This window comes from Pseudorca crassidens, chromosome 3 (genome assembly GCF_039906515.1).
Source record: "Pseudorca crassidens isolate mPseCra1 chromosome 3, mPseCra1.hap1, whole genome shotgun sequence".
Taxonomy (NCBI): domain Eukaryota; kingdom Metazoa; phylum Chordata; class Mammalia; order Artiodactyla; family Delphinidae; genus Pseudorca; species Pseudorca crassidens.
In genome coordinates, this window is record NC_090298.1 from 165,389,344 (window position 1) to 165,490,647 (window position 101,304).

A 101,304-nucleotide genomic window follows, 5' to 3' on the forward strand; every position below is an offset into this window, starting at 1 on the left:
GGCCTGGGTTTAACCCAAGTTGTATCTGGGGACATCTGTGCAGGAAGATGAGGTCAGATTTTCCCCTGGGCAGTTCACCAGGCCCGGAGTGAGCAGGGGAGAAAAGCATGGCTCTGCCCAATTTCTGCCCAGCACCTGGGGACAAGGTGATCCCCCCCCCCCACGAAGCCCCTCAGTCTCCCAACTCAAAGCCTCTTCTCGGAGCCTTTTAGAATTTTTCATAAGTACATTAATACAATAGTAGTATTCACTCATAAAAAGAAATGAAGTCCTGCTGCCTGCTATACAACCTGGAAGAACCTCAAAACATTATGCTAAGTGAAAGAAGTCTGGTGCAAAAGGCCACATATTGTATGATTCCATTTATATGATGTATCCAGAATAGAGAAATCCATAGAGACAGAGTGCAGATCAGTGGTTGCCTCGGGCTGGGGGATGGCGATGGGGAACAACTGTTTAATGGGTGTGGGGTTTCCTTTTGGGGTGTTGAAAATGTTTTGAAACTAGATAGAGGTGGTGGTTGAATACCATTGTGAATGTCCTCAATCCTACTGAATTGTTCCTTTAAGAGAATTAATTTTATGTTACGTGACTATCACGTAACATAAAATTAGTCACGTAATTTTACGTTACGTGACTATCACCTCCATTTTTTTTTTTTTTTTTTTTGGCTGCGCTGCGCAGCCTGCAGGATCTCAGTTCCCTAATCAGGGATTGAGCCCAGGCCACTGCGGTGAAAGCGCTGAGTCCGGACTTCCCTGGTGGCACGGTGGTTAACATCCGCCTACCAACGCAGGGGAAATGGGTTCAAGCCCTGATCCAGGAAGATGCCACATGCCTCGGAGCAACTAAGCCCATGCGCCACAACTACTGAGCCTGCGCTCTAGAGCCCACGAGCCACAACTACTGAGTCCACGTGCCACAACTACAGAAGCCCGCGTACCTAGAGCCCGTGCTCTGTGACAAGAGAAGCTACTGCAATGAAGAGTAGCCCCCGCTGGCCGCCACTACAGAAAGCCCACACACAGCAATGAAGACCCAACACAGCCAAAAATAAATTAACAAATAAATTTGTTAAAAAAAACGAAAAGAAAAGCTCTGAGTCCTAACCACTAGACCACCAGGGAACTCCCTCAATTAAAAAAAAAAAAAAAGGAAGTACAGTAAGCTAGGCCTTTGCTCATGCTGATTCCTCTTCCAGGAACACCCTTCCCTCTGCCTTCATGTTATTCTGACCTCAGCTCACTTCACCTCCACAAAGAGCCTTTGCCTGCTCTTGGATCTAAGATGGTCCCCAGGACTTCCCTGGTGGCGCAGTGGTTAAGAATCTGCCTGCCAATGCAGGGGACACAGGTTCGATCCCTGGTCCGGGAAGATCCCACATGCCATGGAGCAATTAAGCCCATGTGCCACAAAGACTGAGCCTGCGCTCTAGGGCCCGTGAGCCACAACTACTGAGCCTGCGTGCTGCAACTACTGAAGCCTGCGCACCTAGAGCCTGTGCTCCGTAACAAGAGAAGCCACCGCAAGGAGAATCCCGCACACCACAACGAAGAGTAGCCCCCGCTCGCCGCAATTAGAGAAAGCCCCCGCACAGCAACGAAGACCCAATGCAGCCAAAAATCAATATATAACTAAATAAAAATTTAAAAATAAATAAATAATAAAAAAATATAAATAAAGTGGTCCCCATTCCGGGAATTCCCTGGTGGTCCAGTGCACACTTTCACTGCCAAGGGCGCAGGTTCAATCCCTGGTTGGGGCCCACAAGCTGCGCGGCCAAAAAATATAAAATAAAATAAATTCCCCATTCACTCCCGTAACACAACATTATATTTTATTTGTTTATAGTACATGTCACTATGTGGAATTCTCTTAATAACTTGTGTATGGTTTTTTTTTTTGTCCCCCGCAAAAATGTGAGCGTCTTATGGGCAGAGGACCATGGTGTTCCCATTTTCAGATGAGGAAATGGAGGTTCAGGGAAGTTTAGAAACTGAAAGTCGCCCTGCCACCTGTCTCCTCTGAAATCCATGCTCCTGGCACTGCAGCCAGAGATTTGAAGCTCAGATACTGTGAAAGGCCAGGCTGGCAATAGAAATGTCCAAAGCCTCCTGGTGGCGTGGCCTGGGAGCATATGTCTTCTCGAGGACCTCTCAGGCTGTAAAATTACCTTTTTGTTCCTTCTCCCTCAGTTTAAAATAGATTCAATCATGTATTTAAATCGGCATGGATTTGTGGACATTTATTTTATTCTTTGGGTTATAATCCAATTCTATCGCTATTTATTTTGTTCAAATTGTTCCAGCTTTGGCCAGTGGGAGTTCTTTCAGACTGGCTCTGGTGTCTTTTTGGCATTTTTTTTTTTTAAAGCACTCTGTCTAGAAGATGCTTCAGGGTCCTTGTGCAGTTTCTCTGCCCCAGCCCTAGAAGTGGTCGTTTCTCCAAGAAGCCCTGGTTCCTCATACTGGAAAATGGTATTTAGAAACCAAGATCTGGGTGCTGAGTGTACTCATTGCTACTGGGGTGTCATTGCTCTGAGCCCTCGGCAGACAGAGCTGGGAAATGTGTGTGTACTAACCCGTGTGTACACTCATATCCATATTTACTTTCATATCTAACTGTTAAAATAAACACTTCATAATGGTAACCCCATCCAGCACCACACTGCTTATTTGTAACTTCATTCTCCAACAGTATGAAAACTGGTTGTCAGTATCTACAACATATGTACTTATTTGTTCAGTGCTAGTACACAGCAGTTCCAAAATTAACCCGTACCCCTGTGAGAAACAAATATACCGACCAGACTAGCGTTTCTGTACAGTTCAGACAGATGTTTGAATGGGAAACCTTTGAGCCAAGCAACCGAATCTTGAGGTTGTGAGCCGGAGTTGGCCCTTCAACCTCCAGTTTGAGACAACCCCCCACCATCCCCCCCACCCCACCCCGCCGAAACCATGAATGCTCTGGTCTCTGGCTGTGCACCTCCCTGCAGCCACATTCATGCCTCAGGACTGGTCAGAGGGAGATGGAGAGGGGGGGAATGGGAAGTCCTGCTGCAGCCCTCTGACTCTGGATGGGTGGAGGTGTGAGGGTACTGTGGGAGGCATTTTGCTCTTTCAGAGATGAGGATACAGCTCAGTGAGAGTGGGCACAGATTGGGTGGGGCGGCCCCTATGGGTGAGGGCCCTGGCAGCAGAACCTGCCAGGCAGGTGTGCCGGCCCAGACATGCATCAGGCAGCGGGCTGTGGCAGGAGCTCGGAGGCCAGGGGTGCCCTTCCCCTGGGAAAGAGACCAGGCATGGCTGGGGGGCAGGGGGTGGAGGCAGGTTGGGGTGCTAGTGGTGCCTGGGGTTGATGGGGCCTGAGTTGAACCCCTTCCTAATTCCTCCTCTGGGATACAGTGGTGACCAATAGCACCTGAGCTAACATTGACTGAACTCTCACCTGTGTCTCACAGCTCTGTTCCACTCCTTCCTCCTCAACAGCATCCCTCGGAGTGGGAACTGTCGTTATCCATTTTACAAAAGAGGCCGCCAACGCTCAGAGTGGGTGTCACTTGCCCAGAGTCCTAGATTACAAAGTAGCTGAGCCCAGCTCCACACTCCAAGCTCTTAACCTTTACTCAGTGACTGGGCAGAGGGACAGACAGGGTCCCTGGCTTCCTGGAGCTGGGAGTCTAGGGCAGAGACCCACAGTATGCCAGATGAATAAGTAAACATTCAAGGTAATTTCAGATGGTGCCAACTGCTGTGTGAGCTTGGGGAGGAGGGGGACGCAGCAGGGAAGGCCTTTCTGTGGAGGTGACCGGCTGGAAGGGCTGGAAGAAGGATGTTCCAGGCAGGCTGATCCCCAGGTGCCAAGGTCTTGAAGTGTGTGAGGAACTGGGGGGAAGTCAGTGGGGCTGGAAGGGAGTATGACGGAGGAATAGCAGAGATGTTTCCAGAGATGGAAAGACTGTGCAAGGCCTTGTGGGTTTTGAAGGCCTTGTAGTTGGGGTTTGGACTTGAACTCTGAGCCACAAATGGAGCCATGGGAGGGTCTAGAGCAGGAGAGGGCTGTGATCTTGTGGGATCTTGTGTACGAGGTGGCATGAGTTGGGGGTGCTGGGCCTGAGACCCGTGGCAGGAAGAGCCCCCCCTCCACCCTGCGGGGCCCGTGGGAGGTGAGATCGCCGCCTGGGAGGTGAGAAGCAGCCACTTTCCCACCCTGGGGTGTGGCTTCCCCTTTGCAGAATGGGGTCATTTATGGATCACATGATGTGTGCCAGGCATGGCCCCGCCGCGTCTGGGGAATCTTCAGGGCTCATCCCAGCGGGCTTGGTCGCGGGAGGCTGTGGAGCTCTGGCACCCAAACCTTAAGGCGCCCCCCCTTCGTGGGCCCCACTGGCTGCGCTGTCCCTGTGTGGGACCTGTCGGAGCAGGCAGGGGTGGTTGTATTTGGAGCCACAGAGATTCCCTAAGAGGCTACACGGGGATGCGACCCGCCCTGGGTGTCCCACGCGGTCCCTCCCCTGGGGGCACCCTTCCGATCCATCCCCAACCTCTGGCTCATGGTCCCTGGGACGCCCTCACCCCACCCGTGACCCGCAAAGCCTGAGGCAGCAGGTGCAAAGGGCACAGTCCTGGTGAAGGTCGTGGCAGCCAGGCCCAGCCCCCCTTCCCGGCTGTGGCCTCTGGTAGGAGGGAGCTTCCCAGCCTGGAGGCTCCTGGGAACTGGGGGTGTGGGCTGCGGGGCCAGCTGGGACTGGCCCGTCGGAGGAGCGGAGGCCTGGGAGAGACGTGGGAGAGGCACAGAGAAAGGCGGAGAAGCGACTGAGAGAGACACACAGAGACGGGGAGAAACAGAGACGGAGAGACCCTGAGAGAACAGAAGAGAGATACACAGAGAGAAAGTGAGGGAGACAGTCATTCATTCATTCACTCAGCGGCTGCTTACTGGGCACAGGCTGTGTCCAGGCAGTGCCCACGACAGAACGCAAATTCCTACCCCTGTGGGGCTGACTGGTGGGGACACAGTCCAGAAACATGACAACCGAGTAAATCACGTTGTCGGGAGTGATAAGGGTGAGAGAGACGGGGTGGGGGAAGCGGGAGAACCAGGGGGACTTACGAGCCAGATTCTCCTTATCTGGGGAGGAAAAGGTTCCCACCAGAATCTTGACCGCGCCTGCCCCTCCCCCACTCGCCCCAGACGGGGGGTGGGAGCGGGGAAATGGGGTGGGGCCTGAGCCCGGAGGCCGACGGGACCTAGCTGCTGGGGGGAGGGGATTGAGGCTACCGCTGCCGAAGACCCCTCCTAACCTGGGTTGCCAGGGTCCCTCCGCCGGTGGGACGTCCTTGGGGTGCAGCCCAGGAGGTTCAGTTGGAAGGTAGGTGGAATACAGGGAGGGACCAGTGCCCAGAGGACAGAGAGGACCCCTTTACTTCGGTGGGCGGGGGGAGAGGCTGAAGAACCCTCCCCTTCTCATGTCTCCGGGTCCTCCCACCGCGACGGAGCGTCCCTAGGAGAGAAGCCCAGGCCCGGAGGGGGAAGCTGAGGGCTCGCCTGTGCCAGTCGCCACCAGGGCGCGTTCCGGTGCCGCGGCGGGTGGCACAGGCTGGCAGACACGGGCTGGGAGCCCGGGCCCCAAGGGGAGGGGGCAACTGCTTGCGACCGCCGGCACTCGGCCTTGCGGGCCCGCCCCCTCGCCTGTCAGCTCCAGTCCCGCCCCCCGAACAGAGGCAGCTCACTCAGCTCCAGGCCGCTCGACTGCTGAGCGCACAACACCTGGGCACAGGGGTGAGTGTACAGCACCGGGTCCTTTCGCGCGCGGGGCTCGGCCTGGCCCAGAGGGTGTTGCCCTTGTCACTACCCTTGTCCCCTTGCTTGGGTTCCTCGGCCTTTCCCGAAGGCCTCGCGGGAGAGGAAAACCGGCGACTTCGGGACTGGATGCGGGACCCGGGATGGGGGTGTTTGTGGGGCGCCCGGAATCCCCTGGCCTCGCTCCCTCCCAGCCACGCCACTGCAAGTTTCACTACCTCACTCGTGCCTCCAGGCAAGACGAGGCGAGGCGGGCGGTGCACAGGGTGTGAGCCTCTGTGCAGTGTTCCCAGCAGGGCGAATGTAACCTGTATCTGCGTGTATCTGATGCCCCCTTCCCCCACAGCGTGGCTGAGTCCGTGACTCCCTGTGAGTCCGTATTTGCGCCTGGTTCCCTGTGCAGCTGAAGCTGTCTGGGGTGCATTTGTTTCTGCCATGTCCAACTAAGTCCGTTCCCCTCCCTAGGCCTTGGTTTTCTCATCTGTTAACTGGGACTCCCGTGATCGTGTAACTGTTTCTGCGTGGATGTGTTTGTGTGGGAGCGTGAAAACCTTTGTGCCTGCTTCTGTGCAGGGTACTTTGAGCGTCAGCGTCCTCGTCTGTAAATTGGGGACGAGGGGATGATAGCACGCAGTCACAGGTGGGAGGTATTATTATACTTTAATGACATATATGCCCTTCTGCAAGAGTCTGTGAGATGCGGATCCTGTCTGCTGCCCTCAGGCTCTGTCGCTGCAAAATGCGTGGATGGGCTCAACTTTCTCCCTGGGGTTTTGTGGCGGATGAAGGGGGGTTCGCAGAAAAAAGCCCTGTGTGCAGCGAGGTGTGAAGATTGTGGGGCTCTGGGTTCCAGGCTGGGTGTGGGTGGAGTTTGTGAAATTGTGGCCTGTGAGACTAGGCAGAAGATCCCGTCTGCGTGTGGCGGAATTTGTGCCTCTTTGCCTGTGTCTCCCTGTCCGTGTGTGAATGGGCATTCGTGTTTCCCTGATGGGGTGTAACTGGGCATTTTGCCCTAGTTTGTGACTATCTGTGCACATGTCCTTGTCGGCGTGTCACTGTATTTGTGTGTCCCTTTCTCTGTGTGGCTGTTGCTGTCTGTTTATGATTAATATGCCTCTGGACATCCCTGCTTGTGTGTGAATTATTAGTGTACCTTTCCTGTGGGACTTGTGTTACCCTGTCCCCTTGTGATGTCATTTGTGTGTCTTTGTGTCGGCCTGTCTCCATGGACACCCCCCTGCCATCCCAAACTCCCTCTGGGCCCCGTAGTGCGTGTGGGGTAGGGAGTAGGGGGTTAGGGCCCCCTTCGCAGGTGAGGCCCCGCCCGTGCCCGCCTCCGCAGGCCGCGGGGATGGTGCGCGCCAGGCCTGACATTGCACCCAACCTCTCTGCAGTCTTGGGGCGGGCAGCCCATGGAGCCGGGGCTGCTGCGGCCAGCGCCAGTGAGCGAGGTCATCGTCCTGCACTACAACTACACCGGGAAGCTCCGCGGTGCGCGCTACCAGCCCGGCGCGGGGCTGCGCGCCGACGCCGTCGTGTGCCTGGCCGTGTGCGCGCTCATCGTACTCGAGAACTTGGCCGTGCTGATCGTGCTCGGACGCCACCCGCGCTTCCATGCGCCCATGTTCCTGCTCCTGGGTAGCCTCACGCTGTCCGACCTGTTGGCGGGCGCCGCCTATGCAGCCAACATCCTGTTGTCGGGGCCTCTCACGCTGCGCCTGTCGCCCGCGCTCTGGTTCGCTCGTGAGGGTGGCGTCTTCGTGGCGCTCGCCGCGTCCGTGCTGAGCCTCTTGGCCATCGCGCTCGAGCGCCTCCTCACCATGGAGCGCCGGGGACCCGGACCCGCTCCCGCAGCTCGTCGGGGGCGCACGCTGGCGCTGGCGGCCGCGGCCTGGGGCGTGTCGCTGCTCCTCGGGCTACTGCCCGCGCTCGGCTGGAATTGTCTCGGCCATCTGGACGCCTGCTCCACGGTCCTGCCGCTCTATGCTAAGGCCTACGTGCTCTTCTGCGTGCTCGCCTTTGTTGGCATCCTGGCTGCCATCTGCGCACTCTACGCGCGGATCTACTGCCAAGTGCGCTCCAAAGCGCGGCGCCTGGGGGCCCACCCCGGGACTGGCGAGGGCGCCTCGACCCGCGCACGCCACACGCCGCGCTCGTTGGCTCTGTTGCGCACGCTCAGCGTGGTGCTCCTGGCCTTCGTGGCTTGTTGGGGACCACTCTTCCTGCTGCTCTTGCTGGACGTGGCGTGCCCGGCGCGCGCCTGCCCTGTGCTCCTGCAGGCGGACCCCTTCCTGGGCCTGGCCATGGCCAACTCGCTTCTGAACCCCATCATCTACACGTTCACCAACCGCGACATGCGCCAAGCGCTCCTGCGCCTTCTCTGCTGCGGCCGCCGCTGGTGCAGCCTAGGCCCGGGTGCCTCCCAGCCGTCGGGGAGCCCCCCTGGGGCTTCGGGCGGCCTGCAGCGCTGGCTGCCTCCTGGCCTGGATGGCAGCTCCAGCCACTCCGAGCGCTCGTCACCCCAGCGGGACAGGCTGGACACCAGCGGCTCGACAGGCAACCCTGGCGCGCTCACAGCCGCCTGGACCCTGGTACCCCCTCCAGCCGCAGACTGACGCCCTTTGGTCCGCCACTGGCCTCCCTAAGAGCTCTTTCGCAGACTTTCTTGCTAAATTAAGGAATTTATAGGAAAAGCAGCTGAAGATGGTGGAGGCAGAAAAGACGCAGGAGAATGTATTTTATTGCCGCTAAACCCCACAGCAATGAACAAAACAGACAAAAATCCCTTCCCTTGTGGGATGGATGTTCTGGTGGCGGACATAGACAACGGAATGAAGAGGTATGGAGATAATTCCAGTGACAATACAGTGATGCGATGGTGGTCAGGGGATGCCTCTCTGCAGAGGTGGTAACGTGTGACGTGAGATGGACGGTCCCGGGAACTTCTGAAGGAAGATCATTTCAGGGTGGGGCTGCAAAGGCCCTGAGCCTAGAATATGCCTGTGTGTTCTCTGAAAAGCACATATGTCAATGTGGCTGGAGCGGAGGATGGAGAGGGAGAGTGGGAGGAAACAAAGGCAGGGGAATAATGGGACAGATGGGGCAGGGACTTATGAGCCCAGGGGAGGACTTTCTTTTGCTCTGAGTGAAGTGGGTTCATGGAGCGTTCTAGGAAGAGGAGGGACTTAATCTGGCTCACGTGTTTACAGATGCCTCTGGTCTCTGTGGAGGGTGAAGCTAGGAGAACAAGGTGATGGTGACTGCACTGGCCTAGGGGAGTGATGAGAAGGAATCAGACCGTGTGGATTCTCCATGGATTTGGGAGGTATTGGACAGAATTCCGGAGGAAACTGGGTGTGGGGGAGAAAGGAGTCAAGGACAGCTCTTCACTCGAGAGGAGACACCAAAGACAGGGCACCCTAAAATTTTACTCTAGGAGACTCAGCCAATTCCTATCTGAAGCAAGATTTCTTTGAATGTGGTGTCAGATCCTTCATAAAGAATAAAAATACAATCGAATAATAAAAGTGATTACAGTTTATTGTGCCTGGATAGTCGCCCCATAGTGCTAGGCCCAGGACAGGCCTTTTTCTCACCCTTACCGCAACCTTTCAAGGTAGGTTTCCTCACCCCCATTTGACAGATGAGGAAACTCCAAGAACAAAGTACCTTGTCCCAGTGTCTGAGCCAGGATACAAGACCAGGTGGTCCAGGCTCCAAGGTCCGAGGAGGCGCAGGCTTGATGTCTGGTCCCTCTGGAGGGGTCTGTTAAGGCCAAGCAGACACTCCCTCCTTCAAGGGTCTACATTTTCGTCCAGGGGCGATCCTAGGGCCCCGTTTGTGCCCATAAAAGGCTCCAGGAGCGGAGGCCGCGTCTGCCAGCTGTCGCTGGCCCCCAGGTGTCCCCAGGCGTATTCCTAACCTCTGTGCGGAGGGGCTGGCGGGAGAGGGGTGGGGTGGGTGTGGGGAAAGGATTGGGGGCTTCGGGCTCAGATTGCGGCACGCCACCTGCCGGGAAACATCGGAACTGCAGGCAGCCGTAAGTAAAGATCGCGGTGTGTTTTGGGGCGTGGAGCGGGGGCTGACCCCTGCAGACCGTACGCACGGGGAAACAACCTACTTCCTGGAACACAAACACACTCAAACCTGGGGTCGCCTCCCAGGGCACTTCGAGAACTGGACCCAATCTCCCACCTGGCCTGGTTCCCCTATCCCCAGGCTCCTGTTATCTTCCGGGGCAACCTGAGACACCCCACCCCATTGTTCAGTTGTGTGATAGTGTGATGGCAGACGAGTTATTCACTTGTTCACATCTTACAAAATTCAAAAAGCACCAGTTCCCCCTCCTGGATGCATACACTATTGGGAAACTTCCAGAGCTATTCTGTGGATAAATGAGCTGAAAGGTAAATACACCTCTCTCGTTTTACACGTTAGCACTGCTCTCCACCTTGCTTTGATCACTTAATAGTATATCTTGGAAATTGTTGCACATCTAGATTTTGTACTGTGTTAATTGGCTCTGGCTGCCATAACAAATACCATAGTCTAGGTGGCTTCAACAGCCAAAATTTATTTCTCACAGTTCTGGAGGCTGGAAGTCCAAGATCAAGGTGTCAGCATGGTTGGGTTCTGGTGAGTGCTCTCTTCCTGGCTTGTAGACAGCTGCCTTCTGCTGTGTCCTCACATGGTGGAGAAAGAGAAGCAAGCTCTCTGGTGTCTCCTCTGATAAGGGCACTCATGCCATCACGAGGGCCCCACCCTCAAGTCCTCATCTAAACCTAATTACCTTCCTAAATCCCCATCTCCAAATACCATCACCTTGGGGGTTAGGGCTTCAAAATATGATGATGGGGGGGGGCACAATTCAGTCCATAGTACTTTTTTCTTTTTTTCCACATTAAAAAAAATCGAAGTAAACATGTCTTGCTTCTTTTCACTGGCTGCATGGTATTTCACAGCATAGACATACCACCACTTATACCAGGGCCCTAGGGAGGGACACGTGTTGAGTCCAACACCTTGCCTTTATACACAGTGTGGCAATAAACATCTGTGTACATACATCCTCCTGCACCCGTGCCAGTGTACCTTGGATAAATTTCTACATGTGGCACTGCTGGGTCACAGGTCTTGTAGATGTTATTTTGAGATACTGGAGGTTTCTTTCGGCCTGTGGAGGAGGGTGCGGGTTTCCTCACAGTCTCAGTCACTCCCTGTACAGTATTTGCCGGCTATGCTATTGCGCCCCCTCTGGAGCTACCCAGAACTGCAGCTTCACGCAACTGGAATGGGAGGAGCAGGGAGGAACCCCACTCCAGCCTCGGACACCGGATTAATCCCAGACCCTGAGCAGGGAGGCTGAATCTTCCAGGTTCACCCCGGAAGCGGGTGGAATCCTTTCTTAGACCAACATCTGTTCAGCCTAGTGTTTCATATAGATGGACTCTTTTAAAAAAAACTTAAATACATTTACTTAAAAACTAACTTTATATCACAAACAGCATAAATGGCAAATCAGTATCACTTGCCATGAAAAATAACAATCCATATTTATTGGGCCCTAGCGTTCTCCTTTAGTTCTCCCGATAACCTAGCAGGTATTAACATTTTACAGGGAGGAAACTGAAGCATGGAGAGGTTAAATTATGGGCCCACCAGCACAGAGCTAGAGAGTGGCAAAGCAGTTGTTCGAATGCCCGCCCGCGAGCTCCACGCGCCTCCAGACTGGAGATAAAAAATAAAGACAATGCAAATCCAAGTAGGTAGACAATTCTGGCTGGATCCTGCGGCCGCCTTAATGTGAGGCCTGCACTGTGTGGAGTTAAAGGGAGAACAGGTCGTGGAGAGCAGACCTGCGCTGACACGACGAAACCCGGCGGATGGAAGGGGCTGCGAAGGAAGGACGGGCCGGGTGGGCTTGGCCATGCGCCCTCGCCCGACGCCCCATTCCTCGCTCATGGGCGCTGGGCACCTGCGGGAAGGGCGGGGAATCGCGACTCCTTCCCCGCTGCGCCCTCTCCCTGCCTCCTTCCTGGGCGTCCCGAGGCTGCCCCCCATTCGACGGCCGCAATCCCGCAGGCCCCGCCGCCCCAAAGCCGAGGCCCCCCAGACGGCGGAAGCTCCCGCGGGACCCTGACAGTGAAGGTTAGGCTGGAGTCTCGCCCGACCGGGCCACGGCCCCTCGGGCTTCCCGGAAGCTCGGTGCGCGGGTGGCACCACCGTACCCGGAGCCACCGCCGCGCCCCTGGCATCCCCACCCCTCCTCGAGAGCAGCGGAGGCTACGCAGAGACGCAGGTGAGCGCGCCGGCGGCGGCAGCGGCGGGGTGGGGTGTCCACTGATCCCTGGTGCGGGGAAGCGCTGGGCCTCGAACCTGGGGCTCATTCTCCGCGGCTCCGACCACGCGGCTGGGTGCGCTGCGGTCCTTGGCCCCGCCGCAATGACCGGCGCTGTGGTCGCCGCGCTGGGGCTGCGCAACAGGGCGACAGCTAGCGTGGGCGGGTGAGGGGAGCGGCCCTGCCGCGGGAGGCCTGGGGCCGCGGGGACTTTTATTCTGACACGGCCGGCGCCCGGCTCTGCTTAGTCATGGTGACCTGCGCGCGTTCTGCGCCTCCCCCCTGCGCACTGCGATGGAGGCGTCCGGGCCTGGGCGACGGAGGCGGAGCCCGAGCGCGGCCATGGCGGGGTGAGTGGGGCGGCCAGCGCCCGGGCTGAGGGCGCCACGGGCCGTGAGCGCCCTGCGGCCGTGCCCGGGGGCCAGAGAACCGGGAGATGCGGGACCGGTCTCGGGGTTCCCGCGGCTCCGCGGAGGGCCAGGAGGGCGCGGCTCGAGTCCTATCCTTTTGTTGGACGGCGCGACTCGCGGGGTGGCCCGGGAGCGACGCAAGCCGAGCGAGAGGCCCTGGGAGCGCCGCTCGGACGGAGGCCCGGGGACCCCGGGGAGTTGGGGGGCTTGGTTTGCGCCCTGGGGATGGCAGTGGAGAGGCCGCGGCGGGGTCACTTCCTCCCTTCTCCAGGCCTTGGCGGCTCAGGCGGGACATGCGCAGTCCCCCACTTACCGCTTCTTGGGGGGAAGTGCCCGGTGCCCAGGGGGCACCGTTGATCTATTGGCCAAAGACCGAGAGGCAGGCCTGGGTCTCGGCTGGGGAGAGGCGGCCAAGCGGCATCCAGGGCCCGGTGGAGGAGGGTGCTCTGGCAGGGACAGTGGAGTGGGCAGTCAGCCAGCCACAGCTTACTGACCTCTGCGGGGTGCCAGGCCCCAGGCAGGATGCAGGGGAGGCACATGAGAGGATGGGCATAACCCTGACCTACACAGGTCTACCTGCTCTCTGAAGCCTGGGGCTCAGGGCCAGAGGAACAGGCCATCCTTCAACAAGCAAGCAAAGGAGCTCCTTTCCATTCTTGACAAGTGCTGTCATGGAAATAAAACAGGGAGGAGGTGACTCTGAGTCGAGCCCAGAGAAAGATAAGATGAAGAACCCAGGGAGCCTCTTGCAGACCCCCCCCCCCACGCCACTCCCCACAGGACTTTTCAAAACATAACTCATGCCCTGGCCCTCCAGACTCCACAGGGTTCACCGAAAGCCTCCCTTCATTAGTCAGTCTCTCTCATTACACTCCTCCCTGATTCTCTAGATTGTCTCTCATCATTCTGCCTCTGAGCCTTTGCACTTGCTGTTCCCTCTGCCTGGAAAACTAACTCCCACCTCCAGCTTCTTCATACGTTCACCCTTCTGGTCTCAGCTCCAACAGAGGCCTGGACTACCTGATTTAAAAAAAACTGCCCTCATATGACACTGTCCCAATGCTGTTGTCATTTTCTTTATAACCCCAGTTTCTGCTCCAGTCTTGCTTATTTTACTTATGGCCCTTCCCTCCCCAGTGTCAGCACCAGCGGGGCACAGTGCATTTCTGTCTTGGTCACTGCTGTGTCCCCGGTGCCTAGAACAGTGCCTGGCATACAGTAGGTGCTCAATAAATGTTGGTGAGGTGAATGAAGGAATGAGTTGGACATGTCCTAGGAAGGGAGGGGCCACCAGAGAGCTGGAACAGAATGAGCAAAGGGAAGAGGTGGACAGGAGCTGACTGTGAAGGGCTTTGCAAGCCATTGAAGAATTTGGTTTTATTCTTCATGCCACGGAGTTGTAGGGGGATTCTGAGCAGGGGAGGGACACCATCTGATCTATGATTTAGGCTGGACCCTCGGGCTGGTGAGGCCATGGGGCAGTTAGGGAGTGCAAATGCACACTGCTTCACCTGTGCTTAGGAAGGAAAACTGGGCTAGGGGTTACTTTATCTTAGAAAAGAAGGCCTGGCCCCAGGCCCTCCCCCCAGCCCTGTGCTCTCCCTCCTCCAGGCCCCTGAGTGCCAGTGGTGGTGTTGTCCCTTGTCACCTGGAACCCCATGCAGCTGGAACCCGGGCCTAGTGGGGCTGGGGCCCACACCCAATTCCTCCCCCTGAGGTCACAGCGCCCTGAGGGGGCAGGGGACACGGTGATGTACGCCTCCACCGAGTGCAAGGCCGAGGTGACGCCCTCCCAGCACGGCAACCGCACCTTTAGCTACACCCTGGAGGATCACACCAAGCAGGCCTTCGGCATCATGAACGAACTGCGGCTCAGCCAGCAGCTGTGTGATGTCACGCTGCAGGTCAAGTACCAGGACGCACCAGCCGCCCAGTTCATGGCCCACAAGGTGGTGCTGGCCTCATCCAGCCCCGTCTTCAAGGCCATGTTCACCAATGGGCTGCGGGAGCAGGGCATGGAGGTGGTGTCCATTGAGGGCATCCACCCCAAGGTCATGGAGCGCCTCATTGAGTTCGCCTACACGGCCTCCATCTCCATGGGTGAGAAGTGTGTGCTCCACGTCATGAACGGTGCCGTCATGTACCAGATTGACAGCGTGGTCCGCGCCTGCAGCGACTTCCTGGTGCAGCAGCTGGATCCCAGCAACGCCATTGGCATCGCCAACTTCGCCGAGCAGATCGGCTGTACTGAGCTGCACCAGCGTGCCCGAGAGTACATCTACATGCACTTTGGGGAGGTGAGCAAGGGGAGGGGACGTGGAGCCAGGGCTTGGGAGCAGCATCAGAAGGACCAGGGAACAGACAGGTGGTCATCACTGTCTCCCCTTAAGATGTGAAGGGTCAAGGCAAGGAGCTGGAGAAACATGGGGTTCTGGTTTCCTAGTCTACATATCTGGGGCAACTCTGGGAAACAGCGAGGAAAGTGAGGCCTTCACGGGTTTCTGGGCCCCCTGGTCTCTCTGGGGTCAAAGGTGGGGATAGGGTGCAGTGAATATGTTGGCAGTTCCATCCTGGTGTGCTGAGCAGGGCCTGACCTTTCAGTCAGTCCGCCATTATTTATTGAACACCCATGGCGTGCTGTTGACTGCAAGTATGACCCTTACACATGTTTTCTTTGGTCCACGGAGTGTTGTCCTTGCACTATTCTTTGTTTCGTTTTCGTTTTTAAGTGGAGGAAGTTGTGAATAGAGAAAATAAGTGCTTGTTTAGCACTTGCTGTGGGCCAGCCCCTGTTCTAAGTGATTTTCATCCTTTAAGTCACTGAATCTTCCCAGCTCTCCTGAGAGGAGGTATGCTTTGGAGTGCCTTCTTGGAAGTTTTCAAAGTCATCCTCCAGTGGCTGGGACCAGCTGCGGTGGACACTACCCTGATCCCCACTCCTCTTCTTCTCTACCACCTTGGGGGTTGTCCAGATGCTCCAAGAAGCTCTGGCATTAGTCCTAAGGCCTGTGGCTTCCAGGAGGGTGGTCCAAGCGCAAGGCTCTCCCACTGACCTGCACAGCATTGGTTTCAAGGGATTGCATGGGCTTGGGGGTACCAGAAAATTGGGAACCCGCTTATGTGGGGTGACTGAAATTATTTATATAGACCAGTGCCTGGCAAGAAATATTTACCCCAGGAGTAGCCCTGCTATGAGATAGCTACTAATTTAATCCCCTTTTTATAGAGGAAGAAAACCAAGACCTGGAATGTTTCAGATCTTTGCCCAGAGTCTCACAGTTAGAAAGTAGTAGGCTGAAATTGCAACTCAGGCTGTTTTCTTCGAGCCTGAACTTTTTTTTCTTTCTAGAATATTCTATTGCTATTGCCTTTGTAGTCTGTCTGTTATTTTGAAAAGTAATTTCCTTAAAAGGGTAACGTTCAAATACAAAATCATACAAAAACGTACACGGTACATCGTGTCCTTGCCCATTTACCTGAGTACTTGTGTACTACACGCTTGGCTCACGTAATGTAACTCATTTGATCCTCACACACTGTGAGGTTCATACTATTCACATCCCCATTTCACACCTGAGGAAGCTGAGGTCGTCAGAGGCAGGTTGAGTGACTTGTCCAAGGTCATAGCACTGTTGAAGGGCGGGCTGGGGGGGTGGGGAGGTGGAGAGAGACATGGAAGTCAGCCCGTCACACAAATGCCCTCTGCAGGTGGCCAAGCAAGAGGAGTTCTTCAACCTGTCCCACTGCCAGCTGGTGACCCTCATCAGCCGGGACGATCTGAACGTGCGCTGCGAGTCTGAGGTCTTCCACGCCTGTATCAACTGGGTCAAGTACGACTGCGAGCAGCGGCGCTTCTACGTGCAGGCGCTGCTGCGGGCTGTGCGCTGCCACTCGCTCACCCCCCACTTCCTGCAGATGCAGCTGCAGAAGTGTGAGATCCTGCAGTCGGACTCCCGCTGCAAGGACTACCTGGTGAAGATCTTCCAGGAGCTCACCCTGCACAAGCCCACACAGGTGATGCCCTGCCGGGCGCCCAAGGTGGGCCGGCTCATCTACACGGCCGGTGGTTACTTCCGCCAGTCACTCAGCTACTTGGAGGCCTACAACCCCAGCGATGGCACCTGGCTCCGGTTGGCGGACCTGCAGGTGCCAAGGAGCGGGCTGGCGGGCTGTGTGGTAGGTGGGCTGCTGTATGCCGTGGGTGGTCGGAACAACTCCCCCGATGGCAACACCGACTCCAGCGCCCTGGACTGCTACAACCCCATGACCAACCAGTGGTCGCCCTGCGCCTCCATGAGCGTACCTCGAAACCGAATCGGGGTTGGGGTCATCGATGGGCACATCTATGCTGTCGGCGGCTCCCATGGCTGTATCCACCACAACAGTGTGGAGAGGTGAGTGGCGGCGTCTGGAGGGGTGGGCTCCAAGGGTTCCACTGCTGACGGGTCCCAAGCCATTGGGATCTGGGGGTTCCCCCTGTTGTTGAGTGCTTTTCTCTGTGCCTTGGCTTCAGGGAGTGGAAGCCTCAAGGTGAAGCTAAACTCCTGGGAGATTTATGGTCGTGACCTTGGATGCTGGGTCTGGGCCTGGCAACTGTTTACAGGGCCACCACAAATGCACACAGCAACTTTATGCAGCTTTGGAAAAAGTTCCATCAGTTTGAAATTGTTGTAATATGCTAATTTTGTTAAAACGTGACACCTCACTGCCATCTGTCCACAAATTGTTGTAATAAAACATATGTATGAGGCCTGCTATGTGGTAGGTCCCCCCTCAGATGTGGTGCCCTTGTGCAGTACACAGTTTGCACAACTGTGCATGGTGACCCTGTGTTTAGAGGCCAAGTATTTTGGGCTTTTGACTCTCCTATAGCCTCGTCCTCTGCCTTCTTGTTTTCCAGAGGTGTGAGCCAGAATACAGTTCTCACCTGGAACTTGTTAAAACAAACTCCCCGGCCCACGACAGGGGATGCTGGAGATCTGGCATTGGTGGGTTTGGAGTGAGGCTGGGGAGTAGGAATTTTAAACAAACACCCCAGAGGCTTCTAATGTACACGGTCTGTGAATAGGATGATGAGATGATGCATCGCCCTCAACAGGCCACTTTCGAGAAGAAAAGGGGCCCTATGAATTATTCCAGGAGCACAGGCCTGAACTGGAAGTGCCTGGGCCAACTGGGACATATGGTTACTCCGTCGTTGAGCATCATACTTTGAGAAGAACCATGCCAGGGGGTAGCCTAGTTGTTCGGACTGGGGTTCTGGTGTCCAAGAGAGCTGGATCAAACCCCAGGTCTGCCACTTCCTGGGTGACCCTGAGTATGCCATCTCACCTCTCTGTGCCTCTGTCTTGTCATCTGTGAGGTGGGGGACAATAGCGAGGACTCCTTTCCCCACTAGGCTGTGTGGGGCTTTGGTGAGATAATACACATAACACTCAACACAGGCAGTGGTATGATGGAGCCATTGGGGTCCAACAGATGTGCATGTGACCTTGAGCAGATGGTGGCTGTGAACCTCAGTTTCCTCATCTGGAAAATGGATCTACTGATAACTTGTGTTTTGGGGAATCCTTGTGAGAATTAAAGAGTTCAAGTGCCTAAAGACATAGCAGAATATCAGTGGGGGTTAGTGTTCCAGGTCAACTGTGGTTGCTGCTGTCATTGTTATTATGTCGTTGCAGGTATGAGCCAGAGCGGGATGAGTGGCACTTGGTGGCCCCAATGCTGACACGAAGGATCGGGGTGGGAGTGGCTGTCCTCAACCGTCTACTCTACGCGGTCGGGGGCTTTGACGGGACGAACCGCCTTAACTCAGCCGAGTGTTACTACCCAGAGAGAAACGAGTGGCGAATGATCACACCCATGAACACCATCCGAAGTGGGGCAGGTGCGCAGGGGCTGCAGGGAGGGGAGAGAAGAGGAACACCTTCCCACCCCTGGGCGTGAAACTCGGCCAGGCCTCCTGTTTCAGCCTTAAACCCCGTGGCACACACAGGAGAGCTAGATTCTGATAGAGTCCATGCTCTTCTCTCCCGGCTTTGTTTCTAAAGGGTCACTCGGGAGAGGGGAGAAGGGGGAGGGGAGGGTCCCCCCGCCCAAGAAGGTGGTGGCTGAGGCCTGCAAGGCCAGGCCCCGGAGTCACCCTCTCTGTGTGGTACCACTTAGGAGTCTGCGTCCTGCACAACTGCATCTATGCTGCGGGGGGCTACGATGGTCAGGACCAGCTGAACAGCGTGGAACGCTACGACGTGGAGACAGAAACGTGGACTTTCGTAGCCCCCATGAAGCATCGGCGAAGCGCTCTGGGAATTACTGTGCACCAGGGAAGAATCTATGTTCTCGGTGAGGCCCTGGTGGTGGGGGCCTGGGTGGAGAAGCCTACCTAACCCCATCTTTTAGGGGCAGGCTCCAGTCCTGGCAGGAAGGCATCTTGTGGTTTCTTCTCCTCTTTTTCCCCCGCCCTCGGAGGGAGCAACCATCCCTTCTGCTCTCCCTGCAGGAGGCTACGACGGTCACACGTTCTTGGACAGCGTGGAGTGTTACGACCCAGACACGGACACCTGGAGCGAGGTGACCTGCATGACATCTGGCCGGAGTGGAGTTGGCGTCGCTGTCACCATGGAACCCTGCCGGAAGCAGATTGACCAGCAGAACTGTACCTGTTGAGCCACTTTTGTTTCTTGGGCAAAAAAATGTTCCAATCCAGAGTACTGTCGTCTTTGTACAAAAACAGGGACAAAAGAAAAGGCTACAGAGCAAATGCTTGTCCTCCAGGATGGGAGGCTGGGATGCCTCAGTGTTAAAATGACAACTCGAAAGAAAAGGCCAGAATGGGAACCCGTGAGCCCATCAGAGTAGTCCCAGGAATGTCCAAGAGAGCCTGCCCGGGAGGTGGGTGCGGGAAGGGCAGGCCCCCCGGGGAGAGGCCCCTACACCTGCTACCCCGAGACCAGGCCTGGGTCCCACACCAGCAGCCACCACCTCCCTTTGGGATGAAAGCAGGTGCCGAGGACAGGCTGGTTTTTGTTCCCTGCATCTTCGTGATTGGTTCTTGGAGGCCTGGGAACGAGCCAACTGAGGCCTCAGGGGCTGAGGCCCCTCCAGAGGTGTGGACCCCGGGGATGGGCCTGTACATAGAAACCATTGGGTATCACTGCCCTGGACAGTCATTTTGTTGATAAGTAACCCTGTAACTTTCCATTGAAAATAAAGAACAAACTAACTAGTGTCTTCCACCCGGGCTCTCAGCTGGAGGTCTTGAGCCAGTGGGACGGAAAGGACTCTTCTCCTGAAATGCACTCAAGTCTTCGAGTTAGGGCTTGGATTTGAAACCAGTTTGTTATCTCGGCCCATTGAATTTTGATATGTAGGTTATCTTTCTCCCCATGGGCAAGCCACACAGGGCTCACTTTGTCTGTCACTTTTAGCTGCTTTGCAGACAGTGACCCAACTCCTTGACTCATCTCCTAGGGCTCCCTGAGGTTAATTGCACATGCGAACGGTTTATATTTTAAGGAGGACTATCCCCGGCACGCCTTCCAAATTCCGTGAAAGTCCATCCGTCATCTTTATACACTTCAATAATGTAGACCGAGCCTTTTATTTTATTTAGGTGTCTGGGACAAAGGGGTTCTTGAGAATTTTCTTCAGGCAAAGGGTTCAACAGCCTGGTTCCTTCTGAACTATATGTGTGAACGGAGTACGTGGCCTGGATCTTTTCTGCGAGTCAGCTCTGTTCGTGCTGGGGGAGTGGAGAAAAGAAGAATGAAGTATGGTCTCAACTATTGGGGATTTCACAGGTTCTTCCAAACAGCTTAGAGGAAACATTTGATTCCTTCCCTGCCAGGAGCAACAAGAGAAGCCACCACAATGAGAAGCCCGCGCACTGCAATGAAGAGTAGCCCCCGCTCGTGGCAGCTAGAGAGAGCCCGCACGCAGCAATGAAGACCTAACACAGCCAGAAAAAATAAATAAATTTATTAAAAAATACTAATATCAATAAAAATAATATATTAAAAAAAGTATCCAGTTGGGGAGAAAACAATTTTTATATTAGGTCTCTCTGTTCATGAATTTGGTATATCCATCTATTTAGTAAAGACTTTGCTGTCCTTCAGGAAAGCTTTATAATTTCTCCACAAAGGGCTTGCAGTAGGTTTTATGGGAGTTTTATAGGCCTTGCTCTTGTCAATGAGATCTTTACTCACTGATCCTTTTAAATTGATATTTCTGTTATGGGGAAGTTGTTGATATAGATGTATTGGTCTTCTGCCAGCTTCTTTCTAGTATCTTTTTTTTTTTAGCAGATAGCCATCTACAAATAATGATAGTGTAATGTCATCTTCCCAATAGTTCTACAACTCATTTCTTTTCCTTGTCTTACAGCATTAGCTAAGACATCCTATACAATTTTGATTAGTAATGGTAATAGTGGGCATAGTTGTCTTACTTCTAACTATAAGGTGACTGCTTCTAATGTTCCACCATTAATTCTGATACTTGCCAAAACATTTTCTGTAATCTGTGCCTTAAGTTTTGCTGGAAACTTTATCAAGTTCAGGAAGCTCCCTCCTATACCTAGTTTGCTACATCTTTTTAAAAATCATAAATGGATGTTGAATTTTCTAGATGTCTCTCATTCACGAGGTGGGTGCCAAGAAACTGCATTTCTAACAAGTTCCCAGTTGATGCTGAAGCTGCTCGTCCAGGGACCACATTTTGAGACACTGGCGTAGAACAAGAATAATGGGTTAAAGGCAAATTCTGAGAAACAACATTTAAGGAGTAGAGGGATGTAAGGGAAGGCCCGATAGGAGCACAACAGCAGCAGAAAATTACGAGAAAAACTAAGAAATGTACAGTGTCACAGAAGCCAAGTGGTGAAAAATTTGAGCACAAAAAGTTTAAAAGAATCACACTATTAAATACAAAGCAGTTCAGAAAGAGACCTTCAAATGCTCACTGGATTTGGCGATTGGAAGGTAAGCTTACTAAGAACCATTTTGGTAGAATTGTGAGGGTAAAGCAATAGATTGTGCAGGTGTTTATCGAATGCCTCCTTAGAACAGGCACTGTTGCCGAGGAGATAACACTGAAGGATGCTGAAAGAAGGAATATCTCTTTTGAGACATTTGGGTGAGAAGAGGCAAAGTACACATGACAGCTAGAGAGGAACGAAGGGTTCAGGGAGGGTTTGGGGGTTTGCTTTTAAGATTCAGAAGACAGAGCGTGTTTATAAGCTAAGGGGAAGTTCCAGTATAGAAAGAGAAAACAAAGATGAAGGCGAAAGGATGAACTTATAGTGATGATGAGCAAGTAACTTCCCACTCTTAATCAACTGGACAATGTCTAAGATAACTTTCAGCTCTGTGAAGGCCACTGTAGTTCTGGGTGCTAGAGTATCTTGCTTTGTGCAATACAACATACCTTCAATTCAAGGACTATCTTCTCCCTTGGGAGTGTATTCTGGTGCGTTTGTTTGTTTTTTAATTGGGCGAAGGAAGTATTTATTACTTGCAACAAGTAAGGAGAACACTAGGGACCCTGGTTTTAAAATATAAATGTTAGTGGGAATATACAGTATTGCAGAAGATAGAATTTAAGAAAATTAAATTTAAAAGAAGAAGAGAGAAAACAGAGTAGGTTTGAGACCCGTATCTGTCACTTACTAGGTTCAAATCCTCTCTGGGCCTCATTTTCCTCCTCTGTAAAGTGGGGAATAGTAACAGTATCTAGCACCTGGCACACAGTAAGAATGCAATAAATGTAGTTATTATTGACTAGGAACGAGATAAGTACTAGAAACCTGAAATGCTAACATTAATCTGAATTATTAAGGTTTTCAAAGTCAGAATGATAATGATAACATTTTATTACCTCAGAGCACTATACCTGCATTACTTAAAATTCCTCACTGGCTCTCATTACCTGTGAAAAATCAGTGCTTCCACCAACCCACCTGTCTCATTTTATGATGGTTTTGTAGCTCCGCAAGACCTCAGGGTTGATACAGGAAGTGTGGCCTAAAAGGAGTGCAGCACCCTCTTGTGGGCCTTTGGGTAAAAAACGGAACTATTTCCAGGGAAGAAAAGGAGCAAGATTGGAGAAGCCCCAGAGTGTAGAATGCCCTGATTTTGGCTTGTTCCTTTTTTTTTTTTTTTTTTTTTTTTGCAGTACGCGGGCCTCTCACTGCTGTGGCCTCTCCCGTTGCGGAACACAGACTCCGGACGCGCAGACTCAGCGGCCATGGCTCACGGGCCCAGCCGCTCCGCGGCATGTGGGATCTTCCCGGACCGGGGCACGAACCCGTGTCCCCTGCATCGGCAGGCGGCCTCTCAACCACTGCGCCACCAGGGAAGCCCAGTTCCTATTTTTTAAAAAAATCAGCATTCTTCAAAACTTCTGGGAAAATTATATTTTTATAAATAAACAAGGACTCTCCCTCCTGTGAGCGCCAGCACCAAATCCACACCTCAGGGTTGTAACTTTGATTTTATTACACCCAATTGTAAGCCGGACACCCAGGAACACTTTTCAGACTACACATCCCAGGATCCCCTGGGATTTATTCAGTTGATTTAGACAACATTTGTGGGAAATTCGAAACTGCAGCCCGATGCTGACGTCAGCTACCTCTTTGCCTTCCCCTGCCCTCACAGGAAAGATTAATAGCATTGGCCAAGGAGTTGGTGTTTCTTTCTTAAGTCTCAGCTATCGCAGGTGGATTCTCTTTCGTTTCTAGCCCATGTCTTTCCCTTACTGATCATATATCACCGTCTCTGACCATCTCCCAGTTCCTCTGAGGATTCACCAAGTGAAGAGATGAGGCGGGAACAACAAATATTTCAGTGCCTACCATATTCCAGACCCTGTGTAGATACAACTGGGAGCAGAAGACATGGTTTCTGCCCTCCTGTAGCCCATGGTCAAGGGTGGTGAGGAGTGGACAGTTATTTGTATTTTATTTATGTACAACCAGAAACCCTGAGAAGTGCTCTAGGAAAAAGTAGCTTGCAGAAATCATAAACAGTGTATTTTTTGCCTTGTATTCATAATTATTCTTCGATTCTTCGTCTCGTTCACCATTTTATTTACTGGCACACAATAGGAACTTCACCCATATTTGAACGTTGAGTAGATGAATTCTTGGTCACAATGGATGTATGATAAACATTTGTGAGATTAAATGGAATTGGTGAGGTCATGCAGATGCTTCTCCAATGGTGTGGATTTCGGCAGCTCTGTGCAAGAGTAGAGCTACTTAGCCTGTTACGATTTTAGTTCAACCCAAGAAGCCCTTTTGACCTTTCTTTACCTGTTATCATCAGATACCTTGGAACGTCATGGAACAGAGTAATCCCTCTTTCAGGTAACAGCCTGAATATATCCAGTTGCTGAATAAGTACCTACTGATGATGTCAGGAGCTGTGAGAAGCACTTGATAAATATTTTAAGGCAGCTTTAGATCCTTCCTCCAGCTCCCGTTTTAGGAGAAACAGCCCCAGTTCCTTAAACAATTTCTCATGTGACATGGTGAGTTCCTTTATCAGCTAGTTTCACTCCCCCGCCCCCAAACATTTTGAGGGTGATTTGAGTCTTGCCTTCTCCCTCTCCCCAGCTGGGGATAGGAAAGCGCAGGAGGGGGCTTTGGGACTTCTCATGTACGGGGACCACCGAAGCCCTTGCCGGGGTCCTTCTCGAATTGCAAGGGAGGAAGAGATTACCCTCAGAGAGAAGGGCGGTGATGGGTCCTTTCAGGGTGTGGGGATGGCAATGACGACAAACCCTCAGGAAGGGAGGGGACAATGCCAGACCCCTTCTCAGGAAGGAGGAGCAATACGGGGACCCTTGAGGAAGGGGGGAGTATGACCCTGGGGGTCCCCTTCGGAAAGGATGACATAGGAGGGGACCCCTCAAGAAGAGGGGGTGACGCCAGGGTCGGTCTCCCTCAGGAAGGATAATGCTGGGGCCCCATCAGCAAGGGGCCTGACCCCAGGGTTCCCTAAAGAAGTGGGGACGACTCTGGCGTCGCTCTCAGAAAGAAGAGACGCTACTAGGGTTCACTTCAGGAGGGCGAGAGGATGCTGGAGTCCCCCTCAGTACGGCAGGAATGACGCTAGGGTACTCTCAGGAAAGGGGGATGACGCCAGGGTCTCCCTAAGAAAATGGGAACGGCGCTGGGGTCTCTCTCAGGAAGGGAGTGACGCCAGGTCCCCTCACCTGCCTCAGGGTTCGTCGCACCTGCCTCGGTCCAAGCTCCTCGGCTCCCTCGGTCATCTAGTTAGAAAAGCGAAGCGGCCGCGCCTCTCATTGGCTGCTTTATTGGCTAATGACAGCTACGACAGCCAATCGTAGCTCGGGGAAGAAAATCTCCCGCGCGACTTTGGCACGCCTTCTTCCCAGGCTACGCGCCGCGCACCTTCCGGCCTGCTGTAGTTCCTCAGATCCACTCTAGGCGGTGCACGGGGGTTCGAACGCCTAGTCCTACCTCCTTCCTCGCCTGTGACCCATTTTATAGAACAGTACCTACTTAGCAGGGCTGTTACGAGAGCTAAGTGCAATAATTTATGTAAAACAGTGCCTGTCACATGGTAATCGCCTGGCAAACCTGAGCTGTTATTATTTACATTTTACAGCGAGGGAAACTGAAGCACAGCATGAGTAAGTAATCTGCTCAAACTCAGTCATTAACTGGCAGAGTCGCGACCAGAATCCAGAGTCTGTGTGCTTATCTACTATGCTTCTGTGGCTCCCAGATAACAAATACTGGCTATGTCTTTCCTCTGATTACGAAACAACTTCCCCTTGATTATGAAAGTAATACATGTTCATTGCAAAAATTCAGAAAACATCCAAGACTACAGAACAGAAAACACCAGTGTCTTTTAATCCATTCACTGGAGACTGTAAATATTTTGATGAACAAGCTGCTTTTTCTATGCAGATACGTAGGATGGTATAAAGCAGAACATTTTTTAAAATTTTATTTTTATTTATTTATTTTTGGCTGCATTTGGGTCTTCATTGCTGCGCAGGGGCTTTCTCTAGTTGCTGTGAGCAGGGGCTTGTTGCGAAGCATGGGCTCTAGGCGCGTGGGCTTCAGTAGTTGTGGCTCGTGGGCTCTAGAGCGCAGGCTCAGTATTTGTGGCACACAGACTTAGTTGCTCTGCGGCATGTGGGATCTTCCCCGACCAGGGCTTGAACCCGTGTCCCTTGCATTGGCAGATGGATTCTTAACCACTGTGCCACCAGGGAAGCCCATGCAGAACGTTTTGAAGCCCGCTCTTCTCATTGTGAACATCTTGTCATTTCAATAAATACAGACCCACCTTATTGTTTTTATTTTTATTTATTTATATTTATTATATTTTATTTTTTAAATTATTATTTATTTTATCTATTTATTTTGGGCTGTGTTGGGTCTTTGTTGCTGCACAGGGGCTTTCTCTAGTTGCAGCGAGTGGGGGCTACTCTTCGTTGCGGTGCGCAGGCTTCTCATTGCGGTGGCTTCTCTTCTTGTGGAGCATGGGCTCTAGGCGTGCAGGCTTCAGTAGTTGTGGCACAAGGGCTCAGTAGTTGTGACTCACGGGCTCTAGAGCGCAGGCTCAGTAGTTGTGGCGCATGGGCTTAGTTGCTCTGCGGCATGTGGGATCTTCCCGGGCCAGGGATCGAACCTGTGTCCCCTGCATTGGTAGGAAGATTCTTAACCACTGCGCCACCAGGGAAGTCCCACCTCATTGTTTTTAATAAGTGCATATTACTCCACCATACAGGAAGCATAATTTCATGACTACCTAGTGTTGGACATCTGGGTTCTTCACAATTCTTCACTATTCTGACCAGCACTAGAATGGGCATTTGGTACCTGCAACTTTAGGTTTTCAGCCAACTGGTTCTTTTTTTTCAAACTTTTTTATTGGAGTAAAATTGCTTTACAATGTTGTGTTAGTTTCTGCTGTACAATGAAGCGAATCAGCTGTATATATATCTATATCCCCTCCCTCTTGGACCTCCCTCCCCACCCCCACCCCTATCCCATCCATCTAGGTCATCACAGAGCACTAAGCTGAGCTCCCTGTGCTATACAGCAGGTTCCTACTAGCTATTTTACTCCTGGTAGTGTATTTATGTCAAACCTAATCTCCCAATTCGTCCCACCCTTCCCTTCCCCCAATGTGTCCACATGTCAGTTCTCTACGTCTACGTCGCTATTCCTGCCCTACAAATAGGTTCATCTGTACCATTTTTTCTAGATGCCACATATATGCGTTAAAATACGATATTTTTCTCTTTCTGGCTTACTTCACTCAGTATGACAGACTCTAAGTCCATCCACATCTCTACAAATGACCCAATTTCGTTCCTTTTTATGGCTGAGTAATATTCCATTGTATATACATACCACATCTTCTTTATCTATTCATCTATCATTGGACGTTTAAAAAAATTATTTAATTTATTTATTGATTTTTGGCTGTGTTGGGTCTCCGTTGTGGTGCACGGGCTTCTCATTGCAGTGGCTTCTCTTGCTGTGGAGCACGAGGTCTAGGCATGTGGGCTTCAGTAGTTGTGGTGCCAAGCTCAGTAGTTGTGGCACACAGGCTTAGTTGCTCCACGGCATGTGGGATCTTACTGGACTAGGGCTCGAACCCGTGTCCCCTGCATAGGCAGGCGGATTCTTAACCCCTGGGCCACCAGGGAAGTCCCTGGACATTTTTAAAATAAATTTATTCATTTGTTTTTATTTTTGGCTGTGTTTGGTCTTCGTTGCTGTGCGCGGGCTTTCTCTAGTTGCTCTGGGCAGGGGCTACTATTCGTGGCGGTGCGCGGTCTTCTCATTGTCGTGGCTTCTCTTGTTGCAGAGCACGGGTTCTAGGCCCGCGGGCTTCAGTAGGTGTGGTGCACGGGCTCTAGAGCGCAGGCTCAGTAGTTGTGGTGCATGGCCTTCATTGCTCTGCGTCATGTGGGATCTTCCTGGGCCAGGGCTCGAACCCGTGTCCCCTGCATTGGCAGGAGGATTCTTAACGACTGCGCCACCAGGGAAGCCCCGCTGGACATTTAGGTTGTTTCCATGTCCTGGCTATTGTAAATCGTGCCGCAATGAACACTGTGGTACATGTGTCCTTCTGAATTATGGTTTTCTCAGGGTACATGCCCAGTAGTGGGATTGCTTTGTCATATGGTAGTTCTATTTTTAGTTTTTTAAGGAACCTCCATACTGTTGTCCATAGTGGCTGTATCAATTTACATTCTCACCAACAGTGCAAAAGGGTTCCCTTTTCTCCACACCCTTTCCAGCATATGTTGTTCGTAGATTTTTTGATAATGGCCATTCTGACTGGTGTGAGGTGATACCTCACTGTAGTTTTGATTTGCAAAAATATGGAACGCTTCACGAATTTGCGTGTCATCCTTGTGCAGGGGCCATGCTAATCTTCTCTGTATGGTTCCAATTTTAGTATATGTGCTGCCGAAGTGAGCACCAACTGGTTCTTTAGGATAAATATTTTTAAAAGTGCAACGTCTGCGTCAAAATGCATGCACAGTTATGCTTTTGATAAATATTGTCAGACGACTCCTGGAGAGCTGTATGTGCTAATTTCTACCAGCACTAACGAACTATGAAAGTGCTTTGCCCACCCCTGGATGGTCCATCTTTTCATTATTTGCCAATAGGTGAAAAAAGAAAACTGTCTTCTTTTCATTTTACTTCCATATATTTTGATGCTGAGAAAGAGGGAGAAATATTACCCACATCTCATAATTTTGTGCATGTGAACTAAAATAGCGATAATAATATAAAAGTACCAGGCAGCTATCATTGTCAAACAGGCATGGGGTGAAGTGAGATCCCTGCCTTATTTCCCTGAATTTTCTCAACACTGTGAGATCACTTCTCAGCCTCAGTTTCCTCATCTGCAAAATGATAGTACCTATCTCAAGAACAGCTGGAAAGTTGATAAAATAATCTGAGTAATGAGTTTAGCATAGGGCAGAGCCCTCTGAAGCCTGGGCGAGGTGGAACCGTTTGCCCCAGACCCCTGTAGCTTGCAAGTGGCTGACGTCAACTTCAAAGAATGAACTGACTCCACCCCTTCCCAGGGCCCCCTGTCCTGTTCAGATTACAGGGCTTCTCTGCCCTTGGCCACCTTTCCCCGAGGAAAGATGAACTCCCCAACAGGAGAATTTTAAAGAGCCAGCTGACGGTCACATGCCACCTCTATCCTTTGACCCACATTCTCAGACTGTCACCAAGTCCCAACTCAGGAGGCATGTGGGACATCACTCCTACCCTTTTACACTTGGGAAAACTGAGGCCCAGAGCGAGAAGGCTCACCCAGAGCCGCCCACCTAACCCCCTGCAGGCTGGGATTGATACTGTCGCCTCCTGACCCCCAGCCCAACACCCTTTCCCCGACTCTGCTTCCCTTTGAAACACCCTCGGGAAAACAACTGTGTCTCCTCGTTGCTTCTTGCGCAAAATTCAGATTCCCTGGAAACTTCTACCTAGTTTTTCAGCTTTGCTCCGCCCCCCTGGGTCCAGGCTGGCCCCTGCTCCTCTGGCCCAGGATATCTACTATGAATCTTTAAGCCAAAGTCAAGCAGGAGAACCTTTGTATATATTAAACCCTCTACATTAACTCTCTCGCTTAAGTGCCAGTACTGCGCAGTCAGATAGAGCAGCCATTGGCTAAACGTGGCTACTTAATGTAAAGGAAAATTAAAACTCTAGTTCAGTTGCACTAGCCACATTTCAGGTGCTTGATAGCCACGTATGGCTAGTGGCTACCTTATTGGATAGCACAGACATAGAACATTCTAAGCATCATAGAAAGTTTCACTGGACACCCCTCTCTAGTCTGGAACTTTTGTTAACCCCATTTTATAAATGAAACAATTGCAGGTCAGAGAGCTCACGCCCAAGGTCACACAGCTAGAACTGGGATCCAAACCAGTCCTTGGCCACTAGAGACAAACAGCAGAGTAGGTGGGTCGGCCTATCCTCAGATCCAGGGAAGCTGCCATCCTTTTTTTTTTTTTTCAGTATTTTTTATTTGGCTCCGTCGGGTCTTAGTTGTGGTGTGCAGGTTCTTTGTTGCGGCACGCGGGCTCTCTAGTTGTGGCTCTCGGGCCCTAAAGCACGTGGGCTTAGTTGCCTCGCGGCATGTGGGATCTTAATTCCCTGACCAGGTTTCGAACCCGCATCCCCTGCATTGGAAGGCAGATTCTTCACCACTGGACCACCAGGGAAGTCCCAAGCTGCCATCATTTTGTTTCAGAAGACACATGCTGTGAATATATACTGGTCCCACTGTGCTTAACCACTTAAGGACTGTGTGTGTACGTGTGTATCTGTTTATTACACACCAGAGGCAGCCCGTATTCTAGTCTGAAAACCTGCATCACAAACACTTCCTCCATCTTTATCTTTATTCACAAGGGAAGTTTTGCTCATTAGCATAATGAATGGCAGAAACGTTTTATTGGTGAAATCGGGGCTTGTTAATTAGGCTGATAGGGCTTCCCTGGTGGCGCAGTGGTTGAGAGTCCGCCTGAGGACGCAGGGAACACGGGTTCGTGCCCCGGTCCGGGAGGATCCCACATGCCGCGGAGCGGCTGGGCCCGTGAGCCATGGTCGCTGAGCCTGCGCGTCCGGAGCCTGTGCTCCGCAACGGGAGAGGCCACAACAGTGAGAGGCCCGCATACCACAATAAAATAAAATAAAATAAAGATAATCAGAGGCTTTTAAAAAAAAAAAAATTTAATTAGGCTGATAAAGGTTGGAAAAATGGGCTCCCAGGGGTGGAGTTAACAGTATTCAAATATGTGGATTGGTTAAAATACCTGAGACTCCCTAGCTCCCCGATCCTGTATGAACTCGTCGGAAAAACAGAGCTAAAATCCGAAGCTGGTCCTGTGTGAACTTGGAGGATTCATCTTGCCTGAGATACATCCTAAGGTTCATGGGCTTTAGGATAGTCAAGTTTGTTTGTTTGTTTTGGTTTTGTTTTAATGCAGCGTGAGGGCTGCAACACTATCATGGCCAGAATTCATGGAACTTACAGATGTAAATTATCTTGTGCTAATAAATCAAGTTTAATGTCTGCAGGGCAGAATTTGATCCAAGTGCTTTTATCATGACCTGGCAACCAGATGTTGGAGGCGGGGGTCAGTCAGGTTTCCAGGAATGACTTCGTGGTACCAGGAGAACCCGAGTTGCGTCAGATATGCTCCACGTGAGAGAAACAAGGCTTACCTGGGTCTGCTGGCCTCCAAAAACTGCGTGGTCTGAACCTCCACATTACAACCTGCAGCCCCTGTGCCTGGACCTGGCCCAGGCCAGGGGGCTGCCTCCCACCAAACTATCTGCACCCCCTTCAAGTTCTATCTGCTTGGGAAGGGGCAGGGACAGAGCCCGCTCACTTTCCCCACCCCTCCCCAGACAGATAGCGAGAGAGACACACACCTTGAGAAACAGGATGGGAAAGGAAGCCACATCAGCCAGGAAGATCGGTGAAAGCCTCGGTTTAATTGGAGACAAGATCGAAGGATTGAGTATCGATCAGCAGACCGACTGACTGATCATCAAAGTGGACAACACTCGAGCAGCTCAAGGGGGTACTGACTCCCCTCCCCCGCCCCCCGGGGTCCCTGTCCCCAGTTGCCAATCACTCCTGGCCCTGGGGCCGGGGGAGGGGCAGGGTCTGCGCAGTCCTCCCTCACCCCCTCTGATGACATGACTCGCCGTTCAACAACAGCGCTGAGTCCACACTTCCGGGGTCTGTGGTACAGTTTGTATAATACAGCAGGAATGGAGACTCCCATCGGGAGACCCCCAAACCCTCCTTCCCCTGAGTCAGCGGGGGAAGGGCAAGTTTATTTTCCCTTTTTGCCTCTGTAGAATAATTTACAAACCAACCTTACAGTATGTACAAAAAAAAGAAAGAAAGAAAGAAAGAAAAGAAAGGAAACAAAGAAAGAAAACCAAAAAAAAAAAAAAAAAAAGGCCCACTCCGGTGGCCGGCTGGGACTGAAACTACTTTCGCTACAAAAATGAACCCTGTACAGCATCATGGGGGTGGGAGCGGGTGGTACTCCCCACAGGGAAGGACAGACAGATGGAAGGCTGGGGGGAGCTGGGGGCTACAGTACCGTGTGCTCCGAACTGGAGGGGAGAGAGATGAGAGAGAGAGGACGGTCCTGCCCAGCTGCAGAGCCAGGCTGAGGGGCAGAGCGGAAGGGGAAGAGGGGGTCTTTCTTTCCAAACAGCCCCCCATGGCTTGGAGAAAAATGGCCTTGCATCTGTCTGTCGTATTGCTTGGGGGAAGAGCTAGGGGTAGGCTTGGCAAGGTGCGGGCAAAGGAGAGACGACCTTGGTTGCCAGGGTGGGAAGGGCTGCCCAGAAAGGGGACGTGGGTGTACACCGTTATTGCTTCCTCCTAGGGCAAAGAGTCGGGGAGGGGGGGCAGGAGGATGCTGGGGAGGGGGCTGTGCCCACGAGGGGGGGCTCCAGGCCTGGCCCTACTCCACCCAAGGTGCAGGTGGGAGCCACTGCAACCCCCCCTCTATGGCCGTGGGAATCATTAAGGCAGAAACAAGAGGAGAAGCAGCTGGAAGGAGGGGTGCAGCTCCAAGCCATCCCCCGCCCCCGCAAACGGAGAAAATTCAAACGGAAACCAGACTGGAAGGGGAAAGGGGTGGCCGGTGGAGGGGGGAGGTGGATCACACCCTCCTCAAACCTCAGACCCCAGGGGGGTGGTGTGAATGTCCCTCCAACATCCTACCCCTGCCTCCTAAGATCCACCCATCTCCCCCCTGCCCGTCCCCCAAGTCAGTATTGCCAGGTTTGTGCAAAATGAGGCTGAGGACTTCTTGGGGGGAGGGCAGGGAGCTCATGGGGCGCCCCCTCCCCGCCCCCAGAGGCCCCACCCAGAATGGCTATTCCTGGCTGGGTTCTAGAGACCCTCCCAAATTCAGAAGAAAAGTCTGGAGGGAGACCCCACACCAGGTGAAGAGCCCGAAGAGGCCGGAAGACTGAGCCTGGAACCTGGGGCGGGGGTGGGGGGGGGCGGTGGGGGGATGGGGGGGTGGGGGTGGGAGGGGGAAGCGGGGGTGGGTCAGAGGAGGGGGGTGGAGCTGGCCGAGGGGAGCTGGGTACAGGAGCATCTACAGTTGCTGTGTTTCATCCTGGGCTTTTTTGTTTTTTTTTTTGTTTTTTTTTTCTAAAAATGTAACAATTAAAATTCCAAAAATAAAATCCCTTCGGGGACCTCAGCCCCTTGTTCCCCAGCCCCCACCTCCAAAAGGAGGCCCCATGGGAGGGGGTGGGGGGAAAGGGGAAAAAAAGAAAAGAGAAAAAACCCCACTTTTCTGTTTTCTTTTTTCTCAGGAGGCCCAAGAGTCTTTGAGGCAGTGGAGGAGGTGGGGGGGTGATGGTGGTGGCGGGAGGCAGGGAGGCCAACGGGGTGTAGAGGCTGAGGCTCAGGTAGGGCCTCCGGCTGCCCCCCACCCTCCAGGAGCTGGGAGTGTGGATGGATCCTCGCCCGATGTTCCTGTGCAGGCGCAGCACGCCCTTTTGGCAGCCTGATCCTCTTTTTGGGCCCCCACCTCGGCCGCCGTGGAGGGGAGGCCCAGAAGGCCCGGGTCCTCCTCTGGAGGGGGCGGGGTCCTCAAGACAGGCAGAGGGAGGCTCTCGGGAGACAGGGCAGGGGGGCTGCTGCAGCCTACAGATGCACCTGGGGGCGTGGACGCGTCCTGACCCTCAGCCACACTATCTGCTGAGTCTGCTTGCTGTGTCAAGTACATTTCCTCTACCTCCACCTCCGTAGACTGGTCCTGGCCATCGACCTCCAACGGTTCCTCAGCTGGGAACACATCCTGGGCGGTGGACAATTCCTGCACTTCAGTTGCACCTGGGGCAGTGGACACCTCCTCCTCTTCTTCCTCCTCCAGCGTCAGCTCAAACTGGAACTTATCCGGTGGAGGGGGGTGGCCTGGTCCCCCGGGCTCCTCCTCGGGTGGTGGCGATGGGCTCTGCCGAATGGCACTGTAGTACCAGTCCCGGTTGTCCTCCAAAGTGTCCAGGATCTCTTGGGCATCTGGGTGAACCAAGTCGGCCCACGTCTCCCACAGAGGGTGCACAATGTAGTCGATGAAACCCACCTGAGGGAGGGAGAAGGACGAATAAACCAGGGATCTGCTGGTGCAGATTGCACCGCCATGCTGCGGGATCTAATACAAAATTTTTTTTAATTCTTTATTGAATTTGTTACAATATTGCCTCTGTTCTATGTCTTCGTTCCTTGGCCACGAGGCATGTGGGATCCTAGCTCCCCGACCAGGGATCGAACCCACACCAACCCCCGCATTGGAAGGTGAAGACCCAATCACTGGGCCGCCAGGGAAGTCCCAAAGATCCCGCATGCTGCGTGGCGTGGCAAAAAATAAAAGATGTTGATACCCTTGGACCCAGCAATCTTGCTTCTCCAGAGCCAGCCTGGAAAAACTCTTGCACAAGTAAGAAAAAAAGAAAAAAACCACGTATGAGATGCAAACAAAAACTGGAAACATCTCCATATATACATCAGTTGGGCATTAGTTTATTTGTTTTAAGTTATTATTATTTTTTTTGGCCACACCATGCAGCATGTGGGATCTTAGTTCCCCGACATTCCAGGGAGGAATGGTTGGAGCTTCAAGAGCATCTGTGACCACAAGAGACATCTCTGAGGAGAGAAGCCCCAAGCTTCGCATGACAGAAGAGAAACACTGAAAGTTCTGGGGTGCCTGCCAACTATGTGGAGCCAGAGAGAGCCAAATTCCCTTTCTCCAGACTTTCCTTACATAAGAGAAAAACAAACCAATAAAGCTTTATCCTGTTTGAGTCACTGTGAATCCCTAACTACTAAACACTTGTATGTCCACCCACAGAGCACTCACTACACAAACCATTATTCATCTGTCTCTGTGGGAATACTATACAGTAGTGAAAAAGGATAAGCTTAATCTATGTGTAATAATGTGCACAGATCTCCAAGTCATTTTTGGAAAGAAAACGCAAGCTGTATAAAAATAGGTATACATTGAGATTCCCTGGCGGTCCAGTGGTTAGGACTCTGCACTTTCACTGCCAAGGGCGCAGGTTCAATCCCTGGTCGGGGAACTAAGATCCTGCAAGCCATGCAGTGCCTCCCCCCCCGCAAAAAGGTATATATTGATACAGTTTATATTTTTTAAAAGAGCTAAACCCACAAACTATTGCTATTAAGTTGCTTGTGAACATAAATACATAATAAAACAAGCAAAACTGGGTTTCATCAGGGGTTTGGGGCTGTGTGCATGCCCTGGGAACATTTGGAAGTGTTTGGAGACATTTTTGGTTGTTACCGCAGGAAAGGGAGGGCGTTCCCGGCATCTAGTGGGTGGAGGCCAGGGACGCTGCTCAACACCCTACAGTGCACAGGACGGTCCCACCACAAAGAATGATCCAGCGCCAAATGCCAACAGTGTTGAGGCTGCATAACCCTGGATGGGAAGGGCATACACACCGAACCGGGAAGAGGCCTCACCAGGGAGGAGGCTGGAAGCAGGGAGAGTGAGAAAGTCTCATATTCACACTTCAGTGTTGTCTTTTACGAGACTGTGTTTCTGTCCCTCTCGTTAAATTAAAAAGGCACGTGATGGAGACGAGTCATTTAACTTCACTTCAAAATCCACCAAGGGACTTCCCTGGTGGTCCAGTGGTTAAGACTCCACACTTCCACTGCAGTGGGGCACGGGTTCAATCCCTGGTCAGGGAACTAAGATCCCGCATGCCACGTGGCGTGGCCACACAGCAACAACAAACTCCACCAAAACTCAGGCACAAAATGAGTGGCCAGGTTATAGGGAAACCGAGAGGCTGAAAGGACATGAAGTCTGTAATTAAGGGCCGGATAAGTGTTATTACTGATGTTACAGCAGTTGCTACAAATGAGTTACAACTGTCTGGGTGCAAAACTACAACTTATGAGTCCAGAGGCTCAGTTCAATTGTTTTGTGGAGGAGAAAGTGTTGCCTATTTCCCATCAGGATAGAGAAGGAAAAAACAGACAAAGACAAACTTGACACTGTGTACGGGCAGGTTAGGACCTCTTAGGCCTTTGGAGCTCCAGGCCGGTGTGGGGTGAGGAGGCCCGCCCTGCTCTCTTCCAGTGGTGCCGAGACTGTACCTGAGACTTCTCCACCGAGGCCGTGTGCTTGTCGCACATGGGGCTGATCTCCATGCCACGCTCGCGTTCACGGTCGCCCTGCTGGAAGAACTCGGCCATGATGCGGTCGGTCCACTGGCGGTACAGCTCCAGCGGCTTGGTGGGGTTGCTGAGATCTGCACAGTGCACCATGTTCCGTAGGACCTGCATGGGGTGGGGGACCTTCAGAGGCCGTGTCCCCGTCCTAGTCTGAGGCCTCAGGCTTCCTTACTTCCCCTTTGGAAGGACAGTAGGGGAGAATGGGTAGCGGGGAGATGGAGAAAGGTAGAAGAGGTGAGGGAAGAGGGTCGATGAGTGGGGAAGAGAAGGGGAGAGATGAGACGAGGTTGATGAGCAAAGGGCAGAGGGAGGGAAGGGAAAAGAGGCGGTGGGGAGACAGGGGTGTGGGGGACATGGAAACGGGTTGATGAGGAAAGGGAAGAGCGAACTGGAGGAGATGGGGGGAGATGGGATGGAGAGGTGGGAGTTGGAAAGGGTTAGATGGAATAGAGAAAAAGAGACAGGAAGATGGGCAACCTGGGAGCTGGAGCAGAGGGAGGGGCAGCAACCCAGAGCTAACGGGGGAGGGGAGGGTCCAATCTCCCTATACGGTGTGGGGAGGGGGGCACCTGGATGCGGTCGGCATAGTTATCCAGCAAGAGGACCCCCGAGCTGGTCACTTTCTTGGTCTCCACCATGGTCTTCAGGTCAGCCAGGAGGGTCATGTGCTTGGACATGTCCGTGGCCAGCACCTGTGGGCAAGAAGTTGTCACAGGGGCCATCGAAGCCTGGCTGCCCGCTGTACTGACCTGGGCAGGGCCTCTGAAGTTTTCACTCCGCACAATCAGCCGCCACGACCCACTCCCAAAGGACGCCTCCCCCACTAGGGGCCTTTCTGTCCCAGACTCAGACCTGGCCCTCCCCAATGCCCCCTTGCTCCAAAGGTGACCTTTCCCGCTTTGTCCCCGCCCCTCGCCCCGCCCACCATGTCGATGACCATCTTGCGCAGGCTTTGCCGCTGGCGCTTGCTGAGGTTCTGGAAAATGTCGCAGTTGTCTTCCTGCAGCAGCTTGAAGCCCACGGCCAGGTGGTGATTCTCCAGCACCGACTCGTCATTGTACATGAGCGCCAGTTCAGAATCTGTAGCCCAGGCAGGGTCGGGCAGTCAGGAGAGGGGAGGACCCACCCAGGGCGCCCCCCGCAGGCCCCGCCTCCAGCCCAGCAGGCCCCGCCCCCGTGGCGGGCCACTTACTGGTGTTGATGAGGAACTGGTTGGAGACCCCAGGGTGGTCCACATCATGGATGGAAGCTGCGAAGAGGGCGGCGAGAATCTCCAGGTCCGTGAATACGGCCTGGGGGCAGAGGGAGATGGGTTTGAAAGATGGGGAGTCAGAGAGACAGGGTAAGAGAGAGATAGGGAGTCAAAAAAGATGGGGAGGGCTTCCCTGGTGGCACAGTGGTTAAGAATCCGCCTGCCAATGCAGGGGACACGGGTTTGATCCCTGGTCCGGGAAGATCCCACATGCCACTAAGCCCTTGCGCCACAACTACTGAGCCTGCTCTCTAGAGCCCGCAAGCCACAACTACTGAAGCCCGCACGCCTAGAGCTCGTGCTCCACAACAAGAGAAGCCACCGCAATGAGAAGCCTGCACACCGCAACGAAGGGTAGCCCCCGCTTGCTGCAACTAGAGAAAGCCCGCACGCAGCAACGAAGACCCAACGCAGCCAAATATAAATATATAAATTTATAAAAAAAAAAAGAAAGATGGGGAGTCAGGAGAGAGAGGAACGGGGTCAGAGAGAGATGGACGTCAGAGACTCAGGGTCAGAGAGATAAACAGAAGATTGGAGATGGATAGTGTGAGGGGCAGCTGGGGAGACATGGGGGCCAGGCGATGCTCACATCCAGTGCAGGTGTGGCCAGCAGCACGTGGGTGGACTGCAGCACGTCAGCCGCGTGCAGGCTGTTGTGGTAGGCCACATCGGGGTGGTAGTGGTCCTCCAGGGTCAGCATGTATGTAACCATCGTGTCCACCGGGATGCGGAACTTCTTCAGCAGGTCCCGCTCCTGAGGGCAAGAGTAGGGGGCGGTGACCCCCACACCGGCCCTCTGCTCCCCGCCCCGCCCCCTCCCTTGCATCCAGCCCCACTCAGCCCGCCCTACCTGGAATATCGTGTACATGATGCAGCTGAGGGAACGGCCCCCCGCATAATCCGACACGCAAAAGATGTTCAGGCCCCACTTGTTCAGATTTTCCAATTCCTGGTGGAGATGGAGGCCAGAGGTCAGGAGCCCCCAAGGCCCAGGGCCCTCTAGACTCTTTTCTAGGAGTTCAGAACCCTGGTCTGAATAGTGGCACCATTATCGCTCACCCAGTAGGTGGCATGCTCAGCAGTATAGAATTTACTGCCCAGGTCCTACTGGGCCAGAAAATAACAAGGCAACCCCAGAGTCTACTGAGTGTGTATTATCCACCAAGCACTGCACTAAGCGCTTGATTTCACATGGCAGGTGACGGAACCAAAACTCAGAGCAGCGACGTGACTTACCCGAGACCTTGCATCTCACAAGTGGCAAAGCTAGGATGTGAACCCAGCGTGGCTGACCCCAAAGCACAGCTCAGCCTCAGTTAAACTGCTCTTGAGCGCTGAGAGGAAAGGAACATGGGCTAATGTTCCATGTCTCCCCAGAATTCAGAACAGCACCAGCACATAGTAGGTGCTCAATAAACACTGAATGACTGAATAGAGCCCTGGCCAGTACTGGCACGCAGAGGGTTACAATAAATGTCAGCTGAGGGAGCCACTGAGCTTGCATCAAGTCCACTGTGCAAATCATTGTGGGAGCCCCTTGGCTTAAGATTTCATGGAAAAGCCAGGAGGCGAATCCAGGTCTGGTCTGTAGTGGCTGCTGTTTGGGTTCTGCCCAGATTCCCTTCACTGGTCTCAATGCACCCATCACCCAGCTGCTGGGGCTGTTGCTTACAAAGACTCACAGCTGCCCCTTGTCAAAAATCGGCTCTTCCCTCACAGGAGCTATGTGGAGGGGGTGATGCCATCCACCCTGGGGACAGCCCCCAGCCAATGACTGACACAAGGGTATAAAATGTCAGCACACTTGCCTCAAGGTGGGCTCCACTCAGTGCTGTTGTTCATATTCCAGAGCCCCCTGTGGACACCAGCTGAGACCACTCCCTCTCTCCTGAGAGTCTCATAAAGCAGGTACACCCGAATCCTCATCTCAGGCTGATCCAAAGCCCAGTCCTTCTTTGGGCCCCAGGAGAACCCTGCCCCTCTCCAGCCCAGCCCCCCCCCCACCGAGGCCCCACCCACTTGGGCCAGGAGTTCCTCTTGATCGGTGTTCACCCCAAAGCGGGGGATGCTGGAATCGTTCAGGCTGCTACTATGCACCACCTTCTTCACCCCGGTGATCTGAGACATGGGCTGGAACTGTGGCCCTGGGGGCGGAGGCTGCTGGGAAGGTCTCTGCCGTGGGACTTGCTGTTTTTCTCGATCCTTCATTGCGGGTGATGGGATCTCCACTTCATTCTGCTTGTCTGCAGAAGATAGAGGAGAAGCCAGCATGAGAACCTCACAGAGGCTCCCTCATCTGGCTCTCAGACCGCCCCCCCGCCACCAACCCCTCAAGCCCTGGGAAGTCTCACTCAGGAGGGCAGACCTATTCTGGGTGTCATGCTGTTGGTTACTTATGGACTGGAAACCAGAGAGGAGGTAGGAACTCTTTGGGAGGTGGTGGGCTGGAGTGGGGACCCTGGGGCCAGCCTGGAGCTATAGGGTAGCCCCCGTCCAATCACCAAGTTTGGCATGGGGGTGGTGTGGGAAGTCAGGAAGCAGGGTGGGGATGCTAGAGAGAGCCACCGCCTGCCTGGGATAGGCAGGGAACCTTCTCCAGCAGGCAGGGAAGACACCCCCATGGTGACCCAGAGGGCGGGTGGAGGCGGACAGCGCTGGGAGGCGGGAGGGAAGGGTGGTCTCTGGCTCCATGGACCCCCACCCCCACCCCCTGGACACCAGGCTTTCTGGGGACCAGCCCCAGAAGCCCCTTTCCTGAGCTCTTTAGGGTTTCCAGAGCCCAGCCAGGGCCACCCATTGTGACCTGGGGACCGCCAGTCAATGACAGGGCCTAAGAAGGCTCATTTGCATGCCGTGCTCTTATTGGCTGGATCTCAGGCACACCACACCCCCACTGGCGGGAGTGTTTGAAACTCTGAAACCTTCTTTCCAGCTTGGTGGGGGATGCCCTGAATTCGGGGACCTTTGGTAATAAATTCTGAGGGTGAAATTATCCTGAGTTTGTGGGGGATATCCTCAGCTAGGTCTCTTGGGTTCAGGATGAGATTAGGATGAGTTGGAGATCCCCATGAGCTTGAGGGTTCCAATGAATTTGGGGTATTCTACTGTCTTCAGGGTTCCACTGAGTTAGGAAATTCTCCTAAGTTTGGGGAATCACTTACAGGTTCTTCAGTGGGAGAATCCTATTAAATTTGGGTATCTAAAGTTTGCGGGGGTCTACTGAATTTAGGGGGTCATACCAACTTTGGGGGTTCTACTGAATTTGGGAGACTCTTCAGCTTGGTGGAAAGGTTTAGGGGTCTTTTACGGGCTCTTAAGGGCAGGGTTTCCCTTAAGTTTGAGAACCCTAGTGAGTTCAGGCACCTCTCTTGAGTTTGAGGGGTCTTCTGAATTTGGGGGGGCTGAAATCCAAGTTTGGAGATTCTAGTGAATTTTGGGAGACTTTTCAGCCTGGAGGCATTTTAAAGTTTAGGAATTCTATTTGAGTTTGGGAGTTTCTTGGGGTCTTGAGTTTAAGAGTTCCAATGGGGTTCCCCTAAGTTTGGAGGAGCTTTGCAGCTTGGAGAGATTTTTAAATGTGGGTGTTCTAAAGAAGTTGGGGTCCCACTAAATTTGGGGGCATCGCGATATAGTAGCTCTTGAGCGTGGTGACTTTGACCTTTGGGGAGTTGAGTCGGGGTTCCCTGGGCAAATGTGGGCAACAGGACCCAGGGTCTGCGGTGGCCCCCTGCAGTCCAGTTATGCAATGCCTCCCCCCCCACACCCACCCACACACAAGTGCCACCCTTCACTCACCTAGGAATGTGGTGGAGATGTACTCAGAGACCTGGTTTCCTGACCTGCTCATCTCTGACAGGTGTGTGAGTTCACGGTTTAGCATCCTCTTGAACTAAGGTGAAGGAGGCAAGAAGGAAGGAATGATGGGGTCATGGCAGGTGTGGGTGTGGGGGGGTGAGGCCAGGCCCTCTCAAGAAACTTCTGCAGAACCCGTGAGTCCCTCTCACTTCTCTGCTCAGCCAACAGAGTCCTCAGCAGGCTGCTAGAGGGGAGGGGTCAGTCCTTCCTCTCCTCCCAGCTCTGGATGGGGGTACCCAGGCTTGGGGAGTCAGGACTCAGCATACCCCTCCCTGTCTGAGGAGGCGGGGCTCCTCTCACCATATTCCCTCCTTCTCCCCCCCAAGGAGGAGCCAGAGGGGCACCTGTGGAAGGGAGGGGCTCCTACCTAACAGGAAGCCAATGGGGTGTCAGGAGAATCCCGTCACCATGGTGATGGGAGTCTCCTTAGCAACTCCCCCTCCAACCAGCTGCTGAGCTGGGGGAAGGGGGGGCAGCCGGCGGGCCCTTTAACCCCTGCCTTCCCAGAGCTACCCCTGGCCCAGGTCTTCCCAGACAGGGACCCCACTCCCTAGGGTCCCGGCCCCCAGCCCCCAGCCTGGTTTGGGAGGAGGGAATGTAGTCCTGAAGTTCTGGGTGGAGAGGTTTGACCGGGGCAGGGAGAATAGTGAGCTGAGGAAACCCTAGTTCAGTCACCCAGGGGAGGGGGTTCCCATCATAGCCCCCTCTCCCCCAACCTCAGAGTGGTGGACAGATGCACAGGTGGACGGAGTATACCCAGAACCAGGCTGGTCCCCCCATAGCACTTCACACAAGCATCTGCTGTGACATTGTGCGTGAGGAGAAAGGGCATCGGCTCCCCGCCCCCAAGCTCCACCAAAGCACCCCCAAAGCAGGAGCAGACTCTGTCCAGAGAGGCAAGAGGGACATTCAGCAGGAAGGGTGAGCCCGCATGGCCCACATCAGGACGAGCGCTCCCTCCTCCCACTGCTGCCAGAGGCCTGGGCACACATAGAGTCACACACACACACACACACACACACGATGGACCCACAAAGTCACGCAACCGCACACAGACTCCCATATTACACAGTTCTACACAGCCCCAGACACACAAACCAAGGAGCATACACAATAAGGCAGTCACTGACACTCGGGGTCACATGCCCCAGAAAATCACGCCGCTCTGGGCTCATAAACATGGCCCCAAACACAACACCACAATCAGAGCCACGTGACTTCAGCCAGGGCCACCCCCTGGTCCCTGACCCAGGCAAACAAGCATATAGTCAGGCAGCCCCCCACCACTGCAGACACACACGTGTGTGCACTGGCAGTCACACCCAGAGAAAGACTCACACCCCCAGCCACCCGCCATCCACGCCCGGCCCTGGGCCACACACAGAGAGACCCAGTCACAAGGCTTCACGTCCAGGCCGCACACGTGCACAGCTGCACACACAAGCCTAGACCGGGGGCTGGAGGGTCTGAGGTGGGAGGACCAGAGCCGGGGCTCCTGCCCATCCTCCACCCCGAGTTCCCCTACCTGGTCCCACCAGCCCACCAGCCATGGCTTGGAGCAGGTCTCGCAGAAGAAATCCACCAAGGGCATCTTGGAGTCTTAGCCCTGCTCAGGGCTGCCGCACACAGAGGCTGGGCTTGGGGAGTCCCGGGATTAGCAGCTACTGTGCGGGGGGCGGGGGGGCAGGGCGCTGGGCAGGTGGGCAGTGGAAGGGGGAGCCGCGGAGGGGCCCGGGCCGGCCCAGCAGGGCTGGGGGCTCCCTTCCCCTCCGCGCTCCCGGCAGCAGACCCGGTTACATGGTCCGCCAGCCCCTGGCCCCGATGGGCACTCGCGCGGCAGCGGCTGGAGGCGGCCAGGGACCCCTGCCCATGGAGGGGTGGCAGGGTAAGGGTCCCAGGAGGAGGCTTCGGAGGCTCTGGGCTCCGTGTGTTCGCCTGTGTGTGTGCGTGTGCGTGCTCACTGCAGCACTGGCAGGCTGCACTCGATGTCAGGTGGTGCTGGAGGTGGGGGGGGCGTTAAAGGGGCATTGGAGCCCACGGGCCTCAGGCAGGACCCAGCTGGGGCTGCTGGGGAGAGGCAGGGAGGCACGCACACCCTGGAGAGGACGTGCCCCCTCCGTGGACACACCCAGAGACAGACACACACCCACATGCTCCACACACAGACACACCCACACTCTTCCACACCTTCCACACCAATACAGCCAGACACCTGACACACTCATGCACTTGAATACACTCCAACACCCAAATGCTCTCCGTCCTTTGCTGACCACACACACACACACACACAGAGTCACAACTCTGTTGTTCAACACATTTATAGATATATAGTTAACCTCACAGAAATACAAATGCCTTCAGACACACCCCTTCCAAGAACGCAGACTCACACTCAGATGTGGAGACACACACTAAGGGATAAACACCCAGATACTGGACACACAGACACACTCAACACACCCACAGACACACTTGTAAACAAACACAAATACCCATGTGTCCTTAGACACATCCATAAGGGGATACTCACACTCACACCCACAGATACACACGCACACACCCCATCGTAGAAATACACCCACAGACCTACATTCAGAGACACAGTCACATTCTCGGATGCTCAACACACCCTCAGGGACACAAGCGCCCTCAGACTCACATGTTCCCAGACAAACCTCCACGCATGGGTGTATGCACCCCCCAACACAGACACCTCTACCTGCACATTCATTTCCTGATAGGCATCCTCCCACAAGGGCTGCTCCCATGCTGCACAACTCCAGGAAGTGTCATTCACATTGCCTGCTTTCTGAATGGTGTCCCCGGGAGTTGTGCAGTGCACAGTCTGCACAGCTATGCATGGAAGCCTTGCACCCTCTCCCACAGCCCTGCAAGCGTGCACACACACACACACGCACACACACACACACACACAGTTACAAACACATGGAGATATACACTCAGATTCACATCTGGACCGACACACACCTCTAGACATACACACCCCTCTGCCACAGCCCCCCACACTTACAGCCCCACGTAATCAGCTGTGCACACCCATACACGCTCCATAGATACACACGTGCATGCCACTCCTGCCGGATCCTATTGGAACACACCTTCCCACGCTGCAAATACGTAGCCAACAAATCAACAGCCACATAGACCCATAGCCACAGATACACATTCACAAACCATAGAAACATACAACCCACCCCCCGGGAGAGATCGTCACCTACGGACACACACACACACAAACACGCACACACATACACCCCAGGGCCCCCCAGCCCTGGGAGAAGTCAGAATCTATAGGCGCTACAAAGTCCGCCCAGGGATTGACTCCACTCCATAGGCTCTAGCCACAGGCTGACCCCGCCCACCAGCCACGCCCCACAGTTAACCCCACCCCAGCAGTCGGCCCCACCCCACAGGCCTTGCACACCTTGTGGGATGCCATCTCGCTAACAGAGCGGTAGGTCTGCATGGTCTCCAGCTGCTCCAGACACCAGTCGAGCTCCTCCAGCGTCTCCCGGGCCAACTGCTGACACGTCTCTTCTGGAGAAGGAGCAGCCAGGGCAGTGGCTGAGAGGGTCTACATGCAGACCCCAGAGGTGATGGGGGCCCACCACGTGAGGAGGGTGCAGGGAGAGGGGGATGAGACAGCCTCCCCGGGTGAGGGACCCCCCACTGGGGCAGCAAGAGGGGTCTTTCCCATCCCCCGGGGCTTAGTTACCTGATAGCGTGGCCTTGCAGATGGGGGTTGGGCCACCCAGCGGGGACCGCCTGCAAAGAAATGGGGCTCCAACAACAGCCTGGTTCTCCCCCATCTCTGCTTCCCCTTGTCCATGAAGAATGCTGATTTTCCTTTTTCTGAGCCTTCTCTGTGTCCCAGGCATGCTGCCATGTACTCTGCCCGCAGCCTCTCACAGAGCCCCACAAGAACCCATTTTACAGATGAGGAAACTGACGCTCCAGGAGGTGAACTGACTTCCTCAAGACTACACGGCTGGTAGGGTCAGGTCCTGTGTCTCCAAAGTCCCTGCTTCCCTGACCATCCCTCCCCCCAGCTCCTTGAACATGAGGATGGCTCTGCCGCCCACTCCCAGAGGGACCAGCAGCTCTCAGCCACACCTCTGCCCCCAAATAATAACAACTACTTCTATTTAGTGAGCACTTGCTATGTGCTGAGCAATATTCAAGCGCTTTCTATATATCACCTTCTGAACTCCTCACAGCAGCTCTCTAATGGAGACACTATGAAATTCCCATATTATGGAGGGGAAACAGAGGCACCAGAGGATGCTATTTGCCCAGCAAGTTGGCATCAGGGCTAGGAGTGGCCCAGAGGCTGGGGTGGCTGGCCACCTAAGAACTCTGTCCAGACCCCTCCGTCTTTATTTATAAAAGTTTCTGCGTCTTAGGCATTCAAATCACAATGATTTACTGGCTCAGAGGGAGCTGTCACTTGAACAGAGGCTCAGAGAGGTCAAGTGCCTGCCTGAGGTCACACAGCAGCACGGAGAGTTGAACCCAGGTGTGCTGAGCCTCATGTTCATGGGGCATTGGGGCCCAACCTCCACTTACTTGTTGCTGGGAATGGGCACATTGGTCAGGAGGGAGAAGTTGCTGCGAACGCTCCGGAGACTGGCCAGCACCTGAGTTGGGGAGCCACAGTGAGGAAAGTGGTCCACCCAGAGGGGCAGCGGGGGCTGGGCCCCTGTCCCCAAGTGTGGTGTAAGGTTAGAGCCCCTCCCTCCTTAGGGGAGGGGTCTTACCTGGGCGAACGGTGTCACGATGAGGTCCTCTGCATGCCTACAAGGACAGGGGCAGGTCAGGGGTCCTCACAGTGGGACCCCCAAGGGCCCAGGGTGGAGAGGGGCTGGGATGCAGGGAAGCAAGTCTCTTGGGGGGGCGGTCACTCTGGGGGGGGGCTGGGCCCAGGGAGGCTGGTGGGCAGGAAGGGGGCTCTGTGGGTCGGTGGGGGGAGGACAGTTACACCTCACAAGGGTGGCCATGCTGCGGGGGGCCGGGCAGGGAGAAGGGCTCAGGGGTGTGGGTGGGGCGGGGGGGAGGTGGGCGCAGAGACAAAAGGAGGGCGATGAACACACCATAGGGGCTGGGCTTGGGGAGACCAGTGGCGGGGAGGGGGGCGGAGGGCCGGAAGGAGCCGCGGGGAGGTGAGATGGATGCCTCGATGGGTAGGGGCAGGGCTGGAGGACTGGATGAGAGGGAAGGGGGCTGAAGAGATCAGGAGTGCTCACACCTCCACAGGTGGTCATGATAAGGGGGGCTGGCTTTGGGAAGCCCAGAGTGGGGGAGGAAGAGGGGGTCAGCCCAGGTGGACACACTGGAAGCAAGTGGTGGCCAGGAGGGGCTGGCTCCCTTCTTGCTGGAGAGACGGGATGAGGTGGGCCAGGTCCCCAAAAACCAAGGGGTAGGAGTGGGCTTGGGCAGGTTGGGTAGGCGGGGACTATATGGACTTGAGTCTGGGCTGGGCCTGAGGGAGGGGTTCAGTGTGGCTGGGCAGGGGGCAGAGATAGGGTGGGCGCTCATACGCCGCTGGGTGGACATGCTACAGAGGGACTGAGCCCTCGACAGGGGATAAGGGTGCTGTTTACTTTTCACTAGGGAGGACGGGTGTGCAGGTGGACGGGGACTTGGGCAGTGTCCCCCTCCTTGCTGGGAAGGGCAGCTTGTGCTGGGGCCAGGCCTGGAAGAGCTGGCGGGTAGGGATCGGGGGTGCTCACGCCTCGCTGGTGACCGACGAGTTCCGGGACATGGTCTTGGGTGACATGTCATAGTCGCTGTCTGAGCGGTAAAGAAAGGATTCTCGGCGCTGGCTGGTGGCCGCCCCAGAGTGTAGCACGAGTCCCGGGCTCGCCTGCGAGTCCAGGGGGCTGCGGCCTGGCGATGGCGTCGGCCCATTCTCCGCCTCCAAGCTGCAAGGGGCGGGCAGGAAGAGGGGTCGGGGGGCTGAGATGGCATTGGGGGGGGTGGGTCAAGAGGAATACGGGGACCAGGGAAATTCCTGGCAGAGAGACAGGTACCCCAAAAGAGATGGGAGACAGGAAATGACAGAGATCAGTGACTGAGCGCCTTTGTGGGCCAGGTCCTGTTGCAGGAGCTGGAGACACAGCAGGGACCAAGACAGACCATGATCTGCCCTCACAGAGATGACACGGGGAGGGCTAGACTATCAAAAGGTTAACCTAGCAGCAACGCACACCCCAAAAGTCGTGGGGTCTTCCTTGGCTCTGTTTTTTCCTTTGCACCTCAAATCAACCACATTTGTTCAGAATCTGTCCACTTTGCACCCCTTCCTCGGCCGGCCCCACCTTAACACTTGCCTGGACCAGTACATTCGCCTCTGCCCTGGTCCCCAGCTCCCGTCTTTGCCCCCCAGTCTGCTCTCCTACAGCGGCCAGAGGGAGCCTGTGAACACCTGAGTCAGGTCACATCACTCCTCTTCTCAGAACCTTCTACGGCTCCCAGCTCACTCAAAGCAAAAGCCAAAGTCCTTGCTGTGCCCACAGACGCTCCCCACGACCTCCCAGTCTACCCCTCACGTACTCTGCTCCAGCCATAATGGCCGCCTAACTGTTCCTTAACATTCCAGATACATTCCTGCCTCAGGGCCTTTGAACATCCCTTTGCCCAGATCTCCATTGGCGCCTCCTTCACTTCCTTCAGGCTCCTTCTCAAATGTTGCCTCCTCAGGAAGGCCTCTCCTGACCAACCCATCTAAAATGTCAACCCCTGCCCTTATAGTTCACATTTCCCTTCCTTAAAATAAATACTACTTACCTGACACATTCTATATTTTACTCTTCACTGTTTGCCTTCCCTTCTAGAACTAAGCTCTGCAGGGCAAGGACTTTTGTCTGCTTTGTTCACTACTGTATACTTTAGGCCAAGAACATGGCCTGACACGCAGTGGATGCCCAAGAGATGTCAATCACATGAATCAATGTATGAGTGAATGAATGAATATACGGACTGCCATGCAGAGAATTAAAATGATGTGGGTAGGGCTTCCCTGGTGGCGCAGTGGTTGAGAGTCCGCCTGCCGATGCAGGGGACACAGGTTCGTGCCCCGGTCCGGGAGGATCCCACATTGCCGCGGAGCGGCTGGGCCCATGAGCCACGGCCGCTGAGCCTGCGCGTCCGGAGCCTGTGCTCCGCAGCGGGAGAGGCCACAGCAGTGAGAGGCCCGCGTACCGCAGAAAAAAGAAAAGTGAGGTGGGTGACTGGAGAGGTGATTTTAGCTGATATGGTTGAGACGGGCCTCTCTGAGGAAGTGATATGTGCAGGATATCTTTCAGGAGCAGGTCCTGAAAGATGAGAAGGTGTAGGCCACAGGTCAGGAGGTAGGAGAAAGTACTCCAGGGTGAGGAAACAGCAAGTGCAAACGCCCACTGGCAGGATTTGGTTCTTGTTGGAGGACCAGCAAGGAAATTGGTGTGGCTTGAGCAGAAATACAGACAGATGACAGAGACAGGACACAGCCTGGTGGCACTGGCAAGACAGACCCTCAGGATGAGTCAGGGAAAAGCTGGCTGTGCCACTTCCCGGCTACGTAACTTGAGGGAAAGATGGAATTTCAGTTTCCTCATCTACAAAATTGGGACAACCACCATCTGCCTCAGGCCATCCAGGTGACCAGTGTCAACACAGGCAAAACGCTCAGAATGGTGCTTAACAAAGAGCTCAGAAAACACTGGCAACTACAAGTCTATCAGCCTCATATATGCCACCTGGGTAGTGAACTCAGCAAGGCAATCAGTATGAAGATTTGAGGATGAGAGTGGGGAGCTGTGTGCCTGTGACATGCTGTGTGACTTCAAGAAGGTCACTGCCTCCTCTGGTCTGTTACTCTTAAAGTCAGGGGGTTAGCAGACTGGTCAGCCGACTTCAGGCAATGCTCTGGTGGGTACAAGGGGGTAGGGGGAAGAAAGAGAACCCTCCCTCCCTTTCTGGTCCTACTACTGAATGTCAGCCTAAGATTTTATTTGAATGTTCCCTCTGCCAAGAAATAAATTTGAAATCTCCTAGGCCAGGACAGTGATATCAATTTCCATATATTGGGCCTTTCTTCCGGGCCAGTCCTGGGGTGAGGGAATGGGGAAGGACTTCATTGCCTCCATTTTACAGATGAAGAAACTAAGGTTCAGAGAGGAGAATGATTGGCTCTGTGTCACACAGCAAGGTCATGGTGGGGTCAGAATTCAAACCAAAGTCTTGTGATTCCTCAGACCAAAATGTTAACTGCTGCCCTCTGCCGACTTGACCCCCATCAGAGCACATTCCTCCCCTTAGAGCAAATGTTTCCAGGGGTCAGGCGGCCAACATAAAAAGCAGAGTGGAGCTGGGGACCCTGACCAACCAGATGTTCCAATTTTAGTAAAGAAACCAGAAATTTTAAATAGCCAAAAATTCCAACTTCTTTTAAAAACAAACTTCAAAAAACGTTTTAAAAACATTGAAAACTGCTCTGCAAAAGACACTGTCAAGAGAATAAAAAGACAAGCTATAGACTGGGAGAAAATATCTGACAAAGGACTTGTGGCCAGTGTACATGATGAACTCTGAAAACTCAATAAGAAGAAGACAAATAACTCAGTGAAAAAATGAGCAAAAGTATGGTCAGTTCACCAAAGAAGATATACAGATGGCAAATCAGCACAGGAAACATCATTCCTCCTTAGGGAAATGCAAATTAAAACCACGGACTATCACTTCACACCTACTAGCATGCTAAACAAATGAAAACTGACAACGATATCAAGTGATGATAAGGATTCAGAGCAACTGGAACTCCCATTCATTGCTGAGGGGAATGCAAAGTGGTACAGCCCCTCTGGAAGACAGTTGGTCAGTTTCTTATGAAATTAAACACATGCTTATTGTACAAGCCAACAAATCCACTCCTATATATTTACCCAAGAGAAATAAAAACATACTTCTACTCAAAAACCTGCTGACTGATGTTTAGAGCAGTTCTGTTCATAGTCACCAAAAACTAGAAACAAGCAAATCAAGTGTGTGTCAACGGGTGAATGGATAAACGGTAGCAGAGCCATGCCACGGAATACTATTCAGCAATTTCAAAACCACAAGCATGAACTACAGCTCTTCCTTGACTTATGACAGGGTTATGTCCTGATAAACCCACCATAAATTGAAAATATCGATAGCTGAAAACACATTTAAGACACCTAAACTACCTACATCACAGTGTAGCCTAGCCTACCTGAAACGTGCTCAGAGCACTTACATTAGCCTACGGTTGGGCAAAATAATCTAACACAAAGCGTATTTTATAATAAAGTGCCGAATAGCTCATGTAATTTATGGAGTACTGTACTGAAGCTGAAAAACAGAGTGGTTGTACGGGTCTAGAACGGTTGTAAGTGTATCAATTGTTTACCCTCATGATCGCGTGGCTGGCTGGGAGCTGCGGCTTTTGCTGCCACTGCCCAGGATCACAAGAGAGAATCAGACCACATGTTACTAACCCAGGAAAATATCAAAAATTGAGGTACGGTTTCTACTGCATGCGTATTGCTTTCACATCATTATGAAGTTGAAAAATCATAAGTCGAACTGTCATAAGTCGGGGACCATAAGTACTGTGAAAGAATAAATATATATATTTGGCCTCAGCCTTGGTTTCCTGGTACACAGTTCCTGAAACCCTGGAAATCTCCACAGTAATAGGTATCTTTTTGTATGCTAACGAGATGACTGACCGCTAGGGACTCCTGGACAGCCTCCGGATGGGGGCTGGTTGCCAGGAGAGCCAACCATGTGATTAGAGAGGCTGGACCAGTTCAGGGACCAGGACTGGAGGTTGAGTTAATCACCAGTGGAATGGCCAATGGTTTAGTCAATCGTGGCTACATAATGAAGCCACCATCAAAATCCCTGAATGACACGGTTTGGAGAGCTGCTGGGTTGCTGAACATATCAAGGTGCTGGGAAGGTGGCACACCTGGGGAAGCTCCAAGTCCCTCCCCCAATTCCTTTTTATATGTATCGCTTCCATCTGGCTGTTCCTGAGTTGTATCTTTTAAAATAAACCAGGAGGGGCTTCCCTGGTGGCGCGGTGGTTGAGAGTGCACCTGCTGATGCAGGGGACACGGGTTCGTGCCCCGGTCCAGGAAGATCCCACATGTTGCGGAGTGGCTGGGCCCGTGAGCCATGGCCGCTGAGCCTGTGCATCCGGAGCCTGTGCTCCGCAACGGGAGAGGCCACAACAGTGAGAGGCCCACGTGCCGCAAAATAAATAAATAAAATAAAATAAAATAAACCAGGAGGGGAATACAAAAAATAAATTTTTAAAAATTAAAAAAAACCACCACCACCCCCAGCCATCTAGTAAGTAAACTGGTTTCCTGAGTTCTGTGAACCGTTCTAGCAAATTATCGAACCAGAGGAGGGGGTTGTAGGTACCTCTGATTTACAGTTGGTCGCCCAAAAGCACAGGTGACAACCTGGATTTGAGACTGACATCTGAAGTGGGGGAGGTCTTGTGGGACTAAGCCCTTAACCTGTGGGATCTGCACGAACTCCAGTTAGTGTCAGAATTGAATTAAACTGTAGTTCACCCAGTTAATGTCCATGGAGTATTGGAGAATGGGTTGGTGTGGGGAAAAAACCAAACACATTTTGTGTCAGAAGTTTTCTGCAAAAGTAGAAAGAAACAGTTTCCTTTTTAACTACTCAAACACAAAATAACTTGGATGACTCTCAAATGAATTTTGCTAAGAGAAAGAAGCCAGTGGTGGGGATTACATGTGTCAAAACTCATACAACTGGGGCTTCCCTGGTGGCGCAGTGGTTGAGAGTCCGCCTGCCGATGCAGGGGACACGGGTTCGTGCCCCGGTCCGGGAAGATCCCACATGCCGCAGAGCGGCTGGGCCCGTGAGCCATGGCTGTTGAGCCTGCGCGTCTGGAGTCTGTGCTCCGCAACGGGAGAGGCCACAACAGTGAGAGGCCCACATACCACACACACACACAAAAAAACCCCTCAGGGCTTCCCTGGTGGCGCAGTGGTTGAGAGTCCGCTTGCCGATGCAGGGGACACGGGTTCGTGCCCCGGTCCGGGAAGATCCCACATGCCGCAGACCGGCTGGGCCCGTGAGCCATGGCCGCTGAGCCTGTGCGTCCGGAGCCTGTGCTCCGCAACGGGAGAGGCCACAACAGTGAGAGGCCCACGTACCGCAAAAAAAAAAAAAAAAAAAAAAAACCCTCATACAACTAATAAATGAATTTAGCCAAGTTGCAGGATATCAAATCAACACACAAAAGTCAGTTGCTTTTCTATGCCCTTAACAATGAACAAACTAAAAGGGATATTATGAAAACAATTCCACTTACCATAGCATCAGAATGATTAAGATACTTAGGAATAAAGTTAACCAAGGAGGCAAAACCTCTGTATACTGAAAACTACAAAATGTTGCTGAAAGAAATTAAAAACACAAATAAATGGAAAGACATACCATATTCATGGACTGGAAGACTTAATAATGTCAAGATGTCCATACTACTCAAAGCAATCTACAGATTCAATGCCATCCCTATCAAAATTGCAACAATGTTCAGGACTTCCCGGGTGATGCAGTGGTTAAGAATCCCCCTGCCAATACAGGGGACACGGGTTTGAGCCCTGGTCCGGGAAGATCCCACATGCCTTGGAGCAATTAAGCCCGTGCGCCACAACTACTGAGCCCGCGTGCCACAACTACTGAAGCCCGCACACCTAGAGCCCGAGCTCCCCAACAAGAGAAGCCACCGCAATGAGAAGCCCTTGCGCCGCAACGAAGAGTAGCCCCTGCTCACCGCAACTAGAGAAAGCTGGCGCGCAGCAATGAAGACCCAACGCAGCAAAAAAAAAAAAAAAGAAGAAAGAATAAATAAAAATAAATTTAAAAAAATAAAAAGACACTATTCAGGGAGTGAAAAGGTAATCCACAGAATGGGAGAACATTTCTTTTTTTTTGCGGTATGCGGGCCTCTCACTGTTGTGGCCTCTCCCGTTGCGGAGCACAGGCTCCGGACGCGCAGGCTCAGCGGCCATGGCTCACGGGCCCAGCCGCTCCGCGGCATGTGGGCTCTTCCCGGACCGGGGCACGAACCCGTGTCCCCTGCATCGGCAGGCGGACTCTCAACCACTGCGCCACCAGGGAAGCCCCAGGAGAACTTTTTTTTTTAATAGCTTTTTTTGTTTGTTTGCTTGTTTTTGCCCGCACCACGGGGCAGGCAGGATCTTAGTTCCCCGACCAGGGATTGAACCTGTGCACCCTGCAGTGGAAGCGTGCAGTCTTAACCACTGGATCACCAGGGAAGTCCCGGGAGAATGTTTTTGCAAATCTCATATTTGACAAGGGATTAATGTTCTAGACTATATAAAGAACTCCTAAAACTCAACAACAACAACAACAACAAAACAAACAACCCAATTAAAAGTGGGAGGGAATTGCCTGGTGGTCCAGTGGTTAGAACTCCGTGCTCTCACTGCTGAGGGCCTGGGTTTGATCCCTCGTTGCGGAACTAAGATCCCACAAGACACGTGCGTGGCAAAAAAAAAAAAAAAAAGTGGGAAAAGCACTTAAATAAACATTTCTTCACAGAAGATATACAGATGGACAATAAACATGAGAAGATGCTCAACACCACTGGTCATTAGGGAAATGCAAATCAAAACCCCAATGAGAGGGACTTCCCTGATGGCGCAGTGGTTAAGAATCCACCTGCCAGTGCAGGGGACACGGGTTCGATCCCTGGTCCGGGAAGATCCCACATGCCACAGAGCAACTAAGCCCGTGTGCCACAACTACTGAGCCTGCGCTCTAGAGCCTGCGAGCCACAACTAGTGAGCCCGCATGCCATAACTACTGAAGCCTATGCACCTAGAACCCATGCTGCACAATAAGAGAAGCCACCACAATGAGAAGCCCACGCACTGCAATGAAGAGTAGCCCCCGATCACCACAACTAGAGAAAGCCCGCGTGCAGCAACGAAGACCCAACGCAGCCAAATATAAATAAACTTATATAAAAAGAAATCCCGGGGCTTCCCTCGTGGCGCAGTGATTGAGAGTCCGCCTGCCGATGCAGGGGACACGGGTTCGTGCCCCGGTCCGGGAAGATCCCACATGCCGCGGAGCGGCTGGGCCTGTGAGCCATGGCCGCTGAGCCTGCGCGTCCGGAGCCTGTGCTCCACAACGGGAGAGGCCACAACAGTGAGAGGCCTGCGTACCGCAAAAAAAAAAAAAAAAAAAAAGAAATCCCAATGAGATACCACTGCATACCCATCAGGATAGCTATTATTTAAAAAAAAAAAAAAAAAGGAAAATAACAAGTGTTGGGGAGCACGTGGAGGAATCAGAATACTTGTGCGCTGCTGGTGGGAATACAAAATGGTGAAGCCAGTGCGGAAAAGAGTTTGGCAGCTCCTCAAAAACTTAAGTACAGAATTACCACGTGATCCAGCAAAGCTAACTCCTCAGTATGTACACCCCAAGGAATTGAATGGCAGGACTCCAACAGATACTTGTACACCAGTGTTCCTAGCGGCATTATTTACAACAGCCAAAGGGCAGAAACAACTCAAATGCCCATTAATGGGTGAATAACGAAAATGTGGTATATATACAATGAAATATTACTCAGCCTTAAAAAGAAAGGAAATTCTGACGCATGTTTCAACATGAATGAACCTTGAAAACATTACGCTAAATGAAATACGCCAGACACAAAAGGACAAATATTGTACAATTCCACTTACATGAGGTCCCTAGAGGAGTCAAATTCATAGAAACAGAAAGTAGAATGGTGGGTGCCAGGGGCTGAGGGAGTGGGAATGGGGAGTTAGTGTTTAATGAGGACAGAGTTTCAGCTTAGGAAGATGAAAAAATCCTGGAAATGGATGGTGGTGATGGTTGCACAACAATGTGGTTGTACTTAATGACTGAATTGTACACTCAAGTTAAAATGGTAAATTTTATTATGCATATTTTACACAATTAAAAAAAAACCCTTATGCAATATATACTAAAAAGGCTGAATTTTGGGAATTCCCTGGCAGTCCAGTGGTTAGGACTCTGCGCTTACACTGCCAGGGCCCTGGTTCGATCCCTGGTCGCAGAACTAAGATTCCACAAGCTGCACAGCACAGCCAAAAACAAGGTGAATTTTACTTTATGTTAATTTTTTTAAGTAAATTAAAAAAAACACAAAACCCTCAGGGACTTCCCTGGTGGCACAGTGGTTAAGAATCCGCCTGCCAATGCAGGGAACACGGGTTCGAGCCCCGGTCCGCGAAGATACCACATGCCATGGAGCAACTAAGCCCGTGCACCACAACCACTGACCCTGCGCGCCTAGAGCTTGTGCTCCATAACAAGAGAAGCCACCACAGTGAGAAGCCCCTGCACTGCAACGAAGAGTAGCCCCCGCTCGCCGCAACTAGAGAGAAAGCCCGCACGCAGCAACGAGGACCAAATGCAGCCAAAAAAAAAAAACAAAAAAACCACGCTCAGGAATGAAAATACTCTTAGATCATAAGCTTGGGCCTTTGATGATAATGCCCATTTATTAAGCACCTGCTGTGTACTGGGTGCCAGGTTAGATCCTTTAAGCTTATAGTAATAATAATAAGATATTTATTCAGTATCTGCCGTGTGCCTAGCACTATCAAAGTGCTTTGTACACGTGAACCCAATGAGGTCTCCCACTAACTCTGTGAGTTGGGTTCTGTTAACGTCCTGGGTCAACGAGGAGGCGGTGGTGCAGAGAGGCAGTGAGGGGTTGGTGGCCTTGCTGCCTGCGAACCATGTCCTGTCTCCCAAGGCCCAGCCTGGGCGTTTTGGCTCTGCTGAGTGCCCCTGTGGAGGGGAGAGGAACATAGTTCCATACTGAGGACCTCAACCCCCCCCAGGACCTGAAGCCACAGTTCGTTGGGGGAAGGTGAGACCCAAGTCCAGAGGGCGCCCGACTAGCCTTGCGGACAGATCCTGCAGCCCCAGGGGACTCAGCTCACGTAAGCAGGAGCCCAGAGGCCGGGATGGGAAGAGGAGGCTCCCTGGGGCCCTGCTGTTTGTGCTTCCAGGAGCGAATGTCCCCTGGGCTGTGGAAGGGCAGAGGAGAATCGGGCCTGTTGAACTGCAGCCTGAGTGTGTGTGTTTGTGTATGTGTGTGTGTGTGTGGGGGGGGGTGGGGTCTCAGCTACCCCTCAGAACCAAACCCCAGAGCTGTGGGAACTCACCCCTCCCTGACCTGCCACTGCTCAGCGTGGCCAAAGTCTGGCTGGAGGCTGTTCCAGCACTGTCCCAGTGGGACCTGAAGCCACAAATCGGAGTCAAGGGCAGCCGACAGGCCCTGACATCACAGCCACACACCCAGACACTTCATCACAAAGGAAACGACTTGCCCAAGGCTCCCCTTTGGACAGGCTGACCACTTGATGGCATTCTCAGTTGAAGCTGCTACCTGCCTCCACCCCTCTGGGGCCCCGAGGCCTGCCCACCTGGGCTCCCAGAGCATCAGATTGGGCCTCTGCAGGACTGTGCAGCCTAGGGGCAGATGCAGGCTTCAGAGAGTTCTGCTGCAGGGGCCGATGGGAAAGAAACAAGCAGGGGAGTGGGGGTGGCCAGGAAAGGGGACACATCCCAGTTGGTAAAGATCATGACAATGAAAGTAGCCAGCTGCTACTGAATGTCACATGCTAGGCACTCTGCTATGCCTGGATGTGTACTAATGCCCCATTTTCCAGAGAAAGAAACTGAGGCACAAAGAGGATGAGTAAGTAACTTGGCTAGTGGTAAAGCCAGGATTTGAACCAGGGCAGCCGGGCTACAAGGCTGCCCAGTAAATCACTGGGTGTCCGTCTCCCCCAGGCAGGCCTGGCATCTCCCTGGGCTCCCTGCCCCACTCCACCTGACTGCCTTGTAGGAGGTGCCAAGCAGGCTTCATGGAAAGGCCTGGCATTTGCTTTGTGAAGGTCACACGGAGGTTGGGGGCGGGCGCTGGTGTGTGTCTGCCAGGAGGGCGCATGGTGCCAGGTGACACGGCAGTTTGTGGGGCTGGGTGTGCAAGGAGGGTCTGTGTGTGTGTGAGTCGGGGTGTGTGTGCACGCTCAGGAGCCCCTGTGTGCATATAGTGTGGATTTGTACGTGTGTGTGTGTGAGCGGGGTCTGGGTGTTGGTGGTGCCTGTGTGTATCTGTGTATCTATGTCTGTGTCTGTGGTCTGTCTGACCTTGGGAGAGGGTACCTGTGTGCTGCACATGGGCCCTGACTCCTCAGTGGGTATGAGGTTGAAAGCTCCTGTGTGTGGCCATGTGCAGGTGGGAATCGGGCCTGGGTGTGCGTTGCAGTGACAGTGTGTACCTGGGGTCAGCGCAGTGTATGCGAGGCTGTGTGAGACCAGGGTTTCTGTGGTGTTTGTCACCATGGCCATGGGTCACCTGTGGGGTTCTCTTTTTGGCCCCGTCAGCCAGAAGACCCATGCCTAGCACAGTACACACCAGGTGATCTCGATTACCCTGTGTGTGGGTGTGTCTGTGTTTGTGTCCTGTGTAGCTGCATATGTGGAGTGCGTGTATCCATGTGGGAGAGCATGTGCATGTCTGGGTGTCTGAAGCGGTTGGTGCAGGGGAGCAGGTACAAGGCTGGAGCACCCTGAGAACCTAAAGACCACTTCTCTGCCTCAGCGCTGTCCAGCTGATTCTAAATACCCCCCAGGAGTTCCAGCAGGAACCTCCTCCCCACCCCCACCCCAGCTTGGTTTTCATCCTGGCAGCCCCAGCAAGGAAGAAGGGAGGGTAAGGCTGGAGGCACTGAGCAGAGCAGGGCCGGAGGGACGTGGCTTGAGGCCAGTAGCCCGGGAGTGGAGCCTGGGTGATGCAGGACACCCATATTTGCTGCTACGGTGAATGCCAGAAGCCCAGATTTGGGGCACAAAGAGGGTAAGCAGGAAGGGGGCAGGACCCAGCACCCATTCTGGGGGGCACCACCTGCAGGAAGCCCTCAGCAGCATCCAGACAGTTTAGGGCCCGGGAAGGGGGTGAGGCTCCATACCAGACAGACCCTGTAAACCACTTTGGGGACTCCCCCCAAGGCAGACTGCTCCCCCACCCTACACACACACACACACACACACACACACACACACACACACACACACACACCAGCCAGAGCCCTCCGGTGGCAAAGGAGGGGACTGGCCGGGGGCCACCCACCTGACAAATCTGCCTGGAGGGTACCAACAGGTGTCCTCGTCGCTGAAGGAGAAGTGGACCAGGGACTCAGGGCCCGCGGGGGGCAGTACCAGGGCAGGGGGCCGGGGTCGGGCCCGGGGTGCTGCACTGGAGCGCATGAGTGCCAAGCACCGTCGGGGCGCGCATGGGGACGGCTGCACGGTGGTGCGGCGCGCACTGCTCTCCAGGCCCTAGGTGTCTGCAGCCGCCGCCGGCGCCGCCTCCACACCCGCCCTCCCGGTGACCCCCCCGCCCCCAGGGACGGCCCCGGGCGTTCGGGCACCCCCCCCACCCCCTTCCGCAGCGCCTGGGCGGGCTCCGCGCCTGCCTCCTCCTGCGGGGGCCCTGCGGAACTCTACGCATACTTCCCGCCTGCCTCCCTTCCCCCGGGCCTCGGAGGGTGCCCCGGGCTCCGGTTTCCCGGGTTCCGAGCCCTCCCCTGGCCCCGCCTTTTCCACCCCTTCCCTGACGTCGAGCTGGGCCCCCTGGAGGTCTCCGAACGCCGTGCGTCCTGCGTGGGGGAACGACTTGCCAGCGGGCGCAGTGCGGGGTCCGGTGACAAAAACCCGGGGGAGGGATGATGGATGCGGGGGAGGTGGAGTTGGGGGCGTGGGGGCGGCATAACAGAGACAGGAGAGGCAGAGGTGAAGACAGCGACACCGAGAGAAACCGGAGACAGGCACTGATTTCCCCACACACACACTCTTCCCGACCCCACGCGGGCCTCCCAGGGGGCTCGACCCCTCCTCCTTATCTCTTCCCGCCCGGATCTCGTCCCCAAATCCGGCCGCGGGCCCGCGTACTGTCCCTGCAGCGCCCTCTCTCAGCCTGTGTCTCCGGACTCAGGTTCTAAACAAGTGCACGCGGAGAGTATCGAGGAGAAGGGCAACCAGAGGACCTCTCCGGGCTCCGCAGAAGCCCCCGAAGCCAGCCCGTGCCTACCTCCGGGCCGCCAACCTCCGTTTCCAAGATAAACGGACACTGGAAAGCCAGACCGGATGTGGCCTCCAGGCTCCTCACCCCCAAGCTGCCCGCCGCCGCGGCCCACCCCGGGTCTGGCCAGGAAGGGAACTTCCATTTGCCCTCCTTGCTCGGTGCACGCGGTAATATTCCAGTGCCTCCTGGCAAGGCAACCCCCAGAGGGCAGCGCTGGCCCCATTTCACAGGCCTGTGGACTAAGGATAACACAACTGAACACACGTCCCCACATCACCCTGGATGGCAGGTTGGCTTCACTCCCCCAAAGCCTGACCGCAGCTTCAGGTCTGCACAGGAAGTGGGAGGAACATAGCGTTTATTGAGCGCCTACTGCATGCCTTATCAGATGTCTCCACAGCAACCCTGGCGAGCAGACTTGATTTTTATCGCTGCCCTGTGACGGAAGAAAAAAAGTGAGGCTGACAGAGCCAGCTACGAACCCCAGACCCTGGCGCGCGCCTGATGGCCAGAGGGGACTCAAACCCACAGCCACCAGCGCGTACTTACCCGGCCCACGCCTGGCGACCGAAATCCTGAAAGCCGCGGAGAAGCCGAAGGCGCCTGCGGAAAGTTGGGGACGGGCTGGCAAAGAAGACAGGCGAGGAAGGTGGCGAACGTGGGCGGCGGGGCGCGCGCGGGGCCGGGGGCTCGGGCAGGAACGCCTCGTCCTCGGTGGCCGCCGCTGCCGCCGCCGGGAAGGCCTCCAGCTGCAGTTCGGGTATGCGGCCCAGGCCGCGCGGCCGCGCCATGACTTCGGCGCGGGGCGCGGGTGGGGGGGGGGCCGCAGGGCGGCCCAGCCTCGGCGGGCGCTGGGGAACAGCGCCGCCCGCCCCGCGCGGCCCACACAGGCCGGCCGCCCTACCCGCGGGCCCACGGGCCCCACCCCTCCCGGCCGCCTCGGCCCTTCCGGCTACGCGCTGGGGCCGCCCCTGGGGCGGGGCGGGCCAGGAGCCCCCCACGCGCCGCGGTGGGGACACCCCACAGACGCCAGGGGCCCCCCGCAGTCCCTCTGCCGTCCTCACAATCGCCGGAAGCATCTCTACAAACACCTGGAATGCCCCCAGATCTCTGGGGTGCTCTCACACACACACAGCCTCCACGATGTTGAGAGGTACTACAGACCTCAGGGTCATCCCCAGAGTCCCTCAGACTTAGATCTCCACAATCCTAAGGAGTGCCCCTACTATCCCTGAGCTGTCCTCACACAACCCAGAGGTACCCCCCAAATCCATGGGTTCCCCCACAAAACCCAAAGGTGTTCTGAGAGGCTCCCATAGTCACCGGACACTCTCACAGCTCCCCAGATGTCCCCTCATTGTTACTGAAACATGCCCATAGACTCCAGGGGCACCCCAACAATCCCAGGATGCACCCACAAATGCCAGAGGTGCTCTGAGAGTCCACGAGAAACCCCTTCAGATCCCAGGACAACCACTATGTTTCCTCAGATGTCCCCCAAATCCCCTGGGGCAGTCCCACCATCTCTGAGTCATGCGGAGACCCTCCAAACACCCCAAGAACCCCCCACAGCCACAGAGCATTCCCAAAGATCTCCGTGAGGCCCCCCCAAATCCTAGGGTCCCTTAGAGGCCTCAGGAAGGCTTCCACAATCCCTCAGATCCCCTCCCCTAGTAGTTCCACAGCATTCCTGAGATGCCCCCAGAAGTGCAGAGAACCCAACATTACCTCAGGGGTGCCTTAGGACTCAGGGGACATTCCCATAACCATGGGGATGCCACCAAAATCCTGGGGTACCCCCCACAGATCCCAGGGGCACAACTAGATTCCTCCACAGCTCCTAAGACAGGCCTACCACCCTAGGCTACCCCCAGAATCCAAGATGTACTCACAATCCTTGGGGCACCCCCAGAATGCCCCCCCACAGGCTCTGAGACATGCCTTATAAGTCTTAGACACCTCTAGAAGCCTGGAGTGTGCTCACAGCCCCCTAGACACTCCTAAGAATCCCCCCAGTCCTCCCACTCCTTAGCACCTCTGAGGCACCTCTTAGAATTGGGGGCCCCACAGCTCATGAGGTGGCTCCAGGAACCCAACCTCCTCTCAGCACTGACTTCTGTGGGGTCCAGTGGTGGTGACTCTGCATGCCCAGCCACTGTGACTTTGTGGGGGGCATGTTATCCCCTCTCACAGATGGGGAAACTGAGACTCAGAGAGATGAAGATCCTTGAATAAAGTCATCTAGCTAGTTATAATTCCAGAGCCTGTCCCTCCTGTCTACAGCTCTCTGGGGTTCGGGAAGGGGGAGAAACTTGTTTAAAATAAGAAAATGGGGCACATCTCTACTTTAAATCTAAATTGCCTCTGTGAATATCTTTCCCTCTCTACCTGTTGGCTCCCATGTCAAGGGGCCCAAAGTTGGATGACCTAGGCTTGAGTCTGGCCTCCGGCGCTTCTTATTCATTTGACCTTGACCCAGTCACTTCATTTCACTGAGCCTCAGTTTTCCTACCTGTAAAATGGGTAAAGTAACACTACAGACCTCATGGATGGACACATAAAAGGCTCAGAAAAGTGTCTGTACACTTTTCACTGAATGTTAGGACTAATTCTCAGGACAAGTGGTCCTAGCAGCTGTTAGGGCCTTACCTGAAAATTTCCCAACCACAGCAGCAAGGCTCCTGGCTGGCTGCACCAAAATGTGTTACCAAGTCCAAGCTTGTACTGCTTGCCACACGACAGGCCAATAAATTGGGTGCTAAGTTATTGGGGCAAGGAATAGTGACTTTATTCGGAAAGCCAGCAGACCGAGAAGATGGTGGACTCATGCCCCAAAGAACTATCTAGTTACGATTATTATTATTGGACAAAACATTTATGGAGAGCTTATAATGTGCAAGCCATGCACTAGACAGAGGATACAGATGGTGGTTGATGATGATAAAGATGACATAGCAGCTAACCTTCAGAATGCTTCCTGTGCATTTACCGCCTCTAGCTATGATCTCATTTAATTCTCACAAAATGCCCATCAAGTGACATTATTGTCCCATTTTACAGATGGGAAAACTGAGTCTTGGAGAGAAACAATCTGCTCAAGGTCACAGAGCCAATGAGTGGCTGAGCCAGGCTCCAGACCAGTGGTTGTCTCCTTTTATTTCACGATAATCCCCCCCGAGTGCCTTTTTAGACGCTCCCTTCCCCACCCACCCCCAAGTTGCCTCCTTCACGAAATGTTAATGCCATAGATATGCTGTATATCCATTTATGTACTGGGTGTTTATCTGGGCTTTATACATAAAAGTAAGCTTTTTTTCACACCTCCATCCCAAGAACCAAATTTCACCCCGTTGGAGGTGATGTCGCCTTGTTGGGAATGCAGGGCTTCCCAACCTTGGCACCATTGACATTTAGCACCAGATGATCCTTTGTCCTGGGGGGCAGTCCTGTGAGATAGTAGCAGTGGCAGAATCCCTGGCTCCTCCCCACTAGATGCCAGTAGCACCCCCTCAGTCACGATGACTAAAATGTCTCCAGCCATTGCCACATGTTCCCTGGGGGGCAGAATTGCCCCTGATTGAGAACTGTTGCTCTAAACCCACTAAGACCCATGCCCTGGCCACCAGTACCCCTCAGTCTAGGTACAAACAGAAAGGAAGGGCATTTGTATTTACCTGCCCTCAGGGTTCCCTGCATTGTTTTGTTGATTCCTCACATCAGACTTTGGGAATAGGGTTCATACTAGACCCATTTCAGAGATGGGGAAGCTGAGGTCCAGAGAGGGAAGTGACTTGGTCAGGGTCACTCAGCCTGGAAGGAGCACAGCTCGATTATGAGTTGATTATCATTATTTTTTTTCCGTGCCACGTGGCTTGCAGGATCTTAGTTCCCCAACCAGGGATTGAACCCCGGCAGTGAGAGTGCCGAGTCCTAACCACTGGACCGCCAGGGAATTCTCTCGATTATGAGTTGAGTTGTCTGACTTCAGAGACTGGAATTCTGGCCCAAAGGACCTTCATGGTTCAGTTTCCTTCCGGCCCCCTGAAGTCAGATATAAACTGAGGTCTAAAGCCAGCCCTGACCATGATCTACAAGGCCCTACATGAGCTGCCCCATCACCTCCATGCCCCATTTCCTTCCAACACCCCTTGCTCACTCTGTCCCAGTCACACTTGCCTCCCTGCTTTTCCTCCAACATATGAGACAGGTTCCCACCTCAGAAGCTCTGCACCTGCTATTCCCTCTGCTTGTCAACCTCATCCTTCAGACACCCACATAGCATCTTCTCTCACTTCATTTAGGTCTCTCCTCAAATGTCACCTCCTCAGAGAGGCATTCCCTGACCTCAAGGTCCCTCTTTTCTTCACATCCCATGCGTCACCACCTAGAATTATTGAATGCCTTTCCTTATTTCTTCCTCACTCACTAGTCTGAGAACTCCAGGATGGCGGGAACTGGGTCCACTTCAGTCTTCACCACAGCTCGAAGATGTTCAATCAATGTTTTTTGTTTTGTTTTTTATTTCTGGATTTTTTTTGGCCGCGATGTAGGGCATGCAGGATCTTAGTTCCCCGACCAGGGATCGAACCCACGCCCCCTGCAGTGGAAACGCCGAGTCTTAACCACTGTCTTAACCACTGGACTGCCAGGGAAGTCCCACTCAATCAACGTTTTTGGAATGAATGACCCTGTTGCAGATGAGGAAACTGAGGCTCAGACAGGTGAATTCCTTTCCCAAGGTCACACAGCAAGTCAAGGGCAATGGCTGGATTTGGGCTCTTACTCAGGAGTGAAAACAGTGGGCTCAGATGCCCCCCAAAACTCTGCCCTCACCCTGCCGATCTGCAGTTCTCCCAGGCCCAAAGCCCTAGTTTCCTGCAACTCGGAGGAGCTTGCAGTCCATCTGTTACTGCTGAAAGACGGGGCACCCTGGCAGCCAGAACCCGGGTTTGTGGTTTGGGGGACGCCCCCTTTCGCTCTGCTGAGGAAGTGCATTTTGAGGAAGTGCAGTTCTCAAAACAACAGCTTCTCGCTGCCCAGCCCCAATGTCGGCTATCTCAGCCTTACCGCAGCCCGGGGGGTGGGCAGATCTTATTCAGCCCGGCTTTACTGATCAGGAAACTGAGGCCCAGAGAGGCATGATGCTGGCCCCAGGTCACACAGCGAGTCAGCGGACAGGGCTACAATCTGAATCTCACCCACTGGTGTGGAGTCGAGGAGACCTGGTTTTTAACAATAATTCTGCCCTTCCTTCCTCGCTGTGTGCCCTTAGGGAAATCACTTGTGTCTCGGTTTCCTCGGCAGGAATGGAAAGCCAAAGATGCCGGGAGTTAAAACGCAGGTTGGTGTTGGGAGGCCCTGGCATGGGCATTGGCTTGGGCAAGTGCGCGCGGAGGCGAGACGGGAACTCCGCGTCCTCAACTTTTCCGCCAAGTTCCTCTCCATCCGCCAGGCGGCCGTCTCCACCACGCTCGGCTGAAGGTGGAGGATGGAGGTAGCGGCCTGGTACCAACCCCGGGTGGGCGAGGACCTCACCCGCAGCCTGCGGTCGGCCGGCCTGGCGCCCGCTGTCCGCGACGCTCAATAAACATGAAGTAATAATACGGGGCGCCGCGGCAGTGACGGCGGCGGCGACTTTGCTCGGGGACGAGAGTTCCGGAGGCAGGTCCGGACTCTGAGAGCACACTCAGCCTGTGCCTTTCTTGTCACCCAGCAGAGGGCGTGCGGAGGGAGGGGCGCGAGGAGAGACCTACTCCCGATACACACGCAGGGATGTGGGAGCGCCAGGGACTGGAGGAGGCGAAGACCCCAGTGGAGACCACGGGTCAGAGAGAGACCCCAGTCCGGCTGTATCCACCTCCTCCTGGGGCCAGGCAGAGCCTCCCTCGGTGGGGAGAGTCTGGGGGTTCAAAAGGGGTCGGTACGTTGGCCTCGCCCCCCAGTTCAGGCAAGTCTCCCCACCTCACCACCAGAGTCCTTCTCTTCCTCCAGCTCCATCTGCCTTTTGACAGATCGTGGCGGTGCCGTGACTCAGCCCCACAGGGAGCCGGGAGCGCAGGCTCTTACATCCCCAGGTCTGGAGGGGGGTTCAGATGCCATCTCAGATGTGGGGGGGGGGCAGTGCCCTCTCTTTGGAGGTTCCTGTGATTCAAGTCTGGAGGGCTCTCTGGATCCCCTTTCTGGTGGCTGCATGAACTCTAACGTGGATAGCACTGGAGCCCCCGTGTGTGCACCCTTTCTGGAGAACTGGGCTGGCAGAATGCTCATTCCTAAGGAGTGAGTTCCCATGAGAGGCCTTTCAGTTTCTCCTTCCTCCTTCTGCCTGGGAGTGGGGGGAGGATGCTGGCACCAGTGCCCTCCCTCCGGCCACAGCCACTGGAGGCTATGCAGGCCCACAGTGAAACAGAAACCTGAGCCCCTGCGGGGATGTGGTTGAGGTTCCTGTTTTTCCTTCCCACCCTACAGGAGCAGGGTCTACGGAGGGCCCACCTCCTCTCCCAAATTCGAGTCCCTGAGTCACTACCAAGCACTCGCTGTGTGAAGTCCTTTACACACATCCTCAATCTCACAGAACTCTCGAAATGATCCCCACAGGGCAGTGACAACAACAGCCTCACTTTACCGATGGGAAAACTGGGGCTCAGAGAGGGCAAGACACTTGTGCCAGGACACACAGGCATCAGATGGGACCTATGCTGGAATCTCAGCTCTGCCATTTCTTGGTTGTGTGAACTTGGGCAAGAAGGAGAAGGCGGGACTTCACTGGCAGTCCGGTGGTTAAGACTCCGCACTTACACTGCAGGGAGCGCGGTTCAACCCCTGGTTACGGGGAACTAAGATCCCGCCTGCCATGTGGCGCAGCCAAAACAAGGAGAAGGGGCTTTGCCCCTCTGGGCCTCAGTTTACCTCACAGGTCACTAGGGATGAAGATGTGTGGAAAAGTCCCCGGCATGGAGCCCAAGAGTGAGACATGATGAGACGGCTCTCACTAAGATAATGATGATGTCACTCAGCCACTGTCCCCAGAGAGTCAACATCACAGAGACCAGGGTAGGGGGAGTCCCTGGGGCCTAAAAAGGGACTAATGTCCAGTTCCTATTGGACCCCGCCGCCCCTCGGGTCTCTCAGGACAGTGACCTGCGCCAGTTTGGCGCGCTGCCCCTGGTCTTGGCATTTCCTGTTGTTTTCCCTCAGCCTCTCTCCAGTTCCCTGTGGGAAACAGCAGGCTGTGAGTGCTGGATCCGTGACATTTGCTTCCTGGGGGTGGGCAGGGGTGCTGGAGTGCCCCGAATGGAGGTGGGTGGGTGACCTGGAGGCTGTGGTGTCTGCTGGAGATCCCCAGAGAGAGCTAAAATAGGAGGGTCCCAGCCTAGAAGGGCCTCCCTCAGGAACTCCAGGAGAGGCCTGAATCTGACGGTCCCAGGGGTGTTCCAAGTAGAGGGGCACCCATGGGAGTCAGGCGAAGCACTCAAAGCCATCAGTCACACATGTCACCAGGACACAAAGTCAGACCCCATCGGAACACTAGGTGGTTAGAGGACAGCATGTCAGGGAGTTGGGTGCACGCCCTGAAAGTGAGAGCACCAGCTCTCAGACACGGGGCACACAAGCAGCAGAGAACATTTCACAGTGTCTCAATCACAGTGTCCCCAGGAATATAACATCACATGCCACCATCACTGCATCCCAGAAACACACGCTGTCACAATCACTGTCCTAGGAGCACACAGAGTCACTGTCACAATCACTGTCCTAGGAGCACACAGAGTCACTCTGTGACAAGCACCACATCCTACAGTCAGGGACACAATCACAATGTCCTGGGAGCACATACAGCCACGCTGTCACAATCATAGTATTCCAGTAGCACACACAGTCATCCCATCACAGTCACAGCACCCCGGGGGCGCACTCAATCACCCAGCAAAATCACTGTGTCCCAGGACCACTCGATGTCACTGTCACAATCTCTGTCCCAGAAGCACACAGTCGCTTAGTCACAGTCCTGGGAGCACAGTCGTACAGTCACAATCACCATGTCCCTGAAGCACACAAGTCACACTGGCACAATCACTGTCCTGGGAGCACACAGTCAACATGTCACTAACTATACTATCCTGGACACACACACAGTTATGCTGTCACAGTCATAGGACCCCAGAACGCCAGGCAGGGCATGCAGCCAAGGTAGCCACAGCTGGCCATCCCCCACAGCTGGAGCAAACTCAGGTCAATGAGAGGGTACCCAACTCCCACTTCATCACTAACACTGTTACCTAGGGAGCCAGGGTCTCCCTCACCCTGTGGTGGGACTGTGCACCCCCTGAACACTGTTCCCTCCCTCTGGGCAGCTACTGAACCCTAACACTCCTGCCCTGAGCGGGGGCTCTGACATAGCACACAGGCCCCCAACACAGGGCTCCCCAAGAGTCCCCCTTTAGATTACTGACCCCAGCTGCAGGGCAAGTCCATGAATCCCGCTCCCAATACAGTCCCCCCACTCTAGAAGGACCCTGGGAGCACCCCAGCCTGCAGGAAGCATTGTGGTTCTAGCAGGCACCCCCTACAGACTGACCCCTAGGCCATCCCCAAACACAGCGAATCTAGCCCCGTCAAGTGGCACCCAGCCTAGTCACTGTCCTGCACTGTCACCGACGAAGGCTACAGACCCCTAAAGCTGCAACCCTCAACCAAGACCCCGTTAATAGCACACGCAGCATGGCGCCCCCATAAATCGATCTCAGGATCATCTTCCATCTTCAGTACGAAGTCTCGGGAACAGTGCACCACCGGGGGTCAGGTCCCAGACGCCCCCGCAGTAGAACTCCTCCCCCCAGCCCCGTCAGTCACACTGATCCCACCCGCATCACAGCGCCCCTCCGCGGTCAGCGGGGCGAGTTGCGTCCTCTCTGCGCGCCTATCCGCTCTGCGCGCGTCCGCCGCGGAGTCTTACCGCCTGCAACTGCCTCCGCCCGCGCTGCCGCTGCCGGTGCCGGTGCCGTGAAAGGACGAGGGCCAGGACATGCGGGACGTGCGCAAGCCGGGCCGGTCGCCGGTGTCCACGGCGTCGGCGCGCTCTATGGGCCGGTGTGCCGGCCGCTCGGGCTCGGCGCGCTCCGCGCTGTCCGAGTAGCCGCGCTGCTGGATACGGATGGGGGTCCGCGGCTGCCGCCACAGGTGCTGGGGGGGCGGCTTCAGGGTGGCCTGGCCATCCCGGGGCCCTGGCAGAGACAGAGATAGGCTCCTCTCTGAGGGGACGGCCGGGGGCTCCATGGCCCCGGCCCCCACCTGCACACCAGGGGGCCCCGGCCTCTCCAAGCTGCACCCCGTTCAGCTGCGCGCGAGCTGACGCGCCCGGGGCCCCGCAAGTGCTCCTGGCCTCGGTGGGGCCATGGCGCCCCGGGGAGAGACCCGGGGGCGCTACGGGCCGATCGCCCCCGGGCCGGGCGCGGAGCCTTCCTGTCAGCGCCTGTCGCTCTGCTTGATGCGGGGCAGCGCTCTCCGCGCTCGGCGTCCCGCTCTGAGGCAGCCCCGGCTCCCCCGCCCCGTCCCGCCTCTCCCCGCCCCACGCCCGCCGCGGCTGTCAGCGCCGCCCCCCTCCTCCTCCGTCCGGGCCAGTGGGGGGCAGCCACCCGAGGAGGGGGCCCTTCCCGCCCACGCAGAGCCCCGCTCCCGGCGGGGAGGGGGCGCCGGAACTCAGCTCTCTCCAGAGCGCCCTGCCTCAGCCGCGGCGCACACGGCCACGAAGGAGTTAAACGGTTAATCCGCTCGTGAAGGAGACACCCGACTGGTTGCCGGTGTGTCAGTCAGTCCGTCCATCATGGTGGGGGCGGAGCCCAGTGCTGGCTTGTCCTCTTCGCTACCCCTGGCCAGGGGGAGCTTGTGGGAAGTGGTCCCGGTAACACGGATGCGGTCCCTGCAGCGGGCGGCGACGGTGTTCGGGGAATCTCCTTTTGGTGGGTCGGAGGACGGTGATGGTGTGTGTACGGGGGCGGGATGTGCGCGCACGTGGCCTCTTCCGAGGGATGTGTGTTTTCGGTGTCTGCTAGAAGTGTGTGTGCGCACGTGGTTGGCTGCTGCGGTCTGCCTGTTTACCTGGATTTCGCTGTGCGTGTATCTGCGTGTCTGTGGCTGAAGGAAGTGTGTGCACGTGTGCTGCCTGTTTGGAGGGTGTGTGCCTCTCACAGGGTCTGTTCTGGTGGCCTGGGTTCTGTGCTTGTGTTCCCCCGCGATTGGGTGTGTACTGTGGTGGGTCCGCGCTCGCGGAGCTGTGCACTCGATTCAGCCTCTGTTGTTTGTGGTGTCTGAGGGAGTCCATGTGTGTTGGTGTGTGTGTGTGGCCGGCCTGGGGCCACTCTGAGGTGTTACTGGGGTGTGTCCCTTCTGTGTGGCTCCAGGAGGACACCCCGGCTCTGATACCCCGACTGCCCGCCCACCGCTCTGTGTATCGCTGCTCCTTCTAAAGCGCTTCTGCAGCAGGTAAACTGAGGCAGGTCCCGGGCAGCCGCGGGACGCATCCCCGTGCCCTTTTCAGGCGAGTAAACAGCCGCGCCTCCTCCCCGCTGCCCCCGCCGGCAGAGCCCCCCTTCCGGCACCTAAATCGGGAGTCGCCGTGACTCACGCTCCCGCCTCCCCCAGCGCCGCGCTGAGCGCGAGCGAGCAGAGAGCTAGCGGAATCCGAGCGCCCTCCCTTTCCCCCGCCCCGACCCAGGCCGAGCGCTGGTGTCGGTGGCTGCCGGGCGGGGGGCAGAGCACACACACCAGTGGCCCGCCCCCGGCCGTTGCGCGCTCGGATTAACCAGCTTGGGTGCAAGTACGCGCAACCAGGCCCCGCCCCCGCGCGCCCCCCCTCAAGGGCTCCCCCCGGGCAAGCCTTGCCGTCTGCCACCGCCCTCCCTCCACACTGTTCTTATTGGAAAAAAAAAGAAAAAACAAAGCCCGTCTCCAACCCTCACAGCCTCTTTTCTCCCCGCCAGAGGGGGCTCCAGGCGTGGGCGAACGCAGAGCCAGAAACGCCCTCCCATTAGCAGCGGCTGGATGTCCCAGAGGCCAGAACTGTCCCCCAGCTTCTCTCAGGGACCCTCCCCACAAGTGCATACTCAAAAAGGCTTCTAGGGGATCGGTAAGGGCTGGAAGTCCTCCCCAGATCACTTGAGGGTCTTGGGCTGGACCAAATTCTTGGCGGGGTGGGGGTTGCTGTAGTCTTGTCAAAGCTCTGGGTGGGGTAACACAGGGTGGGGTTGAGGGTGGGGTCAGGTCACAGTTGGGGCTGCACAAAAAGGAAAGCCCAAGGCAGTGGGCCAGAGCTGGTAGTTGGATCTGTGGCCTGAACTAGGTAGAGGCTAGAGGAATTTTCTTTCTTTTTTTTGGGGGGGGGGGGTACATTAGACCACTGGAGAGGGGAATGACAGTCACTTCCTCCCCCATTTGGAATTGAACCATTGTACCATGACCCAAGCAGAGACCCTGGAGCCCTCCGACTGAGTAGACAAAGGGGTGGGTGGGGAGATTGAGAGAAGCTGCAGAGAACAGTGGCAGCTGTCTGGCTTTCAAATTCATCCTTGGGCCAAGATGGGGGTTGAAGTGCTCTCCGAGGGCCCCAGATGAGAAAGAGCAAAGGAAGTGCAGTGTGAAGCTGAGCTCAGGAGAAAGAAAGATGCCAGTCCAGACCTCCTCCAGGGTCCCACCATCTCCTTTTAAGGCCTTGAAGAAACTGCATCCTCTCAGAAAGGGAAATAGAGGTGCACGGCGGATTGGTGGGAGGCTCACTCCCTAGCCTGTCCCAGCTCTCTGATTATGGGAGCATCGTTGGGGACTGGAGGGTTGAAACCCTTTCCGAAATCCTGCCCCTTGCTGACTCAGGCAGCTGCAAAATGGAAGAAGGGGTTCCTAGAGGCAGCAAGAGGCGCCTCTTGCGGGGGCGGGGTTATGTCATAACCTGACCCACCAGGCTCCAGGAGAAGTTTCAGCTGCTTTTGCAAAACACAGGGAGCCAGGAGCCTAGAGCACAGGAAAGGGTTGGTGGCTGGACTTAGCCCAGGTGGCCCTGTTCCTCCACGCCACCTCCCAGCCTGGTCCACCTCCTGCCTACCTGTCAGCTTTGGTGATGGAAATCCGCGGGGGGATCAGCAGTGGCAGCGTGGTGGGCCGTGGTGGCAGAGGGACCCCAGTGTCCAAGGGCTCAGGCTCAGCCCAGCCCAGGCCTGGGCCCATGGAGAGGCGTCGGCGAGGGCGTCGGAGGGCAGCCCCGAGCATGTTGGCTCGGCCGGGCTCGGGGGTATCTCGCGGCCTCTGAGGTGTGACAAGGGCGGGGTAGGGGTGCAGCCTGGTCAGGCAGCTCTGAACCCTTCCCTGCAGTAACATCCCTCCCTAACCATCTGAGATGGTGGCCGATGGGGATATAGGCTACTGTGCCCCTCTCACGTCTTAGCCACTCACTAATCCCTCCCACAGAGGGTCCCTTCTCAGCTCTTACATCTGAAGGGTGCCCGTTCTCAGCCATAATTTTTGTGGGACTCCCTTTTTTCCTCTCACTTTTGTGTGTGTGTGTGTGTGTGTGTGTGTGTGTGTGGGCACACCACGCGGCATGCCGGATCTTAGTTCCCTGACCAGGGATCGAACCCGTGCTCCCTGCAGTGGAAGCATGGATTCTTAACCACTGGATGGCCAGGGCTCTGGGCCCTCATGCCTGTACTCTGCCTTTCACTGTGAAACCCCTCTAACACATCACCACCCTCCACGTCCAGGAAGCCCCCTCTTGGCCTAAACGTCTGTGGCCCCCTCTCCTCATATCTGAGACCCTCAAGGCCTCACCCCCAGCACCCTCCCCTCCACCCTACAATCCTCTCCCTATTTGGAAAGCCCCTTGGAAGACCCTGCCTTCTATCCCTGGGCTGAGAGCCCTTAATTTGGGCAGCAGGAGAATATTGAAGTCAAGGGAGTAAACTGAGGCACAAGGGGACAAGACTCCTTGCTGCCTGGGGGGAAGTGAAGCCAGGCTTAGTGAGCAGTCAGTCTTGGTCTCTAGAGGGCTCCCTACCCCCCGTCGCAGCCCAAGCCCCGCCCCCAGCCCGGGCCCCGCCCCTCGCACCTCGTCACCGGTCCGGGCCACCGACAGGACACTGCGACTCCTCTTCATCCCGCCAGACTAGCGCGCCTTGGGGGCTTCAGGGGCCATGTCGGCCCCGGCCAGCGCCTCCTGCAGGACCAGGCCGAAGGCATCCGCCATTAGCTCCCGGGGGCTCCCCCTGCCGGCTGAGCATGGAAACCGCCCCCGCCCCTCGCCAACTGCCTCTCCTGGGGCGTGACGTCAGCAGGTGGCTGACGCACTGCCTGTCGGTGACGTCGCCCGTCTGTTGCCAGAGCGACAGCTGATGCTCGACTGGGCTCTGAGCAGAGTCAATGCCTGAACTGGCCACTGGGGGGCCGAGAGCCTCCGGCCCGGGTCGCCCCAGCCCCCACCTGTCCTCTTGCGGGGGCTTCTCCAGCCTGGGGATCCCTCAGAGAAGACAGGGAGCTCCCAGAGCCGGCCGCGTGTGGCGCGTGGTCCGAGTCGGGGGCAGGAGGAAGCGTCTTCTCCGAGCTGTTGGGCTTTTATGCCTAAACCCGAAATAGCTCCGATGTGCGGGGGCCGGGTGCAGCGAGACGGCGGCTTGGGCACAGATGGGGGACGCGCAGGCAGAGGCGCGCAGAGACAGACAGGGACGCGTGGAAATAGAAACAGACAGGGACACAGACGCAACTCCCGATTATAAGTGCGCTCTGCTGCCGGCAATCCCTATCTAAAAGCTTGCGGGAGGGGAAGGCTGGCTCGCTCGCTGCACCGTCAACCCAGGCGCTGCAAATTATTGCTGTGTGGCCCGTAGGTCAGTGACTTAAACTGTCTAAGCCTCAGTTTCACCTCTGTGAAATGGAATGATAATCCTTGCAGCGTCTATACGAGAATGAAATGAGATCAGACCATATTGAATTCTCGAAGAACTGCGTCTGGCACGCAGTAAGTGCTTAATAAAGGCTATTACCATCTGAGCCTGTGGGAGCCTGTTAGAACCCAAGTCAGATCATGTCCCTCTTCTGCTCAGAGCCCTCCATGGCTTTCACCTCCCTCAGAGGAGACGTCAAAGTCCTCAACAAGAGGCTCACACAGTCCTGCTGTCCTCATCTCCTCCCACCCTCCCCCAGGCTCACTCTGCTCCATCTACACTGGCCTCTTGGCTGTTTCTGGACACACCAGGCAAACTCTAGCCTCAGGGCTTTTGCACTTTCTGTTCCCCCTGCCTGGAACTTTCCCCCTTAAACATCAGCAGGTCCCTCACATCCTTCAGGTCTTTAATCACATCTCACCTTTTCAGCATTTCTCCTGGTGTTTCTCTCCACCCCACCCCTGTTTAAAGTTGCTATCCCCTCAGGATTCTTAAACTCCCTTATCCTGCTCTATTTTTTCACAGCATTTATCACCTCATAACATACTATGTAATTTACTTATTACCTGTATTGTCTGTCTTGTCCCATACTAGAATATCAGCTGCAGGAGGACAAAAATATTTTATCTATTTTATTAATATATCCCCAGTGCCTAGAACTGAATCTGGAACATCGTAGGCTCTTAATAATTATTTGTTAAATGTCTAGTTATTGTTTTGAGGACTCAAGAGCATATTAATAATGTTCCTAGGTCTCCTATGGACTAGCTCTTATTTCTTTTTCTTGTCATATAGCTCTAACTAGCACTTCAGTTCAATATGAACTAGTAGAAGTGAATGTAAACGTCATCTCACCCACGTAGTGCTTAGCACCAGGCAAGTCTATGACAGACAATTGTTGAACAAATGGATGAATGTGTAAAGATAGCTTAAAGGTCACCTCCACTTCTCAGCCGGACAGAGCCAGTCCATGTTCTGGGCTCCCACTGCTGTTTGTTCTGCCCCTATTAAAGCACTCATCATGTGGGGTTGTAATTATTTGTATTCCCCACTAGAGCTCTGTGGGGGCAAGAAATGGTACCCATTCATCATGGTCCCCCACACATAGTCTCAATGAATGCTGAGTGAATAAATGAAGGAATGAGTTAGACATACAGAGGAAGAGGCACCCTCTCCTCTGTACGCAGACAGACACATATGCTCAGACAGGCAGAGAAAGGGCCATGTAGTAAGGACCATGCTTAGGCTCCAGTATTACATTGACAGACATGCATTCAAATCCTAACTGTGCCACTTATTAGCTGTATATTTGGGGGCAAGTTGCCCAGCCTCTTTGAGCTTCAGTTTCCTGTAAAATGGGGATAATATTCATACCTATCTGAGGAGGTTGTTGTGAGGATGAAATGAAATAATGCATGTAAGGTTCTGAGCACAGTGCCTGGTTCATAGTAGGTGCTCATGAAACAGTAGCCACTATCTTAATAATACTAACAATTATCACTGTTGTTGACTCAGTGGCGCTGTGGACATACATGGGAGACAGCTACACATTCACAGAGACCTCAATTCCTCCCGTCCTCCCCACTCATCCCGCTGGCCTCCTCGCTGTTCCTCAAACACTTCAAGCATATTTAGACCTCAGGGACTTTGCACTTGCTTTTCCCTCCCCTGGAAAACCAGCCTCAGATATCTTGCGCTCCTCCCACCCCCGATCTCCCTGGCTCTGCTTTCCTTTTGTTTGTTTTAGACTTACAACATTCTAACAAGATATATAATTTACCTATTTTATTATTGCCTGTCCTTTGATTAGGACATGAGGTCAGGATGTTGGTCTGTTTTGTCCCCTGCTGGATCTCCAGGACCTAGGACAACACTGGTATACAGTAGGTACTCAACAAATGTCTCTTGAGTGAATGAATAAATCCACTTGACTCCTTCACCTCCTTCACCTCTCTGCTCAAAGTCACCTCCTTTTAGAGGCCTTCCCTGGCATGGATGCCTCCCCCAACCCCATCACCCTCTGTTTCTCACTCATCTTTACTTCTGTTCTCAGCACTTATCACCCCTGAGGTATCATGTTTATGTTTCTGCTTGCCCCCACCCCTTAGTTCCATGAGGGCAGGGGATTTTTCTGTCTTGATCTAGGGCCAACTTCATGTACACGTGACCTAAGCAGTCCCACTGAGCCCCATGCTTAGAAGGTTTAATGCACTGCTGTTGTGGTCTTGAAATTCTTAATAATTTTAAACAGGGGCCTTGCATTTTCATCTGGTCCTGGGCTCTGCAGAATTCTTTAGCCGGTCCTGGCTGTACCCTCAGCGCCCATAACAACTCATTGTAGATGCTCAGGGATTTGTGGAAGGAAGGAAGGAGGCCAGGGAGAGAGGTAGAGACACACATGCCACCACTGTCTGGACACCTGTGCACATTTGCAGAAATCATCTCTGGCAGAAACCTGGGCATGGGACACAGGGCCTCAGAAACTGGCCTGAGTGCCCAGGTGGACGGGAGCCGCTAAGCCTGCCTTCCCCTCCCCTGCGCAGCAGCCAGCTGGCGAGGGGTTCCAGATGGCAGAGCAGGCACCAGGCTCAGGCTGAGAAGAGGCCTCTTCCCCCATCCAGCTTGTCAGCGTCCCTGGCCTGGCCTGACAGAGGAGCACTGGCTTCACCCAACCTCCACTGCCTTCAGAAGGACAGGGTGATGGGCAGCCAAAGAGGCATGGAAATGAGGATGAATACCCTTGTCCACAGCTTGCCCCAGACCATTCAGGCCTGAGGAGGTACAATGACTACCCAAGCTCCATGACCTGGAGCTGGGAAGGACTCTCAGCCCCTCTCCCCACGGGGCATGCGTGTGTGTGTGTGTGTGTGTGTGTGCGCGCGCGCGTGCACCTGTGTGAAAGTGAGACTTTGTACACAGCTGTCCACATGCAACTGGACAGGTGGAACTCTCTGGGAGTCTGAGTGTTGTGTAGTTGAGACTAGACCATACCTACAGGAGTGTGTGTATGTGACAAAGTGACACCATATCAGTCTATGTGGGCATGAGGCTGGCTGCGTCTCTGTGTGACTCTGAGTATGTATGTGTGTGGAGGCGGGGAGGGTACATGCATGTGGGTGCAGCGGGAAGTACACTGGTTAGAAATGTGGATTCTGGGTTCAAATCTCTGCATGGCCACCCAGTAGCTATGGGGCCTCAGGCACACTATTAAGGTTCTCAGGCTCCAGCCTGTATGTGGTATGTGATTACGTTTGTCTGGATCAAAGTCTGTGTGTGTGTGTGTGTGTGTGTGTGTGTTTGAAGAGTAATGAAACTCCTCTGGGAGGTCTTCCTGGATACCCAACCCAAAGTAGACCCCTCCATTTTTCTCTCTTGTCACAAGCTATTTCTATCACCGTCCTAATCACAGTTTGTTGTTATATATTTATTCGTTAGTTTATGTTGTTTCTTCTCTGTTTTCTCTACTTAATATCAGCTCCATGGGCGTAGGGGGTTTTCTTCTGTTTGCTGTTGTGTCCTGAGCACCTAGCACATAGTAGGCATTGAGTAAATACTTGTTGAATGGATGAATGCAGGGCTGTGTCTGTGTGGTATGGGGAGAGAGATGGGCACTGGCTGGGTGTCATGGGTTCCTGGAGGGACCTGTGCTCAAGTCTGGTCTCTACTCTCTTCCATTCCCCGCTGTTCAAAACCATTCCTTCAGCCACCCTCACCTGTGTGGGAATGATGACACCCCGTCAACTCCCTTATTGCCTTTGACGACATCTTTCCCTTTTCTGGGCCTTAGAGACTCACTCGCCTCATCCGTAAAATAGGAGAGAGGATGGATTGGTTCGTGATAAGCCTCCTACCTGATCTAAAGTGCTATGAAAATAGTCTTAATCTAATCCCCTCTTTAACTCATTCAACATTTATTGAGCACCTATTGTGTACCAACCACTCTTCTAGACCTGGCCCTCCCCTCATGGAGCTGAAAGTGAACCAGGAAGGCAGATACAAACCGTAAATCTCATTTAATCTTGAACATCCTTCCCTGCAGTCACTCTCTATGCCTCGTGAAATTTTAGTCTTCACAGTCTGAAATAACCGTGGATATTTCTCTGTTTACACACTGATCTTGCTCCCTCACCAGTGTCCAGGGTCAGCAGAGCAGGGACCCAGCTGGTCTTGTTGGTTGCTGTAGCCTGACAGCCTGGTCACAGGCTGTCTGCACACAGTAGGCTCTTGGGAAATATGTGTGAAATGAGCTGTAAAATAAATGATGGCGTAATGGCAGACTCGCATGCATGACCTCCCCGAATCCTGGGTGTGTCATTACCCACTTTGCAGATGAGGAAATTGAGGCTCAGGAAGGCAAAGCCGTTTGCCCAGCCCCACAGCCGCAGCTAAGCAGTGTGTGGCTATGGGATGCAGCAGAGGAAGCTTGGGAGCCTGGAGGAGCATTCCCAGTCCCCCACCCCCACCCCACAGGTACAAGACGCCCAGCAGGGGGTGCGCTGATGTGGGGAGGGCGGTTGGGAGTCCGAGGGGCAGTGCAAAGCAACTCAGGGGTCTCTGTCTCAGTCTCCCAGGCTGGAGATGCTGTGTTGTCAGGAGATTAGTAAATGCTTGGCGCTGATCGGGGAGCTTCCGGCGCCCTGTCCCCAATTCTGGGAGCTGGGGCTCCTGGGACCCTGTTTCCCTGGGGCCAGGCAGCTCCGGTCTCCGAAGCCAGGTAGAGACCCTCGCGCCTACCCGGGAATCCGGCATCCGGGGTCCTCCCTACATACCCTCAGCCTGGAGGCCGGCCTGAAGCCCTCAAAGGGCGTACAGGGAGCCCCTGACTTTCTTGGGGGGCGAGGGAAGCCCCCCCGTCCAGACCCCCTCCCTCCCGGCGCCTGGTCCCCCTCGCCACCGCAGCTTGTGGTCCAAAGCTTACCTTGCAGGGGGGCTGGGCAGGGGATGCCCCGCCCTCTCCGGCCTGAGGGGCGGTAGGGGACGGGGGTGTCCAGACCGTTTGTTGCTGGTGCGTGTGTGTGTGTGTGTGTGTGTGTGTGCGCGCGAGAGAGAGGAGAGAGAGAGAGAGAGAGAGAGAGAGAGAGAGAGAGAGAGATTGTGAGACCCGCCGAGGTGTGGGTCCTTGCGCGCGCGTGCCCGGGACTTGACTGCCGCTGTGATGCTGGACTGCCGGGGCTGGAGGGGGAGGAGGAGGAGAGGGGGACTCCCCCGCCCCCGCCCGCCTACTCGCGGGTTTGAATGGAGCGCGAGGGGGAGGGGCGGCAGCAGGCGGGAGCTTTTGTCCGAATGGCCCCTCCCCTTCCGTGGGCAGGGGAATCCCCCACACCCGCACCCTTTTAGAGACCTTTACTCCAGTCGCTCCACCCCCTCCCTCCAACGCCCGCTCTGGGGGAGTTTGGAAGAGGCTCCCTTCACCAGGAGCCTCCGGGTTGAAGCTCCTGCAGTCCACCCTGTCCCCCCAGCGCCCTTTAATCTGAGATAATCCTTGCCCTAGGCTGCAACGAAGCCTTTTATCCCGGTGTCACGGCGTGGATAGGGATGTATGAAAATGTGTGGCTGGGGTCGCCCAAGCTCAGTGTAATGGAGTCCTTAGCGCCCGGGACGAGGAAGGGGGCGGGCGCTGCGAGCAGTCCTAGAGTACTTCAACGGGTCAAGACCCCCCGCCGTGCTCACTGCCAAGATCCACCCCCACCCCCACCCCCACCCGGCGCGAGGCCAAGAGCACGGGCCGCTAGTTAGATACTAGCGACACCCAGCGGCTGCACGGGGGGACGCAGTGGACAGGCTCCCGAGGCCAGTTAGTGTGGTCCGGGTGATTCCAGAGGGGGCGTGTATGCGCGAATCACCGCTAAAGAGGCAGAAGATACGGACGCGAGGGGTAGGCTGTGATCCGAGCCGGGGAAACACCAGCCATTAAGGCAGGGCTACATCGCGCCCATCTCCGACTCCTCAAGGGCAGGGCCATATCCTTCCTTTACTTAGACCCTCCCAGGGCAGGGCCCTGTACCCCTCGGACTGGGAATGTCCGTTCCTATCAGGCACAAAGTTAAGTTCCTCTTCACAAGGGGCGGGAGCGAGGTCTTCTCGCCGAGGCCCGGCCCCAGCAGTGGGCTCGGTCTGACGTCACTGCGGTGTGGCTAAGGGGACAATCCTCTCCCTCAGTCTCGCCAACTGCCCCCCTCACGGACGCCGTAAACGCCCACCGTGGGGCACCGGGAGAGAAGGGGAGCTCAAGGTTGGAGAAGCCACCCGTATACCCCTAGGAGGTGCCTAGCGGAGGCCCCAAGCCCGATGGGGTGAGGTCTCGGCGAAGACTTCGGGGAGCCGGAACACGTGCGCAGGGGTCTTTAAGACCTCGGTCGCCAGTGCCGCTGCCGCGGTTACTAGGGATGTGACGTCACGCGCGGGCGGGGGCGCCCGCGTCCGGGCGGAAACGGAAGGGGCGGGGCTCTGCGGGCAGAGTCTGTGTGGTGCTACCGCCGTAGCCGCCGCTGCTGCCGTCGCCGCTGCTGCTGCTGCCAGAGCCGGAGCGGGCTGGGCCGCGGAGGCAAGATGGTGGACTACAGCGTGTGGGACCACATCGAGGTGTCTGACGATGAAGACGAGACGCACCCCAACATCGACACAGCCAGCCTCTTCCGCTGGCGGCACCAGGTAGAGCGCGCGCGCCCAGCGCCTTCCCCCACTCTCGGGACTCCGCTTCAGAGTTCTGACTCCTGATACTGCTGGGGGCCCAGCCATTGACACCTGGGTTTCCCACCCTACAGTCTGGACTTTCAGAATCGCCCGGGGTTCCTTGATTCAACTCCGGGGCAACAGAATTGCCGAGACCCTTGAGTTCCTTGCCCGCGATCCTGGGCCCTCCCCCCTCCCCCCTCCCCTTCCAATTTCTTCTTGGAACTCCCAGTTGACCCCTAGGGCACCTTCTTCACAGTTTAGACTACCAAGACAAGCTTTGGACGTGCCCCCCCAATCCATTTGGGACCTTCCACTTACAACCAGAATTCTACCTCAGAATCTGCACCCTGAACCTTTCGGGTACCCACTTATGATCTTGGATGTCCCATTGGCCCCTCCAACCCCCAGAGTTCCCAATACTTTAAGTCTAGTCTGTGACCTGCCTTTCGGAATCTTGACGGTGATTCACATTTAGATCTAGAGGTTCTGCTCCTCTCAATAGAGCAAGGAGTTCTGTCCTCCCCCGAGATTTCTGTTCCTGGCCTGGGACTCCAGCCCACACCCAGGACCCCTTCCCTAGAACGTAGACCGGTGCCCCACCAGGACCCTCAGTCCCATCTAGGACTGGAATTTTGAAACCTGGTTCCCCTTCAGACTGAACCACCAGCTCCGCCCTGATGGAGCATCCAATTCCGGCTGCTCTCCTTCAGCCTCATGCACTGTAGACCCAATTTCCTATTGCATCAGGAAACCCTACCCACGTGGCGTCCTGCCCAGCCAGAGCCCCTGCCCCTACTTGGTACTGCAGGCCCAGTCACCGCCCACCCCCGAGACAGGCTTCCTGTAGGAACCTCCGCCAGCATTGGAATGCCTCATTCAAACCCAAGTCCAGGACCTAAACCCACCCCAGCTTCCTTCTGACCCCAGTTTGGTCTGCTGTTCTCAGACACCCACACTGACCCTGCTTTTACCAGGAACCCTCCCAGTCTAATTCCAAATTCCCTGCCCCTTTTACTTATTTTCCCCCAAATCCAGACCCCAGAATCCCAAGTCTGTGTGTTCTCTTACCCCTCTCCCTGACCAGCAGCGCTCTCAGGCCAACAGAATGGCTCTCATGAGACCTAATGTTCTAATCTGCTCCACCAAATCAGAGCTCCTGCACCCACATTCCTATGCTTGTTACACTCTCAGACTGAGGGCATATGTCTCTCAGAATCTTCCAGTTAGGAACTCCTCACCCCACCTTCCCATATATCAGCTCCCAGTCGTTTATCTAGAAGCTTCTAGAAGGGCCCTTCCCCATCCTGCCAAGACCCAGCATTAGTCCCTACATCTGGTTTCCAGTCCCAGTTCCAACCCATTCCTTAAAGCAGCATCCTCCTGGGTAGTGTCTGCCGGGTGGGCCCCTGGAGTGTAAGGAGAAAGTTCTAGCACTTCTCTTTCTTGACACGTGTAACATTTTATTATGAAATATTGAAGATCTCTGCAAGCTCTCAAGGCAATTCTTGGGAACACCTATTTCTGTAACATAGTTAATCTATATCACCGTGGGGAGGACGGTTTGGTCCTGCCGAGTTGGGAGGCTGATGTCCCCTCTCTTGCAGCATCCTCCTCCCACCACACCCTTCTCCCTCTTGGCACAAAACCTTTTCCTGGCCTGCCACTGGGAGCCCCAGTGCTGGAGTGGAGTCAGGGAGCCTGGTGTCTCCAGCACCCGGTTCAGCGGCCACCAAGCCTGGGTTCTCATCCCAGCCCTGCCACAGGGCCATTGCTGCTTTAGGGGGAGCGAGACCCCACCTCCATGAGACCATCGTAAGGATGACATGAAATGAGATCTGAAAAGAACTTGGCTCAGGGCCCGGGAGGGAGTAAGCAGGACCAGAGGGGAAAGGGGGATTAGAGAAAAGGTAGCCTGGTGTGCTTCTGAGCACAGGCCTGCCCACCCAGGTTCAGATGCTGGCTCCTGCTGAATCACTGACCTGCTGCATTGCCCCCAGTGAGTGTTGATCTCTCTGTGCCTCAATTTCTCCAGCTGGGGATCTTATCAGTATCTACCTCATAGGGTTGTTGTGAGGGTTGCCTTATGTATTTAATGTGTGTAATGCTCTCAGGACAGCACCTGGCATGTAATAAACTGTGTAGAAACTTTAGCCACTATCATTATTATTACTCATGTAATTCACGCTCATGGTAAAAAAATAATCCAAAGGTTCCAGAAGGGGACCAGCGAGTCTTCCCGGCTCCAGCTCCAGCTCCCTGGCTCCCTTGCCCAGAAACAGCCACCAGTACTAGTTTCTTGTGGCTCCTCCCAGTGAGCTGTGTGGTATCCAGGTTCTGTGCGCCTTGGGTCCCCTGTCTGTAAGGAGGGCAGTGATACCTGTGGCCCCTTCTCGCTGCCAAGGCTTCTGCCCTTCCCAGCCTGCTACAGCCCCTCCCGGAGGCGTAAAGCTCAGGCCAGGCAGGCTGCCGCCCCCAGCAGCTCCAGGAGGCCTTTATTTAGCTTTGGCCTCCCTGGCGGCTGCTCAGAGGATGCCGGGAAGATTTTGATGGCCGTCCAGCAGAAACCAGCAGTGTGGTAGATTCCTGCTGCCACCCAAGGCCAGCTATAATGCCATAAGGCAGCAGGAAGGCTCCAGGTGACACAGTCCCATCGTGGAAAAAGAGAGGTGGCAGAGGCCACAATGTGTCCTCCGCAAAGCGAGGGCCTCATCCGAGTGGGAAAAGTGAGGCTCAGGGTTGGCCATGTCAGTCCTGTGGGGCGTTAGAGAAGGATTCAGGTCTCCCGCTTCTCACCCACCGTCTTCCTGGCCCTGTGCTAGGGCCTCTAATAAAGCACAGAAGCAAGTTAGCGGACCATTCTGGTGGCCGTGGCCGTGGCCGTGGCCATGACGGCGGTGATGACAGTTGAGGACACGTATACTGAATGCTGTGTTGCAGGCAGTTTCCTGGGAGTAACTCATTTAGTCCTCAAAACAACCCTGTGAGACCCCATTTCATAGAGGGGGACACCAAGGCAGGGAGAGATATGAGACTTGGCCAAGGTCACATCACCAGTAAGTGGTGGAGCTGGGCTGCTCTGATGATACAGTAACAACTGCTCCCAGTTACCAGTTATAAGCATTTACTGGATATCGAGCTAAGCACTTGAAGTACATTTTCTTGTTTGAGCCCCAGTACAGTCCCCAGAGAGAGACAGATTGTCCCCTTGGACAGACAGTAATGACAGTAGCCAACGTGGGAATGGTGCTGACTGAGCACCCAGCACGGCTCTGGACTGTCTACTTTTATAACCTTTTTTGCTTTTCCCAGTGCAACCTTGGCACTATTGTCTACATCTGACAGATGAGGAAACTGAAGTTAGGGGATTGGCCCAGGGACACCCGGCCATTACATGGTGGCTGTGAGATATGACCCCAGGTCTGGTGCCCCAAGGCCTTCCACTAGCATCTCATCACGTCATCTGATGATCACAGAGGGGCCTTTGGGGCTCAGTGACTCTGGGGGTCGGGCACTTGGGGAAGGCTTTGTCGAAGCTGAGACTTGGGGACAAAGCAGATGGAGTAAGGGGAAGAGAGTTCCAGGTGGGAGGAACAGCATGTGCAGAAGCTAAGAGTCAGGAGAGAGCTGGTCCATTCAGGGCTAGCATCAACCACAGGGGCCGGCATCGGCCTGCGACCCAGCCCCCCAAGGAGCCTTGGCCATCTGGCCAGCGTGGGGCAGGGGTCTGGGGTCCCCTCTGAACCCAGACACTCCAGTCTGAGGTAGCAGGGAGGGCTGTGGTCAGACAGGTACATTTCAAAGACTCCTGTGGCAGGTTCCGAGCCTGGATTGGGGCGACAGCAATGGAAGATGGTGACACCTCTCAGGGTTCAGTCATTGGTCTGGGTTGAGCAGGCACTGCTGGGAGCCAAGCAGGGTTGGAGAGTGACAGGGCCCAGTGATCTGATAAGGGTCGGGATGGGGGACTGAGGAGATGGGGTGCAGTGGAAGAGGAGGTCTGAGGAGTGGCGTCTAGGGTAGGGGGGGACAGGAGGCTGGTGGGCACTAGGCTGGGCTCAGGAGGGCCTGCTGGCCTGGAGACAGAGCTGAGCGGGCCTCTGCAGATCTAGGTGCAGCACCCGGGGTGGAGCAAATTGGAGAAACAACTGGAAATGAAAAGTGTCAGGGGAGTTTCCTGGTAGCCTAGTGGTTAGGATTCTAGGCCTTCACTGCCGTGCCCCGGGTTCAATCCCTGGTCGGGGAACTGTGATCCCACAAGCCACGCAGCGTGGCCAAAAAAAAAAAAAAATAATGTCAGGATTTGGTGGCAGAGAGGGAGGGACAGGGCTCACAACAGGCCTCAGCTTGGGACAGGAGGCAGGGGGAGGCTCTTTGCAGAAAAACAGGTCTCGGGGGCTCCGGTGGGGAGTTCAGTTTGGGGCACAGAATTGGAGGTGCCTGTGGGACACCCAAGCAGCGGTGGCTTGAGGGGCGTGGTGGGCGCAGGAGGGTGCCTGAGTGTTACTGAGGGTGGCTCCAGGGAGGAGGGGGAACCTGAGACCCTGGGGAGGGGTGAGGCCTCTATCCAGCATCTTATTACTTTATTACATCCAACAAGGCTTTCCTGAGTCCGTACTGTGTGTCAGGCCCAGCTCTGGAGGCACAACACCTTTGTGGAGCCAGTATCCTTGGAGGAGGACAGTGCCCGAAACATGATAAATAATTGTCACAGGCTGTTGTCAGGTGACAAGTGCTGAGGAGGAAGGTCAAGCAGAGCAGGGTAGGGGGAGGTTGAGACCTTCATCTGGGTGGTCAAGGAAGGCCTCATCTGTAAGGGACTTTTTTTTTTTTTTTTTTTTGCCGCACTGCGCAGCTTGTGGGATCTTAGTTCCCCAACCAGGGATTGAACCCGGGCCCTCGGCAGTGAAAGCACGAAGTCTTAACTACTGGACCACCAGGGAATTCCCTGTAAGGGACATTTGAAGATGATAAGGGGGACTTCCCTGGTGGCCCAGTGGTTAAGACTCTACACTCCCAATGCAGCGGGCACAGGTTCAACCCCTGATCAGGGAACCGCAATCTCGCATGCTGCAGGGCGCGGCCAACGAATACATAAATAATATATATTTTTAAAAAGAAGATGTTAAGGATGCCGGGGTGGGGGGTATCTGGGGAGAGAACATTCCAGGCCAAGGGAACAGCCAGTGCAAAGGCCCTGAGGTTTGAAGTGGGTTCGAGAAAAGGTGAGGCAGCCAGTGTGGCTGGAGGGAGGGGGTGAGCAGGAAGAGGTGAGGCCATGGAGGGCACGGGACAGATTGCGCACGGCCCTGCGGGTCACAGGGAGGACTTAGGTTTTTGCTCCAAGTGAGGTGGCAGCCGTAGAGGGTTCTGAGCAGAGGAGGGACCCGCCCTGGCTCAGGTGCACCTGTAGGAGCGAGAGCGGGAGCTGGGAGTCCAGCACACGGAGGTTGGTGCTGACATTCTCCGGGGTCATTCCAGGTGCAGCTGTTGGGGTCCTGGGCCTGGGGCTGGGGTCAAGGGACAAGCCGTTCCGCAGAGTGATGGGCCGTGCCTGTCCCACAGGCCCGGGTGGAGCGCATGGAGCAGTTCCAGAAAGAAAAGGAGGAGCTGGACAGGGGCTGTCGCGAGTGCAAGCGCAAGGTGGCCGAGTGCCAGCGGAAGCTGAAGGATCTGGAGGTGGCCGAGGGCGAGGGCAGCAGGGCCGAGCTGGAGCGGCTGCAGGCCGAGGCACAGCAGCTGCGCAAGGAGGAGCGGAGCTGGGAGCAGAAGCTGGAGGAGATGCGCAAGAAGGAGAAGAGCATGCCCTGGAACGTGGACACGCTCAGCAAGGACGGCTTCAGCAAGGTGTGCGAGGGCCGGGCGCGCTCGGCAGACGGTGGCAGGTGTGGCCGAGGGGACTGCTCAGGTCCAGGGACGGGTGGATGGAGGTGGCGGGTGAGGGGATCATGTGTGGGGGCCCAGGCAGGTGCGGCACCCCACCGGTACCCCCCCTCTGATCTGCCCGAAGGCCCTAGTCCGAGGCCACACCTGCCACGCCCACGCTCCCGCCACGCTGATGTTCATGGCGCCGTCACCACCTCCACCCTGGATGGGATGGGCGCTGCGGCCGCGGCCCACCCGGCCACGCTTGAGGCGCCGCACAGCCTCGCCCCAGCCCACTCCCCTTCTCACCCCACCACAGAGCATGGTCAATACCAAGCCTGAGCGGGCGGAGGAGGAGTCGGAGGAGGTGAGGGAACAGAAACACAAAACCTTCGTGGAGAAGTATGAGAAACAGATCAAGCACTTCGGTAAGTTGGGCCCAGGTGGGGGCCCGGTGGGCGGTGCACGTGACAAGGGGCTAGCCTCTGCCTCCAGGGCCCTTCCAACACCTTGCCAACACCTTCCCGCAGGCATGCTCCGCCGCTGGGATGACAGCCAGAAGTACCTGTCGGACAACGTCCACCTGGTGTGTGAGGAGACCGCCAACTACCTGGTCATCTGGTGCATTGACCTAGAGGTGGAGGAGGTATGTGGAGCCCGCCCTCGGGGCTGGGGAAATTTCGGCTGTGCCCTGGGTCCGCCACTTGGTGACGCCGTGCTTGTTTTCCCCTGGCAGAAATGTGCGCTGATGGAGCAGGTGGCCCACCAGACCATCGTCATGCAGTTCATCCTGGAGCTGGCCAAGAGCCTGAAGGTGGACCCCCGTGCCTGCTTCCGGCAGTTCTTCACCAAGATCAAGGTAGGGAGGGGCCGGAGTGGCCAGGGCAGAGTGGAGGGTGGTCCTCCTCAGGGAACCAGCCTGCGGTCCACTGGGGGAGACAGACATGGGTTTACTTGGACTCAAGCCCCTGTGATCAGTCCTCTCCTCAGTCAGGAGAGGGCTGGGCCACGGAGGAGCTGACGAGTGGTCGGCTCCTGGGCAGATTTGGAAAGCCGAGCTGGCACGATGTGCTGAAAGTCCTAAGGTGGGGTGAGGGCCAGAGTCAAGGATGCCTGTGGGTTTCTTACCTGAGCACCTGAAGAGCAAAGCTATCCCTGCTGAGCTGAGGGAGCTGCAGGACAGACTAAGGGGTGTGACCGGGAGCTCCGGGGTGGCTGTGTTGCATTTGAGATGCCCGCTAAACTCCACAGGAGGACCCGGAGGAGGTGGGTGTCACGAGTCTGAGGTTCAGGGGCTTGTGCGGGCAGGGGGTCGTGAGCACAGAGGTGTAAAGTCGAGCTCAGAGGAGGCAGAGGAGAGCCCTGAGGCCCAGGGTGCCTGTCAGTCAGTTCAGGAGCAGATGCAGGGAGCCCTGGGGCGTCTCTGAGGACCTGCAGTGGGGCGGTCTTGGCTCCCCCAGTTCAATCCTGTGCACGCCCCTGCCCCCCGCAGACTGCTGACCGTCAGTACATGGAGGGCTTCAACGACGAGCTGGAGGCCTTCAAAGACCGCGTGCGGGGCCGGGCCAAGCTGCGCATCGAGAAGGCCATGAAGGAGTACGAGGAGGAGGAGCGCAGGAAGCGGCTTGGCCCCGGCGGTCTGGACCCCGTCGAGGTCTACGAGTCCCTCCCTGAGGTGCGGCCCCCTGGGCCCTGGCGGGCAGCAGGCAGGCAGCCAGTGGGGTCCCCAGGGTCCCTGGGACCCAGGCCCTGACCCCACCCCTCTGCACCCACAGGAACTCCAGAAATGCTTTGACGTGAAGGATGTGCAGATGCTCCAAGATGCCATCAGCAAGATGGACCCCACCGTGAGTAACTGCGCCCAAGCCCACCTGGGCGAGCGATGTGTCTCCCCCGCCCCCTCCAGCTCTGCTGCCCACATCATTGGTAGAAGTGTCCCTCCTGGGCTTCTCAAAGGAACAAGGGACGTTTTGTCACCGTGTGGCCAGCACACGAGGCAGCCAGGCTTTGTGCCACCTGCCCACTTACATTTATTGAGCACCTACTGTGTGCCCGGCGTCCAGATTGAGTGTCCCTGTCCCTGCGGGCTGTTGATGAGCACACCAGCTGACCCCACCTTTGCCAGCAGCTCAGAGTGGCCCAAGGAGGGGGTCCCTTTCCAGCCTCAGTTACCTCATCAAACCACTTTCTCTCGATATTAACTCACGAAATCCATGGGGAGGGCTGAGCACGTAGTAGGTGCTGGTAAAAACAGCAGCTGTTTCGAGCAGTCACCGCGCTGGTAGATAAATACTTTGAGTCTTGATAGACCTCGGTTTGACCCCATTCCTGCTGCCTGTCTCACCCCGTTGGCCACACTGCTTTCCTCATCTGTAAAAAGTCTAGTCGCAAGACCTGGCCCAGGGTTTCTAGATGCTTCTGTGGGAATGAACATCTAGACCAAGGGTCTTCCGCCTATGGCTTGCAGGCTCATTGCCTGTCTCTACATAAAACTTGATTGGAATGCAGCAGCCAGGCTGGTTTATTTTCATCTTGTCTGTGGCTGGTTTTGTGCTACAACCATAAAGTTGAGGCATGATGGGTTGAGAGGTTTTGACAGAGACCATAGGGCCCGCAAGCCAACGATATTTACTGTCTGGCCCTTTACAAAAAAGTTTGCTCACCCTTGTTCTAGACTACACTGTTTAAACTTGAATTAAAGTTAAGTGAGCTTTAAAGTTCCCCTGCACCAGTCACATTTGAAGTACTCGGCAGCCACACGTGGCTGGTGGCTACCATATTGTACGGCACAGATTACAGGCCATTTCCATCATTGCGCGCAGTTCTTTGGTAAAGCTGTAATCTAGAAAGAGCAGGAAGCAGGCTCGAGGATGTGCGGGGGACAGGTGGGCCACCAGAAGATGGCAGCCCAGCCTCACCAACCCACCCTTCTCCCTGCAGGACGCGAAGTACCACATGCAGCGCTGCATCGACTCCGGCCTCTGGGTCCCCAACTCCAAGTCCAGTGAGGCCAAAGAAGAGGAGGAGGCGGGTCCCGGGGACCCCTTGCTGGAAGCCTCCAGTCGGGGCGACGAGAAAGACGTCAGCGCATAACCCACCTCAGCTGCTGCCCGACTGCCTGCAGGCCCCTGTGCGCCCCTTTTCAGAAAACAAAAATAGACACCATCTCCCCAGCTCCTGGCTTCCTCCACTTTGGCTGCTCCCACACCTAGCCCGGAGGGGCCTGCCCACCCCCCTCCACTGACCCCACTCCCTGAGCGCTCATCCAAGTCTGCTTTGAGTCAAGGGGCTTCACTGCCTGCAGCTCCCCCACTTCAGCATTATGCCAAAGGCTTGGGGGTCCAGGGAGGGGTAGAGGTTGCCAGGCTGGTCCACAGGGTATGGGTGGGGTCCCCAGCTGAGGGCCCTGCCCCAGTCACTGTGGGCTCCGTTTTCACTGTTCATCTGCTGTTGAGTCTCCTACATAGTAAACAGCAATTATCTTCCAATAAAGGATTTCAGATGCTCCGCGAGACCTCAGGAGGGCTGGCACAGCTCTTCTCTTGCAGGGTGGGAGGGAACCCTGGTCAGTGTTGGCGGCTGGGCTTGTGATGCCCCCAGCTTTGACCTGCAGCAAATGGGCAATGTCCTCCGTCCTCACTCCAGGCTCTCCAGGAATGTGTCGTTCCGCCGCCTGGAACACTTCCTCAGGACACCTTTGTGTCAAGGGTTCTCACTCCCCCCCCCCCCACCCCCGTAAGTCTTGGGATTATCTCATCCCTCTGAGCCACCCCCCAGCGTCCGTTCAGGAGCATCAACTTGCACCGTGTCTCACCTTCCACGTGGCCAGCTCTGCCTCCAAAACAAATCTTGAGTCTGTCCACGGCCCTTCGTCCTCCACCCTGGTTCAGATCCCTGTCACCTCTGGCCTGCATGCCCACTCCAGCCTCTTTCCTGTCTTCCTTGCCCTCACTGGACCCCAGCAGGCAGCCGCCAGTGGGCACCTGTGAACACCTGAGTCAGGGCACATCCCTCAGAGCAGAAGCCTAAGACCTCCCTGCAGTTCGTCAGGCCCTACACCATCTGCCTGGTCACCTCCCTGCCCTCGTCTCATGTCCTCCCCTTCTCATCAACTCCCTCCTTGCTGATCCTTAAGCACTTTCAAGTTTTTCTTATCAGTGTGACCTTGGGCACTTTCCTCAGCCTCAGTGTCCCCCTCTGTACAATGAGAGTAATGTTCATGCTCTCCTCCCAGGGTTGCGATGAGGTGTAGGTGAGATAATGTACAGGCAAGCATGGCGCCTGGTACCCAGGTGCTCAAAATCTGGGCCTTGGCACATGCCCGTCCCTCTGCTTGAACACCCTTCCCTTGAAAAAGTAATCTTTTGAAAGCAGTCTTCCTTTAAAAGGTAATGGAATATTCGGGCCACAGGAAAGGCTTAAAGAATACTATAATAAACAAGGACACATCAACTTTTAAGACATGAAATACCAAGGGTCGTGAAGCCCACTGCCCACCTCTTCTGGGGGACACCACCCCTTGGCAGCTGCTTCTCACTCCAATCAGAGCTCTGCCACCTCCTCCCAGAGGTCCTCCTTGACCCGCCTTTTGAGTCACCCATCACGTCTGGCCTCGCAGCTTCTTCACCTGCCTGGTTTTGCTGATGTGTGTATTGCTGTCTCCTTTATGCTGTGAGCACCACCACGGCACAAACTGAGTCTTGGTCCTAAAATATTCCCAGCGCCCCGAAGGGGTCCTGGCCCTCAGTAAATGCCTTTGTGTCCAAGCTGATCACCACCAGGGGTCAACAGTGAGCTGCAAACCTGAGTGGCATTGCCTAATGCTTTTCATATAGATGAGAATGGCTGGTGGCGGGGGGTATGGGGGGCCCTCCTAAGGCCCTGGATAAACCCTACCCATCCAGGATCCACTCAGGATCGTCAACTTGTTAATACTTTACTGTAAAACTTTCAAAGATAGAATCCATATTCCTGATATTTTGTTTGACCTCAGGCTTCAGTAGAATTCAGCGCTGTTACTGATTTTTTTAAAAAAATTATTTATTTTTGGCTGCATTGGGTCTTCGTTGCTGTGCCCGGGCTTTCTCTAGTTGCAGCGAGCGGGGGCTACTCTTCGTTGCGGTGCGTGGGCTTCTCATTGCGTTGGCTTTTCTTGTGGAGCACGGGCTCTAGGTGCATGGACTTCTGTAGTTGTGGCGTGCAGGCTTAGTAGTTGTGGCGCACGGGCTTAGTTGTTCCGCGGCATGTGGGATCTTCCCGGACGAGGGCTCGAACCCGTGTTCTCTGCATTGGGAGGCGGATTCTTAACCACTGAGGCACCAGGGAAGCCCTGTTACTGATTTTTGACTTAAAATTTCAATGTTTTGTTCATCATGTTTTTTTTCACATTAATGGTGTTTTTGGAAAATATTACATTAAAATATTTATCTCGATTACTGAGTTGGCGCCCTCTTTGCTTTCATGCCTCGCCTGCCTCACCCTAACACCGGCTAGGATTTAAAACACCAGCTATTAAGAGAGACACATAGAGTAGGTTCTCTCTCTACTCACCCACCACCCACGCTGTTCCCTGCCCCCAGCCATGGGAGCCCACCGTATACGGTGTCTCGTGACTCCTTCCAGGGTTTCTTTTTGTAAGTTCAAATGTAATCTTACCCCTTCCGTTCCTTTTTCACACAGAGCTAACACACTGCAGTCAGCGACGCGCGTCTTTGCTGTTTCTCACTGAACCTTGTGGCCCTGCAGATTTTTCCTTATCAGTTCATCAGCACCTCCTCATTCTTTCTACTCTGGTAGAAAGCTCCAGTATGTGCACATCTCAGCATTTATTTCACCAGCGTTTTTAACACTTGCAAGTTTTTCCGTCTCTAATTTTACAAGCAATGCAGCGAAACATACCTTTGCGCACCATTTTCCACGAAGACAGGCATCCCACCTATAGAGTAAGCTCCCAGAAGCATGATTGGCTGGGTCTTAGCGGCAAACAGAATTCCACTCCAAAGGGTTTCACTGAACAAAATGTAATGATGTGAGTGGGACAGGAGAACCAACAGATGTGTGTTGAGTGGATTCATTTTCTGTGGCTGCTGTAACAAATCACCGCAAACTTAGTGGCTTCAACACAAATGCATTACCTTGCACTTCCGCCTGTCAGAAGTCTAACATGGGTCTCGCTGCGCTAAAATCAAGGCATTGGCAGGGCTGTGATCCTTCTGGAGGCTCTGGGTAAGATCCATTTCCTTGCTGTTTCCAGCTTCTAGGGGCTGCCTGTGCGCCTTGGCGCATGGCCCCCTTCCTCCATCTTCAAAGATGGCAAAGATGAATCAAGTTCTGCCACATCACTCTGACCTCTTTTTCTGCCTCCCCATTCCACTTTTTAAAAAAAGAAATAAATTTATTTATTTATTTATTTTTGGCTGCATTGGGTCTTTGTTGCTGCACGCGGGCTTTCTCTAGTTGCGGCGAGCGGGGGCTACTTTTCGTTACAGTGCACGGGCCTCTCATTGCGGTGACTTCTCTTGTTGCGGAGCACGGGCTCTAGGTGCGTGGGCTTCAGTAGTTGTGGCTCGCAGGCTCTAGAGCACGGGCTCAGTAGTTGTGGCGCACGGGCTTAGTTGCTCCGTGGCATGTGGGATCTTCCTGGACCAGGGCTCGAACCTGTGTCCCCTACATTCTTAACCACTGCGCCACAAGGGAAGTCCCCTCCCCGTTCCACTTTTAAGGACCTTTGTGGTTACACTGAGTCCACCAAGATAATCTCCCTATCATTTTTTTTTAATATGGAATGATGCACGTATTTGCGCGTCATCCTTGTGCAGGGGCCATGCTAATCTCTGTATCCTTCCAATTTTAGTATACGTGCCGCTGAAGCAAGTGCTAATCTCCCTACCTTAAAGTCAGCTGAGTAGCATTCTTAATTCCTGATTCTCACTGGCGATTAGGGCATGGACATCTTTGGGGCGTTGTAATTCCATAAGGCACCCGGAACTAGCAACAGTGGGAAGATTTCGACAGGACTAAAGAGAATGGGAAGGGAGCAGAACTTGCTGACATCTGGAGCCGTGAAGAAGGGGCTCCTTGCAGGTTATGTGGCCACAGAGAAACCACCACTGCCCAACTGTGGTTGGGCAGGGAGGGAATAGGGACCCTCGTCTGTCTCCCACCTCTGATCTCCTGTCAGCCTTCCCCATCGGCAGAACCCACCAGAAGCCAAGGACATGGAAGCTGAGTGAAGCAATGTCCTCTTTTTTTGTGGCTATAGGAGGAAGCCCTGAATACACAGCTGCTCATAGGCAACACATATCCGGCCGGGGGCCTGGAATTACACTGGGTGCTGAGGACAGAGCCTAAAACAAGTTACTCCTGCACCCTATACCCTTTATCTGCTCCACTCTTCTCTGCCCACCACTTCCACCTTCCAACAAAACCCACAAGTGGGCTTATTAGTATTTATCTGGTTTATGTAAGCTTCCTGAAGGCAGGGATTCCTGTGTTTTGTTCATGGCTAAAACCCCACGGCTGAGAACACAGCACAGGGTAAGCATTCCGTAAGTGCGCGCACGTGTGTGTGTGTGTGTGTGTGTGTGTGTGTGTGTGTGTGTGTGTGTTTAATTGTGGTAAAATGTGCATAACAAAACTTATCACTTAACCATTTTGGGTTGTTTTGTTTTGTTTTGTTTTTTGCCATGCCACTTGGTATGCAGGATCTTAGTTCCCTGACCAGGGATCAAACCCACGGCCCCTGCAGTGGGATCTGGAAGTCACAACAACTGGACCGCCAGGAAAGTCCCCATTTTAACAATTTTGAGGGGTACGATTCAGTGGTATTAAGTACAAGACTTTATTGTTTTTAATTGAATTGTATACTTTATTTTTTAAATTAATTAATTTATTTTTAATTTTATTTTAGCGGGGGCTACTCTTTGATGCGGTGCATGGGCTTCTCATTGTGGTGGCTTCTTTTGCTGCGGAGCATGGGCTCTAGGCACTCAGGCTTCAGTAGTTGTGGCACGTGGGCTCAGTAGTTGTAGCTGTGGCGCACAGGCTTAGTTGCTCCGTGGCATGTGGGATCTTCCCGGACCAGGGCTCAAACCTGTGTCCCCTGCATTGGTAGGCGGCTTCTTAACCACTACACCACCAGGGAAGTCCAAGTATGAGAATTTCTGTATGCATTAAACACTTAAGTCCCCACTCATAAAATATCTGTAATTTTGTTCCTGGCTTATTTCACTTAATATAGTGTTTTCAAGTTTCATCCATGGTGTAGCATGTGCCAGAATTTCCTTCTTTTTTTTTTCTTTATGGCTGAATAATATTCCATTGTAGAATACACCACATTTTGTTTACCCACTCATCCATCGTTGGACACTTGGGTTGCTTCCCATCTCTTGCCTATTGTGAATAATGATGCTATGAACACAGACTCTCTGAGTCTGTGCTTTCTTTGTGTATACACTCAGAAACGCAATTGCTGGATCGTATGGTGATTCTTTTTTTTTTTTGGTGGTATGTGGGCCTCTCACTGTTGTGACCTCTCCCGTTGCGGAGCACAGGCTCCGGACACGCAGGCTCAGTGGCCACGGCTCACTGGGCCCAGCCGCTCCGCGGCATGTGGGATCTTCCCGGACCGGGGCATGAACCCGCATCCCCTGCATTGGCAGGCGGACTCTCAACCACTGCGCCACCAGGGAAGCCCCTGGTAATTCTTTTTGAGGAACCATTAAACCATAGCATGTTTTGAATTCAGTAATGAGATGGGTGTCAGGGGGCTGGAAGCAGAGTGGGGACTTGTCCTCAAAACCATTTTGTGCCTTTTCGATTTGGAACTATGTGAATGAATTACTTATTTTTTTAAAAAATCCAAAAAACAATTAAAAAGAAAAAAAAGGGTTGGAAAATTTTGTTTCCTGGAGACATTGAGACCACAAAATTGGATTTCACATAACTGTCCATTCACGGGGGAAGGGACAAATAAATTATAGCCTATTAATGTGTACAGTGCTGCATGACAGAGCAGTGAAACCAGGGAGAGTAACTCACATCAATATGGATGAAATTCATGAACAAAAATGCGGTGAACAACAAGAGAAGCCACCGCAATGAGAAGCCCATGCACTGCAATGAAGAGTAGCCCCCTGCTTGCCGCAACTAGAGAAAGCCCACGTGCAGCAACAGACACAACGCAGCCAAAAATAAATAAATAAATATTTTAAAATTAATTAATTGTTAAAAGAAGTAATGAGGGACTTCCCTGGTGGTACAGTGGTTAAGAGTCCACCTGCCAATGCAGAGAACATGGGTTCAATCCCTGCTTGGGGAAGATCCCACATGCCACGGTGCAACTAAGTCCATGCTCCACAACTACAGAGCCTGTGCTCTAGAGCCTGCGAGCCACAACTACTGAGCCCACGTGCTGCAACTACCGAAGCCCGCATGCCTAGAGTCCATGCTCTGCAACAAGAGAAGCCACCGCAATGAGAAGCCTGCGCGCTGCAGCAAAGAGTAGCCCCTGCTCCCCACAACTAGAGAAAAGCCCGTGCACAGCAACGAAGACACAACACAGCCAAGAATAAATAAATAAATAAATTAATTAATTAAAAAATAAAATTAAAAAGAAATAATGAAATGAGAAGAAGAAGAAAAAAGAAATGCAGTGAAGCAAGTTATGGGGCCCAGCAGATAGATAGGAATTATATCAAGTTCAAGGACAGCCTTCTCCTCCAGACCTTTGCCTCAGCTGTTCCCGCTGCCTGGTACACCCTACCCCTGACATCCTTGTGTCTCCACCTCAGCTCCTGCAGATCAGAAAGATGGTCCCAGGCCACCCGATCTCCAGTGACGTCATCTCCCTCCTTTGCTTTTTCTATATCGTATCACTATCTGCCACACTATATATTTTTACTTGTTTATCCTTGTTCTTGTCTGTCGTCCCATCTAGAATGTCACGCCACAAGTGCAGGGAATTTTATCTGTTCTCTTCCCTGCTGTGTTGCCAGGACCTAGAACAAGGCCGAGCGTAAAGTAGGTGCTCAAGAGATACGTATTGACTAAATGAAAAGTGGCCCTTACTCATTGCTTAGGGGGAGGAAGGGACAGCAAATACTTCCCTCCAGGGATGGAAGTGGAGAGTGGAACTCTGAGATCCTCCACGGTATTTATGCTGGTTTTGTTTTTTTTGTTTTTTAGCTCAGTGGAGGGCACACAGACAATTCTTTTAGATTTTTAGAAAATTGAGAGGGAATTCCCTGACAGTCCAGTGGTTAGGACTCTGTGCTTTCACTGACGAGGGCGCGGGTTCAATTCCTGGTCAGGGAAGATCCCGCAAGCCCTGCGGCGCAGCCCAAAAAAAAAAAAAAGAGAATTGAGGTATAATTGACATATAATATTATGTTAGTTTCAGGAAAAACATAATGATTTGATATTTGTATACACTGTGAAACGATCACCACTATAAGTCCAATTCACATCCATCACCATACATAGTTACAAAAACTTTTTTCTTGTGATGAGAACTTTTAAGATCTACCATCTTAGCAGCTTTCAGTTATACAATACTGTATTATTAGTCACCATGCTCTACGTTACATCCCCAGGACTTATTTATTTTATAACTGGAAATTTGTACATTTTGACCACCTTTGTCCATTTCACTAACCTCACTTCCCCCTGATTTTTTAAACATTGTGGTTAAAATACACATAACATAAAATTTCACGTTTAAATCATTTTTAAGTTTCTAGTTCAGGGGCACTAAGTACATTCACATTGTTGCGCAACCCTCACCACCGTCCATCTCCAGAACTTTCTCATCTCCCCAGACTGAAACTCTGTTCCTGTTAAACACTGACTCTCCCTCCCGCTCCTGAAACCCCTGGCCCCCACCATTCTACTTTCTGTCTCCTCTAGGGACCGCCTATAAAGTGGAAACATACAATATTTGTCTTCTTGTATCTGGCTTCTTGCACTTAATATGTTTTCTTTTTTTTAAATATTTATTTATTTATTTGGCTGCGCCAGGTCTTAGCTGTGGCCCACAGGATCTTCATTAGAGGCATGCGGGATCTTCAGTTGCGCATGCGGGATCTAGTTCCCTGACCAGGGATCGAACTCGGGCCCTGGGCACTGGGAGTGCAGAGTCTTTTTTTTTTTTTTTTTTGGCGGTACGCGGGCCTCTCACTGTTGTGGCCTCTTCCGTTGTGGAGCACAGGCTCTGGACGCGCAGGCTCAGCGGCCATGGCTCACGGGCCCAGCCGCTCCGCGGCATGTGGGATCTTCCCGGACCGGGCCACGAACCCGTGTCCCCTGCCTCGGCAGGCGGACTCTCAACCACTGCGCCACCAGGGAAGCCCGAGACAGAGTCTTAACCACTGAACCACCAGGGAAGTCCCAGCACTTGACAGGTTTTCAAGTTTCATGCCCACTGTAGCATGTGTCAGAACTTCATTCCAGGACCCCCCCATGGATACCGAACTCTGCAGATGCTCAAGTCCCTTATATAAAATGGCATAGTATTTGCATATAACCTATGCACATCCTCCTGTACACTTTAAATCATCTCTAGATTACTTACAACACCTAATACAATGTAAATGCTATGTAAATAATTGTCAGTGTATGGCAAATTCAAGTCTTTGCTTTTTTGTGGAATTTCCTTTTTTTTTGATTATTCTCCATCCATGGTTGGTTAAATCCGGGATTCAGAACCCGTGGATACAAAGGGTCAAATGTATTCCATTGTACGGTTATATTACATTTTGTTTGTTCATTCCTCTGTTGATGGACACTGGGTTTGTTTCCGTCTGGTGCCTAGGTGATGTTTTTATTTATCTCGACACCTTTTTGGATGCCTGAAATATTTCATATTAAAACAATTCCGGGACAACATTGTAAAGCAACCATACTCCAATAAAAATTAATTAAAAACAAAACACAACAGTTCTGGGGAATTCCCTGGCGGTCCAGTGGTTAGGACTCCAAGCTTTCACTGCCGAAGGACGGGTTCGATCCTTGGTCAGGGAACTAAGATCCCACAAGCCGCGAGGCACAGCAAAAAAAAAAAAAAAAAAAAAAAAAAATCCACCAAATAGATCTATACACAGTGGAAAAGAAAGATATCTAAGAAATATTGTGAAATAAAAAAGATAATACCAGTTGCTCTGTGCCTGGCTCTTTATGTATATTAATTCATTTGATGATCCTGACACACACCTCTGAGTTTGGGGCTCCAATTAGCCCCATTTTGTAGAAGAAAAAACTGAGGTATGGTGAGGTTGAGAGATGGCTTGGGATCACACTGGCCTTCTGGCTCCAGCCTTCATGTGTGTAACTCCTCTGTTTCCTCTGGAGTTCAGCACAGAATGTGCTTGTCTGTGGCTACTTATGAGAATGTTCTAGAGGCCATGTGTCCACACACATACAAAGGAAGGATTCCCAACCGACCTCATAACTGTTTTGGGGAGGGAGCTGACTGTTTCCTGAACCCTCCCATTCAAAAGGACACAAAGAGATTTTTGTTTTAATTTAGCAGCCCCTGACTTTTCCCTGGTTTGGCAGGAGCTCTAGGGAGGCCCCAGCAGGCCTCTCAGAGTCTGGGGAATTCCCCAATTCTAGCTTCCTCCTAAAAAAAAAAACCACTGGAGCAGGGTGACCAGTAGTCTCAGTGTGCCCAGGACTGCCCCAATTTTAACCTGGAAAGTCCCTTGCCTGGGAACCCCCCTCGGTCCTAGGCAAACCCCCATGGTTGGTGGGGTAACCCGGAGCCTCCCTGCTGGGGCTGGACCCCAGCTGAGATGTAGGAGTTCAGGAAAGAAGACTCAGGCCTGGGGGGCAGCACATGAGCCTTCCCCGTGGCCTCCATGTCCTATTTTTTCTCCAGCTGTCAAGTGGGGTACTCGTTCCACTTTAAAAGAAACTGAGAGGGCTCAGAGAATTCTCAACTGAGGAATGAGTTGAATTCTCAACTCAAGAGAATTCTCTCTCAAGAATGCCTGGGCCCAGACGGCATCCAGCCTAGAAAAATGTGAACTATTATTAGAGTTTATTATTATGACTGGGTTTATTACCCTTATTGTTATTATTAATCACTCTGACACTTCCTGTCGGTCCCTCCTCGGGTGGTAGACAGCAGGTCCCAGGCCCAGCCCACCCTCTGTAGTCTGGCCTCCAGGCCCAGCGAGGCCAACCGACCTCATCCAGGCTGGCTGTTGAAGAATCTGGCACACTTGGTTTCCTGCTGCTGCGGTCCTAGTGGCAAAGAGGAAGCTGAGGCCGGAAGGCCATGGCCAGCCCTTCCGCAGCAGAGCAGGACAGTAGCCCCGGCCTAGACATCTCCGTAGATCATTCACTCCACCAGCTTCTTGGAACCTACTGGGTGCCAGACACAATTCCAGGCACTGAGGACACAGTGGAGAACACTTGTGGAGCTGACGTTCTAGAATGGAAGCCAGGCATTAAAACCAGTGCTCAAAGAGACTTCCAGTGGAACGTCAGACTGTCATAAAGGTTGCTAAGAAAAATATAGCAGGTGAAGGGGACAGGAAGATGGACTTGCTGATTCAGAATCAGGAGCTTCTGGGGAGTGGTGAGGGTTTATTTCTTGGCCTGGGTATTTGGTTTGTTCTATTATTGTGGTTTCTTTAAAACTGGGCACGGGTGAAGCTCATGAAAGTTTTTTTTTCTTTTTATATTTTAAAATATTTATTTATTTATTTGGCTGCGCCGGGTCTTGGTTGCCACATTCGGGATCTTCGTTGAGGCATGCAGGATCTTTAGTTGCAGCATGTGAACTCTTAGTTGCAGCATGTGGGATCTAGTTCCCTGACCAGGGATTGAACCCGGGCCCCTGCGTTGGGAGTGGGGAGTCTTAGCCACTGGACCACCAGGGAAGTCTCTTAAATTTTTATTTTATATTGGAGTCTAGTTGATTAACAGTGTTGTGTTAGTTTCAGGTGTCCAGCAAAGTGATTCAGTTATACATATAAGTGTATCTATTCTTTTCCAAACTCTCTTCCCATTTAGGTTATTACAGAATATTGAGCAGAGCTCCCTATGCTACACAGTAGGTCCTTGTTGGTTATCTACTTTAAATATAACAGTGTGTACACGTCATTCCCAAACTCCCAGTCTATCCCTCCCCACAACCCTCCCCCCCCATAACCATAAGTTCGTTCTCTAAGTCTGTGAGTCTGTTTCTGTTCTGTAAATAAGTTTATTTGTATCATTTTTTTTTAGATTCCTCCTATAAGTGATATCATACGGTATTTGTCTTTTTCTATCTGGCTTACTTCACTTAGTTTGACAATCTCCAGGGCCATCCATGAGTCACTTCATTAGCATAAACTCGGGTATGGCTGCTCAGGCTTAGACCGAAAAACAAAACATGTTTTTCTCATCTCTCACCTCTGTCACTCAGGAAATTCCAAGGGTTTTAGGAGCTCTGAGCCAGGAACCAGGAACTAAACCCAAATACTATAACAAAACATGATGCTATCAGCTCTTTCACTCAACAAGTTTCAAGAGTTTTCGAAGTTCTGTGCCAGGAATCAGGGATGAAGACCAAATATATATTTCTTGTTATATCACAATATCACACGTAGAAGGGCCAACTCCTTCAGACAAGTGTATTGATGGGGTCAAAGTTCTCAGGGTCATCTGTGTCTGCCCAATATTTCCATTCCAAACCTCTCCAGTCAGTGCCCTTACCTTAACATAAGAGACCCTGAGCATTTAAATGGTTTTACAATTCTGTAACCCACACAATCAGGCTCTGGGCCCGATCACCCATATCTATAAAGGATAGGAGATTGTGCTCAGATGCTCACAGATGCCCTGTGGGTGATGCAGGGAGGATAGACAAGGAGGTGGGGGTGGGCAGGGGCAAGGGGAGGAGCCTCAGACCAGGATAGAAGCAACTGCATTGGTCCAGGCAAATGATGATGGGGGCTGGACCAGGAGGGGTGAGATTTTGCTGATGAACCCAAGGTTGGTGTGAGACAAATGTGAGATTTTTTTTCCTGAGATTCTCTGAAATTTTTTTCCTTGAGCTAACCAATATTTCTATATTTCTCTTGAGTCTTCCCATAGGCGGGCTGAGCAGGCACAGGGAAATATAACACATTCTCTTTATTCTATATATTTCATTCTGTTATGAAATATACAGACACTCTGGAGATGTCTCCATATCAGTACAGAGCTCCTCTTTTTTTTTTTTTTTTCCCCAGTTGCAAGTTATTCCCTTGTCAGGATGCATCACTGTTGAGTCCCCAGTTCCCAAGTTCCTAGCACTCACTACCCTCCAGGTGCTAGGCTAAGTCTCTATCTACAACTTCACATTGAATCTCCATAGCTGCCCTGTGAAGAAGAGTCTGTTTCTCCCCCCATTTTCTCAGACTAAGATGAGTAGCCACATGCCCTTGGCCACAGCAGTTATGGCTCCACCTTCAGAAATAAACCTGGTTCTGCTCTTTTGTGCTGGGAAACTAACTAACCTCGGAAAGTTACTCAGCCTCTGTTAAAGAAAAAAATGACTCTGACACTTGTTAAAAACTGTCGACTGAAAAAAAACAAAAGCATGACCTAAAAGTTGAGAGTTATATTTTATTCAGCAGACAAAACTGAGAATTAAGTCTGGGACACAGCATCTCAGATAACTCTGAGAGATTGCTCTGAAGAGGCAAGTGGGGATCCAGGATA

The 101,304-nt window shown here is 53.9% G+C and overlaps 5 protein-coding genes, 3 long non-coding RNA genes, 1 other non-coding gene and 1 pseudogene across 17 annotated transcripts; 5 read left to right on the plus strand and 5 right to left on the minus strand.

Moving 5' to 3' along the window:
• Positions 1–4,701: 4,701 nt before the first annotated feature.
• Positions 4,702–9,192, plus strand: S1PR5 (sphingosine-1-phosphate receptor 5). Of its 3 annotated transcripts, XM_067733781.1 has the most exons (3): positions 4,703–5,374; positions 5,702–5,784; positions 7,200–9,192. In XM_067733781.1, exon 3 carries the CDS (start codon positions 7,218–7,220, stop codon positions 8,418–8,420), a length of 1,203 nt encoding a protein of 400 aa, XP_067589882.1. In that variant the 5' UTR covers positions 4,703–5,374; positions 5,702–5,784; positions 7,200–7,217; the 3' UTR covers positions 8,421–9,192. The 3 variants fall into 3 exon arrangements, with proteins under 3 accessions (XP_067589883.1, XP_067589882.1, XP_067589881.1); XM_067733782.1 differs by lacking the exon at positions 5,702–5,784 and having other exon boundaries at positions 4,702–5,374; XM_067733780.1 differs by having other exon boundaries at positions 4,703–5,784.
• A 2,140-nt stretch (positions 9,193–11,332) lies between these two features.
• Positions 11,333–12,364, minus strand: LOC137222472 (uncharacterized). The gene is made up of 2 exons (XR_010942461.1): positions 12,181–12,364; positions 11,333–11,619 (listed from the first exon to the last, which is right to left on the minus strand). It is a non-coding gene; the product is annotated as an uncharacterized lncRNA (long non-coding RNA).
• KEAP1 (kelch like ECH associated protein 1) lies at positions 11,871–19,787 on the plus strand. 3 transcript variants are annotated; one of them, XM_067733779.1, is made up of 6 exons: positions 11,871–12,103; positions 14,164–14,849; positions 16,261–16,946; positions 18,234–18,439; positions 18,718–18,894; positions 19,052–19,787. In XM_067733779.1, the coding sequence occupies exons 2-6, from the start codon at positions 14,211–14,213 to the stop codon at positions 19,216–19,218; spliced, it is 1,875 nt and encodes a 624-aa protein (XP_067589880.1). In that variant the 5' UTR covers positions 11,871–12,103; positions 14,164–14,210; the 3' UTR covers positions 19,219–19,787. The 3 variants fall into 3 exon arrangements, with proteins under 3 accessions (XP_067589880.1, XP_067589878.1, XP_067589879.1); XM_067733777.1 differs by lacking the exon at positions 11,871–12,103 and adding an exon at positions 12,345–12,492; XM_067733778.1 differs by lacking the exon at positions 11,871–12,103 and having other exon boundaries at positions 12,499–14,849.
• A 5,279-nt stretch (positions 19,788–25,066) lies between these two features.
• Positions 25,067–31,531, plus strand: LOC137222478 (uncharacterized). Of its 2 annotated transcripts, none has more exons than XR_010942464.1 (2): positions 25,067–25,212; positions 30,995–31,531. It is a non-coding gene; the product is annotated as an uncharacterized lncRNA (long non-coding RNA). The 2 variants fall into 2 exon arrangements; XR_010942463.1 differs by having other exon boundaries at positions 30,999–31,531.
• LOC137222912 (U6 spliceosomal RNA) lies at positions 27,928–28,034 on the minus strand. Its single transcript, XR_010942677.1, has one exon. It is a non-coding gene; the product is annotated as a U6 spliceosomal RNA (small nuclear RNA).
• On the minus strand, positions 31,062–78,138 carry PDE4A (phosphodiesterase 4A). 4 transcript variants are annotated; one of them, XM_067733784.1, is made up of 18 exons: positions 77,996–78,138; positions 77,079–77,324; positions 72,246–72,353; positions 71,247–71,446; positions 46,704–46,895; positions 45,732–45,768; positions 45,541–45,611; positions 44,690–44,739; positions 44,399–44,511; positions 40,891–40,984; positions 39,115–39,338; positions 37,946–38,044; positions 37,685–37,849; positions 37,033–37,132; positions 36,766–36,920; positions 36,410–36,532; positions 35,763–35,945; positions 31,062–33,714 (listed from the first exon to the last, which is right to left on the minus strand). In XM_067733784.1, the coding sequence occupies exons 3-18, from the start codon at positions 72,291–72,293 to the stop codon at positions 33,034–33,036; spliced, it is 2,535 nt and encodes an 844-aa protein (XP_067589885.1). In that variant the 5' UTR covers positions 72,294–72,353; positions 77,079–77,324; positions 77,996–78,138; the 3' UTR covers positions 31,062–33,033. The 4 variants fall into 4 exon arrangements, with proteins under 4 accessions (XP_067589885.1, XP_067589884.1, XP_067589886.1 ...); XM_067733783.1 differs by lacking the exons at positions 71,247–71,446; positions 72,246–72,353; positions 77,079–77,324; positions 77,996–78,138 and adding an exon at positions 68,109–68,685; XM_067733785.1 differs by lacking the exons at positions 71,247–71,446; positions 72,246–72,353; positions 77,079–77,324; positions 77,996–78,138 and adding an exon at positions 58,202–58,373.
• Positions 59,446–60,066, minus strand: LOC137222475 (zinc finger protein 574-like). Its single transcript, XM_067733788.1, has 2 exons — positions 59,705–60,066; positions 59,446–59,591 (listed from the first exon to the last, which is right to left on the minus strand). The coding sequence occupies exons 1-2, from the start codon at positions 59,944–59,946 to the stop codon at positions 59,540–59,542; spliced, it is 294 nt and encodes a 97-aa protein (XP_067589889.1). The 5' UTR covers positions 59,947–60,066; the 3' UTR covers positions 59,446–59,539.
• On the plus strand, positions 69,008–70,358 carry LOC137222477 (uncharacterized). The gene is made up of 3 exons (XR_010942462.1): positions 69,008–69,111; positions 69,553–69,634; positions 70,132–70,358. It is a non-coding gene; the product is annotated as an uncharacterized lncRNA (long non-coding RNA).
• A 1,377-nt stretch (positions 78,139–79,515) lies between the features above and the next one.
• CDC37 (cell division cycle 37, HSP90 cochaperone) lies at positions 79,516–89,133 on the plus strand. The gene is made up of 8 exons (XM_067733787.1): positions 79,516–79,728; positions 85,315–85,596; positions 85,934–86,042; positions 86,145–86,260; positions 86,351–86,473; positions 87,107–87,289; positions 87,390–87,461; positions 88,555–89,133. The coding sequence occupies exons 1-8, from the start codon at positions 79,627–79,629 to the stop codon at positions 88,705–88,707; spliced, it is 1,140 nt and encodes a 379-aa protein (XP_067589888.1). The 5' UTR covers positions 79,516–79,626; the 3' UTR covers positions 88,708–89,133.
• A 3,254-nt stretch (positions 89,134–92,387) lies between these two features.
• Positions 92,388–92,487, minus strand: LOC137222835 (U6 spliceosomal RNA; annotated as a pseudogene).
• Positions 92,488–101,304: the final 8,817 nt, after the last annotated feature.

What these genes read in the sequence shown, in the direction of transcription:
- S1PR5 (XM_067733782.1), top strand. Translation starts at nt 7,218, where the DNA reads ATGGAGCCGGGGCTGCTGCGGCCAGCGCCAGTGAGCGAGGTCATCGTC.
- KEAP1 (XM_067733779.1), top strand. Translation starts at nt 14,211, where the DNA reads ATGCAGCTGGAACCCGGGCCTAGTGGGGCTGGGGCCCACACCCAATTC. An exon ending in CACCATCCGAAGTGGGGCAG is followed by an intron (nt 18,440 to 18,717) that starts GTGCGCAGGGGC and finishes GGTACCACTTAG; the next exon opens with GAGTCTGCGTCCTGCACAAC. An exon ending in GGGAAGAATCTATGTTCTCG is followed by an intron (nt 18,895 to 19,051) that starts GTGAGGCCCTGG and finishes CTCTCCCTGCAG; the next exon opens with GAGGCTACGACGGTCACACG.
- LOC137222475 (XM_067733788.1), bottom strand. Translation starts at nt 59,946, where the DNA reads ATGGCGCGGCCGCGCGGCCTGGGCCGCATACCCGAACTGCAGCTGGAG. An exon ending in GGTCGCCAGGCGTGGGCCGG is followed by an intron (nt 59,592 to 59,704) that starts GTAAGTACGCGC and finishes CTTCCGTCACAG; the next exon opens with GGCAGCGATAAAAATCAAGT.
- PDE4A (XM_067733783.1), bottom strand. Translation starts at nt 68,428, where the DNA reads ATGGAGCCCCCGGCCGTCCCCTCAGAGAGGAGCCTATCTCTGTCTCTG. An exon ending in CTGCAAGGCCACGCTATCAG is followed by an intron (nt 44,512 to 44,689) that starts GTAACTAAGCCC and finishes CTCCTTCTCCAG; the next exon opens with AAGAGACGTGTCAGCAGTTG. An exon ending in TCATGTACACGATATTCCAG is followed by an intron (nt 37,850 to 37,945) that starts GTAGGGCGGGCT and finishes TCTTGCCCTCAG; the next exon opens with GAGCGGGACCTGCTGAAGAA.
- CDC37 (XM_067733787.1), top strand. Translation starts at nt 79,627, where the DNA reads ATGGTGGACTACAGCGTGTGGGACCACATCGAGGTGTCTGACGATGAA. An exon ending in TCTTCCGCTGGCGGCACCAG is followed by an intron (nt 79,729 to 85,314) that starts GTAGAGCGCGCG and finishes CCTGTCCCACAG; the next exon opens with GCCCGGGTGGAGCGCATGGA. An exon ending in TCTACGAGTCCCTCCCTGAG is followed by an intron (nt 87,290 to 87,389) that starts GTGCGGCCCCCT and finishes CTGCACCCACAG; the next exon opens with GAACTCCAGAAATGCTTTGA.